The sequence below is a fragment of the Apteryx rowi genome, unplaced genomic scaffold, assembly GCF_003343035.1.
Source record: "Apteryx rowi isolate R43461 unplaced genomic scaffold, aptRow1 scaffold_52, whole genome shotgun sequence".
Classification (NCBI taxonomy): Eukaryota; Metazoa; Chordata; class Aves; order Apterygiformes; family Apterygidae; genus Apteryx; species Apteryx rowi.
Window position 1 is genome coordinate 1,095,886 of NW_020450783.1, and position 121,986 is coordinate 1,217,871.

The following is a 121,986-nucleotide window of genomic DNA, read 5'->3' on the forward strand; positions in this document are numbered from 1 at the left end:
TCTATTTTAAGAGCCCTTGTAAACAGCAGAAGAGCTCATCCTCTCAGATGAGGTGGACCTTTGAGCAGAAGAGTATTCAAACCCAGAATAGGCTTATGAAGAACCCACTGTGATAAGAGGAATGGTTTTGTGAGGATGTGAGGAGCACCGTCTTCTTCATTCACAAACTCGGTGTTGTGGCACTGCTAGAACCACACAGATTTTATACAGGAAATTGTTCTCTTAAAGTGTGCGAAGCATATTTTGTTCCTTCGCTGCAGAACATGGTTTTCTTTTGAGGGTATTGGAAAAATGTTACCAATAGGTCCCTCTGTTCTAGCTTTACCTCTGCTTTTGTCCTGAAGAAGCACTGGACTTTAACGTGTCCTTCCTTCCTTCCTTGAAGTATTTGTTCTGTCGTCAGGAGAGATGGATCGCAGATCCCAACAGGCTTAACCACTTTTAACCAAATTAATTCTGTATTAAAAATCCAAATATGAGTTTTAAATCTTCACGAGGCCTCTGTTTGTGCTAAACCTTAGAATATCCAGTCAGTCAATATGTACAAGGAATGATATTTGCTGTGGTTAATTTAGGCATCTAATTCACATTCCTGAAGACATCTGGCATCTCTCTCTCAATTGAATAGGAATGTTAGATTTCTAACTTTGACCTAGCAAGTTGCCTCTAAATTAGTTGCTTAAGTTGGGTAAAGTAGATATTGTGAATCCCTTTTTATTGTTACTAAAGAGAACAATTTAAAGTTAGAAAAATTCGCACTCGTTCTGTAAACATTGTGCCTATCTATAGCTCAAATAACTGGTTTTTGGCTGCATTTGACAGTGTTTGGAAAATACTTGTTTTTTCATTAGCTAGTAGAATGAATGTATCTTACAAACATTAGGGATTAGGAAAAATTTTTATTTTATTTTATTTCTTTTTCAGTAATAAGCTTTAAGTTCTAAAGTTGGTTGATTCCACACAGATGAGTATGATTTGGAGGCCACTGTCTTGGTTTCTGTTAACTCGTAACTGCTTTCTTTTAACTGCTTGTTTACGGTTATTGTGAAATGCCCAGCTCTCTGGTTTAATACACTGAATTGGATCTTTCCTGAACAAGTCAATTCCTGTAAACAATTCGGTGATCTACTGAAAATCAGCTCTTTACAGTAAGAAGTGAACAAAGCACGTTCCTTTACTCTCACCAATGAATAATAACCTTCTTAAGATTCCTGGGCAGTTAAGTGTGTAGGAAGTTCAATGTCTAGAAAGCATAAAACCAGTCACCTTTAAGAAAAGATCAACTTATTTGCCAACTCACATTTACCCAATTTTCAGCTGGGCACTTCCAAGACTATCAACCTGGTACAGAGCACAGGCGTTCTTATGTGGTGGAGGCTTTACGCATACAGCTTTTAACAGTGGTCTCTTGCAGCTCTCCTAAGCGTGCCTTTCTTCACAGAGCTCTCTTTAAGAGCTAGGTATTATTATTTTGCTTCTCTTGCAGCCTGAACAATGTAAATGCAAGAAGTATTGGCAGGGGACATAGTGGAAAACTTCCATCTTCCTTTTGTTTCTGTTGTCTCCCAGGACTGAGGAATACCAGAGCCCCACGCTTCTGTAGCGGGGCCACTCCCTGCCGTGAACTTCAGTCTCGGCACAGCAGCAAAAACACAAAGTGGTGGCATGAAATGAACGCTTAGTTTTTATTTTTTTTTCCTGATAACTGCTTTAGAGTATTGAACATTAAACTTTTGCTTTAATTCTCTAATATTTCCTGCAAACAAGCTACTTTGTGAAATACCATTAGTATTTACCTATTTTGACTTAAAAACTGAAGATGTAAAAATTTGTTCTTAATACGGCAGAACTTAAAATAGAATCGTATAAACCCTTGAGGCATTAGTCAGCTGAGAAAATAATATTTGTAGCATGATTGTTTATGCTACAAATTATTTTATATGACATCATGACTACCTCATTCTATTATTAAACATCTCATAAACCTATTTTGATGTTTCTTGCTTGTTGTGGTGTAAGGAAAGCGTCTGATGTCCATGTTGTCATATATATTTTGACTGACTGTATTGTAAATATTCCAAATAACTTTGAAAGAGGATGCTACAAAAGGTAACACTTGGTGGAGGCCGAGGAGGAGGCCAAAACGAGCTAATTCACTCCTGTGTTATCATTGCATATGAACATCAAGAGCCTGTGCAGCTCATTTAAGTTCTTTAAGGTTTATTGTCTTGAGCGTATATATCTGGAGACTGATAAGTAAACTCAAGAGGTTTGCGGTCTTCCCAGGGAAGTGTGGAACAGTATGCCAGGAAAATAAATGTTCAGCCACATAAACAGGATCTACACAGTAATGAAAAGCTACTGCTGATTGATAGGCACATACCACCTTTTTCTCTCTCTCACATTGTCTGTTATTTGGACTGCAAAGACAAAAGCCTGTAAAAATAAGCACATAAGTATGTTTCATTCTGTTTACTGTCTGCTTTTTCTGTGATTCAGTGTTGGTGAATGGCATTACATTGCCATTTCTGGCAGTCTTGGTTCTACAGGCAGCTAGAATATGAGTTTGGTTTGCTTCCCATTTGAGTTCTGGCCCTCTGTGAAGAATGTGGATCCTGAGGATGGCATAACAGATGCCAGCTATCGTGGGATTTCTGCTGGTCTTTAAAGAATTTTGTCATGATGTTACACCAAAAGTAGCTTTTGTTAACGCTGGTAGGCTCCTGAGGTCTCCTCCAAACCAATTCCCCTCCCCCCCCCCCCCGCCAATAAAAGGCAGCAATAAAAGGCACAGGTTGTAAGTCAGAAGAGTGAGTCATCTGTGAAATTCCTTGAGGACTAGATGACCTCCAGAAGTCACTTCCAACCTAAATTATTCTATGATTCTATGAAATACAGATTTTTTTTGTTTGTTTTGCTGGCTGCAGATACCCTCAAAGCAATTGTTCCACTACCTTGGAGACTCTTGTTTTGGACATGTATTTTTGTGCATTTCTCTGTTGTATAGAGAAGTGTATCCAAGGTGGTTCAAATGACTCTTCAAGTAATGCTTAACAGTATAAAATACTTGAAACAGGCTAGTAAGGCTGTAGTGTCATGGTTTGTGCTTCTGTCACTAAACATTATCAGTCACACATTTTCTTAATTAATATTTGTACAGCTCAGTTGTGGCTTATGGATCTATCTGTTGAAAATCTACCCACTCAGCTGCTCTTTTTTGGACATAGTGTTGCTTTTCTGCTCTGCCTTTTTTTGACCAAGGTTTGCCGGTGCTACCTTTCTCCTTTCTGTTCCCCCCCCCACTCTGCCTGCCCAAGCAGGTAAAAAAAAGTGCTAGATTGTCTTCCAAGAAAGTAGTAATATAATAATCTTATCAAATTAGTAATACCATCAGCAATGGCAATGCTTCTTATCCACAATACCAATAGGCAGTTCAAATCCTAGCTTAAACACCCTTCTTCCCTCCATTTTTGAGTTTTTTTCTGCTTTGCCATCAGATCATAGCTTTTTAACATCTTTTTGTAGGGAATGAATGGTGTGTTAGTACTTTTTAAATATGCATTTTGGATGAAGACCAAAAAAGGTTCCTAAAGAGAAACTCTGAAAGCTATGTTCTGTGCGGGAGATGTTTTCTGAGTTTGACTGACGTGAACTGAAGTACATTAAGCCTCGTTGGAATGGAAGCACGTTCTGTTAGATTATTTTTTCCTACAGTTTTTTTCCTACAGAGGAAGCTAGCCAGGGAATCATGTACACAGAAAACTTTAGGGAAAACTGTACCACAGGACTTCTTGCCTGACAAGATGAAGAATATTACACCTGGTATACAAATTCCATGCTGCAGTCAGTGCATAAGCAAGACAAAAATAGATTCTGCTCAGGCTGGGGTTAAATAGCAGCTAGTAGTGCTGAGTGTGGCTTGTCCTTATCTTACGAAAGTCCAGTGTGGTGGATGCCCCAGCTTATCTGCGGTGAATCCGCACAGTACACTGTGAGGTGATACGTTCGGTTGTGCCGATTTCGTAATCGGCGACCAGTGTCAGGGCAGGTTCTGCTTTCTGTACAGAGGAGCTCTGTAATTTGTAGCTTTAGGCAGCCTTCAGTGCTAGATCCTGGTAATTAACCTGGAATAAGAGTAAAGGCCAGGGTTTTAATTTTACTCAGTGCTCTGTGGAATAATTAAACAAATGATTTTGAATAAATATTGGTCATTATCTTTTCATCCTTTTTGCCCTCAGATTATTGGAACTTGGCATTTCTGGAGACTAAACACTGAAAAGCAGCCATTAAATAAATTTCAAGAATTGACATGAATGTACTTGCTGAGCTTATTTCTAATGGCACCTTGAAACAGAAGTTTTCTGGTGGCCTTACAATTTTATTCTTTACTTCTGCCACCATTATATAATTTGTATTTTTGGTATAAATACATTCAACTGCAGTCCTTTTCTGCTGTGCCTTACAGGATCTTATTTTCAAGATTCCTGTTGAAAGTACATTACAGATTTCATCTCTTCTAAACAAACCTCCTACCTTTGCAAAACAAGCAGGAAAGCGCTCAAGTGCCTTAGGGGTTTCATCGTGCAGCATGAAGTCAGACAGTGATGTCCGCTGTGGTAGTAAAACCTCAGATGTTTATTTAGAGTTTTAAGGTGTACCTCAAGGGTTAACACTGAGAAAGGGGAGAGAAGCTTGAGCATGTTTTCTGTAGTTTTTTTCAAGGCACTCCCTCTTTCTGCCTTTTTTTTTCCCTCTTAGGCATTGCTACTTTAATGGCTGAGCAAACAAAGACCTTGCTGTTTGTGTATCCTCCCACACCCAGTGTTTGTGTAACAGGGTGGACTTCTGAATCCTATTTCCCCTAGCCTGCTTCATCACTTTATCGTCAGCAGGCGACTGTCACTCATCACTCACAGTTTTAGTAAGATGTCATGGATGGCAGAGGAAGAAAAGTCGGGCAGGTGGGTACAGAAGGTGGAATGGAGACAAGGTTGTGGGAATGGTTGGGAAAGTTAACTTAGAGGTAAGTGTTTGGTAAGGTAGGGAAATGGCCTACAGAGACTTGCTGAAGTACAGAAAAGGTGGTGATCACAGGTTTTTGAAGGTGAGAAATTCGTGTTTTTGTGGATCTAGTTTCCTTGGAGTCAAACTGATGTGGGAAAAATTCCACTTGAAAACACTTGGATAACTATAGTATTCAAAAGAAGAGAGTAGAACATTTCTACGTATAGTAATTTTTTTTTTTTTCCAAATTGAGGGATAATGGCTAACTTCATTAGCAATCTCAGTTTTAATTGCTAAAGGTTCCTTTAATTTCTTTGTAATCAGAAATGAGTGTTCCACATGGGATTAAAAGCAAACAAACAAACCCCCTAAGAAAAAGCTCCCATCCCACTCTTCCCTGCTCTCCCCCCTCCCCCCCAAATATCCCAAACTTGTTCGCCTTAATTTTTAAATGATTCAGGTGAAAGCTTGAATAGGAGGACATGTTGGTAATAAATGCATGTAATCTAGTTTTGGCTTATTGAAAAAGCATCTTGTCATTTTTCAGAGTGTCCTGTTCATTGTTATGTTTACACATGAAGTAAAAAAAAAAAAAAAAATCATTCTGATGCTGTAATAATTGGACTATCAGAAATGTACACTTTGGGACTAATTTAAGCAGGAGCATTATGCATGCTAGGAATCTGACTGAATCATGTTTTTATTTGTTTGGTTTTGACTGTCTGAGTAATAATTGTTCTTTTTTTAACTTTGCCAGAAGTACCACGACTGTGTTTACACTCTAAATTTTTTTTCACATTATATATGCAAGGGTTATGTCACTTTGTAAGTAGCAAAACTGCATGGTACTAGATGGTAAAAGTAGATAGCTTTTGCTAAAGAAGACGTCAAAGTATCAGAACCAGAATCTGTTGTGTTTTCTCCTGTTCACGTATTTCAAAAGATAACAGTAGCCAGAGAAATTTTCTTATGGTTATCTGTCTGGTTCGCCTCACTTTCAGGAGTGAAGTGCTGGGAGAAGAAGACAACAGAGTATCTGAGTCTGTTAAAGCCCTGGAATATGTCAGGCTTTATTATGCAAAGCAAGTTAATATGCAGCGAGGATCTAAACCGCCCCGCTGTTTTCTCTTCCTTTCTGGATTTGTAGGTGGCCTCTTGCCCCTTCCATGTACTCGTAGCTGCATCGTACTCTTAAGCAGACCTTGCTGTGGTGGCTTTAGCAGTGGCAGGCGGGCGTTCTCTGCGTGTGCCAGCCGGCGGGAAGGGGCTGGGCAGGCTGTGGTCAGTGCCCCCCCATTTGTTGCCCCTTCCCGGAGGGGCGGTGCGGGGCTGCCTGTGCCAGCTGGCTGATCCGATCCTCCAGCCGGGCAGCAGGCTGGGGCCTGGCACAATCCCTGCCGCAGTCGGGCATGCCCGGGATCGGCCCTTAGGAGCATGCAGAATTGCCAAGGGGAGAGAAAGACGCTCTCTGCGCTTTGTCCAGTACAGGAGGAGAACATGGGTTTTGCCTTCAGCTTTAATCAGAAATGTTAAATAACATTTTGCTTCTAGGCCTCATGAGTTGGGGTCTTAACAGTTCATATATGAATATATATGTGTGTGCTTGTGTGTAACATATATCAGTAACAACTGGCATTGCCTTCAGCAATTATTATTGCCTTGGGATAAGAATATTTTGCAAGTGGTATTTGGATGAGTTATATGGCCTGAATTTGAGTCTACCTTATTAAAGTGTTCAGCTTTGTCATGTTCTGTAAAGTTGCTGTGAAATGCAGTGGCTTTTCAAAGATCTCTAGGCTGGAACATTGCCTCTTTAGAGCATTGAAAAAGATCTCAGGTAGCTGCTACCATATCTTTGTGCACTTTATGTTTGTATTTTGCATCAGTGAATATTTACAAATGAAATCCATTATTTTGCTGAACAGAAAGGATGTGGATTTTTTTTCCCAAGATTTAGCTTCTAGCATTACAAATGGACATAAGTAAGAACCAAATCTTAACATAGGATGTGCATCAGGCACTCCCAGAAAAATCAGTTGCGCCTGCCTGATGACGTCTCTGTGTAGGGTTTGAGCTCCCTTGTGTGCGTTGCACAATAATTACGTCTTGTATTGCAGACCTAATGCTGTAGGTTTTGTGCACTAAAATGAAATAGAGTTTAGACACTTAGAGAAGGGCTTATATAACCAAAGCTTCTTGGCCTAATAAAGGGTACTACTTTTCACAATAAACTCTTCGCTCTTTTAAGTAGAAGAGTGGTTCTTTTACAGATAGTGCTATTGTTTTGAATTTTTAAGAGTCCACTCTAGAACCTGCTTAAACATTGCAAAAAGGATAATTACAGTAACATTGGCACAAAAGTGATAATTCTCTTTTGCTTTCTGTACTGAGGTATTATTTCATATTGTTAGGAATGCTTTGACATCTGTATTTTTTTTTCCTTAGGATATATTAGCCATTCAGGAGTATTATTAAGGGAAACAAAGCAAACTGTTTTTTGGTTTGGGGTGGGGGGGATTGAGTTTTTTAAGGTCTGCTATAAGGTGGAAAACAGTAGAAAATTTGGAAAAAAAATGCTTTCTCTGTGTCCTTTGCTATTAAATATATTACATTGTTGTGTCATTTCTTAATCAAAATTTAGATTAGGTGGGATTTTATACTGGATAAAGGGCAGGAAACTTGACAACTTTGACTCATGAAGTTTCCCTCAAATCCTGCCAGCTGGTCAGAACTAGATTTGTTCTCGGTGTGGGATTTGAATTTAAATCTTGTGTAATTTCCATGTTGCATTCGGTGGATGAGGACCATGTGTGTTGTTTTCCCCTGTCCCTTTCATCTCTTGCTATGTCCTACCAGGGATTGGGACAGAGCTGTGTGCTTTGAAGGCCATTACTGGTGTCCTGAAGGTAATGACAGTGTTTGGTCTTCCTTGGTTCAGATTTCTGCCAGCTGCATTTACCTTTCTCTGCAGCTGTGGTCAGGTGTTCGGTAGCAGTAGACATACCAGCAAATGTGATGGCTACCCTGCAAAAGTAACCCATAGCTGACTTACAAAGGATGTTTAACTTCTACTGTCAAAACATTAGTTACTACTAGACCCTGGACTGGACTCAGACCAGTGACTCGGCAGGGAAAAATCTCATTCTCCTAAATCTGTAGTGGATGAGTGCTCTTAAGTTTGTGCTATTTGTCCCGTGGAGCCTGATGGTAGAATTATGTGCATATCTGCAAATTCTTTAAATTCCACAATGTAAAGCCCTTATTTTTCCTTGCCAGATCCAAACACCTGTGAAGTGATCTGTGTTGTTTTGTTTCAAGCCTTGCAAGAGTGGCAGAAGGGAAGGGAGCTTGCCTGCACTGCGGTGGCTGCCTCCTGCAGGCCGGGCTAGGGCTCTGTAGCTGAGTAGCAACTAGTGTGGTGCCTCAGCCTTATGAGTGTTATCACACTTAGAGCCAGGTTTTATGTGCGCATGTTGACACAACTGTTCCCTAACCTATAAGCCCTTGCAAGTAGAGAAAGAATGCAGAGAAAACTGTTATGAAATGAGTAAGGATGTAATATGATGTTTTGCAGCAGCTTACAAACATGGCAGTGATCAGTTTAAAATTAATTTGGTGTGATTGATTTCCATATATTGATTTTCATGTTTCTGTTGTAATAAAAAAACTTATACAAAGTAGAAATAACGCTTAGCCACAAAATTCAGATCTTGTTCAGTTTTATTTTGCAAGGTTGACTTGGTGGTAGGATCTAATGTTTCCACAGGGGTACTGTCAAGGTCAGTGTGAGATGCAGAATTTTAGAGATGGCAGTTCTTATTATTTATCTGGCCTGTGACTAGTTCAAGGAGTTATTAAAATAGCCTAGGGATAATTTGGTGTCTTTAGGATGTCTACAAGATTAATCTTGTTAATGTAGGTAGGTCTTAACATGGCCCTGTAAGAACATCATTTGCTCTGTGTGTTGGTGGTAAAATAAATCCCAGCAACAGCTTTGATATTTAAATTGTTCCAGGACACCTAGGTAGCACTACAGTAAAAGATCTCATTGGAAACCAAGGCTGAAGAGAATGAGCAAAATGTTTACCATTTTATGTAGAATACTCTATGAGTATCTGATACAATATAAAGAATTTTCTGTGAGCCTTTTTGCTTTAGATATCCAGTTATGAACAGTGTAATGTTGGCTAACCTATACAGGAGTCTGTTCTCTCAATTAGATATGAGGAGCTAGGCTATGACATTTGTGGATGGCTTTGACTTTCCTGGAGCTTTTTTGAGGTTTAAATGTGGCTGTTTGTGATTGACAGTTCATGGATTTAAAGCCTGATTCTACAAAAATGTCGGCAAGTTCCCTAGCCTTGCATCCTGCTTGGTCTGCTCTTGGGAGCCTGGTGAACTGTTAACCAACCACACCCATCGAACGAAGGGAAGCGCTAGAGCCCACTGGAGGTGGGGTAATGGTTGCCCCCCTGGTGATCCCCACCCCGCGCTTCTGGTTGTATGGGAGATGGAGGCTTGGGAAATGGCATGCATGAAAGGACAGTACTTAAGTTTGCATGTGTAAAAATCATTTTTTAGTCCATTAAAGAGTTCCCTTCTAGATTCATGGTAAAGAAGTTTTTTCCTAGTGCTGAGAAGTGTGTGCACATATTTAGCAAGATGTTTTTCCACTGGAGTAGAGGTAAAACATGGTTATAACTTTTACTCTCTGTTCATTTGTCACTTCTCTTAGTTCACTTCTTTTTTTTTAATGGGTTGAGTATTTCATAATCATATTTTCCTTTTTTAAAAAATGTTTTCCCATTCCACTGTTATGCAAAAGAGCCTTGCGAGCCAGAAAAGGAAGTTAAAATGATTATACAAAAACAGCCAACCCCTCCCCCAAACACACTAAATTCCAAAACACAGCAAAATAAGCCACATGCAAAAGGCAGTGAATACCCTGAGAAACAAAGCAATACCTTTGCAGTTAGTTTGTTGAGAGGCTTCTTGCTTCTCGATAGTGGAAGGAAGTAGAATTCAAAAGCAAAAGGTTTTGGTTTTGGGGTATTTTTCCTTGCAGTTAGTGATGGTTTAAGGGAGGCAGATGAAGATGGGAGTGTGGGCAGCTGTTGGAATTAAATTAAGGTACATAGTTTGGAGTATAGATCACTGTGAATGTAACTTGTAACCAAGTATCTAAAGTGGTTTTCTGTTTCTTACTCCCAATAAAGCTTTGCTGAGTCTCTCAACTTTCCTAATAGATGACAGTGTAAGCAGCTGTGGTGAGAGACAAACCATCTCCCAGTTAGTGGTCTGAGTGGTCCAACGCATTCAGTGCTTCAGGGGACAGAAGAGAAAAGGATACTGTTTGCACAGTAGTGTTAAAAATAGACTGGGGGTTGTCACTAAAAATAACCTTGAAAAAGTTGAAGTAAAGATTCATTGGATGCTTTCGTAATTTGGAACAAGCTCCTTGGGTTACTTTCACCATTCTTTCTGATATTTATTCTGTTTAAAATAAACCTTTCTGCAGTCTGGAAGATCATTTTAGAATGGTATATAGCTGTCCTTCCCATTTGACACTCCACTCTTATTTTGACAAACAAATGACTCTGCACTTCCGTGCTGACAGATGCACTATCAACTTTGAGAGATCCAATTTGTTCTAGTGCTCTTACCTTTCTGTAGACCCTTTGCATTTTATAGCAGTGCTGTAAGCATAAAATATATCCTTTCAGCTTCTTGGTCTGACCTTGCAGTTGTGCAGACATTTGCATTTAAATGCCATCTAGCACTTCTCATAAAATTACTCATTTGAAGACATGGCTTGTTTTTCAGCTAACTTTCTGCTCTTGATTAATAAGACTGGCTGTTCTGTATAGGTTGCAAACTGGTTAATACCTTACTAGAGCAATAAAGCATGTTCAAGTGATGCATCCTTAACAATGTGATAGACAAAGTGATTGGTAACTAGTAACCGAAATGAATAAGAAAGGGATAGTCTGATGAATCACTCTACAGCTATTTAGATAATTTGGGCATGTTTATCGATCCAGCAAAAGGAAATGGGAAGAGGTTTCCAGGGAAAAGCCTCCACCACTCGCACAGTTTATGTTGGGCAGAGATGTCTAAAGTTTGCTGACAGGCTACTGCAAAAATATTCCCTGTTAATTTTATATGATACAGTTAGTGAAGCATTACAGAAAATAATTGTATCACACGTCTTTTTCAGATCTTTGCAATGAGTTACCCTGGTTATCCTCCAGCGGGTGGATATCCGCCACCAGCCCCAGGTAAGCTGTTTGGATGAAGTAAATGTTAAATTACAGTGGTGTTTTTTGGGGAATGGAAAGGTGGAATGAATGTAAGAACAGGACTCTGGAGGGTTTTCTTGACTCATTGAAACTTTCTGTACTCTCTTTTAAGTCCCATTTTATCTTGGCCAGGGATTCTTGGTAGCCTTATTTATGTAAGATGGGTGCTCCACCCTGTGTCCGTGTAAGGTCCATCCATCTCAAGTTAAGCACTTAAAACTGGGAGATGGTCATCATTTTGGCCAAGATCAATAAATGTCAAGGAAGTGTCCTGTCAGTAGTGCTGAGTCATGAAAGCAGCTGGTGAGGAAGATGAGTATATTGAAGGGGAGAAATCAGTCGCACAATTTAAGACCTATATCCCACAAAAAATCAGGGCTTTTATTTATGACATTATCCCTAATTCACTGTTCTTAAGCAGACAGCTGTATATGGAAAGGACATGGCTGTTAAAGAGGATGTTGGTTATGATAATATAACATTAGTGAAATATGTAACTACCGTTTGGTATATGAGTGAACTTTTTAGTTGTTGATAATGAAAGCACAGAACGAAAGGACTGGAGTTGCATGTATTTGGCAAAGTGTGGAGTTACGGAAGCTAACTCAGAAATGGGAACAATGTAGCCAGAGCAGCCTGGGATAATAAATCCTATTTCTCAGCAGGGTATTCTAGCTCAAGTAGACTGCTATGCTGACAAGGCTGTACAGCTGTGCCCAGCCAAGTTATTTTGTTACTTGGGCATGTGTAAGTGTACTGTGTTGTGCTCTGTACTAAACTACCAGCCTGAAACGAGCTAATAGTATCCTTTCTGTTGGAACACTCAGATAATTTTATGTGGTTTAAGACAAACTTTTCTCTAAACAAAATATGGTGTTTACAGTATTAACTTGTGAGTGTGAATTTCCTTCAAATATGTTTAGTTATTTAAAAAAAAAAAAAAATTTTTAGATTCCATGATCGCTACCATGATTAGGAATATCCAATGAGGCCTCTCTTTATATCACAATTGGACTGCAGCTATGCACCTCTTTAATTTTTCTCCTTCCAAACTGCCAATGTTTAACAGACTTTGCATTATAAATGTAAGTAGTAAGAAATAGATTTAAAAATATGTAATTTCTTGTTTCAGTACAACTGTTTTTGATTTCAGGTAGCAATCCTTGGGGTGGTGCTGCTTATCCACCTTCAAATCCACCTCCGATTGGTCTAGAAAATGTGGCTGGCTATGCTAATCAATTCAATCCAAGCTACATGGCCGGGATGGTGAGTCAATTTCATTTAATATATTTTACTCTGACTCAACTGCAAGGATGTGTTTCTGTCACTGCAATATAGTAGTTTATTACAGATGTAGTTTGTATTCTGCATAGGAACGTGCAGACTTGAAAAAAAGAAATGACTGTATAAAGCCAGGCCCTTATGTCCAGTGCTGAGAATTCAATGTCATCTATTGAAGGAAATAGGTACCACAGCTATTCCTTATTTTAGGAAAGCAAACCACTAGTTAAATGTTGATTTGATTTTTTTTTTTTTTTTTTTTTTTTTTTTTTTTAAGAGCTTAGCTTCAAAAGCCATGGATATAAAAGTAACATAACTTTGTTTTTGCTGTGCAGAGGAATAGGGGAATGAACCACTAACACTGAGTATCCATTGTTAAAATATTCACGTTAGCAAACGTAGTCCAGGTTTTGCTTCTTACCTGGCTTTTGGTCAGTCTGAATAAGGAACCAGGCTGTTGAGGTCGATGTAACAGTGACTCATACCTAGAAAGAATACAGGACTAGGCTGTCCTTTATAACCACTAATGTTTAGCAGATGGAGGTTAAAACCTTTTATGCTGATTGAAGACATTGCCAGTGTGATTTTGTTTGATTGTTTGGCTTTTTTTTTTTTTTTTTTTTTTTTTTTTTTTTTTTTTTTTTTTTTTTTTTTTTGCTTGGAGTAGAAGCGAGTGACATTTCTAACAATTCAGTCTTTAAAAATCTATTATATTATATAAGGAATATACAGTCTATAAAAAGACACTTGCATCACAGATGCCTTTCTGAGGATTTATTAAGTGCAGTGATTTGGCAGCCAGCAACTGAAATGAGCAATGAATTACCTAGGGTGCACATAAAAATATCCACAGCAATTATTTTGTGAGAATACTGCAGTCATCAAGTGTTGATTCTTCTGGATCTTCTGTAGAAAAGGGTCAGAGTGTAAAAATGTGGGAAGATGATATTGCGTGTGGAATGGAATATCTGCTTTGCGGTTTCTGCAGATGCCTTTCCAAATATACTCCAAGGGGTCCTGCTGTTTGTAAACCATTAATGCATGCATCTCCCATATAAAACAGCCAGGAGTTGCTCAGAATAAATCCCTGTACTCGAATGATGCTCTGATTAGCATAAGGCAGCCATGGACAGAGAAGGAACAAGCATAGTTTTGTGTTGCTAGGATTAATTGATGTGATCTTTTTTAGAACAAGAGGTGTGTGGCTATTGGTGGTTTTCTGGGTGAGTGGAATGTAGTGCTGGATGCAGTGGCTATGTATGCGACTGTGGATTCTGCTTCTTGATGTATGACAGCCTATGATTACAGTAAAGCAAGAGTCAACTGAATATAGTCTTCTTGATCTTTCTTGCTGGTAAAATCTCTTTATTGCAAAGTGATTTTGCAGATGCAGAGCAACCTATCTGTGGTGCGTGTGGTGAGGTTTTTTTTATGTGTGCGCTGTGTTAAGCATGTTATTGAAACTCAACCCTTTTTATGCCTTGCTGTCTCTTGCTTTATTGCCTGTCATTGCAGGCTTCCAATATGGCCGGGACCTTTGGAGGGACAAACGTACCACAAGGCGTATATCCTTCAACACCTGGGGGTTATCCCCCAATCCCTCCAGGTGGCTTTGGGCAACCTCCATCAGGACAGCAGCCCTCTTATGGAGTGTACCCTCCACCTGGAGGAAATCCACCGTCAGGAATGCCGGCTTACCCAGGATACCCGGCTGGTCCTGTGCCAGGCCAGCCCATGCCCCCTCCGGGTCAGCAGCCTGTGAGCTATCCAGGGCAACTGCCAGCGACTTACCCAGGGCAGCAGCCCATGCCATCGCCTGGACAGCAGCCAATGCCAAGTTATCCAGCAGGCCCAGCCGTGAATCCATCTGTTCCCTCTTACTCAGGCTCTGCAGTACCTACAGTCACTCCTGGAGCGGTAAGAGCATTCAGTGTTTTTAAAATGTGACTGTGTGTGTTTTTGTACATTGTCTTTGTGTGTATAAGAGTAACCCAAGCCTGAAATTGAAAACACGGGCATGAGAAGAAGTTTGACTGGAGAGAGATGGATCTTTTCCAGCAATATAGGCTCACATGGATTAAAATAAATGCTGTTTTGCTGCATTAACCCAAGAAGAAGATTTTGAAGTGAATTTGAATTTCATTTGCCTTCCCTAAAATTAAGTATTTCCATTTGTACATACAGTTTCATTAGACCTTAAATAATAAGACAGCAGACTTAATATCAGTGAAGTTGTTTGACTTTGTACTTTCTCATAATTTGAGTATAGAAATGAACAAACTCTTAAAGTTCTGTTGAGTTTTCTTTGTTACCTCTCTAACAAAAAAGAAAATTGGTAATAGTGGTTATCTTTCCTAAGTAGTAAAATACAATCTTTTTCTGGTTAATATTAATATGCTACTCTACTTTGTATGCTTTAGTATGGAAACCGAGGCACAATCACTGATGCTCTGGGATTTGACCCTCTGAAGGATGCGGAAGTCTTGAGGAAGGCAATGAAGGGGTTTGGTGAGCAGTCTGTGGATTTACATTTCAAGTTAAAAGTAGAATTGCAACTTGAATTCAGCACTGTTTTTCTTCATTGTTACGTATGTACTGGAATAGTTCACTCGTGGTTATCCAAAGAATTATTGGAATTGAATTTAGGCATAAACAGCATTATAAGTTTGATATGTTTTTGTTTCTATTCTCATTGTGTTTGTGGTTGAGAGTAGATCTGCAGTTCTGTGGTCATACACAAGAAGGAGATGCAGTAGGTGCATTAAAGGCACACGTTTGCTTCAGCTGGGTTTAGCAGAGGTAGGATCAAATTGTAATAGAAAGCTGAGTCGTCACGTGACATGCACATGCTCATTCTGTGACTGTGTATCTATACAGGAACTGATGAGCAGGCGATTATAGATTGTCTTGGAAGTCGTTCAAACAAACAACGACAGAAGATCATCTTGTCCTTCAAAACAGCTTATGGAAAGGTAAGCGTATTACAAGCACAGAGGGAAGAAGAAATAGGGCCTACACTCCTTTAAGAGAAGTTGGAAGAGTTGGTGTCTGATTTAAAAAAAAAAAAAAAAAAAAAAAAAAAAAAAGTTACCTGCGGGGAAGTTGGTTCACAAGTTATAGCCTGTTTAGGGTTATGATTTTACCTACTCTTGACATCCATGCAGTTTTTCAGATGAAATATATAAAGCTGTTTCTCTGCTAAAGTTGCTTTGACCCTTTGGTCTGTGCAATCTATTTAATTCAAACTTAATTATCTAAATATGTTTGGTAATTTTTGCTCCTTTTACTGTCACGCTATGAAGGTTTGATAGTAACAACTGAGACAGTAACGTAATAAAAAATATGTTTATTTCCTCACGCAAGCTCTCAGATTAGTAACACCCATTAAAATAATGCGATTACTAATTTAGAAAGGATAACCCAAAACTGTTGGCTACTGCGCTGTTAATTGGAAACACTGCTTATCCTGACTTGAAAGCTAGCTTGTTCACTCTCTTAGTGAGAGGACTCTCAACCTCGAGGAGTTACCTTAACCCAGCATCCCAGGAAAAGGCAGGGGGGGGGAATACTCATGGTCCAGCTGGAGAGGATGGTCAGGTCATGTTCCGTCCCCTGCTCAAACTGTCTTAGCTTCCAAGTTTCTTTTTATACAGCTGGGGCTCGGGGCAAACGCTGCTTTTGCTGACCTCTGTGAGTCGCACAATCATGGGACTGTTTCTTCTTTTTCTGCTTGAAAAGTCTGTGCTAGCGAGGCAAGACTGCAATACCTTCGTATCGCTTCCTCCCTCCCTGAAGTCCATGCAGTTTCTATCCCACGGCCTTGCACGTTGTATCAGTTGGCAAATTTCTTCAGTCCTGTTAACTCTTTACTTGCTCGTCATTTGGCATCGTTAAATGAAATAGCTTTACTTTGTGGAAGTATTATTGATGCTTACACATAAAGACTTCTACTTAAACTCCACAGTTTTGGTCATCATATTTGTCAATTGTAGTCTTTATGCACTTTTTTTTTTCCCCTTGTTTTTACTTCTCATTAGGATTTGATCAAGGATCTCAAGTCTGAGCTATCAGGTAACTTTGAGAGGACAATCTTAGCAATGATGAAGACACCTGTCATGTTTGATGCTTATGAAATCAAGGAAGCTATAAAGGTTCGTGTATGAGACTTAAATTTATAAGATGGTGGCAATATTTGAAACAATTTTTGGTAGTCATGTAGAATTTTGAACTTAAATTCCCTCCACTCCTTGCAGATGTTCAACCCACTATATGACTGATCTGTACCCCATTTCTTGGAGATATATAATAGTAAAACTGAGAAATATTATTCTGATAGGTTATTTATCTAAAGGTAAGGACTAGTTTATGGTTTGTGTTGTAACAAAAATATATTTATAAATACAAAAAAACAGTCAGAATCTAAGTTCTAACACAGTCTGTGCAATTCATTCATTGCATAGTCTTGAGCAAGCCACTGAGGCAGCTCTCTTCCAAGCTGGATAGTCTGTGGGCACCTTCGTTTCTGGGTTTTTGCTTTGAGCTGTGATGGCTCTGATTATCAAAGAGCTCCACTTAGTTTCCAGTGCCTTTGCACTCCCTGCTCAAAAGTACCTCTGAAAACTAGGTTCATAAATACTTTGGGTGGGATGTACCTTCTTTCTCAGTTTTCCTGGCCTGTAAAGTGTATTTTCTTGCTGAGCATTTTCTAAGGTATTGTGGAAGTATTGGGTACTGTTCCTCTTTACAGCAATAAGATGAATTTATGAAAATTTATTTTTTTCTTAATAAAAACAGATCAAACTTTTTTTTTGGAGAAGATGCTTAAATTAATCTAAACGTTTCCATTACTGAGTCACTACACATATTTAAATGTTCTTTGGCTGCTCTTTTAAAAAAGCTAGGAGGATGAAGTATTATTAGCTGCATTGTGATTGCAACTGTTGTTACTTAATAGATAGTGAAAGATGCCTATTAAAATCAAAAAATCCTTCAATAGGTAGAAACAATTGCTTCTTGTAAATCCTAAAATCTGGTATGGGGGATGACATTTTAAAATGAAATTTTATATTGATTAGAAAAAACAGTTCATTAAAATAATATCTTTAATACACATCTATGCTTGGAAGCTTCTGTTATAAGTAACATTTAAACTACTCTTTTTGACTCCTCTTACAACAAGTTGCTATTCAAATTGTGTTTGGTTCTACAGCTTTATTACATTTCTGTCATACTAGGTTGTAAAAATAAGATGAGTGTCTGAGGAGTGTATGTTTTTCCATATGCTTTGTTTTAGGGTGTTGGCACAGATGAGAATTGTCTCATTGAAATCCTAGCTTCTCGCAGTAACGAGCATATTCAGGAACTCAGCAGGGTCTATAAAGCAGGTTAGATTTGTCACTGTCCCATCAGACTTTTCTTCCTCTTTTTCTTAATCACTGACTAATGATAAGAATTTAGGAAATGAGCAGGAGAGTATGATGATTCATGATTGTGGCTCTCTTCCAGAATTTAAGAAGACTCTGGAGGAAGCAATCAAAAGTGACACATCTGGACACTTTCAGAGGCTTTTAATTTCACTTTCTCAGGTACTTGCATGCAGGGTTTTTTGAGTTTGGGTTTCTTATTTTTTTTGTTTTATGGAGTTTTTTGTTCTCGTTTTTTGTGAAGCCCACTAGCACAACCTTTGTATCTCTAAACTCTTTCAGGGAAACAGAGATGAAAGTACAACTGTTGACATGTCTCTCGTCCAAAGAGATGTGCAGGTCAGTAGGAAGTTCATCATAATTTTCAAGTATAATCAATTCAATACATTGAAATTTGAGTGTGTAATTCCTACTTAGTCTTCCTTTTGGACAGAGTGTGACTTTTCCTGGTGTAGGGCTTATATTTCAGTAGATGGAAGGGACATAAGCCCTAACAGAGCCATGCAGCTCCATCGCAGAGATGAAAATTTTGGGAATAAGTTTTTACTCTCATTCCATCAGCTCGCTTGCTTTTCCAGATTCTGTTGGGTGACTCTGTGCTACTTACTAGGGCACAACAACTAAGTCACAACTCTAAAGTGAGATTTGGATTGATGTGCGTGCGGAGGAAAACTTAATCTATTCCACACCCTTTGCCTGAAATCTAAGGAACTCTAGATTTGGGCAGCAAGTAGGGCACTTGGATCTAGTAACTTGTACATTACTTTTTCAGTGGGGTCTGATTCACTGTGCAGCAAGGAGAAAGCACTGGATCATTTCAGGACATGACTGTCATATGAATAGTAATGCAATTAGCTTTCTGCGTAGTATGCCTTAGCCCAAAGATGAGAGGAAAGATATGAGCATCTCAGAACATATATAGAAGTGTGGAAAAGAGACTAGACACAAACTCTGTTAGAAAAAATAGTTTTTGGCTTCTTAACTAAACTTTTTTCCCCCTGGAGTAGTCTGGAGCTCTTGTGTTTGGCACTTAATTGATCAATAAGCTAAGATGACTGCAAATAAGACTCCTAGTGTGTTGTATGAAGGTTAGAACTAGTTGCTACTTACTGCTTGCTTCCTGTTTTCCAGCAGTATTTAGGCCAAGTGATAAGTATAAAAGGAGGAGGGGCTGTAAGAAAATGAATCTGTAACTCAGCTTTCCAGCCTGACTGCATAAGTAACGAAGTGTGAATTCTTCTCTGTGTTTAGGAGTTATATGCAGCTGGAGAGAACCGTCTAGGGACCGATGAGTCCAAATTCAATGCCATTCTGTGTGCAAGAAGCAGGGCCCACCTCAGAGCAGGTAATGGTGTCCAGACCTCTCTGTAAACATCAGCTTTATTCAGTTGTTTGTAATGATTAAAAACGCGTAACACAGTTCTGTGCCTGAGTTCTGCCATCTGTAAAATGGGTGTAACAATACCTCAATGTAAAGCAGGGTGAACTCTGCTGATGGAAAGGGCTACACAGGAGCTGTACATTATGATCGTTTTTCTTAAAGATCAGAGCTGGTAGAGGTCATATTTGTTCAAATGTTTCTCTGATAAAAGAATTGCGAAATTAGAATTGGTGTAATTTTGCATGCTTGTATGTATACAAGCACACCTGCAATGATGCCCCACTTATCCCCTCTTTTTATTGCTAGTGATAGCATGTTACATCAGTCCATAGTGGTGGAAATGCTTTAGTAACTCCACCTCCACGACCATGTGGAGGGGAAAGGTGGAGGTAGGGGAAAATCTGAATGTTGTTATCTCAATTTTATTGACAACCAAAACTTTCCTAGGAGAATTTCACTATTTCCCTTACTGCAGTGCCTTGGACTAGCTCTTTAAAAATAAGCAAGGAACTAGACAAGGTAGAAAGAGCATGATAACATTTAAATGAAATAATGTGGTTGATACAGTAGTATTAATCTTGGAGATTTTAAAACTTGTGTGAGCATACTATGGCATCAGAGAAAGTTGAGAAGCGTGAATGAAATAAAGCATCTGGCATGCACCCGTGCCATTGCTTTTATGAGACCAACTCATGAAAACTTTTTCTTCCCTTAACAGTTTTCAGTGAATACCAGAGGATGTGTAACCGGGACATTGAGAAAAGCATATGTCGTGAAATGTCTGGGGACCTGGAAAAGGGCATGCTGGCAGTAGGTACGTGCCATCTTAGCAATTCTGTTCCTGGTGTCAGTACTAGGATTGGCTGTGATGATTGTATCCATGACACCAGCTGAGGCTGTTGTTCGTGGTGATAATTCCAGTTTTGTGCTTTTCCTGTTGAGCTTTCATGTGAACTTGCCTATGGTTAATAAAACAAAGCACTTAAATCACCTCAGAATGACAGATGAGTCTTTTGCTTCAGGCAGTGGTTGAATTTAAATTTCACATGTTCAATTTTGAATGTCAAGCCGGGGAGAGAGAATTAATAACTGTACTTGGCATTGTTTTCAAAAGTGAGAACTTGTACCGATCGCCGAGTCGATGAGGATGGGATGTATGTGACAGCTTTGGAAATCGAGCAAAATATAGGCATTAACCTCTTATTTTTAGCAGACAGAAAACTTAAATTCGGCTTCAGAGAGGCTGTTATTTTCCCTGGCTTACAGCTTTGTTAGATCTTTCTTCATAAATGCCTCCAGTAATTCTGAAGAGCAAAGACTTGCCTCAGGTCTACTGTTGTCCCTTGAAAGGTAGTCACTGGTTTCTGTGGGATTTAGACAAGGCCCTGAGTCCTTGTGCAGCAGTTTTATTTGAAATAGTTTATTATACATAAAATTGTGGATCTCTCTCTCTCTAGATCAGTTGGTCAGTCTGTCTGTATGTCTGCTTGCCTGTCTTTCTCTCTCTGGGTCTGTCTGTGACGAAGCCACGGGTTCTTTTTCATGGAAGTTTTTAGCAAAATCTTGCAAAATGGGCATCAATTTTAAAAACCTCAGTTTTCGCTCCTATCTTTTGTCTATGTAAACTGTGTAATTGTTTTTCTTACTTTTTCCTGCTTGGCCAGGCTGCCACTAAAGAGGTCTTTTAATGCTCCAAATTGGTCCAGCTCCATTGGTGTGATATATTGTCTTACCTTTTCTGGGATTCAGAATTTGTCACATCAATCAAATATAGGTGTTAGAAAACCAAAGTTGTAGAACAGAAAGTGTCCCATGTTTTTAGAAAAAGATCCCTTCAGTAAAGAAACTGTCAAGAGTCTTGAGGCTAACAGCTATCCTATGTGGCAAACCCTTTCCCCTACACGGTGGCCTTTGACTTCAGCAGAGCTTTGCAACACGTGACATTCTAAGTGGGTACAGGTGCAGAACTGGGACTGTAACATGCAAACAAAACAATAGCCCTTTTTAGGAAGAATTGGTATTAATTTTCACCAAATAACTTCTTAATTAATTTTAATTACATATATCAGTTGATGACTTCAGCATGATTTGTTCTGTGCACCTTATTTTTATGAAAAAGGTTTTTCTAATTAAAAATATTTGATTTTGCTTTCTTTAAAGCTTTCTGGACTGTACAAATGGTAATTTACAATAACATTTCCAAACATATTAAAGTGCAAGTGTGTTACTTTAAATGAATACAGTGATCAAGAAATGGGCATTTCATGTGTGTTGTTGCTTGTTTTGAATTGGTTTATACATATCATTGACAACTGTGTATGTGTTGAACTGCTATTTCCCATCTACATTTTCCTAGTGAGAAAAATACTTTTTCTATATAGAATGTGCATTGCTGTGAAATACGTATTTAGGTTTTCTCCTTTTGTTCTATCTTGATCTTATGTGATTGCTTTTCATACCTTTTTGTGCCTTAAAATATGAGACAAAAGTGTGGTTTGTTTTCTGTGTAATTTGACTTAGTTTGCATGACTGTTTACTTGTACCCAACATAGGATCAACATATAGATTTTAATTCTGATGATTAATGAAGGATTCTCTTATTATTCTGATTAATATAGCAGTAATTTTATTTAGATTTTGCTCTTCCAGATGTCTGATAAACAGTGCTAACTAAATTTAGAATTCAGTCATTAAAAATAAGCATGTCAAGAATTTTTCAGAAGTCCTGATGAACTTTGGCTAATAAAATAAAGGTGAGGTTTCTATCATAGGTAGCTGCTCTACTTGTGTTAGGACACAACTTGAATTCAAGTCATGCCTTGCAGATATGTGGCCTAGAATTGCTTAATTTAAGAAAAAGCTAGTAGTGCCTGTGTTCTCCCTCAAGCCTTCTGCCCCTCTCCCTCAATCCCTCACTCCATTTCAGAAATAATCTGATCATGAGACTTAAAAGAGTCATCATGGCTGCTTCACACTAGAGAGTTTCTGGCATTTAAAAAGTTTGCTATGAGCTACCAAGTGTGGTAGGTTCTTTAACTGTTTTACAACTACCCTTTGGATTAAAACTCATTTCAGTGGCTAATCGAAGGAGTGGAAGCTGCGTAATATCAAATGTTTGTTTATGTAAAATTAAAGCACTTGTCTATCTAGGGTAAGCTCAAAAAATGACCATGAGTTTTAATTGAGTAGGAGTGTCTAATTTCTGTAATGCTGTTTCTTTTTGCAGTTAAGTGTCTCAAGAACACACCAGCTTTTTTTGCAGAAAGATTGCAGAACGCTATGAAGGTAGGTGCTTGTGACAACATGCATTAACTTAGTGTGTTTTTTTTAATAGGCATGTACAGCTCATTGGAATGAATTGTACAGCTACCTTGGAAATAATAAAAAAAATATCATCACTAATGAGCTGAAGATATGTAAATTTTCCAGTGAGCAGAAGGCTAATAAGATGCAGTCATTATTATGACAGGCTGGAAAGATCTAGCTTATATTGAAGTGATACATACAACCATATGTTAGAAAAAGAAAGTCTTCACTTCATAAAGTGCTTAAAGTCTCATTAAAATTGGTATCTTTTAAGTAGAGGCGTCTAGCCAAAATAAGTAAATAGGCCATTAAACTCACCAGACTTTCCTTGCTCCTTGCCTGTTGTCTTACCCCTTTTTAAACTGTGTTTGTGCAGAGAAATAACTGTTAGTGTCCTGACAGTAAATATTTAATTCATTAAAGCTTGAGAGGCCGAATTCTGTTCAAGCTCATTGAATTGAATGGGGTTATGCTAGTAAAAAATTGGTCTTCTGTGGGTGTGTCTTTTCGGTGCTTTTTGCTTTTTTGGGGGGGTGGTGGGGGCATTGTTTTGGCGGGGGGAGATTGGTGTATGTTTTACAGTAGTGCTGTATCATACAGAATTTCCATGCATTATTAATGCATTATATTGTTGTATTTTGTTTGTTTCAGGGAGCAGGAACAAAAGACAGAACTCTGATTCGAATCATGGTGTCACGCAGTGAAGTTGACCTGCTGGACATACGCACAGAATACAAGCGGATGTACGGGAAATCCCTCTACGCAGATATCACTGTAAGACTTCAGAGTTCTTGTTTTCCCTCCCATCGCTTCTCTTCTGCTAGTAGAACATGGATCCTTACATTGAGTACCTATTATTGCACTCAGCGTAGCTGACTGTGTTTGGTTTGCTGCTTTGTCAGGAGAGTAGAGGTGGAAGAGCTGTGGAACAGACAGCACTGGCTTTTGTGTGGGGTTGGATGAGCTGGAGATGGGAAAGAAGCCAACAGACAGGAAGAGAACGGTAATTGGTCCAGAGAGATTTCAGAGACCTGAACTTAGTCTGGTCTCTGTCCCAGTCTCCATATATGACCTTGTAGAAATCACTTAGTCCTCCAACTCCTTAGTTCATTTTGAATAAATGGTGCTGCTCTAACTCGTGTATGTTGAAAGAGTTTAATGCTTCTTATATGCTTTTAAAAAGCTGTGTCCTCTTCCTTGGAAGGAGGAAATTTTGGAAAGAGACTAAATCTTAGATTATTTAGCATCCCCCTTCCTGTAGACAAGATGTAAAGTTGCTTCACTCTTTACAGCTATTAAGAGCTGTAGCAACAGTCAAGAGGATGCCTGACCAGCAAGGCGTTAGAGCTGGAGGAGAGTGAGTGGTGCTGTGGTGCTGCTTTCATTCACTTTGTAATGAAGGTGCCAAATCTGTCCAACCCCTACTTAATCCTTCTGCTCTTGGCACTGATCAAAGGGATGCAACTCAGTGGTGACTGGCAGAAACCCTGGAAAGATAGTGAAGGATATCCTGTGTGCCAAAAAGTCTTGATGTGGGTCTTCTACTGGTAACTACATGGTCGCTCTGCCTATGGGACACAGAGGATGTACTAGCAGAAGCTTTCTACAAGCCTGTGTCTCTGGGGTAAAGATGTGCTTCTTGCGCAGCAGTTAGGTGCCTTGTAACCACCAACGTGTAATGAAAAAGCAGAAGTGAGACATCAATGGAAAAGTTTAATGTTTGCATTTTTTTTAATTGTCATTATTAGTGATAACCAATATAAAATAATTTTACAGTTCAGAGGTAGGAACAGGTAGTTCCCATTTACTGGGCTGAAGTTATTCAAAACATGGTTTTGGTAAATGTGGAACATGCATGTGTGTGGTTATGTGCATCTAAACCCCACATCGTTCTTCCACAGAAGCAGAGCTGAAATATCCTTGGAAAGAAAGTTCTTCAATTCTTGTCTCTTTTTTTGTAAAAGTACAACAGTTCTCTCCTTTCAGGAGATGTATAAAGGGAAACATTTTATGTTTTGCAGGTTGTCTGTGCTTTACACCTAACACACAGAATTTATCCTGATCTTTGCAGCATCTCTCTGTACCTATTGTAATAATTTTGATCTGAACGAAACAGTTCTCAGTCATACCTGAAAGTGAAGGGTGGAATAAACATGCCAGTTGAAACTGTTCTGTGAAAAGGCTTGGCAAGTCTCATCAACCAAAAATAGTTATTTACCATGGAACATTCATTAGTCATAAGAGCACCAGGCAAAACTCAGCTAACAGGGCCTTTTGTGATTAGTTGCTGCTGTTCCTGAAATATTTATTTTTTTTCAATGCATGTTTGTATGTACATCCATATTGGCTTTCACTGCCCACAGCATGAAGATGTTCTGTAATTGAAGTGGGGGAGAAAGGGGAAAGAGAACTCTCGATGCCAGAGCATTCTTTTTAATCTTTGGACATAATAAAGAGTAAATTTTCTCTCTCTGCTCCTGGAAAAATATCCATGTTGAATACGAGGAGGAGAGCTTTGGGACTCTGTATTCCTGTTTCCATCACATTTCTATACCTGTTGCAGGAAGACAGCTCAGTGAGGGATTTTTATTGAACTATTCCTGGAAAAGTAGTTGAACCTGTATGCCATATTCCATTTGCTAAAGAAATATATTCTCTAAGGTATTTTCTGTTCCAGTTCTGGACTTACTGTGTATATGTATTAGGGTAATTTCTAATTAGCAGGAATTTTTAATAATGGAGGTTAATGCCTGCTCTCTTTTCCCTTAGCTTTCTGTCTTTTGGTTATTTTTAGGATGTTATTTTTCACAATGTTTAAGGTGCTTACATTTCATCTTTCTCCCTTTAATCCTTCAAGAAAATTTAAAAAGTCCTCAACTTTTTTTCTTCTGGATTTGTTTCCAGGGTGATACTTCAGGAGACTACCGGAAAATCCTACTCAAGTTGTGTGGTGGAAATGACTAAATGGAGCATTGAGGGTTTTGGGGGTTTTTTTGTTTGTTTGTTTTTAAAGCTGCTATTTTCATGTTTTTGCTTTAAAGTATCCTTTTCCCCCAAAAAAGTAAACATATAAAGAACTATTTTTCCTAAAGCTATTACACTTCTAAAGTTTGTTTTCCACATCTCTTCCCTTCCACTCAAAAATATTATGTAATAAATGCCAAAGAAAAAAAACTAAGCTTATGTACCATCTGTTCGGGGGGGGGTTAAGCACTTTCTCTAATCAATGAATGACAGGTCATTCTTTCTGCTTATGATATTGTGCTGAAATAATACATTTTCTGGAGCAAAAATCATAGTTGTATGATTTAAGGTTTTATTTTGTATAAACATTATGTGCCATTTTAATGCCAGTTATATATATATTGTACACAGTGGTGGTTTCATGGTAACCTACTCCCTGATAGGTGGAGAGAACAGCCTCAAGTTTGTTTTGGGTCTAGTTAAGACTGTTTTCAAGAAATTTTGTCAAGTTTGTCTATTTTTAAGGAAGATGTATTCTACATTTCATTCTAACTAGGGTGGCTGTCATAAGGCAGTTGTCGCTGACAATAGTAAAGATTCTCTAGTTAATGTTTTAAGGTTTTGGATTGTGCCTTAAATATATGTATCTAAAAGATTACAAAATTAAAGTTGTCTATCTTCTAACCCTTTTGCAGACTCTCCGTTTTTGTTGTTTGTGTTGGCCTACATGTGAGTGATGACTCAGTCTTCTTACTTAGTCTTATTTAGTTTTTCCATAGAAGTTCTCTGCTTGAATTCAGAGAAGTTTTCAGAAATTGAATTGTGTTGGCCAAAGTTCAGGATTTGCATGCTGTTGGTGGGCCATTTTTTGTACGCGATTTATATAATCTGTAGTTATTTCTCAGTATTTTTGATTTGTGTGTTGTAATGTCTCTTCTCTGGCTCTTGGAACTCTTAAATTTTCATTCTCTGCTAGCATGAATGACATCTGTTCAGCTTGTCATTCTCAAAGTAGAAATGTGTCCAAAAGTACAAGGAGGGAGAGACATGGAACTAGGTCAGTGAGAAGAGACTGCTTGTTAATCAAGAATGCACAAACTCCTTCCCTTATTTCATTTCTCCCCACCTACTCTCTAAAGGTCAGGCAGGTCCTTTTTCCAGAATATATTGCGTTGCTGTTTGTCATGGGAGAATTCAGACCTTCAAAATGCAAGTTTAAAACAATACATGACTAAAAGAGTTGCATTGTTTAGTGGGAAGGAGAGCTTATCTGAGATGGGCAAATAGATGGGAATGGACTTGAAACCTTTTTCTTTAAAAAGCAAATATACACTTTTTCTTTCTGAAATTTTCGAGCCCCCATACCAATATCCCCTTTTTGTATGTTCCAGTTTTTAATGAAGATTCTGCATACTTGAAGGGTAGAATATTACTTTAATTCCTCAGGGTTTGTTCTTTTTAATTTGTTTGTTTTTCCCTCTTAAAGTGGGGAAGGGATGGATGTTGGAATTAATTCTGGGTTGCATTGTCAGTTGAGGAGTGCAAAGCTATCGGAATAAGGTGATTCTGCTTCCAAACTACAAATCTTGGTCCAGATTCTGGCTAAGATGTACACATATCACTGCCATTTCAGTCAATGGCAGCAATGTGACTACATCCAAAGCCAGACCACTCCATGTTCTGTTTTTTATCAGACAATCTAAGCCTATCTGGAGAGGAAGCTACAGCTGAAAGTGCGTCTTCATTGGTTCATGCCAATAGCAAGGATTCAGTTCTTTGCCAGGGAAGGAATATCTTTTTGAAGTAAGGGATGTTTTGTTAGCTGTGCTTTAGTGCAAGACCCCATGTGATCTTGTTTTCTTGCTGAGAATACAGTACTTGAAATACAGTCTTAAGTATGGCTACTGAAAGATTTAAAATATAAAGCTCTGAAAGGGTATATAAAAGCAAATAATTTTTTATTAAAAAGCACAGGAACTCAGAAGGCAAACTACTGCTCAGGATTGTTCGTCCCAGCTCAAATTGTGGAAATACAAAGAAGCTTATTAAATGAACAAAAGTGTAACTATATATGACAACCATACTGTTTGATTCAGATCTTTTCCATCTTCCCAGTGCTCAGCTGGCATCTGTATAGAGAAGAATTGGTGCAGTTATTTTTGGTTATAAGATCAGGATCAATCTTTCTGGTAAACATATCACTTAAAACATGAAGCCTGTTACTTCAAAGTAATGGATTTTTCTCACTTTGCTGATTCATCAAATCACAGAAGAAAGATCCTTGAACTCAGCAATTCTTGACCCCTTTAACAGTTACTGCAACCTCCATCTGAGTAATATTTACTCTAGTTGTGCTGCACGTATGCAGTAGTGGTGTGCGGTTGGTTGACTTAGGATTTCCATTTTAAATTAACTGCAACACTTCACTGGGATATTTTTCCCCTTTGAAATAGTGATTATTGCAGAGGAGTACATTAACTCTTAGCCATTAACTACTTCTCACAGAAGCTTAGGCAACACAATGAATAAGAAGGTGGATGAGGACATAGATCTTGATTCCAGTTTCTGTAACGGTCATGGTGACCAGATCTGTACATTGAACTGCAAGAGGAACTATGAACCAACATAAATCCTACTGCTGCCTACTTCGAGCCCACCTTATTTCAAATTAATGCATTATAGTATGTTTATGTGTTTCTGTGTATGTACCTACACACAGATACATAAAAAAACAAAACTAACTTCATAAGCAGATGTCTGTGTGAAGTTCGTATCTTTCAACATGAGGTTTACTATCCATTGGGAACATCTCTCACCTTGCTGAATGCACTGTTGATTTGTGGTCAGAGGCTGAAGAGGACGGAATATTATAGAAACTGTGTAGAACAGGTGGTCTCACCCAAATCACTTCCCTTCTCAGGTAATATATTCCAAGAAACACTTATCTAGGAGTATGTTCTGCATGAGTGGCTTGCATGTCAAAACTGGATTTAAATTGCCAAAATTGTAATGTTTCCAGTAATTATTTTGGGGTTTTGTTACCCTTTTATTTTAAGTCACACATGAGACTAAAAAATCATGGGGATCATAAAACTGGAAGAAATCTTGAGATTGCTTAGTTCATCCATACTGCTGTTCTAAGGCATGATGAAGTATGTATCTCATCCCTCACAGATACTTGTTTAACATTTCCAGTGTTGGGGAGACTACAGTTATGTCATTCTGGAAGTTCACTGTCCTTGTAAGAAAGTTTTATGTTGTGTTTTGCTTGAATCTTCCTTGTTGCATTATTTCTTGCTTTATTCACTTTTGCAGTGGGAAAGAAAATACTGCTTTTATCTTTGCAATAGCCTTACTCGTCCTGGTGGTCTCCTTCAATATTCTCTAAACATCCCCAACTCATCAGCCTTTCTTTGTAAGTCATGTATCTAGTTCTTTGACCTTTTTTTTCCCCCTGTTTTCAGTGGTTGTTGAAATGTAATCAAAACTGGACCTAGTATTTCAGCTGAGGCCTTAGCTGCACTGAATTGAATGATTACTTCAAATCTGAGGGGTAAAAGATCGCATTTGGTAGTAACGTATGCAATACTGTTGTCAACTTTTAGTTACAGACCACTAGATACTTACCATCAAAAACATCTATAAGTGGGGTTCCTGGAGTCATGGGGATGTTCCATGCTGTCTCACCGATGATGTTGAGTAGTGACTTTACTTCTGATTCTAGATGCTCCACTGTTTTTATTACCTTCTAATGAAAACAAGAGAGACAGCTGGAGAAAGGGGTGGTAAAAGGGTCAAGTAGAAGGAATTGTACCAAATATATTAGCAGAAAGGCAAATCTAAGGGCCCATAATACTAATAGCTAATTTAATTTATACTGCTCATTGCAGAGACTTGCATATTTCTTATGTTATACTGGCATCTAGTGGCCCTGAAGAATTAAAATTTCATTTTGCCACACACAAATTATAGCACCTCTGTATAAAGAACCACCTGTAATGTTGACTTTTTAGAGGAAGCTTTGTATGGTGTGTTTTTGTTGTGTGTTTTTTTTTTTGTTTTTTTAATAATTCTCTTCTATTTCTGAGCCACCATCGCATTCAAGAGAAACAATCTACCAGAAAAGATAAGACAAACTGATTGGGGTGGGCAGGGGAGGGAATGAAGATGGTTAGGACTGAAGCAAGAGAGATAACATTAGCATTTGAGAATCAACAGAACACAGCTTGGCAGCTACCCAACTTGGAATAGTTAGCTCTGAACACAAATCTTGTGGGTGCTTAAGACTCCAGGGAAAAAATATTAAAACATTACAACTTCCCTAGAATCCCAGTCGCAGAGTGCATTTAGCTCTTGAGCGTCCCAAGGAGCGGAAACTCCTTCTTTCTTTGAGTCGCCTGCAGAATTCACATTTAACCATGAGCAGCTGTGAAAGCTTTGCACTGTATCCAGGAGTAGAACCATTCCAGTAGTAATTAAGTATCGCTGCTCCTAGGTACCCTAAGAATCTGTTATAACAGTTGAAGATATCTTATCTTTCCCTGCACTCACTCATGCGCTTCTTTCCAGCTCAGCCTAGCTGCTGGAAATGTGTAATGGGTTTGTTAGCCTTTTGGATGTGATACAATACTCGTGTCTTTTCTACTGGCCTTTTATTGAAATGCTGGAATTTTTGACGAATGTAGCAAGTCTGTGGGCTTCGTTTAACTTTACAGGTACCAGTTCTGAGGTTGTTATATTAAAGATACTGTTAGAAACACTTTAGAAAAGGCTAATAAATAATAGCTCAATGACTGGCTAAGCAATTGTTTGGAATCCATCAAGATGATACATTTTTACTAATAATGGTTTCATGGATAGTTACAAAACATTATATATGAAAAATAGCCCCTGAATTTTTTCTGATAGGATCAAAAAGGAACAGTGGCTAAAAATGTGATTCTTCTTACTTTTCTTTGGCCAAAAGGTTGGGGCAGAGTTCTAGTTTGGTCCAGGAGTTAATGCAATAGCTCTTACCTCTTCAATAATATCCAAGCGTTCGTGGATAGTATCCTGTTCATTACACCAGCCTGCTCTTTCCAAACCTTCAGGTAACACACTGACAGGGTCTGCAGCAGCTGGAAAAAGTCATCGTTAATTAACAGGAGGCTGTTTTGAAAGCAGTCCTTGCCTTTCTGAGTACGGAAGTGGTATTTGGCGTGCTAAACAACCTTGTTTACAAAACACAGATGTAGGAGTCCCAGGTAGGAATTGAACCTCTCCCAATAATTGCATTCTTACCCCACCGCTGTGACTCTCTCATTGCATTGTACACAGTGTCAAGGTTGTTTGGAACAAGCTTGCCGTTGGGTTGGGGTTTTTTGGGCTTGTTTTTTACACAGTCTGTTTTTCTCCTGGCTTGTAGGGTGAGTTTATAGATTTTAACATAACTCTGTCTCTGCCAGTGTAAAACCTAAGCATTATGAAGATGCATCAGTTTCTCTTAGACTTTCCACAGAAGTAACTGCTGTGAAGAGCAGCTAAGTTTGTCCACTTATGCCCTAAAGGGATGCAAGCTGGTGATTCTGTCATGCCAGAAACTTGTCCATAACAGTCTGTTTTTTTTCAATGGGAAGGGAAACAATAAAAGCATGTGCTGTTGATGCCATTTGCTGACCATGTCACTTGTGTATGGTGCTGTTTACAAAGTCACCCCGCTCAGTCAGTTTATCTGTGGAGACCTCTCATGGAGTACTCATGAGCTCTTGCTTTCTTTGAATGTTTGATTCTGTTGGCCATACTCCTTGAAAGGGCAGTGGATACCTGTCAGTGTCCATGCTTTAATGGAACCAGTTTCCTTTTCCTAACTTTTTTGCAGCATTTGGTAACTTTTGAATTTTAATATATTTGTATAGAACAGTAGCAGAGTATTTTAAAACCCACTGGAATGACACTATGTCTTGCTCCATGTTCATAAAGGTAGGTCTTGATCTTGATTGAGGCGTGAGGATGCTATAATGATTAGAAAGTAGCAATAACTCATTTCATTCTCATTTGATTGTAATGAAGACAAACAGAGGAAACTGCTAGCACGCTTTATAATGAACATTTAGAAGCATAAGAAGGGCAAATAGTACTGTCTTCAGTTCTGTTGTGTGCAAGCAGTGAACTGGTGCAATATATCACCGCAAGTCTGTGCCAAGATTTTTGTAGTTGTAGGTATCAGATGATGGCAAGCATAGGCCAGTAAGGCTTGTAGCCATTGCAGTTTGAATGTGTGTACTGAGAGTTAGAATGGCATCCTTGAAATTGGGAGGGATGGAGAAGGTAGGATTAAAATGTGATCTGATGTACTAGGAGTGTCATTGCTTAAAAATTGGTTTGGCAGAGTTTAAGAAGAAAGTATTTTTGGTTGTTTATTTGTAGCAGATTTTAATTTTTTTGGTGCATTTACCAGGAGGTGGTGCTATTAGGACTGAATCCCAGTGAATTAATCTCCCTGTTTAATATTTATACAAGTCTGTCAGAATGTGTACTTAAATGCTAGCTACTCTGCAGTTGCACTTGTTTTTTTTTCTTAGTTGCTGCTTTTGGTGTTCTGGGAGCGTTAATATTTTGTCCTCAGTTGCTGGTCAAGTGAACCGTGTTACTTCTTGAAAATTTTGCATGTTAAGATGTTTATTCAGTCATGGCTGGAACAATTGAAGTTTTGTGTCAGAAATGGAGGTTACAAAGCAATGGCCAGTCTTTCCCTACAAACCTTGTCTTCCTTAGTAATAGGATAATAATAAGGTGAGCTCTATTTTCCTGTCAGAGACTAATAGAATTTCCTCCTTTCCAATATTTGCAGCTCTAAGCCTGATGATCTGATTGACTAGGATGCTGAAGTGCTGCCCGTCATGTCTGGGAGAGGACCTCGGGCAAGCAGAATGCATGTTGGTGAGATCTAACTACAAATGAACTGTGAAAATGAGGCAACAGAACTCTTTAGATGAACTAAGAGCAAATGTAAGAATTTAAGAATCCCACAAGGGATTATTTTTCACTGTATTAATCCAACTGTAGGTGGCTGGATCACAAAGTTGAATGGGAAGTTTGGGTGAGGGCCAGCACAGTTATATGCATTTAGTAAAGGAGCTTTTGGCCAGCTATAAGTTACATGCCAGGCTTGTTTAGTTTTTTCTGTTCCCTAGAAATGGAAAATGCGAGCGAGTTAATGTTAGCTAGTTCAAGTTAGTGTTGGCCAGTTCTTTCTCTGATCATGCTTCATATATCATGCTGGTCCATTAAAGAAAACAGAGCTCTGTTATAAGAAAAGCAGAAGTAACTGTTTGTCCTGCCAGACTCAGACTCTGACCCAGAGATCCTCTGACCTTTCCAAACTGTCTGATGGCATAGGGTACATTCCTGCTAGCATGTCAGCACTATGTGGGGGCTGCTTTCATCTTTGTCCTGATTCACAGCCTTAAAGCCTCACCAGAGCTGCAAAATATTATGCCAAAGTGACTGTTTGAAGCAGAAATGATATAGGCCCTTACCCAAAACAACACTTTAATCATTGCTTTTGTGTGAAAGAAGATTCTATTCTGCACAACCCTCAGCATCCTGCTGAGCCTGACTGCTGCCCTAAGCAGGTGTACACAGATGGAGAGAGAGGTTAGACATCATGGATGACCCAGCGATTTGTTCAGAGCAGGGTATTCTATGATAGGTATAGAAAGACAGTGTAAGGTTGTTGCATTTCACTGTGAGGTTAGCAAAAGACTGTACAGCTTTGTGCAAATGTGCACCTCTAGAGATCTAGGTAGAAAGGTTGCTGTGAAACGCAGGCTTCAGTAACACTTGGTTCTTTGCAGGGGTTGTTCTTTCTCCTCTGACAGAGAAAGAGAGCGCTTTCTCACGTTGCTGGATTTTGAGAGCATGTTGCTGCTTTATAAGCGGTAATGGACTTACTGAAAGAGGAGGAAGTGTCTCGTGGTAGTCTGATAGGATTATAAGATCTTACCCAGATCATTAGGACCAGTGCAGTGACTACAAAATTTGACAAATGGTCCAAGCCTAAGCATCTCAGGAAACACCTGATAGCTGTTGCTTGTGAGTGATGAGAGTTAGCAGAAAGTTGATTTTGAAGTCAAAGGGAGATAGTTCCCAGACCTCAAAGTATGGCATTCTCTGAGGGCTGGCCCAGAAGAAACCTTCTCAACCGGGACTTGCATGTCTATGTCTGATTAGCAACTTGCACACTTGAGCAGAAGTGCTTTTGCCCCTTGTGATTGCCGCTTCACTCCCCCCACACACACACACCAGAACAGGATACTTCAGGGGGCTGTTGCTGCTGTTGGCTGGGCAGCCAGTACTTTGGGCAGTGTAGTTCCTACTTCTCCTCCGTTTTCTGAGCGTTGGCTTCAGGCTTTGGCTTCCTAAACCTGATTATTATTTTGGTTTCTGGCTTTAGCTGTTAATCCACAGCCTTTATCACTGGGCTGGGCTGTTCACAGGACACATCCGGTCCCTTGTAAATATGACATGTATCTAGGTCACTATGGTCAGACAATTCACTGAAGCAATAATTTCCATGTGCTTGAAGAGAATCACGTATTGCTTATGAGTGTTGCCCTTCTCTGTATTGCAATTGTTGAAAGAAAATGGCACAATTTGACTTTGCACCTGACCTTCTCCAGCAGCATCTCTGTATCACATGATAATAACAGACACTGTATAAAGGGAGCGAAGAAAGGAAGGCTGCAAGCTACATAAGCAAAATACTAGTGACCTTTCAGAATACTTCTATGTACTTGTTCTTAGTTGCTGAAGAAACATTTAATAACATATAAATTAGAATTTTCCTTGCCTCTGTATCAAAGCATCTTGATCTCCAGTGGTCCCTTCCAACCTCAACCGTTCTGTGACTCTGTGATTGTGTTGTGCATAAATGCAGCAAAATGTTGACAGTCAATTTTAAAACTAACTTTTAAAGGTGAACTGTTCTTTGTATATCATATAAGATGTGTTTAAAATTATAGTGTGTGTTTGCAACTTCAAGCAAGTGTGTATGTTTATAGAATGAATTTAGGATTTCAGGCTGTTTTCTAGGACACATACTTCAATGTCTTAAGTATCTCTTTTGAAATGTAATGGATTAGTTCAGGCATATATTGGCTGTAACGTTTCAATATGGTGGAGAAAACATTACCTTTACATCACATTCCCATTTGTAAATCCCCACCTGATACTACTTGCACATGAAAGTTAGATTCTTAAAGTCCATGCTATTTAATATATAGGTGGTTATTCTCTGTTAAGAATAAGGAAGTCATTTGTTCAAGAAGACAAAATTACCCATACATTTATAAGAGGATAAAACATTTATGTATGCTACCAATCACTCAGAAACTTAGACTTGTTCTGTGCATTATGCCTCTTTTTTTTTTCTGTGATTAAAATCCTCTAAGCTATATTGTTGGTGTCTGTAAAAGCTGAGTAGCTCTAACTGCTCTCTGCTGTGATACAGCTAGACACCAGTAGATGGAGCAGAAAAACAGAATTTCTGAGGCAGTTTCTAACAAGAATCCATTTAATAGAAGTGTATGAAAGAGGCAGTATGGTGAAGAATAAAGATCTATGTATCATGGTCAGCCTGACTGCACAAAACTTCATCTTATAATAGGGGATGGAAAGAGCAATGAATTGAGAATTAATACAACCTGAGCAAACAGGTTAAGAACAAAGACCTTAGTTTTATAACCTTAATAACCTATCTCGGCTGAGCTCCTTTCTCGTGTACATTTGGTGTATTTTTCTCACCTTCCATTTGTTGCTTCTTCATACTTTTTTAAGAAGTTCCTTTCTAGTTCCATCAAGATCCTGTCTATTCAGATGCTGTCATTTATTTATATTATAATATATAAACAAATGTATGTGTATCTATGTGTTTATGTTGGTATGTATACATTATATACAAACATATGTAAACATACACACAGAGTCCTTCAAAATCTCTGGTTGAAGTTAGTATCAAAATTCAGAGAGCTATTGCTAACTTTTACTTTGCTAATAATAAGTTGTTACATGACAGCTCTTGTGCTCCCCTCTATCCAATCCCAGGCCATTAGCGCTATGTATAAGCAACCTCATGTCAACATATCTGTGTGTCACAAAGATACCTGATGGGGTGCTGGGGGAGAGAAAAGTATAAAACGATTGAAAGCTGGAAAGGACAATTTAGACTAAGGTGCAAATTTTTAAGTTAGTCAATGGAGCAAGTTAGTAACTGATGCGGCCTCTGCATTCCTTGTCCTCTTTACAAGTGTCCTTCCTAAAGATGCGATGCAGGTCATACTGAGGTTACAGGCTTGATGCAGAAATTACTGGGTTGGGTTCTTTGGACTGTGTTATGGAGAAGGTCGAGCTAAACGATCGTAGTGTTCCCTATTGGTCTTGAAGTCTATAAAATCCGTTTTGCATCATTCCCTGACCAGTGTGGTTTTGAAAGTTAACTGAGAGTTCATGTTGCGCTCAGTAGGGAGGGAGAGGTAAAAACAAACCAGACCACAAGCCAAATGAGAGACAAGTGAGACTGAAACAGGAACCAGATGTCAAATAAAGAAATCTGAAAACGTGATAAATGAAGGGGAATAAAGAAGGACATGTATAACAGTTGAAGAAAACGTACTATGGTGTGTGTTCTTGTTCGTACTACCATAGATTTAGAAGTATCCTTCTATTCCTGTAGCATATAGCATAAGGTAGAAAGATTGCTTTTAATGAGAAAATGAAGGAGGTAGTAATGGATTTATGTTCCAATGGGAAAAAATTCATGAACTTGAGTACTTTTGAAGAATCACCTAACCGGTTTCGGAAGAAAGCAAGGGATCTTTAAAGGTGATCCTTGCTTAAATTATTCCTTAGCTAAATATAGTGCTGGACTTCACTTTAGAGCGTGTATATAACTTCAAAGTGTTAGCTCAAGAAATTACACAGTTTACAAAAGTGATTTGTGAGGTTGACTAACTTCTACCTGAGGACAGAACAGGTTCAAATGCAGATGTCTCTCAGTATTAGGGCTCTCAGACCTAGGTCCATGTTATGCTGAAACTATTAGTTGTATTTAATTTGGGGGGGCTGTGCCTAAAGGCATCAAACTTAGTTTCCAGTTATGTCAACTCTTACTTGCATTGGCATCCTTCCATATGGAAATACCGGATTGACTTTTTGTACCACTTCACAGAATCACTGAATGGTTGAGATTGGAAGGGACCTTTAGAGACCATCTAGTCCAACCCCCTTGCTCAAGCAGGGTCACCTCAGGCAGACTGCCCACTTACTGGTTTCCTTATCACCAGTGTGCCAAAATTCATTTTACATTATATATAACTTAATCTGTATTAGGTTATATATAGTTAGGATGTCAATGATAAATTGGTTTTGATGGTGCGTGTTATATTGGAAATGCTATCTAATGCACAGATTGTCTTCAAGCTCTTAAATGTTCTGGAGCAAATTTTTAACTGGATATAGAAGACTTCTGAGATTGTGATCCTTAAAATGTTACCTAATGCTTAGCTGTGATTTAGGCACCTATGAACCCCATTCTAGAATTTAAGCTAGTTGCTTAAAAGGAAAGCGAATCTTGCCTTTAGTGATTGCTAGACAATAAAGACTGCAGAAACTGTAATAAATATGTAAAAATAATTCTCTAATTTCTTACATACTGTTAAAGGTTTCTATGCTTCACACTGAATGCAACTTCAGGGATTGTTTGTTTGTAGAAATACATATGTACACACATTTATTGTGCTCCAACTTTTATGACAGGACTACAGGGCAAATATGAAATATCCAAAGTAGAAGATGGAAGGTATGTATTGCATAATGCGGAGGGAATTTACTCATTGAATGTAGAAAACTCTGCTAGAACGTTTTTTAGGAATCATTTCAACAAGGTAAATTGAAAGGTTTTAATGCCTGATTAGGGATTAAACTTTAACCTATACATTGACCATGAATTTCAGCTGCTACCTGAATGGCAACTCTTTGAAAGATTCCAAACATACGAGAATCCTTTGGATTTTCTTTTATCAGAGGTATGATTCATGAGCCTCTGATAATAATGGAAACATCCCAAAATAAGTTTCTTCCATGAAAGTAATTATCTTTAATATTGATTTTAGAAGCTGAATAACCGTATCAGAAAGTCACATTCCAAACCTGCTCTCCTGGTTTATACTCTGTTTATCGATACATAGAATATGCTACCATTTCAGATCCTAGGGCGGTTAAGACGGAACTTATTTTCATCCTTTTTCCCCTGGAAGAGGAGGACCCAAAGAGCATATCTCATGCATTATGGATGCACGATATCACAGGTAATGCTACATACCCTATACAAGGGTATTGTGGTTACAGATACTGTATTGGTGAAGATGGTCAGGGTATCAGCATATCAGTTCTCATTTTTCTTTCTAACTTGTCTGTTCCATCAACTTATTTGTGAGATGCCATGTTGTGAAGTGTTCTGGTCCTGATGTGCCTCCCTTCTGCTGGTGAAATACGCAAAATCAGAAATGGGAGTTGACAGAAATTATACCTGATTAGGAGATGGCTGTCATGTATTTCTGTATAAAACCATTTCCTTTGGATGAAGATTTTGCTATCATGATCCATGTCATTCTCATTTCATAGTGGAGCTTCAGCTCTCACGCAGCAGTGGAGACCAATACAGAGTGTACAAGGCCAGAGCTAGTTTGTGCTGCCAGTGGGCTCTTTCTTTTTTTCAGGCATAGCAAAAACAGGTGACCCTGCTGTGACTGTTTGCCCAAAGTGATATTACAACTTGAAAAACTGCTTTTTCTCTTCTGCTCCGTTATCATGTTCACGATCATAAGAAGCACTTAAATTTTGTATATTGTCATTTAAAGGAAGGAGGCTAACAAATGTTCCTGAGAGGGAGGTATTGGTTTTGAATATGTTTCTGAGATGCTGATCTTATGAACAAGCTGCCAGGGAATATCCGCTTGTGCTAGCTGCTGCAGTGAAAGATGACTGCAGGAAATCAGACTGGTAAGAGAAGTGAACTAGGTAGTTTTGTGGATAGGTTACTCCAATTCTTTCTGTAACTTGTAATAGAGATGCCCTGATGCTTTGGACTGCTTTCCTTTGTTATGTACTTATTTCCATATAAATACCTATTTGTTTTGGAAACTAAGGTAAAGTGTTAATGTGGATTATAACTAGTAGCTGTACAGGAGATACTTGAATATGGATATCATATTCAAGTGGTGTGACCGCTTCAAAAACTTGAATCCCTAATCAGGCATTAAAACCTTTCAATTGGTCACACCATTTTCAATGGGTATGACCCATTTTAGGGAGGAGAGGCATGTAGTGGTGTATGTCAAGAATGTTAAGTTACGTAGAATGAGGCTGATTTGAGAATGGAGGCGTTGAGATTACCTGAATGACTGATGTCACCATAAATGCTAAGATGGCAACTGGTATCTGGGATAAAGAGTTCTTCAATTTTATGAGGATATGTCTTTTGGCCTGTGTTTGGTGACAGGAGTGACAATCACTGTGTTTTGTTTTGTTTTTTTTCTGTGAGGTGAGTCTGTGCCTGGTTAGTCAGCTCTGTGGTCTGTGTAGTTTCTGTGTATAAGTTATGACAATAGGAAGAAATATGACAACACAATGAAAGAAGATCCTTGTAGTATTGTCCTAGTACTTAAACAATTCTAAGAACTTGCTTTAAGGTATATTTTCCTCTGACAGACGGTTCACGTGTACTGCAACTGCTCAGGAAGTAAAATAGTGATATATACTAGATCCCTGCATTCATGGCCAAGTCTCCCAACTGCTTCAACCAGAACAGATCATTTGGATTTATAAATACAGCTGGTGCAGATGAACAGCAGGAGTCTTATAATTTCTAGACCCCTGACTTTTTGAAAGTTTGATATTAACCTTTGCTTTGCATGTGGAGGTTTTAAAGTCCACAGAACTTAATAACTAAATTCCCTTTAACTAAGTATAATGGAACATGGGGTTTTGCAGATACATACAATCTGTAGAAGGGCTCACTTCTGCACAGAACCTCTCCTTAGAGGCCTCACATTCTTAAGAAACACATCTACATCAGGGTGCACTTTATTGTGACAGATTTTCAGCCTTATCGGAGATAAAAGCTCACAGATAAGTGTTTGCAAAGATCCTTGCCCCAGAGACAACAGTGCCTGTAGGCTTCCATAAGGACAGGAAATACCTATGACATAGGGTGTAGACATAGGCCACTATTGATTTATTAGGAGAGAAATATAGGTCAAAATCTGATTGAAAATTCTTCTCTCATAATTTTTACTGCAGATTTAATTCCACAGTGCAGTAGTTTAATCTCCTGGAGACAAAACACTGTCCTATGAGAATGCAAGATGCCTGCAGTCAACTTCAGGCAGAAACAGGCTGTTCTGAAGGGACTTTTTTTCTCTCCAATTTCTAGACAATCGTCTAACTCTGACGGATGACCATGTCCTTTATAAGAGCCCCTTTCACTCCAAAGCTGTACGGAGCTACCCAGCTTTGAACATTGCATGTGAATATCAGAGGATCCAGAATATTTTGAACAGGCGTAATGTGTTAGCCGGACGAAGCAAAAACATTAACTTACACTTGGTTTACTTTTCCTTATAATTGAAACCAAATGAAACTTCTGCTGTTTAAAAACAAATCACACTCTTTTAAAGGCAGTCCTGAGCAGCAAAACATCCATTTGAGCTCTGCTGTTGCTCTCTCCCCACTCAGCATTTGGTTCGCTCATCTAAGGGGAGCGTGTCGGAGGGGCCCAGACGGAGGTTGCCAGGACTCCTGCTCACACCTCCGTGCCGTGCAAAAACATGCAACGCAAACTCTGCTGTTGGGGCCAGCGCCCTTGGGACAAATTGGCCTGGAGCAGTTGGTAAGAATGGAAAGCTGTTTAAATGGGGCAGGTTTTGAATGCTCCAGTACCCCAGGCTACATTTTACGCTACATTTTACACTACATTTCACACTACATTTTTGCAGCAGCAGCGCCAAACAAACTAACCCAACAACAAGAACAAACAAGAAAAAAGTGCAGCCATTAGGCAGGAGGATGTGACTGCATCCCAAAGGGCTCCCATTCCAGCATCTCGCCCTTACTGAGCTGTCTGAAGGTTGAACTCTGTGAATATAAGATTGTTCATATTAATGGCTGACTGAAGACATAAATTCTGCTTTGGCCAACCCCAAAACATTTTTATTCAAGAGAAACTGTTGCCAAATAGAAAAACAGGAAGAGACAGTGAATGAGTCACTGAGGGAGTGGGGGTGGGAGGATCCGTAATAAAATCAAAAGTTAGATTCCCCCCCTCAAAGTAGCAAAGAGCAAGGGGGGATGCCTATGCCAACCAGCCACAATATATAGCTGGCTGAGGCAGAAGCAAGCTCAGATCCTCCCTCTGCCTGACTTAAAGAAAGGATAAGGACCATGGATTCCCACCTTCCAAGGAAATGCCCCCCTCATTGAGGCAGGGAGTGTTTGGGAGGTTGGGGCTCATTTCTTTACCTCCTTTGAATCTTCCCAACTTTTATCAAATACTCCAGTGGGACAGTGAATATGACTCTGTAACTGAGTAGCTACCACCTGGCATAATACTGGGTACTGGTCCCTACTCTAAGTTGCTATTCAAATAGTGTTTTATTTGGTTAGATTTCACCTGAATTTACTAATGCTTTCAACTTAAACAAAATCATACTTCTGGGGAATAATAACAAAAACGTTCTTCCAGCCTTTTTTGTACATCACAAAATTCACAGGCAGATAGTTTGTAGAGTGAAAACAAGTTACAGTGCTGGTGCTAGGATTGCTATTTCAGTTCATCACTGATAAGCGTTATAAAGTCAGTTGTGTGAGACAGAGATGGAGAGAGGAAGAGTGACTGGAACCTGGGAAACGGAAAGAACTAGTAGTTTTTCAGGAAATGTTTTGGTTATAATGGAAATTTGCCACTCTGCCATGAAATACAAACATTACGTGTTGTGCAGAAGTAAGAGCAGAGGGAAAATAATGCTTAGCCTCAGCTAGTAAAAAATGCATAATGAAAACAGGCTGTGAAACCAGGTTTGTGATTACACGGGGACTATAAACCCTTGAACTAGTCAAACTGAAAATAGATTTCAATCACACCATCAGCAACAATACAATCAGAGGTTAGTCTAGCACTAGATCCTTTGTTAATAGGAGTAAAATTCAGGTACCAGCTTATCAGATATTGTGTGTTTATACTGCTTGCCACCAAGGAACTGGAATAAAGAGTTATGTTCCTGAAAATCTCAGGAATAAGTAATCCAAAAGCAGAAAAGAAAAATATATAGTGCTGTTAACAGCAAATTTCAAAAGAAGGGTTTGAATATGGGAAAACCTCTCTTTATTCACCTTGAATATTGTTCTCAGTTCTGAGTGCATTAGTGTGCATCTGCCAGTAACAGTACTGTGGAAATGCAGGACACTGAATGCAGTGTATGAATGTGGTTCTAAATTTTTGCAAACACAGTGATAGTGTCTTCCATGAGTAGTGAAAAATCTCTAAGCAAGCAGTATGCCTCTGGGATGGACTTCAATAGCACAAAAAGGGAGTTTTTCCTATTAAAAAACAATATTCCCACAGAATTTCAAAGCATACCTGTGTCATCTTCAGATCAAATCTATCAAATAAGCTGTTCTTTGCCTCCCCCTCCCATCCCATGCAAAGGCTTTCACCAGAAGATCACATATGCTACGGTTTCTACTTTACAGGCTTGGAATCACTTACCTAGAAGATCTTGCTCCTGCAGGACTAAAGTAAAAGCCAGTGTCCAAATGAAAAGCATGGTTTCAAACTCTCCAAGCTCTGCCGTAGTCCTGGTGGAGAGTACTGCAGACTGCCTCCTCGGCTTTACATAGACTCTGCAGTCCAGTCGTTTGTGCTGAGGTTTAGCCAGAGAGTTAGGAGGAAATATTCCCAGGCTGAGCCAAGATTCTTAAGCTGTTCTCTTTTTCTTTCTTCCTTTTAAAAAACACCCTTCGAGCTCCACAAAAAGTCCAGTTACCCAGGCAAGCTGGCTGCAGTCCAAGCTCCCCAAAGTTTTTACCCTTGTATTTATTTATACTGAGTGCAAATGGAATGTGCTGAAGAGTTTTGAGTCCTGTGAATACAGCAAGTGGGGCAAGAAAAGGAAGCAAGAGAGGAGGAAGGGGGTGCTGGGTGTTTCTGAAATCCCTGTAGGATTTCATCTAGGGCGGGGAAAGCAAGAACACTGGAAAACACAGTAGCTTTAGGGCCGTGATCTTACAGGGGGTTTTAAATTATTTATTCACTTTTAAAACCACAGCAAATTTGCTTTTTGGCAGGTGAAAATTCTGCTGGACTAGGTGAGGCTACATTGTGGGAGGGGATAACTGTGATGCCTCGTCTTTGGAAAGTAACGTAGCGGGGCCTTCCGAGCTCTCTTCAGTTCAGAAGGTATTTGAAATAGGTTAGTTGTGGTAACTTTGTGTGCAAAAAATAGTAGCACTAATGTTATTCTGACAACGTGTTTGATTTTTAGTAAGATCTTAGTTAAATATTATATTTTTGTCTCATGGGTTCACGAGTACTGACTGGATCAGTGACAGTGTTTGACAACAGGAGTTGCGTGGAGATGGGCTCCGATCCCGAGTCTGCCACAGACTCCTTGTAATGCCATGGTCAGGTCCCTCTCAGTTTGCAGGTCTCTAGCTTCTACTTTTAAAGGAAAATTAATAATCCTTTACCTCATCTGAAAAAAAAAAGTTAATGGCTGTCTAGTGTTTTGTGGTGGTTGAGCAAAAGACATATTTCCATGCAAATTCTTATGATTTAGTAAAGGAAAATTATCACAGAGTGAGTTAGGAATAAATTTCAAAACTTATATACAACAAAGGACTCCATATACAGGAGGGAGCCTGTGGAAATCCTGCTGTCTGACTGAGCCTGAAAAATTAATATTTTTCTTGGATGTCTATGGATGACTTCTAGGGATCTTTGACCTTAGCAGAAATGTTCCGAAAGATCTATTGGATTCCTAATGCTGCCTTTGAAATATGTAGGAACATGACATCTAGTACCAGGCACTGTCTGATTAATCCAGGCTCCTTCCAGGCAAAATTGCGTGATGCCATATCTAGACTTGCCTGTTGTTACAACGTGCTGGAGTTTCTCTGATCTCCTTTGGTTATGCACTCCCCGGGCAGGGAATGTACAGGTTTTTCTGAACTTTGTTCACTGTCTTATAGATGCAAAGACTTGAGCAGACTCAGAATATGTGTTATTCGGGGTTGATTAAAAACATTAGGGGGATGAAATTCAACAGAAGGGATTTTTTTTTTTTTTTTTTATGGCAAAAATGCTTAGCTGGTGTAACAAAGACACTCCAGGAATGCTTCAGTTTGAAATGTTAATGGGAAGCAGGGAAGTCTTGCTTCCTGGCAGCTTCTTCAGCAGCTAGCTAGCTGGTCCGATAGTGGTGGGGTCTGTCACAAAATTGGGCTATAGCTAATAGTAGAAGATGATACATAATCCTAGGAAATGTACTCTCAAACTTTGTGTATTTCTCTATGCATTTACACTGGGTTACTCCCTGTACAGATTATGAAGTGAAAACCCAGAGAAAACCAGATAGTAGTGGTAAGGTGGCATCAAAAGGAGTGCTCAGAGTCTCAGAGGAAATAGTGGCATAGCTGGTAAAGCATCAAATACCTTGTACTTGCTCCCATTCAAGTCTGAATGGTCCAATTCTAAGGTTAAACTTTGAATTAAAGGAAAATATTAACTTTGTATATGTGGGTGGTGATCCTGACTTGGAGGAGTTTCCCAGAAAGTGCCAGCAAGAACTGACAGCATCCAAAGAAACACAGGCCTCACAGGGGGTGATCAGTTGGTGTCAAGTCTACCTCTGGGCTTTAGAAGAAAGGTAGGCAGGTATTTCCTTCCACAGAGTTCAAAATGTAGTCATCCCCAGTGACTTCCAATTCTGACTTGCTAAATTACAATGCAAAATATCAGTAATAAAGATTCTGTGATTGAACTTTAGCTGATAACTTCTTTGAGGCATTGGGCAAAACAGTGCCTAGAACAGCCTATTTGTGTATTTTCACCTCAGGTTTGGTGCTAGTAAGCTAGCATTTTTATGAATAAAATAAAATTGACTCGATGACAATTAGAGCTGTAATGTATTTCTGGGTGTTTTGCCTTAAATCATCAGGTAGGACTATTGCAATTTTTACAAATTTTGTTTTGAGAGTCAATCTAATCATTGCTGCTGAAAAATTACATTAGTTTTAATTTTCTTATGAATTGGTCTTTAGAGAGGAACTGGAATAAATAACAGAGAATCCAATCTCTGTTTTGCTTCGTGTTTGAATATGAGTCACTTCTGTGGTAGACTGAGATTTTTCGAAATCAGAGATGATCTGTACATGGTCTGTGACAGTGTTTGTTCCAAGGCTACCAGAGGAATAAAAGTAAAGCAAACAGAAGGGACACAAATGCTATACTGGTGATTTCTTTACATTTGGGATGTTTACCTGCTGGACCAAGAGTCCTGTACCACTTTGCAGACAGGAGACTCAGGGACAGGAGGAGACTCTTTGTGAATACTTGGTTGCTGTTTTCTGAATGTGTTTGTCCTTTAACTTTGTCCTTGCAATAAGTACCTTTCTTAAACGGAATCCCATGTTGCCTTCTCTGTATTGCAAATGGAGCCTCTTCAGAGTTCCTGGATGCTTTTCTATATACTTTCTGCCATACTCTACACCATACTATTAAAAAGTAATGAACGTTCATTGACTCAGTTTTCCCCTCAACATGCTATAAAAATAGTGATATTACTGTTCCAGACCACCTCTGTTGAGGTCCCTCACCCCTTTTACAGTGCCCTTTCTTGAGGTTCCTCCTGAATTGTTCTCAGGCTCCTGGGACAGTTCAGTTCTTCCAAGGCAATTGCTTCTTATTTTTACAAAGAACTCTTTGTTTGACCATAGTAAGGTGCTGGTCTGACAGGCATGGAGAAGTAAACAAGTCAAAGGAATGAGGTTTCTCTAGTATCATACTCGAGGGGTTGTTCCTGTAGTGAGAGAGTTCTTTCTCTTGCAGGGAAACGCAGCCAGAAATAATACTTGTGCCAAGTAAGATTGTGGTTTTCAGTGGGACTACCTGTCCAAAGGACTTTTGTCAGCCTTGGGTGACTGCCTAAGATGACTTTCATTATTCATAAACACTCAGAATGAAGCTGCAGTCAAAGAGCTCTTAACTGGCAACATGAAATATGAAAAATACAGTATATGTGACAAAAATCATTAAACTGCAAAGTAGATTTTTCAGTGCATGCCAGAAGGTTTGGGAGCAGCAGAAAGAGAATGACACATACAAACTTATTTGTCATCTTCTGGAAAATTTAGTCAGTAACTGATTGCCATCAGAGAAAGCATTCTTCAGCACATTCATCTTGGAAATGACTATGTATGAGAACATAATGAGATCATATGAATATAGGTTTGCACAAAATCCAGCTGTTGAGATGTTCCCAAGACACCAGCAGCCAAAGAAAGCATACCAGTGAACAGGGACGTGAATTTTTGCCAGCAGGCAGTCTGGTGAAAGGGAGAGCAAACACAAGGATTAAGTCTATTTTGGGAGTGGGTTTTTGTACAGTCTTTTTGTGTCTCTTTCTTGGACTAGTCAAATGCTTGGCAAAAGCAGTAAATAAGTGCACAGTGATAGTGTTGAGTTTGTAGGGAGGAGGAACAAAATAAAGGGCATGTGTCGGCAGAGGACATTTGTGCCATGGGAAGGAAGATCATCTTATTCCTGGGTCTGAACTCCTGCAGCATGAGTGGACAGAGGATATAGCTGAGCATATACTTGGCAAGGACTGGAGAACATTGCACTGTAGTCCCTCAGGACTTTCAGTGAGACAGAGAAAATTAAAGGGAGATTATTTCTGGAAACAGAAATATGGTAGAAAACCCATCCTTGCAGGGGAAGGAAAGCACCTTACACTGAAGAGAAGAAAATGAAAGAGAATGAGCTTTATCCTGAATTTGACACTGGGGGGGTGATGAGATCAGTGCGAGGTCTGCATTCTGCCAGTCTGCCCAAGAGGAGCTTTGTGTCCATTAGGGACTGCAGAGGTTCTTCAGGCTCTGGTCACAAGCCTGGTAAATGCCTATGACCAGAAGTTCTCACTAGCTGGAGACTGTTGAATTGCTTACCTAAAATGAGGCTTCATTTGTGATCCATTCAGGAGAGGTGATTAACTTCTTAACTTACTTGGTTTCTGGCAGCTGGGTTGAGGCAGTAATTGAATAGCTGCGGAAGCAGAATAATTTGTTGCCTAGAGAGGCCGGTATCCAAAAAGCAGGGATGAAACTTGTGCCCTGCTTTTAAGGGGAATGAAAGCTTGCTTTGCAACCACTGCATCTGTTTGGTGAATAAGCGAAATGTCGCCTGTGGTGGTGACTTCACCAGAGTGAAGCAGACATTGTCATTTAAAGCATTCTGTAGTTGTGACTCTTGGCACCACATCCCCTGCAGTCTCCACTGCATCTCCTCATCTCCCTGTGTGCATGGGGCAGCCTTGGTCAGTGTTGCAGGTTTTGTGGGCTATAGCCTTCAATGTGTGGATATCTTCCGGTTCTCCTCCAGTCCCTCTCTAATCTGTGGTATATCAACTTGAACTAGCAGTTATTATTTTGATCTGCAAGTGACATCAAAAAGTGTGAAGTTCTCCTGTCATTGTCATAAGGACACAATCTTCGATACTGCTAGTAAAAATCACATGGTTGATGGTATGAGGTGTTGTCAAGATCAACTTCATCTCTAAGTGTGCCCTCCCAGGAGGTTTGACAAACGTGTCATGAAGCAGGCAATTCTGATCCAGCCTTCTTCAAAACAATAAATTTTGTACTATGCCTAAAGCCAACGGTGAGTCAGCTATTGGAATTGATTGTGTTGTGTCATCTCGGTGCCAACACACTAAGCTGGATTCTGTTCACCAGTATTAGGTAAACATCTGATGGCTTCAGGCTGCTGTGCAGTAATTGCTTCAGTTTCCTGAGTGATCATCTGCAAAGAAACTGAATCAGAAAACTGAAGGAAAAGGTGGGTCACATGAAAGATTAGTGAGTAATATGTTGCTAATTGTTTTGTATTTTTAACCAGTTATTAAATCTTTCATTTGACAGAATTCATACATTTAGGAAGTCTGGCTATAGCTCAGAAACCCCTGTGAAATAACATATACAGTGTGTGTGCCCATTTCCGAGAAAGGAAAACTTTGTCTAAAGGAAACTGGTTTAAGTAAATTTCCAGCTGAATTAGTGAATCAGGAATAGACTCCCGACTCGCAATCTTGCATTGCATGTGTGGTGCTCTGGTAATACATTCTGTATTTCCTGCTACGGAAGGCTGCATCCCTTTGCTGTTGCAACTTTACATCCACCCATTTGACTCACGTAACAAACGTGAAATAGCTCTGTGGGCCCAGGGCAGCTAATACCCTTGAAAATAATACTTATGGGGGGAAGATTTGATTATTCTACAGCTAGAATTAAACAGCTAATGTCTTTAGTGGGTCAGTATTGCAAACCACACCAATTAAAGGAGATGATGATCCAAAACTGGACCAACGTTTTCATTGTGGGAAGGAGTAACCAACTAATATCTGAGGAGTTACTTGTCTGTTGAACAGCACCTTGCTGAACACAAGTTGTGACATATAACAGTAAAGCTAAAGCAGTAAAGTCTGTGCTACTTCTGTGTACCTTCTCCGTTAAGCAGTTCATCAGCTGTGGATATGAAGTCTTTGAGTATAGGTAATATTTACAATGTGAGGGACTTGTGAGGTAGAGATGTTTAGTGAAATAGAGACAGCTGGGAATAAATCCTATTTTGGATTAATAGTTAGCCTATTCTCCCTTTCCCTTAATTCCAGAAGGTCAGGGACAGATGCAAAAGAAGGAAGGACTTGCCAAAGATAGAAGCCAAACTAATCACTTCACTGCTGTCCTTCTGAAAATGTACAGGACACATATTATTTTGCAGCCAATGTAGTAAAAATCCTATGTTAAGAATCCTTTTAAAATAAGTGTGTTGGAGGAAATACAATAATGTAGCAGGATGTTAATAGTACTTTATGTTACTATATATCCCTTACACCTTTAGCTGCAAATTTTCTTCACACTTCTGACACATGCTTCTAGGCAGAAATTGAATAAGGAGGTGTATGAATTTTTTTATCCTGCTGTCTGCATAGTCAGTTATATGGAGGATCCAGTCCAACAAGATTTCCAAACAGGACAGCAAGCTATTACTGTATGGTACTGGTCTCTCACCTCTTTAGTCAAGTTTTGCTGCTGGAATTAAAAGGGAGCTTAAATAGTTTCGTAATGCTACTATTTAATAGGAGAATTTGTGGTAGTTGCCACAGGGATATTGTGTAATCATGAATAGGAAGAGAAATTCCCCTTAAATAATTTCTATTAAAAGCTGGTCTAAGACATGCAAAAACTGTGTGAGACTATGAACAAATTAATAGATGAACAGGGTTAGCATGCACCACAAGCTCTAGAGTCAGGGCCTCAGCTTGGATTGCTAGAAACCAGATGTAGAATCTGGATTCTTGTCCTCCACCCCTTATTTTGAATTTTTTTATAATGAGATCCTTTAAGTGTGATTCGTTCCATATGTTTCTGGGGGATGCTGATAGTGGTTACGCTTGTTATTAGTTTGCTGCATCCATATGGATCTTTCACTTAGTGCTGAAGATGCAACAAGTAAGAACACAAATTATAATCTGAAACAAAGTCCTTGTTGGAAATCAGGATAGTGCTGATAATGTTGGTAATGCCAGATTTTAGGATGTCCTATATTGGTTTAAGAGATCAATTGGCTGTGAGTACAGTTAAAATATTTGCGACAATACTCTGTCAAGATGTAGTAAAATGTGTCCTTTTGCCTTAAATGATCTGTCCCAGTTAAATCACCTGTTCTTCAAATCAGACCCACTACTGGAACTCACTGTAAAAGAAGTAGAAATACTATTTTTAGTTCAGATATTCATCTATGTCAGTTTGTATTTTTATTTCTGTAAGTGCTTTTTGTTACTGCTTATTGGATACTACTTTTCACCATCTGCGCAATAACCAAAGGATAATTTTCTGTTTGGCAGCAGTGACCATCTAAGGTCTCTTCTAATTAACACTGAGAAAACAAGAAATAGAAGATTACAGGATAAAACACATGGAAGAGGAACAGAGGGCTAATTGCATGTGTTCAAAGAATAAGAAGCATCAGAAGTGAGGATAGAGAAGTCACATGAATCGCCAGGAAGCTATAAATAATTCCAAGGTAATGTCCTCTTCGTTAAACTGTGTCATTAGCAAAGTGAACTATGGAAGCTGATAGGTTGAGAACCTGTGCTTTGAATTTAGTAGAAGAAATTACAGTAGTCTAGGGTGCAGAGAGTGTTCTCCCTATGTGGTAACAGGGTATTACAGTAAAACCAGAAAATAACCTTTGGGAGGGACTCGACTGTGCAGCCTTCATGGAGAAAGACGGCGTGGCCAGGTAAAGGCATAGGAGATGCCGTCAGGAGCAGCCCGCCAGGAGGGCAGGAGCGCGGAGGGCGACCGCCTAACGCAGCTGAACGTTACCCGGCCCTCAGGGGGCTGGTGAGGCTGGGAGTCCTGCTGTAGCACGAGCGCTGCTCACCCCTGCTGCCGGCCGGGCGGCGGGCAGGTTATCTAGGCACAGCTGTATAGCCGCCAGGTTGCCCGAGGCACGGGGCTGTGGGAAGGCAGCAGTTCTGCCCAACTCCATCTCTCCTTGCCCGCCTGCAGCGCAGGCGCCGCGTTCGGGCCGGGCTTCCTGCAGCGGCGCTACACAAACCTGAGACGTTGGGCTGGGTACAGGCCAGGTGAGCTGGTCTCCAGCACAGCGCGAACTGCAAACTGAAGTGTGGTGGTTTAATTGGACACAGCGGGAGGGCAGGGAAGGATTTAGATCAATGAGAGTCGAGGCCAAAGCACCAGACTTTGAACTGTTAGGTACTGAGCCTTGACATGCTGACTTGGAAGCAAAGGAGTTTATTCCACCTCAAATTCAGCACTCATGTAGCATATGATACTCAGCTAAAACGTTTATTTACTTTCAGCAGAAACAAACGTGTTCTTCACTGTTGTTAGATATGTAAGCTGTGGCATGTCAAAAATCACTGAAGGCTTTTTGATCCTTTGACAGCACAGTATAGTAATTATCTACAGACTGTGAAATTAGAATCTTTTGAGTAATTCTGTAAAAGTCTATCTGTGTTTCAGCTTTTATTCACAATTGCTCTGCTGTGCTCAGACAAACTCATGTATCTTTTCATGGTTTCACTGTATGGGCTTTCAACCAGTACAGTTTTCCTCTGATGTGGCCTTTTTTATTTGTCTGCTTCTAACTGACAGCTTTTTATTTTCCAGCCTGCAAGAACACTTAGCTCTTTCTCTGCTTCCTTCTTTTTTATTTCTAAAACAACCCATCCTCTAAGAGAGAAGAGCGACAGATATTTACAGACACAGGGCTGTTTTCAGGTCTGAAGGCTGCATTTCCAGACAAGCCTGTCAAAGAGTATCAACTTCCCCATTCCCTTCAAGGGCACTTGTCACACACATAAGGCATTTCTAGGATGTTGGAGGCTGGAGACAGGGTTTACTTGTGGTTCTAGCTGGGGGATGACACTATTGACAATAGAAAAGGGTTTTTATTTCAGCATTCATATCACCTAGCTTCTTTTCTCAAAGCTGATTGCCCTGCTTTCCTTGAAATAGGGTCTCAGCTCTCTGTGTTTGAATGGATGCTTGTCTGTATTTGTTCAGTGCATCCTTAAGTTTATTCTTCAGCTGAGAGGGTTCACGTCTGAATTACAGAGGCCATAGCTAAGAGTAAACAAATAAATTGTGGAGAACTTCTCTTGTTAAAGCAGACAGATTTCTCAGGCTTGCTTTACACAGTGACCTATGTAACCCACCCATCTCACAGTTGTTATGTGTGATCAGTCTTTTTCTTAGGAGGAAATCATTATACAACGGGAAAATGATAACTTTCAGGGTTCAGCTAAGCTTTGATGATGTGATTTAGGTATTATACCACTGGGCATGGCATTACACAGTGCTTTTCAAAAGCAATGCACATGTTCCCATCTTATAGCGGAGGAAACTGAGGCACAGAACTGAGGCTGCCTGCCCAGGGTGAGCAGGACGCTACTGCAGAGAGGAGAACTCTGTTCTAGTTCCTAATTCCTAGTCAAGTCCTACTTCCATGTCCTAGGCTTTCTCCTCAAACAAATCAAATCTGAGGACTTTCTCACCTGGTTTGGAAGCATAGGGCTGTTTTTGAAGATAGCAATGCTGCTGGAGGACAGCAGCACTTAAAACATGTTGAAGATGGAAACACACACTTCCCCAGATGTGCACTGTGAATCGTTTCCTAAGAGAAGATGGACATACTTTTAAATGTTTCCAAATATTTTTAATCTTAACAGATTTGCTGAAGTTTTGAAATTAAATAGGTGGCCCTTATTCATTGCTTTCTACAAAGAAATCCTTGTTTATCTTCCTTACAAAAGGGAAAAAAAAAAGAACCTTCAGTGCTTGGATGGACCCTATAGCATTGTTTCTTACATAAACGGGTTTTCCTTTTGCTCTTAATTTTGAATCATTGTATGTCTTATTTGAAGCACAAGAGATCAACAGTGATGCTTTGGGGAGTAGGAATATGTGCTGTGCCTTTGAGCAGTGCGGGAGCCTCCCTGCTGTTCTCCGTTTCTGGGGCCGTAGAAGCCCTGTCGGAGCAGCGGCGTAACGTGGACCCAGGCCCTGTAGCCTCTGCGCCTAACAACCTCCGCTGCGCCCCTCTGGTGCTTGCATTGCACTAGTGTGCGAAGGATATACAGCACCCCCTTTCTCTTTCTGAATGGTGGTATGTGCTGGCGCTCCTGGTTTTGGCTCAGCCTTTGTAATGCGTCCGTTCAGCATCTTGTAATTAGACCACTTACGTTATAAATAGGATTTTTGCGGGGGGGGGGGGGGTGGTGGTGGTGGTAATTTTTGTACCTCTGGTTTAAAGTTTTGCTTTTGTCTTGAGAAAGATCTCACTCTTTCTTCAAAGCATTTACTTGATAAGCAGATGCAGACTGTCCCCATAGTAATTTTAGACAAAGCTGGCCCAAACTGCATTCTAGACTCCTATGCCAGCAAATATTTTCTTTGAATGGATGCCTGTCCTTTCTCTCAGGCACTATAAAATATAGCTAGAGGAAGCTGGACCCATTTCCATTGATTCAGTCTACCCTATCAGTCTTTCCTCAGTTAGTTCTCTAAGGATAAAAACATGAAATTTCTTTAAGGATAAAAACATGAAATTTCCCTATCACAGATTGATTGCTATCTGGCAAATATAAACGCTGTGGGGTGAAGCTCTAGTCTGACTTATGAATATTGATTTATGCAGATACCAAGATGGAATTGAAATTAGTGTGTTAAATTAGGAAGAAAATTTGAGGCTGTTTGGTGTTTGTTCCTTCTTTTTTTTTAATTGGCTGTTCTTTTTGAATTGTCTATATTTATTTATCCACTTTGCTTTTTATAGTGGTTTACCATTACATTCCTATTGCATCAATGCCTTGCATAATCCTAAATTAGCATTTCGGTTTTCTGTGTTGCTACTCTGTACAACTTTTATAGTTTTTTGGCTTAACTGTAGACTGTCTCCACCCTCTTCTCCTTCTGTAACTGATCAAATGCTGTAAAGAATTCTCTCCTTGGGATAGACTATCTTTTCCTGCCCATGCTGTTTCTCACTGAGGTTGGAAATGTTATTAATTTTATTTAGCATGTGGGAAAAACTTGGCTAACCCTTCAAAACCATCTTTCAAGTCCTGTAATTCAATAAAGTCTTTATTTTTAATGATAATAGCTCTTTCTTCTTGTGCTCTCCAAACTGAGCGCTCTCTGGTTTCAGGAGAATGAAACACTATTTTCCATTTTCAAAGCAAAATGTTCCTATTATATTTTTCAGTTTGGGTAAAAAACACCATAACCTTGTTTAGAAAGTTTTCTAGGGAAAGAAGTAAACTTATTTTTCCATATTATGCAATCTTATAGTGGCTTTTGTGACAGAGAGTGAGGGAGGAAGGCAGGCAGTCATATACATCTTGCTGAGTTTAAAATTTTTATGCTGAGGTTTTGATTTTCCACCTCCTTTGAGTCCTGGTGAGTGCTCATGTGCTAGTGTGGGAGATCAAGGAATTTCGGTTCTTCTACTCCTGGATTAAAGCATTTTTTCTTTGAACTCAAAATTAGCTCACTACCAGACAATTGTATCACATGATGATGTGGATAAAACAATTGGCAAGAACTACATTTTTGATTTTATAAAATGCCTCTGGTAGAGACTGGTTTTACTAACTCAGATGTGCTTAAAGCCACACAGGTGCGAATGATGATTTCCTTGCACAAATGGAAGAGTGAGCCGGCAGGGTATGGAACGATACTTGGATGTGAATGAGACCTTGGGAACGCTACAGGCCACCAGGGCGACGGCTTCCTTCCCTTTAGGTCCCCACCAAGTAGTGGCTGGGTGGAATTAAGGAACAGTTGATTTGTGAAGAGATGTGATCTGGGGAAGACCTATAACTTAACCTTGGACCTTGACAGCTTTATGGTAATTGTGTTGTTTCATTTGACCATATCAGCAATGTAATTACCTCTTATCTATCTACCTTCTCTCAAAAAAAAAAAAAAAAATCAAACTTGAAAGGAAAGACAGAAGGTTTTTCTATTTGGCAGTGGTTGCTATGTGTTCTTAACCATTTTGATCAGGTCTGGTAGTGACTGTATTAAATGGTTCCAGGTCATGATTTAAGATCCCACAAGAGAAATTAGATTCTTCAGTTATGATTGGGCATCAAAGGTCATGAGCCCCATAGGAGGAAAATGATACAGAACAATCAGTGTCTGCTGAGGTGAAATCCTGGTGATGTAGCCCTATTCAAATTGTTATAGTTTAATATTGTTGCTATGTCCCCTCAATTGCAATACTTCTTGCATTCTTAGATAATGAATTCCATAAAAACAATTGCAATATTTGAGGCTGAAAATTAAAGCAAAGCTGAAAAATTCTGTGAGATTAGCAAAATATTATATTCGTAAATAACAAAACATACAGATAGATGTATATACATAATAGAAAGGTTTCTGAGAAAAACTTCCCAGGAGAAGACTGACCATTAAAGTTCATATTATTTCTTTGGTTTGTCTTTGATCATCCTGTTCTTAAAGGAACTTCAGTAAAGATTGCAAGAGCTTTTCAAGTTATTTGAAGAATTTGGTTAGAATCTGTACTGTGCCAAAATCTCTGTGCCAAACTTATTTGGAGGTTAGATTACTGATCTCCAAATACTCTACAGTTCAGATCTTCTATTGTCAGTACAAGAGGCAGAGAAAAGTCAAAGCCAATCTATCCTAAGACAGCTACTTTGTAGTTCACATGTTAATTCTTGGTTATTCTTATGGTCCATACTTTTAAATCTTTAAGCAACTAATGGGCGTTGGACCCCAAATCTTTAGGTAACTTGTTAATTTTCCATCTGTTTCAGTCTATTGTCAGTGATTAGTTTGATGTTGTATTTTTAAGAATGTACTCCTTTTCTGATCCCTGAGCATATTCAAGATGAGCATGTATATTGCAAATAATATATTTCACACTATTCTAAAGTACTTAGCTAAGAGGCATTTGGCTTCTCATATCTAAGAGTCAGAAGTGAGATTACATGTAAAAGGTTGCCAGGATTAGATCAGAAAAGGTGATATACTATAGAGGATTTTTGCCAGTTAGCTGCAGGACCAGATAGAGACAAGGGCGCCCTGGGAATTACAAACGCAGCAGACAACAAACCCTTGCGGGCAATTGATTTAGAGGCAGTCAGGTTGAAAAAGGAATTGGCAGAAGACTGGATCAGAGAGATCACTAATGGGATGTAATGCTTTTCTAGCTAAACAGTTCAAATCCGTAACTGATCTACCATGACCAATGTGCTTTTTGATGTAGATGAAGTAATTGGCACTGTAGGTAACGGGTTGGATTCCCTCACCACACCTGACTCTAGATGCTCTTGGTGGCAGTGGGAAGGAGGTTGTGCGAGACCCTACCACCGTGACCTTTACTGTTTGCATCCAGCTTACCAGCTGTAAAGCTCCTCTAACAATTACAGCACTCTGCTTGGAAAAAAAGTGGCTGACAAGGCAATTAAATCAGGAAGGAGCTGTGAACTCCATCATCACATTGTTGTAATAGTTGCTAAACTATGGATTAATCCAGTTCAAGTATATTAAGCCTTGAATCAATAAGCATTGAATGCATGCTTAAGTTCCTCCCTTGCTAAACATGCCCTTAAAGTTAATCACATCCTTACAAGCTTTGAAGAAACATTGCTGTTCCATAGATATTTGAAGTAGTGTTGGTACAGGAGCATGAAGTTATTTAGTGTTGCTAAAGGAGCATGAAATTATTTAACTCTCCATGCCCTTTTCTCTTCTGCTCTTCCCATCAGATTAGACACAGATTTCATGCTCTCCATTAAGGAAATAAAAACTAAAAATGAAAACCAGGTACCTCGATCTGTTTATGTAGAAGGCTAACTTTGAACCCTCCAGCTTGTGGAGACTTACTAGTTAGAATCTTTAAAATTCAGAAGAAATGACACTCAAGATTTACTTATTTCTGTCAGAATAAAATGTTAATAGCTGAGGTTTGCCTTTTGCTCATTTTCTGTTTGTAATCCTTTAATTAGTATTTGGCTCCCATTTGCTGGTGTTTTAAGAGTTAATAAGATAAAATCCTGTAAAAAAAAGACCTGAAAAGTAGTAAGAGGTAGAAACATGGATGCTTTTCCCTGTGAAAAGCTTCGTGAGGAAAAAAGTTCCTACAGGAAATTTTGAAAAATTAAGAAAATGCTTCACTTTTGTATTGTGTAGTGTTAGTGATACACTGAAAAGTAACAATGTTGCATGCTTTGGTACTATTACTCTCACCCACAAAGTAGTACTTTCACAATTCACAGTAATTCCCACTTAGGGGGATCCAGTATTGGAATCATTTAAGAAAGTATAAGAAAGTATAATAAAACCTGTCAAAAAGCTTCAGACTTTTTTTTTTTTTTCCTTTGGAAAGCTTAGGGCCTGCCATGACAAAGAGAAGTATAATTTAAAAAATAACAAGAATGAACTTTGCTGTAGAAATGAGTGAAATAGTTCATTTTTATGTAACTTTAGTTTCTTTTAAGTAAGAAGAAAAATTGGCAGGTTTAAATAGTAAATCTAATTTTGGAAGTAACAGTAGTTTTTGATGATGTTTAGTGTCAATTCAAAGGCACATTGAGCCAGCATAAATATTTTGATGTGAGACTCTGTCCCTAATAATGTCATTTACAGGGTTTAGTGCCTTCTGGAGAGTTCTGGTTCTTGGACAGCAGCATATATGCCAACTCCTGCTAATAATTGCATTAGTAAAAACAAAGGAAATAGAATTTCCTGGAGAAGGGTTTTAGGAAGAAGGAGATCAGATTAGCTTCCTAGATGAAGGCTGCTGAGTTACTGGAAGGATTTAAATAACAACAAAGAGAGATGTCATAGCCAGAGAAACTGCCTAGATCTTCCAAAAATGGTGCCTGCGAAAGGTGATAAAATCCATTTGGTCTGGAAAGAGAAAGCAAAACTGGTGTGTATGGCCATTACCTGCGTGTGTAAAGATAGTTAAGGTAGATATGTAAAGTGGCAGACAAAGGAAAGAGCATAAGAAGCTTGTGAGGACAATGAAGTTTGAGAGGCAAGAATGAAGGGAAGACATATCTAATAATAGTGTGTGTTTAACTGTTTATCTCTCATTAAGGAAATAAGCAGCTCAGAAAATAGTCGTAGTTAACTTACAGCAATTGCGGTGATGCTGTACCTTCTGAGACATTGCACAGTCAGCGTTTCTGGCACACACTTAGTTATGGGTTTTGAATGGATGTTTGACATGGGCTTAAATCTACAGCAGAAGTATCCTTCTTCCCTACGGAGCTGGTTGTTTGGGAGTATTTTAGAAGGATAGTTGTTCAGTTCTTCATGTACTTCTGTCCTGCAATAGCTTGGTGAATTTGTTTTGAATCCTTCTAACATTATTTGAACTACAAGTGCCAATCATGGATCAGGGCTGAATTCATGTAAAGACTTGAGCATTAATTAGTGTAACAGATTTGTTTTTTATTTCTGTCCCTGACTCTGTAAATGTGGTAAGTTGATCTTTCTGCCTCAATTCCCCCAACTATTAAAAAGTGTAAAATAAGTTTCCATGAAGGTTGCATGATAGGTTTGGTGCTTATATATCTTGCATTAATCAGTCTTCAGAAAAAAAATGTGTACAGTGCTTGGAACAGCAGCTAGCCCCTACATTTTCCATTCCTGGGAGATCTCTGACCACCAACTACAAAGCTGTGTTTATCCTCCTTTCGCTTTCCTGTGCAAGGAGTTTTGTGTTCCTTTCTGTGCAAAGGCCTGAGTTCATCTGAGCAAAAGGAGGAGGGGAAGTATTCCCCATTCCATAATGGTCTATAGCTTGTGTTTAGGGTACATAGCTGGGGAATGGGAGGTGTCAGTATGGACTTACCCTAAGGAGAAGATAAAGAAGGTAGTAGGTACCTAGCTTCAAGGGTCTTCCTGGGAATGAAGGAAAAGGACAGAAGAAAGGGTAATGTCTCCCTGCAGCCATAAATGCTAGGGAGGAGCATGCTGTGCAGCTCCCAGCGGTTAATGTTTCTATGTTGGATGCATGCAGGTTGTTAGATGGTTCCCTGCTCAGCCGCCTCAAAGTTTGTGTTTCCTCTGCATTTTTTGCTGCAAAGAGAGCTAAAGGACCCACCGTGTAGGTCTAGATTCCCAGACACCTAGAAGCTAGGCATTGCAATTTTCACTCTTTTATGTTCCCTTTAGGATCTAGTCCCAAATGAGTTGATAGAGTAACAAGTGTCCCAATCCTGTCCACCATCGCACTTCAGATGTGTTATGAGCAAAGTAATAACTCTACCTGCTTTCTCTTTGCTTCAAGGCGCTAGTGAAGTTGGCCTGAGCTTTGCTCTTACGTAGAGCTGCAAGTGCTGGCAGCAGCCGACTGCCATTGCGACTGTGCACCTCTGGCAGTGGTGCGCTGCTGAGCTGTGCCTCTGTAAAGCATGTGCTGCCTCCACAGCCTGAACATCCACTGGCAGGGAGTCTGGAAAGGGCAGATGAAAGGATTTTGGGTAAGAGATACAGGAAAAACTGTTAAGCCCAGATGTTCATCTGTACTGAAGTCTGGAGAGTAGGGACCCATCTGCCATGGCATTGTAGGGCAGGCTCCAGTAACACTGTTCAGAGTTTCCTAGAGTTCCCGGAAGACTATTTGCTCATTTATTCTGACTTTACCATGTATTTACCATGCAGCTTATTACATTTCTCACAGTATGCCATGGAGATGGTTAGGTCAAAGTTTGGGTTAGCTTACAGTGTGTCTGTTCTCTGTCTTGGAGGTTAAACCTTTGTACACTATCAGCAGAAAGCAGGGGGTACAGAAGGACCACTGAAATCTGAAACAAGACACCTGACCAGTTCCCAGGCTGACTGAAACTTAGACTCTGTCAGTACTGTATTATGTAGGAAAGGACTATTATGTAGGAAGGGAACCAAAGGAGGACCTCTACTTCCATCCCCCATGTACAACCATCATGTATCTGGAAATCCTTCACTGCCTTTGGTAACACTTCCCTATGGCACTGAAGAATGGTTTTAGACATTTTTTCTGCCCACTGCTGCAGTCTTTTCCCTATACCTTAGATAATCTTTTCTTTCTATCTATCTGGATGTTTTGCATAGTGTCTCTTCTGCTACAAGTATTTGTGCCAAGAGAAGACCTGAATGAAGTAATTGGTCTGCTTTGTGCCTGAGCCACGCAGGCCTGCATCCCTTCGTGCTGCCTTGAAGGACCCCTGCACGTGACTGAAACGCCAGAAAAAGGGCAGCCATTCCTTGCTACTTCTGTCTGCCCAAGTGCGTCCTGTTAAATAGCAGGCCTTGCAGCAAGCCTGGGTCGTGCTCTGCAGCTAAGCAGTAAGTAACTAAAGCTCCAAGTGTCCTGCTAACGGAGCGTCACCGAGCGTAATCCAGGACCTGACTCAAATCGACAAGGACAGGTTGGCCTCTGAAATAATCTCTTTAAATAGCAGCAGCCATCTCTCAAAGTCATTTCCCCTCCCCCAGCCAGAGTTGGAGAGCTGCTGACAGCAAGTCGCCCACTGCTTCGCATCCCGGGCTGGCACTTCTCAGGCAAGTGTGCCCATTGCCTGCAGTCACCCCGCTTTGCTTTGCCCCCAGAATTACAATGAATTTTGCAGCACAGTTTCTCTACTCCAGGGTGTTAAAGAACGTAATGCCCAGGGTCTGCTCCAGGGAAGATGAAGACTACGATCCTTTCTGGCAAAGGTTGGAGAATATTGCTGTCTGACGTAGAACTAGAGTGCTCCTTTCTCCCCTGTAGGAGTCATGGTCAATCCCCAGGGTCCACCCAGGGCCAGACCTACGGACATCACTTCCCCTGGACCCCTCCTGCCTCGTTATGGTGCCGTAGTTGGAGCTTTGCTTCACCTCGTTGTTTATGTTGTCGCTGTGCTGTATAGGTAATGCTTTCTTTTTCCTTTCCTTACTTTCTGAAAAAGGAAATTGTTTATAATTTTCCAATATTTCCCAAGGTTCTGTGGCTATTCCTGGAGTCATCCACTGGCAGCAGTGGAGCTGTGAATACTCTAAGCCTGTGGAATTCAGCTTTTTACTTCGTCATGAGTACTGCATTTGAAATAAGCCTGGACTGGCCAATGGACTGCTGAAAGTTTATCTTCATGTTGTCTTGAGACAGTTTATGCCTATATCAGATTTTGTTGTTCACAGGTGTTCTACAGTTATGTTTGTTCTAGTTTTTATGGTCACCTTGAGTTACTGTGTTCAGGCATAGATGGTGCAGAGGGAAATCAGGAGCCTTCTTGTGCCCCTGCAAAGCCCCAGCTGGGGCTGTGCACTCGTGTGACAGCTGTGTTTGCGCAACCTCTCTCTTCACCTTTTCCAGAGTTGTTTTCTCCCTGTGTTTTATTATCTGGACGCTGCTGGCAAGATCGGAAGCTAGAGTTGCCACATGCCGTATAAACAAGGGGTCATTATCATTTGCTGCTTGCTGCAAATAGTTGCATATGTTTGTAATATTTAAGAACATAAATTGTTTCAATGGGCTCAGTGCTGTTAATGAACACTCGTAAAACAGGCAGCTTGAGTGAAAAGATACCAGAAAGGAAGAAAAGATCCCGGTCATGCAGAAAAACTGGCCTGCCCAAGGTCGCTCACAATGTCTGTGGCGAACCTAGAAACCTAAACCAGTCTTTTAATCACAGGACCATTCCCATCTCTGGTTTAGGTTATGTATTTTTTCTTTTATTACAGATGAATAATGGAAATGTGTTAATTGCAAGAGAACTTCTAAATTCACCATAGATTTAATTTAAAGACGAAGAAGGGTTAATTTTTGAAGAGTTTAACTGACAAACTGCATGAAGTGTTTTATGCTGATCATTTGACATTCAGAGATGTGCAAATTCTGTAAGAAGAGGTTAGAGGGATCTGTCTGTTCAAGGGACGCTTGGGAGGTGTTGCAGCAGAGATAACCAGGAGAGGTGACCTTTTGAGTTCATCTTGCTTTCAGATTATTTTTTTCCACATTATGTATTTATCATCTGACACCTAGTTGTCATTGCCAGCAGTAAGCAGTAACATTTTAATACTGTGTATGGAAGACTGGCAATACATTGTGACCACAGATGCACGCAGGTACAGTGCTAGACTCAGTCTGTGGTAAATCTGAGTTACTGAAACTAATGAGATATTGTGTTGGAAGCAATAATGCATCTTGGTTGTCCCCTGCCCGAGCCTGAGCTGTCTTTGCACTCCTTGCTGGTATAGGACCACACAGTCTTGTTGGGCCACGCTGTACACAGTGAATAGAGGTGCAAGTGCCTGCTGTGGACTCAAACTCAAGGCTTGATTATTTTGTATGTATCTACGCTGTATGGTCACAGTGGATGCATCCCCTAACGTTTGTGTCATAAAGGCTAGTAACTAAGCTTTTGTCTTATCTGTCTTTAAGATACTCTAATAAATAACACTTGGGCTCAATTCCCAGCTCTGCTATGAACTTCCAGTGAGATTTTTAGGCGAGTCGTTTTAATATGTCTGTGCCCCAGTTCCTTATCAGTGAAGGTGAGCTAATATTTACTGACTTTGTCTTTTTATTTAGAGGAAGATATTGGTGGTTCCTATGTGATTTAGGAACAATCACTTTACATAGGATTTGGGTATCTAAATGTCAGAGATGCATTTTAAATTCCCATCCTTTGACTGCCAGTGCTTGGGGTGATACTGTCTCAGATGGGTGTTTCTAAGTACTACGGTTATACAAAATAGTTATTTGAGAAACTAATGTTCATATATAGTTTTATCTTTGATCTGTTTTAACCACGTTGTCAAAGGGAGAATTTTGCTTGTCGTCTTGTAGTCATGTAGGGGAGGCTCAGATGCCGCACAGTGTGGTGCCTTAGAATTGATAGCAGTGCTGATGACATTTCTTCTGATGCTTCTTGACATTTCTATCTCAACAAGCATTAATTTTTCCATCATTCCTCTTTCATAAGGACCAGCGTGCACAAGCTGCTGAGACACTTGTAACAATTGCTGCTATTGCAGCATTTGGGTGTGCTTGGGGCAGAAAAATTAGAAGATGACTGGGAGAGGTCAGTGGGGATTTTGCCAAAGTAGAAGAGCTCACAGGGATTTACACTGATAAAAGCATTTGAGATAGGACCAGTGGGGTTAGGAGTTTTGGTGGGAGAAAGGACTGCGATAAATCAGTATGGTATCAGAGGGGTGCAAGAGGCACAGGCATCTAGAAGGGTCAGAGGAGAAGGGGTTAGGGACATGGAACAAGAAGGATTAACGGAGCCAGGGAGGTTCTGGGTAAAAGAGGGATGGGGATGAGGGAATGGGCCTTCTCTGTCCTCTGCTGGGATGACCTCTTCCTCCCTCACTCCTTTGAGAGAGGAGATCCCAGCCCTATTCGTATCTCCTCCGTCATAGGCCAAGCAGGAAGCCTGCTGCCAGCAGCAGACTGCTTCCTCCCTTGTCCATGACCCATCTCTGCTCAACACCTTGAGCAATGAAGCAGCAGTGATTTTAAAGGGGGTCACTTTTTGCTATAGTAAGTATTTCCAAGTTGCGGGAATAAGATCTGAGCCCACTTATCCAGAAAGCAGATAACAAGCAGGTCTAAAACCTTATGTTACCAATGTCTGTTGCACAGTGAAAGGTGTTCAGAGAGCCTGAAGATGATGGCAGCATAAAGACATCAACATAAAACCCCCCAACTCCCAAAACATTTAAAAAGTATGGAAAAATCCAGATATAGAGTACATGTGCACATGTGTGTGTGGCAATGTATTTAATTACAGGCTAATCCCAAATCATTGGGATGTTTTGAAGTGGTACTCAAGCTTAATGCTAGCCAGTTTGCACTCTGCCACTGCTCAGTCCAAGCTGTGTATTGGAGTATGAAATACTTGTCTTGGCTTAGACCTTTGAGGATGCTAAAAAGCAATACAGAACTTACCCGGCTGGCAACCCCTCTGAATGGCGTGTATGTATGATGGTGAACGCAGATGATAAAAAGTGCTGTGGAAATTACAAAGAAATGCTGAGTTTTCAGTGAGAATGTTTTTGTACTAAAATTTATTTATTCTCTCTTTTGGCTCTTGAACTTCTCTTATCTCCTTCTGTGAAGGAGCACAATAGCATTGGAACAAATGTCTATAATTCCAACATCATTTCTGCCTCAAAATGCATTGTCTTGACTCATTTTGCGAGAGAAGCTGCCTAATAAGCCAGATGCTGGCTTTGGGTATGTCTGCAAATCAAAATGCCGTAATGGCAACACTGGGTCAGACCAAAGGACCATCTATTTCTGTATACTCTTTGTAGTGGTGGCCAGTAATGGGAGCTTGGAGCAAAATGTAGCATTAAGACACGTAAGAAAGATGTTCGCTCTGATATACTCTTGTGGAATCTGGCAAGCAAGGGCTGAAGGGCTTCCTGAATCACAGACTGCTTCTGGAACAGTGAATTTAATGCACCTTCATATATTTGCATAATCTTTTTGGGAACCCATTTATACTTCTGGCCTTCACAGCATCCTGTGGCAGAGTTTTTCAAGCTAATTTTCTGTGGATGAGAGAACTTCCTTTGTTTTAAAATTCAATCTGGTAATTTCATATGAGGTCCCCCTAGCACTCATACTGGGGGAAAGAGTGACTAGTCCTTGCCTATTCACCATTTCCTAGACAGCTGTGGTTTTGTAGATTTTTACTCCTTCAGTTTTAGAAGCTGAAGAGATCCTGTATATCTGTTTAGTCTTTTTCCATATGGAAACTGAGGAAGCCAATCTGTGTACGCTTCATCTGACTGGGACATGCAATGCCCCGTTATTGCAGGAGAAATTCATAGACCTTTCTTTTTCCTTGTAACAAAGACAACAATTCTGTGGTTTAAATACAGTATGGACAGCTACCAAACTTTATCTTCCCAAATTTATTTTTCTTATTGTTTCATTAATTCATTGTTTGATTAATATTTTTATTTTATGAAACTTATTTTCCTCAATGCTATATGACTTAATGTAAAATATCACTATATTCAAGAAAGCAAATTAGAAACAGAAAAATTACTTGTTCCAAGTTCTTGCTTTTTATTGTTGTCAGAGTACATTTCACCACAATGTCTTTGCATTGGCATTGAGATTTTAAACTATATAAAGCTATCTGTTTAAATAAATTGTATTTTTTCTAGTTCCTTAATTATCCATGGTATGTCTCCATATGGATCTTCTCTTTTATTTTTTGCAGTTATGCTGAGCAGCTGTTCTTGAAAAAGTAGGTTTATAAACTATATTTTCATGTTTGCTTTTACTAATCACTTTAAAGGTAAAATGGCTTGATGTATGACCATGTAACAAAACTTGCCAGCTGGATATTTGTTTATAGCTGGAAATAAACACACTTTTTCATGAAAACTTTCCTAAGACAAACTCCTAAAAAAGACAAGCAATTCATTTGAAAGGAGCCATGTTTTATAATGCGGGGGTTTATATTTGTGTTGGCTCTGCATTTTCATCCGTTGGGCATGATCAGAGAAGTCACGTGTCCTTTTTTTGTTGCACCAGCCATTAGCATCTGCATGTTTTGATGCCTGCGTTGACTGTTTCTGTAAAAGAAATTCATGCTGAGGTGATTGCTGCAGAGTATATGAACTGTGTTAACAGAGAAGTGCATCTAGGTTATTATTTGCCTGTTTATGATGAACTAACAAGCCTAAAACCACTGTTTAGCTTGGGAGCATGAGAGCTCTCAGTGGGTCCATGGTGCACCCAGATGGGTTCAGTGGTGAAAAATGTTGTTTACTAACGTAACTGAAAAATATATCCTTAGAAGGAGAGTAAAAATACATCTGAAATAAATAGAACATGCAATAACATGATGATATTCCTTTGGGAATGAGGCTACAGATCTTTCCAAAGCCTATATATCATATTTTCCATATTAAATGCTGAGATGTTAATGTTTCAGATGTGCTTCAAGTCTGTCTCAAGCTTGAAAGTACTATGCATTTTTACATCTGTTTGACATTTTGTTGTTATTTTTAATGACTGTAAGGTGGTGACTCCACTAGGGACCTTAGCAGATATTCCCTGTTCATGGCAGCAAGAATGAGAGCAACACTGCAGATCAGGAGCCAATTTTTTTTACTGGAATTTTGATAGTAGAAAATTTGGCCCAAGATTTCTATAACTATCAAAAACTTATGGACCAGAAAAAGACTAAGAATCTGATTTACTTCCCTACTTTCTTAAGCCAAAACAAGGAAATCCAAGAATAGGGCCAAAAATCAGTATCCCATTTTGTTTTTTATATTTGCTGATACAAAAATATTTGACAGCACTAGTGCAATACATTTTTACCCTGCAGCTTGTACTTTCTAGCAGCATCCTGGTTCATCAATGGACTTTTTGTGGTTGTTTTTGGCTGTGGCTTTTATTGGCTTTTTGTAGCTGTTTGCAAAAGAAACAGGGAAAAAGTGGGAGTTTATCTCATATCTCAAACACCATTTAGTAAAAAATTTTTGACCTAAAAAAAATCACAAGTTTTTGATCTACGTATCTATCCTTTTAACCCATTTCCAACGTAAGAAATGTCATGCATTGCTAATGCTTGCCACACAAGTTAGATATATGTTTAGAGATAAGATGTATGCATCCTTCTCTTTTTGGAGTAGTTATGGGCTACTGTGATATAGGAAATGTTTTGTTTTTCCAATACATGAGTACCTGAGAGAGAACGCTCTTAGGTCATGATAGCTGTCATTTATGCAATAATCCTATTTAGTTCTTGAAACCATGGGCTGTGCTGTAACAAGCTCACTGGGAGCCAGTCTGAACTGATTCTCATTTGTTGCATTAAGCTAACTCGTATGCATGAGAATTAACATTGTAAGTTTAAAATCCTTATGAAATGCTCCAGTTCCCATCAACCCTCTAGCCTCAAAGGAGCAGAAAAGCAGAAAACTGTGGAATAGGGCTACTTGATAAAGCATTTAGTTTGAAGACACAGTCTCTGCTCTTTTAGTATAGCAGCTTTAAGACGTGCTCCTGGCAAGATATTTTAATTCACAAGTGTCAACACAAACAAGTTACAAATGAGTAAATACTCCATATTTTTTTTAGAAGAGAAATGTTATTTCAGGAATTTTGGAGAGATAAGACCTTGCTACAAAAGCTTTCTTTTCTGTCTCTTGTAAAATAGACTTTTAAGGATATACCTAATAACCAATGCTACTAGTATCGTACTTGATTCAAATAATAAAACCTTTTATGATGCTCATATTATTATGTGAAGTCCTTGGTGGAACAATTGAAGTGTAATAGGAAGCAGAGCTGCTGGCATAGCTTACGAGACCACAGAGAAAATGGATGCCACTGTCAAAAAGGGGACAACTGCTCAAAAAGCAGCTGTTTCTAAACATTTTTAAATTTCTTGTGGAAATGAACATAATGTACATTACAGTGGTGATTGCTACTGTAAAACTAGGGCAACAGTTCTTTCATGAGCATAGCTAATGAATAACTGCATAGCTTAAATCCAGATTATTTTGTGAAAATGGTAAATGACAAGAGAGCCTAAGTTTTTGTTGGTAATGATGTTGAAATCTCTGACATAATTTAATGTGTATATTTTTTTAGAAAACAGTTTATTCCAAGTAGAGTAACACTGAGCCCTTTGTGCAGAGAGGCTTATAACATCTGTGTAGCCACAGCTGCAGACGTGGGGTGGTTTCAGCTCTTTCTCAGATCACTGATCTTCTGCTTAATGCTTCTTTCCCTCTGCAAGTCACTCTCTGAATTCCAAGAATTCCTAGTTTTGCTTTATTTGTTAGTAGGGCTGCAAAAACCTACACTATAGCATCTTATCCCATGTGAATTCCTGAAGCATATCTTATTTGTTTCACTGTGAACCACAGAGTAGGACAGTCTGAAGTAACTATGAAGCAATTGTATTATTTTCAGCAAAGTATTTATAGCATGAGTTTTTTCTAAATACGTCCTCAGAAAACTGGTAGGAATACTGGCAAATGTTTGTAGCAAAGTAGTGTCTCTTCAAAGTTCCTTGGGGAAGGAGGATTGTGTGGCATCACAGTCTCATATTATCTACAAGTATGAAATGTTAAATCACGGATTAGGAGCCCTAGTTCTTTAGCTTCATAGCAGGATATAATTATTACTCTGTATCATGGTCATTTTCTTCCTGTCACAAGGCAGCGGATGGCTGCCAAGAGTATGCTTTTTAAGTATGTAAGAGTGGAAAAGCAGACGTCTTGTATACAGTGTAATCACACTTGTTACTGCTATGAATAGCATTAGGGAATGGTCTTTAGCAGCTATTTGCCTTTTTTGAAAAACATAGAATTGCATAAAGCAAACACAGTACCAGATATTTCAAATTTTCTGCAGCACCCACTGAGAACTGGGACAGTCACTGACTGAGGTTGACACTTCGGAAGGTCTAGCTGCACAAACAGCTGTGCCGCTTTCTTATTTGCTTGGTTATGACAGTTTTTCAGTTTGTCCACATGCCAGGTTTTCTGCTGCTTTTCTAACAGCTGGCTGGTTACAGTAGCTTTCAAACCACCTGCAAGATAGGTAATATGACATTAATAATTTAGTCTGCATAACTGAGGCTTGCAAAAGAGCAGCTGAGCTGGGCATCCTTCCTGAATGCTAAATGTTAAGCCTTTAATCATCCAGGCATTCCTAATGAAATTTTTCTATTTGTTTTTAGGGATGACAGTAAAATAAAGAAACAAGATGCCCCAACCCCTTGTGCTCTTCACTGTGGTAAGGATGGGCCAATAAGAAATGGCCATATTGGGCAGCGGCCACCCTCTATCAACCCTGAGAGACTAAAAGATTTTGGTGAGGAGGACTACCTGAACGGGGATGTGAAGACCTGGGAAATGAAGATAGTGAGCCATAACGAGGAGTTGCTTGGGGATGCCCTTTCCCGAATCCCTCAGTCAAGCAGTAGGACCAGCCCGTTGAGCTATAACAAGCTGATTCGATTTGAAGACATTAGTGCGGCAGCTTTCAAAATCCAGTGTGGTGTTCAGAAGACACCCTGCACGGTAGGGAGTTTTTATAGATTGGCATTCTCTAAATCTTTCCTTTTTTTTTGTGAAAGTTAATCAGAAATGACCAAGGAGCATGTGTTAGTTGGAGCAGATACGTCTGTATAAGATGACTGACGTTCATATTAGTTGTCGTCATCTGTCAAAAATAATTTTCTTCTTATCTATTCACACTAACATAAATCCTCAAATATTGCAGTGACCTGTAAACAAAGGATAAATGACATTAGGCATAGACTTAATGCACTGTGATATTATGTACCCAGTGAAAAACACTTGCTACAAGGTATCTGTGTTGAAGACCACAAACCATCAGTGTTGGGGTAAGCAGTCTTGTGGGAGGATCTCATTTGGAAACCAGTCCGCATATTCTGAGAGTGTGAACGTAACAGACTTTCTTTCCTAGCTGGCAAAGCTGGCAAGGTGGGATACATTCTGCAACTGAGTGGTTCTGCCAAGTGTCTTTTTGAGAAAACAAGGACATCAAAGTATATACACATGCACCTATCAAACAGTCTAGGTGTGAAAATGACTGAGACACCCCCACTGTAAATGTACAAGTATTTGATAAAGTGTAAGGGAAGTACAGTGTCTTAAGCTATTTAATTCATAGTGTATTTCTACTGTTGGGAGCTCTTCTTGAAGCCTATTGTGGGCACTCTGTGGATAATCTCCTCTTTTCCCTGGAGAGGGTGAAGGGAGTCTTTGCCAGAGGGCGATTCAGATGGCAGCCTGAGAAGCACTCTCTCAAGGGGCCCATCTCTGTCACTCACCATAGAGGGTCCCGCTACCCTCCCTGACTACAGTTTTTCTTTCTGGCCTGCACAGGGAGAGGAATATGGTGTCTGGGCCACTTGGTGAAGTTGCCTTGTGTCCATGCTATTTGGGGCTAACCCCTGCTGGAGCAGATTGGTTGGGTCTGCAATACACAGCCACTGCCCTGGTTCCCAGATGGTGTCCACTGGCCTGGAGACACCATGGTTTGTATTCAGTTCAGAGTTCCCAAAATAAGGTTAACTGTGGGTTTTTTTTAGTATAATAGTGAAGATGTGTGTGTTATGACACAGGGCATGGTATGAGCATGTCTGGGCCTGTAAGGTGGCACAGAAAGCTTGCAGGATAGTGTTGGCTGGAGAGTAGGCACTCAAATTCGATGCCTTATGCATTCGTAGTATTTGTTCGGAGTGGCTCAGAGTAAACGATCCTGCCAGCTGTACCTGGCTTTCCTTTCAGAGCGATAAAGTTGGCTTGCTCAGGAAGGCAGCGTGGGAGTGCACAAACATATGCGCAGCATGGGTGGTGAGGGGCCTAGGGCCTTGGAGGAAAGAGGGAGCATACCCAACTGGCCTCGTCATCACGCTTTGCATCTTTTGTCACCAAAGTCCACAGACGGTGTTATGCCTGAGAGCACACACAGTGCCCTAGACAGAAGCGTTCATGCTTTGTTTGTGTGGAGAGACTATCCCAGGAAGAGAAGATGTGCGTTTATATTGCAGCTAGCGAGCTGGGAATTGCGAGCACTGCACTTTTCCGGCAATTGACAACTCTGGTCATACTTGTTAGCTGGGTTTAATACTGCTTTATAGAGGTAGGTCAGTGGGCAGGGAGAGTGGCCTGGCTTGATTTGCAAAGCAGACCTAGCTAGCTTTGTGCCCTCTGATAGCCTGGATCAGCCCTTCCCTGCAGCTCACAGCCACGTGCATGTCTGCCAAGGACCTGTAGGATACTGCCTCTGTGAATCGGACAGTGCGAAACTGTGGGTGCCTTGGCCAGGTGGGTCATTGCAGGACCTCTCTCACAACCTCTGCTCAGATGGATCAGGCCAACAACTCAAAACTAGCAGCATCTGTATCTCAGACCAGTCACACAAGCCATCTGCTTGCTCACAAAGTATTGCTGCTGCTCTAAAAATGAACCAGCCAACACATCCTAATGTGGGAAAAGGTGAGACTGCATCTTGGACTCCATCTTCTGCTCCGGCAGGTATCCACATAATGTGAAATTTTTCATAAACTGGCTATGCTGCTGCTTACAAATAGTTAAATTCTCTTTGGACAATTCATACCATTTATTCTTAGGCAGCATTGCCCCTTAACTTAAATAACTCATTTCTCCTGGGTGTCCCTGACAGATTAATGCTGCACAGTTATATCCCCTTTCTGCTTTCACTGTGCCAAGCTAAACAGGCTAACTTTCTTTAGCCTCCTTTTATGAAATACCCTCTTAGGATGATCATGCTAGTGGAAAACCTATCTCCCCATTTGTTTTAGTGTGAAAATAGCCTGTGACTGTTGCTATTCAAAGTAATAGTCATGCAGAAGTCATTAGCATATGTTTCATGCATTGATTCTAAAGGAAATTATTTAAAGCACAATGTGGTGTCCAAGAAAGCATAGATAACTTTTATTTTATCTCCTCATCAGTGAGAAATAAGACCCTCTTTCAGATATGTTTGTTTGGATAAAAAAGCAAGCATGGCTTGCAGTTTGCAATTTGATTCCTAGTCTTCAAGTAAGACCATGAGTGAAGCGCCCTGCTGGATCCTTGTGCAGGAGCGTGCCTGAAGCTGAGACATGGCACGATGAATGATAGTAACAGACCTGGTAGAGGTTGTGGCTATAGGAAAACAAGGATTTTAGCATTAAATCAGACACTTGCTTTGGCTGCCAATGTAGGGGCTTTGAATGTTGTGTTGTGTTAGCTTTATGGATGCCACGTGGAGGCTGCACTGTGCTGTGTTGTATGTTAGACACAGTATCTCTAGTTCCTAGATAGGATCAGGGTGACAAAAGGGGAAAGTTACAAGGAGGTTCACTGAGTCTTACAGGGTCACACATCAGGTCAGTATAGCTGAAGATAGCACTGACATCACCTCTCCTCCTACTGGTAGAAGTAATTGCTATATTTAGGCCAGATGAAAAAGCCTCAGTTAAAGGAATGATTTGAAGCAGAAAAGGATAACCTAGAGTTAAATTATTGAGTATCAAAATTTAAAAAAGAAATATCTGAAGTACATCATTTCTGTGGTAAAGAGTGACTTAATGAGGCATATTTTTAAATGTAGGAGCCTTAGCAACTTTACAAAGTCACAGGATTAGTCTCCTTAAAGCAATTTTGTCATTGTTCATTACAGAATCCAAGATGCTCTGCAAAAGCAAATATGATAAAACTAATGTGAAGAACCAATAAAGTAGTATTTCTTTTCCAGTGGTCTTGTCCTGTTTTGCTTAGGCATTCTTCACAGTTTAGGCTGTTTAGGATAGAAACTGTTTTCCTACTAGTTTACTAAGAACTTTCCACTCTTTCAGTTCTGCAGCCAGATTTTCACAGTAAGTGAAAATCTTTGCTCCTATGTTTGCAGGATTTTCAGAAACAACATAGAGAATGCAGCCCCACCTATGGGTGAGGAAGTTAACAAATGTTTGTAAATCCACTAAAAAGCCTGGAAACATTCATTTGAAATATTTAGTTTAATTGCATATTTGTATTTTACAAATATTTATATGTTTAGTTTAATTGAAGCAAGTACCTGTTTCAGGTATGTTTAGTTTGCAGAAATACTTAACACTCTGAAAGTCCCGCAGTCTGACAAACATGTTGTAAAACTATTCAGGTATCATAATTACCATATATGACACTTGCATACTTTTTGAGAGAAATATTTAAAACATCTTGCCATGCTGTCTTTTAATCTATCTCTTTTTGTGACTTGCCATAAACAAGGGCTTGATTCCCTAAATCCACAGGTCTTCACTCCCATTTGCAGCCAATGGAAATTGGGTTCCAATTCCACAGGGTTGCTGTGTCTCTAGTTCATAAGAGATTTTGTTTAAAACTCATGTTTCAGATAATATGGTAATAGGAAATGAATATTACAATGCTTGTGGTGACTATTGTAAGGTAAGAAATGATAAAGGTTTGTTGTGGGCAGAAAATTCATGCATTTGGATGCTGTATTGCATGTACTCTGCTTGCTAATCCTCTCAGCTCAGGGATCCTTTCTGTTCTAAACACTGAACATTTTCAAACAGCTGCTGCTTACATTTGAAATCCTGGGAAATGCTTCTTGTTATTTCCATCAATCTTCAAATGAGAAATGTCTTTGCTAATGTTATACCATCTTTAAGGTGCAAAATGGACAGTAGTCAGTGGTGAATTGGCAGCTGAAACATAAGCAGAGTCATATAACAAAGTGGGATTAAAAGAAGGAATTTTTAACTGCTTTTGTATCTATTGGGAGATAGCCTTATTTCTGGCAAGTGCTAAGATATTAGACCACAGGGTGGTTTCTGAAATAATTCAAAATGCTTATTTTTATATCTAAATTTGGTTGGTAAGATCAAAACCAGAGTTATTTTCAGAATGCATAATGACATGGGGCACACATTTCACTACTGCAAGTTTGAAAATGACTTCCATAAATCACAAGAATCTGGAAGGTCACAGCACGCTGTCACGTATTTCCAAAGATATGGATTATACAATTTACTCTGTGGAGCTCACACATAGCAGTCACATACCTGCCTAACCAATGAACTGATGGGGTGTGCAAGAATGTTTTTCCATTTTAAATACATCACTGTAATAATATTTCTATACTCCAGTATTCTAGGCTGTCAAAGCAGTACGGACTGGACATTTACCTGAAGAAAGAGTTTCTCCAGTACACAGGATCTGTGAAGGAACGAGGTGTACTCTCTCTTCTGACATCATTGCCTCAGGTATGACAAAATGTCCATGTACAAAAAGAAATAGATCACTTCTGCTTCACAAAAGTTGAGCAGAAATAAAGCTAATCTTACCTGTAATGTTCGTAGACTTCCTGTGTTTCTTCACTTTTGAACCACTGTGCTGACTAAGCACATAGATAAGTCTGCAAATACCTGAATATAAAATATTTTACTTCTTTATTTACGCTTGACAAATCTGCTGGATTTTTTGATGACATGCTTAAAAATATTTGAAAGAAGAGTTTGCAAAATGTAAACTTCAGCATTTTTCTGTGACATTTGGATGAACATGTTTTTATATGTATTATGGTTCTGACGTGTTGAAGTGATGACGAAATCAAGTCACAATAATGATGAGATGAATCTAGATCACTGATGGATTTTTGTAATGAATTTCAATATCATTATATTACTATCTTCTTTATCATTTGTTGTAGGAGGTTATTGAGTCTCTGCAATAATAATAAAAGCTATAATTGGCATGATATGGCAGTTCAGAAACATTGGTTATTCCTGCACTTTTGCAATATGAATAATGAATAATAATTCCTTCTATTACAAAGAAACCTGAAATTAAATTATTTCCTATAGGCAGGGAAGAAGGACCAGATATTGCTTCTTTTGGAATTAGCTGGAGTTTTGCAACTAATTCCAGCAGAACAAGAATTGAACTTAGAGAAGTAAAGGAACAGAAATTGAACTTATACTGTCTTAGCTCTGTGTGTAGGTCCTAAGATCACCTAGACATGCATATACTATATCATAATATCACAATATGATCAGGTAGTACAGGAAAAGAAGGCTAAAAGTCTAGTAGGAGGAAGTCAGAACACTAGAATGATCCAAGATGATATGGGACCAGTTTGTGACACTACATAATGTGCAATAAACCTGTTTTGTAGGATCAGCAAAGAAAGGGGGTGATTGTGGCTTCGGACAGCAACTTTTCCATGGCTGTTGCTTATCATGCCTCAGAGCTCCATATTCCAGTGTTTGTCATCATGTCAACCAGCACTTCCCCTGCCAGAGTGAAAACGTGCCGTGAGTACGGTGCCATGGTTATCTCCTATGGCACCACAGCCAAGGATTCCCAGACACATGCAAGAAGGCTGGCACAGGAGAACAGCTATCTCTACCTTGAAGAGTAAGTGGGAAGTTAGATTGATTAGAAAGATTAGATTAGATAACTGCATAGCTCTGCAGAAACAGTTACTTCCCTGAGTTGTCATGAACTTAAGATTTGATCCAAGGTCATCAAAAGGTTTCTCCTACCTGGAGTTTGGGCAGTTATATATTTTCAGGTACAAATCATGAACCTCTCTGTAACAGTTTGAGATGGAAACTAAAATGAAACACCCTCCCCTCCCCCAAATTAGACAAATGTCCTGACTGGGAGTGATATGGGCTGGTATGATACTGCATACCATGTTAATTCTTTATGATACCCTGTCAGTATGCATTGAGACTAGCATTCATTTTTGGTCTCTCTGTTTGGAGCAGGGTCCTTAACCTTTAATGCAAACGGTTCAGTGACATCGTGTAAGGCAAGGAATGATTAATGCTGTAAAGATTTTTGCATATCTGGTATGACTGACAAGACTGGGATTCTGGCTTGAAAGAAGGTGATTAAGAGGTGACTTCACTCATGTGTTTAGAGTAGCTAAGGATGATTATAAATTTAAGTTTGTGAACTACCTGAGATCATTGAATAAGCCAGATCTGATAGAAAGAACAGGAAAAGACAGGCAAAAATTTTTAGAATTGTGCTGCTTTCCTCCTTTCCCTTTTTTTCTACAGTCTCTTATGCCTTTTCCCTCCCTTTTCTGTTTTTCTTACCCTTTTCCAAGTAAAACCACCAAAAGGGTGGAAGGGGTGAATCATTAGCATGACATAACCGGCAGTCGCTCTGGTGCACTGGTTGGACTGTTAAACTCCTTCCCCATCACCTCCTCTGAGCAGGGCTGATCGGCCGCTTCCCACTTGTACGGCACCTTCTGCAGTGAGTCCCCATTCTTGTTTGGCTCTTGGGCACTACTACAATAAACATAATAATACTAATGTTTAAGGTAATATTCCTTAGAAAGAGCATCATAGAATGAGTAGAATGGAGAAAGTCCTTAGTTCTTTCCCAGTTGGTTTATCCATATCCAGTTTGTGTGGGAAAAGCAGTACTAAAAACTCTACATTTCAATGACAGTGTCAGCTCTGTCAACAGCTAGTGATGGACTGGGCTATTTGACATACCTTGTCTGTCACCAAGGGCAGAATCTTGTCTCACACCGAGACTTTCAAAGAAATCCGAGGGAATTAAGTGCCCTAGATCCCACTGAATTTTAAACACATTTAGACTCTTAGACAGCTTTCCATAACCTTGTGATTTCAAAATTGCTGTCAGCCATTTTTCAATAGGTGTGTTAACTGCCAGCTGTGTTTCATCACATATCACATTTATGCACTAGAACTAAATTACCTTACTGTAATTCCATGGTTAATCTTCCCCTCTTCCCCAAATAGTTCTTTATTTTACAGAAGGCAGATTCTCTAGGTTCATAAAATTCCAGGGGCAATGCATGTGAAGGACTAGCACTGAAGAATTCTAAAAGTACATGTTACAGTTAATAACATCTAAGCTTTCTGATTTACTATATTCCAAGTTACAAAAAACAGAGATGTTCAGTCTATTGCTATGTTTAATTAAAACCTAAGTCTTCAGACACAATTTTTTGCATTCAAGACAGGGGAGACCAATATTACATTTGTGAATCTTTTCATAACAGGATACCTGAAACATGATTTCTCAAGTATAGCTTGGGAGAGCTTTCTCAGAGAGAGATGTGTGTATGTGTATAGCCAGTCTTCTTGCATGTGTGTGTGCACCACACTTTGATCTGATTTGACCAGCTGATCTCCTGTGCTTTAGAATGGAACTTCTGAAATGAAATTCTATTTTATTCTATTTTGTTCTATTCTATTTTATTTTATTTGGAATCATGTCCTGTCCTGTTTCTAGCTTACCTAAAATCTTCAGTGATTTGTTCCTTAGCAGGTGGAAAAATCACAGTAATGCTTTTCCAAATATCAAAGGCATTCCCAGGCAATAAATCTGCACTGTTATGGGGTTGTTCTTGTATTAATTACTCACTGGATAGAAGAAAAAAAAAAGCAAGAAGTGAATGGTCAAAACAATTGGAAAGATCCAAACCCCTGTCCTGTTGCAAGCTAGTACAGAAGAAATCCCAGAGCTGAAGCTTATCTATTAATCACGCTGGTGACAATGTTGCTCAGAGAGAGAAAGGTGGCTTCATGGGATCTCTGGATTTCCTTAACCAACAATTTATTCTTTCTTTTCTGAAGTAGACACTACATGACTGACTTCTATTTTACCTGTAGCGTGTCATGTCCTGTAGTTGGGTGTGTCAGTCTCAGTTCTCCATATTTCTTGAGTGCAATTAAATACTGAGTTAGGAAAGCCAGCATGCAAGCGTTCAGTTACCGGAGGGAAACTTTTTATTCAGTTGCAACTGGAACTGGAAGTTCCGGGAAGGAAATGCGATTTTTCAAGTTGGAATTCAATCATGACGTCTACATAATTGCTGGTCAGGTAGCATGGATTCAGGACTTCATTATATATTTAATCTGAAGATAGGCCCATAAAGTGACACAGTACCTCTGGGAGAATGTGAGAGAATGACTGGTTTGTGAATCAGAGAGTGAAGAGTGCTACAGATTGAATTGCACACCTTCCTTGAGTATCCTGTTTTTTCCTGTGTAACTCCATATCCAAATACTGATCAGACCTGTCCCTTATTCATTTGTGATCTCATTAGTCTGTTGCTCTAGGAAGCCCAGCTGGTACCCTAAATTAGGAGAACAGAACCTAAAAAGCTATGTCACGTCAAACTTTGACTCGGAGACTGAGGCCTCAAGACCCATCTTGGATTGCTGATTGATTGCTGATTTAGAAGGCAAATGGCGAGATTTCTAGCTCTGACTCAAAAATGCTAATTTAAAAATACAGACTTTATTCCTCCTTCTTCCTGCTTTCTTCTTCGTTTGTTCCTTACATTGTCTTTCATGGCATATGATAGTGAAAGAGATATGTTTGCTTTTACCAAGCAAAAGTAATCAGTCACAGTGCAAATAAAATAACTCATTTTATTATAAAAGGCTGAAGGCTAATCAGTGAACTGATGTTCTAACTAAATGTTAGCAGGGAAAATGTGATTGTCTAAAACAATTATTCAAATTGTTAATAAATTGCCATGCCCAAAACAGTCTCCTTTGGACAGAATTTTCAATTGTTAGAGCAGTTTTATTTGTAAATTGAATGTCCCAGGTCCTCATTCCTGCAAGTCCCTGTGGTTTCCCATGTTACTATTGCAGCGCTAACTCTACAAATTAAGTTCTGAATCTTATTTGTGAAAAAGGCTCCAAAAGAATTGTTCAGGAGACCAGTGATATATCTTGTCACGTATGAAAAGGAGAAGAAAGCTCCCTCGGTATCTTCATAAAGACACTGAATTCAAGGGTTCAGTTACCCATTCCACTGTGATTTCTTGCCTTAGTCTTTGCTTCTGTTAAGGGGTGGAACTTCATTCCCCTCATCCTTTCTTGTGTGGTCACATTGGCTTTTGCCCTGAGGCATTTGCTGTGTTTTGCTGTGTATTTGAAGTAATTTCTCGAGGGGCTTAGTCTCCACCTTGAAGGCAATCTGGGCCCCTGTGCTGAGCCTCTCTATGCAGGTCTAACAGGATTAAAGGAGCACAGCTTCTTAGTACCTGAATGCACTCGGTGAAGTAAAATAAGTGAAATCACTGGATCTGTAATTCTGTTTGGTTATCCATCTGCCAGAAAAAGCAGAATGTACAGGCACCCAGAGGTCTCATATTTTTCATTCATATATCATTCTACATTTACACCTTTGCTAACTTTTAAATAAAATCCAAAACAGCTTTTAGAAATAGATATGTCAATCGTGTGACTGACTATACAGTGGACTCTTCTCCAATCTTTTTTTACTCTGTTTGTCCCTATTCTGCTTATTAAATTGCCTGTGCCTTAAAGTGTTTTACCAGTAAGTATTTTGGCAGACTAAATGCTTCTGTTATCCTTCCGTGAGGTCTTCCAAAGTAATGTGAAGGTATCAGATATTGGCCCTGGACTGTGGAAAGACTTAACTCTGTACTAGTCTGTTTGGTATCTATGAAAATTCCTTTTTATCAGGAACACTAAATTACACTTGTAAATAAAGATAGAAGATCTTTCCTGTCTTTGCTTTTGGTTTTGACTACAACATTTAAAATTCATGGAGCTTAAGGAAGTAATGGCAAGACAAGAAGGACTTTTGTCCTTTTCAGATCTGTAAATACCTGATAGGAGTATTTAGATAGGGGATTACGTGCTCTTCAGCCTGCTGGCTGTTTGGCAGGCCTGATCCAGGCCAGATCGGATTGTGAATTCTTGTTGATTGCTGATTACTGCTTTAATCCCAGCGTTCCCTCCCGCACGAAAACTTGCTGTCCTGTCAAGCCCAGATGACTGCTGATTCCGGTATCTTGAAATGGTTGCTGACTTGATTGTAACTGAAGGATTTGTGCCTCTGTTTTTCATATGATTTTTGCTCTGGCATCAATTCATTTTTGCAATTTGGTTCTGCACTACTTTGGAAAGAATCAAAATCAAAGCCTGTGATGGTCTGCTTGATGGCAGTGACCTGTTGTATTGCCTCTTGGCCTAATGGTGCTGGTGACGTACTCTCACGTGTAGCTTTTCTGTGAATCATATCTTTAAAGAAGTAGACCGAACTATTATTGCGTTGACAAATGTGAACTCTGTGAACTGTGTCTCTCCTTGCCGCAGGGAAGACAGTGCTGTCTACCTGTCCGGGCTGGGAACTGTGGGACTGGAGATTTATGAGCAGGTGCCAAAGCTGGATGCAGTGATCTTCCCCGCAGGAGGGCATTGCGGCTTGCTGGCAGGGTCGGCTGCTGCACTCAAACATCTCGACCCACATATTTCTGTGATTGTAAGTTTCCCTTCACCTTTGAACTGTCCTATTTTGACAGCTTTCGCCTCCTGCCACTGAGATTTCCAAAAGGCACTGGTCGCTGGTGATACACAGGCAGAGTCTGCGCGTGCTATGGACAGGGGCCCTCTGTGTCCATGGTCTTTGCCCAGGAGAAGTGTATCTGAGCGCTTGGGAAGCCTGCTGTCTCTTGGCTGGTTGGCTGGATTTAAAAAAAAAGTATGGGAACGCTCTTCCAAAACAGATCAAATCCAGTTCTGCATTTCAGATGAATTTCTTATTGGAAAATTTTGACCCCAAAGAAGTCACAAGATAAGTTTAGTGACAGCATAATTATTTTGGAAAAAATCTCTTTAAAATTTTTGATTACTGTTTTGTATTGTTGCCATGGCTGGGTGACTTTCAACTTTAGTGCAAGTGCTATTTTTTCCATTTTGTTTTGAACACTTCAGGAAAGGTAGTGTTACTTGTGATCTAAGCTAGCTGACTTCAGCATGCTCAAGAGGGATGTAAAGGCCCATAACACAGTACTGCTGTCTTTATATACAAAAGCACTGTTGACTTACAGTTGGGGACTTTCCTGCTGTAATTTATAGAAGAATTTAATATTGTTGGTAAAAAGGAATCTTCTTCTTTCTGGAAGGTGATAGTAATTAAGTTAAACACCAGATTTCCAACATAATTCTCCCACTTCAAAAGTGATAAGGAATGAGCCAGAAAGGAAGAGGTGGGAGAAAAAACTTTGGGAACTTTATACTAATCATGGAATGGATAATTTCACAACCATGAAATAGTAAAGGGATGCTTGGTCAAGGTTTATTTTTCAATCAAACTTTTCTGTAAGAGATTTTTTAAAATACTATTTTCATTTTTTTCCCTCCCATTTACTCCTAGCTATCATCTGGTATTTGGCAGCTAGATTACATTCCTCAGTATCATCTTCCATTTCTTTTGTACTATTGAACAATGAAATGCTTACACGGATGAAATTCTTTTTGCATTTTGTACTCATTTTTAATTTACTCTGAAATTTCTATTGAAATTTATTAAGAAAAAAGTTCCTCATCCTTTTTAAAGCTGAAGCTATATGGTGTGTACATTTCGAACATTAGTGAGTTTCAAATTGACTTAGTGTTAATTCTAACAGGAAACTTTGTGCAGCTTTTTTGCTATCCACTCTGGTGGTGACTTCTGCTATAACTTGACCAATAAAAAACTGACATCACCTCCCTTCCTCAGGGGGTTGAATCTGAAAGCTTTCCCGTGTTACAACAATCGTTAAAGGCTGGCCACCCAACTGAAGAACAGGCCTGCAGCAGTCATCACTTTTATGGAGGTAATAGAATGGATTATTCTTTTGGAGGTAAAATAAAAATTGTAATTGATTTCTCCAACCTGATCATAGTCTTTTTGAGTTAATTCAGTTCAAACATATTTGAATGAAATCTAATGTTGAAGAATCAGAATTTAACTCATGCTGTAAGAGCAACTTCTGACCTGTTCCCCCTTCCCTCAACACTATTTCCCCCAATACTATTTCCAGTGCACATGAAATGTTCAGGCCAATACTTAGAAATAAGAGAGTATTTATTTGACCGCTGTGCTCACAAGTAGTATCTTAACAACTGTGAAACACTAATTTCTGCAAAGGCAGAAAAATCTGGTGCTTAAATATTTAGTCTTAGAAAACTGTTTTTAGAACAACAGCATTTATAAACATGGTTCAGTTGGTTTTGTATCATTTGTTCAGAAAAACTTTGCTATTAAGCAAATTAAGAATATCCTGTTTACCTGATGTTCAAATCTCTTGAAGTTTTGGATTAAATGGAAGTTTTATAGACAAACAACTTCTTGACTCTCTCAGTAATTCCTGCCTATCTCTACTCCCTTTTGCTGACTGTCCTGCTGCAGCTTACAGACCCTGTAACTTTTAGTTCTTATTCTCTAATTCAGGCCTCATTGTACATCATGTGTACGGTTCCTCGCTCAGTAAGACTGTGCGGGTAGAGAATCAGAATTTTCCTAATGGAGCCTAAAACGGCAAATTCCTTCTGGGAGATCTTTGGTCTTTTGTTACCAAACTTATTTTTGTCACACAAAAATCAAATAACTTAAGATCATATAATAGCAGTATGCTGCACTCACTTTATTTTATTCTATTAAGGGCACAAAATAATGTCAGAACTCTTAAAAGGAAAATGCTGAACATGTCTAGAGCAGCCAGCTTCTTACTTTTGTGTTTTGAAATCTGCAGATGTGAGTGGACCTTGCTTTGGCAGCAATTCTTTGCAGCTGACTGGGAAACTTGTAGATAAAGTTGTTGCTGTGAGGTAGGTGAAGAAAAACAGTGCAATGAATAATATTGTGTGAACATTGTTGTGTATGAAAAATGGGCTGTAGCAGGGTATGGTCTTCCTCTTCCTCTACAGTGAGAAGCAGCTGGGCAGAAGTTGCCATGGTGCACACTCTGAGGGCCCGGGTGGGCAGTGTGCCCTTCATTCCAGGAAGGGGCCCTGCAGGCAATGAGCCCGGTCCCACATATCTCACTCTTTGGCTGGAAGAAGTATATGGGTGAACATTTCACCTACTGCTCGTATTCCCTCATCCCTCATTCCTCATTCACCTGCTGCTAATATGTTAATGGTCCTGTTGCATTCTACAGCACTTGATGGCAGCCTTTGGAAAAACTCTTCTAAATCTTCACTGAAAGGCCCAGTTGGCAGAATACCCCCTAGAATTTAACTGGAAAAATGGTTCTAGTAAAAAATGCTGTCCTGTCTTTCAGTTAAGAGCATGCCTGAGATGCACATTCATCTCCAGCAGCACAGCTTTGTATAATGTAGCAATGGGGTCATTACCTAACTGGGAGGATAGAAGGAATCCCTTAATACATGAATGTATTGTTTTTGGCTTTTGGTAGCTGTTTTGTTTTGTTTTATTTTGTTTCGACCTAATTCTTCTGCCTTTAGAGAGGAAGACATCCTCATTTCGATGCTGAGATTGCTGGAGTATGAGCGAGCCACAGTTGATGCAGAAGGGGCAATTGGGCTTGCAGCTTTAATTGCTGGGAAGCTGCCAGAGTTGAAGGGTAAAAGGTAAGGCAGCTATTGCAAACACAGAGCTTAGCAGGGAGCTGGGCAAAATCATGGGCATGAGTGCGTTTTTCCTTGGAAACGGAGCTGAGGGAGAGTGCTCGTTTTAGAGTGACAAGGCAGTTCTTGCCCCTGAACTGGCGATGGGCTCATCAGTGACACTTACTTCAGGCTGAAGAGACCACACACAGCTCCAAACATCGGATAGATCAAGACAAATGTCAGCCTAGAGACCAGGCAAATATGATCCTTTTCCTGTATTCTCAAATGACTAGGGGAAAACCCATTGCACGCAGATGCCCAAGGCCTGGTCACACCTGCCAGGGCAGTCACCAAGGAGGGCATGCTGCTGTTGTCAGTCTGTTGCTTCCTCTCATTCCACATGTGGAAATCATCCTTGTTGTCAACGGGACCTTGCCTCCTGTCTAAGGAAACAAGTTGTGAGAGCAAGCAAAGAAGCCAGGCTTTCACCTGCAGTCCCTCAGTGACACCTGCCTCTCAGCCCTGAGAACTCTTGCCCAGATAATCAATGGGATTACCCTTGGGCTTAAAGTTAAACGTGTGGGTAAGCGCCTTCTTGCATCTGGGCTTGAGTATTAGTGCTTAAGCGGATTGAGCCTTGGCTCAGGGCATAGCCCAGAATGTATTTAAACATGCATAGACTCGAAACAAAAAAAAATTTTCCATTGCACAGCATCACACACTAAAATACTACTGAGTGAAGCAGTTTTTCAGACTAGTACAGCCAAGGCAGCAACAAACTTCAATTCAGTACAGCTAAAATAAATGGGAAAATGTACAGGATTGGGTTCAAAGAGGTCAGGTTTGATTCTGTAGAGAAAGATATCATGGACTAACCATATGACTTTTCATTTGCTCTTCAAACATTTCTGTATTCACTTTCCAATGTGGAGATGGATTTAATTAGTGGTTATAGGAAGTCTTGAACATATATGTTATCTAACTGTTAAGAAGCTGAAACTCAGAATTTCCTTTCCAGAGAAAAATGCGGTCACATTTTTAAAATCTGAAACAGACTAGAATGTTTAAAAACGCCACCCAATGTACAGTGAGGAAAAAAAAAACTTTCAGACAATCTAACGCATCCAGCTTCCAGGGTCCCACTTTGCTCCTTCAATGGATACTGAGAGCCAGGAGCCACTCTGAAATGTAATATACGTTTACCAAAGGGCAATCCTAGCAGCTGTTAAGCTGATACTGAATACAGTATCTGTGATTGATGATTCCTTTGCACAAATCTCTACTAATCAAAAATCCTATTTTCTCTCTCCTTTCAGAGTGGCAATTGCTATATGCAGTGGAAACTTGGAATTACATTTGCTGCAACAGTGCATAGCTCGTGCCCTGACCCTTGACAACAGAGTGTGCAGGTTTTCCCTTGTGCTTTCTGACTGCCCAGGAGACATTGCAAAGTTACTGGAGATTCTGGCTCGGGAGGAAGCAAGGTAAGTCAGACTTGTAATAAGGATAGATAGTCACAGAGTAGCACAAAGATTATTAAAGATTTGGATGGGTTTCTAAATGTCATCTGAAGGAAAGTCTCTAAGTAACTAAATTAGTCCATATTTTTTTTTCTTGCATTATTGTAATTCATATTTCAGAAAACCTTTTTTCCCCTTCCTTTTTATTTCAATGCGCAACATCTTTGCATCTTTGAGGAAGTATCTAATACAGAAAACAGCAGAAGTAGTTACTGTCCAAACACTGAAATTATTTTGCAGTGACAAAGCTAGTTGTGATCTCTGATTTTCCTTTATTTCATCTAGAGTATTGGATATCAAACAAGAACACTTGTTTGTGACATCTGAGCTCTTCACTGTTGAGGTAAGGTAAAATGCAGTTTCAGTTCCTCTAGCAGTACTGATCTCCCTGAGTTTCTTCTGTTTTCCTGTATCTCTGTGTGGAATTTTGATGGAGGTCAACAGTGAATACAGTTCACAATGTGCACAGTGATTTTGAGAGCAGTGTGACAGATAATCAGCAATCTCTTCTGGGTCGCACATCATCTTGCCTCACCAAACACTTAACAGGCATATAAATAATACAGGACCTGTTTTACCTGCTATTGCAACAATCAGTGAAATACTCCAGCTGTTAACATCGCAAATTATCAAGTGAATAATTTTGTGCGGGAAGTGATGAGCAAGCTACAGCACCCATTCAGAACTGGAAGAGCTAGCTGTGTAGGCTGGCTGTAATTATCCAAGATCAAATTGCTTTAAATCGATGTGGATGATACCCTTACTCTTAAGGTATCCTCATTTTTAACTAGGGCCTCAGTCTTGTACCTTGTCTGTAAACAGCACAGAGCAAGGTCGTTATTCCAACGATGAGTATTTGATACAATAACAGTGAGGAAGTGTTACCAGCTAATGTCATCTCTTAAAGGATCATTTGTTTCACAGCATATCTCTTGTTTCAACTGGTTTTGCAAAGGTGTGGTTCCACTGATTTCATGCTACTGTTGTCCAAGCCTAATCTGACTGAGTTTGTGAAATCACAGGTGGCAGTGTTATAAAAGGGTCAAACTTGGGATCTTTGGTAAACTGACTCACAGCTGGAGTTCTTACAATAAGACTAATGAATAAGCAAGTTGTTCCATGTTGGTATTTAAATATGAAGTAAATTCACTAAACTCCACAACTGCAGGAGTTCCATATTGATTCCTGTATTGGGTATGAATTCACCTGGATGCAAGGACCTGCTCAGCATTTTCATTTGCAGAAATAAAGAATACATTAAAGATTACTGTAGCAAAGGACTGCAATGCTGTTCATGAACATCCTTCCAAGCATGCTGTTAAGAGTCCTCTGAAGTGTCGAGGACTAAATCTACATCATTCTACTACTCCAGTGTGCCATGAAGATAGGCCAGCATGCTCATTTAGTTGCTTGTGGGTAACATGACACTGAAATCGGTAGACAAATCTTTCAGATTCATAAATAACTAATTTAACTCTGATAAACCTTTTTTGACTGAAAGCTGGGTTCTACAAACCCTGTAACTCTTCTAAAGAGTTTTCAATGTAATTTTTATGAAATAAGGCTTGTGATTTTTATTCATGCTACTAAGTAAATTAAACTAAATCTACTCTCTTAGTCTTTTGATTGACAATGTTAGAAAAATTTTCCGTTGCTATTGCAACCTTTGCCATTAGACAATTTTATCAAAATCTGTAGCAAATACAGTCTCTGAATTTAAAAAGTGTCATGTACTACTATCTACATTTTAAACACAGTCTATTTTCACTGACTATCCACTTCAAGAGTCTGACACCGAGTTGTGCTACAAGAGGGTTGAAGGGAGGAATTTGTGTCCCTGAATAATTTAATTGGATGTTGGACTAGCGTGATGGCTTTTAACTGGTCTGTAAGAGGCTATTGGATAATTAGATGTGAGCTACAAAGTAGTGATCCAGATTTATAGACCTCAGTGACTTTGCAGGTGGTTGTATCTGGTAGTGAATCATGAAGCTTTTGCTTGAAAACTAGAACAAGAGTAGTCAAAAAAGATAGCATATCAAATTTGTCTTTAAGCATTGAAATGAATTTGCTCAAAATCAAGATATAAAAACATGCATATTTTCATAGTAAATTTAATTCATATGGGGGGGTTGCTTGATTTTTTTGTTGTTGTTTGTAAGAACCACAGCCTTGTGTCAGCAAAGCATTTTAAGCATATACTATTAAAGCAGACCTGCAAAGAACTTTAAATCATTTTGCTCAGTGTAAATCACAGCACGTTAAGTTAAGCATGCATATAAATCTGGATCAAGAACCAGAATTATTGTGTGTACAATATACCTGTGTTGAACTAGTGGTAACCATAAGAAAGACATTATAGCTGTACCCACTCCACTCTAATACACACTTTTGACTGTGGATATAGATTAAACATTAGACAGAACAGTGCAGTAAGTGTAGTGGCTTATTTCAAATATTAAATCAGTCCTGTCAAGATTGTCATCTCAGTATTTAATCATCCTTATGGATTTATCCTTTCATTTCCAAGGAAGAGAAATGTGGCTTCTATTCACTGCTTGTCAGGGAAATGAAGGATTTTTTTCCCCTCTGGTGAAACGCCTTGATAGATTAGTGTTTGTTCATCTGGTGTATGCTTGGAATGCTCTATGGGAAGATCTTTGCTGATAGCCCGATTTCATGAAGTAGTAATGACTTTCTAAAAGGATGCTTTGTGTTCAAATTACTCTTTTGAAAAAAATCACTTTTGGAATATTTCACTAGTGAAAACAATTTTTAAAAAGGGAGGGGAAACAAATCTTTTTTCCTTGAATGGTTTATGACTACATTAGATTCAGCAGCTGCTTAATGAAGTGGCTTGTGCAGTGGGACAAGCCCAATGGCTGGTCCCATTTTTTGGAAATACATGAGAGTTTCTTTCGGATACTTCCTGTTCATATCTCTAGATTCTCTTTCCTTGTGGCTCATACTGGGCTTCTGTCCTGCAGAGGACTGCAACTTAATGCACTCTGGAAGCAGCAAAAGCTTTACCAGGAGCACATCTATCTCACTTTTACATGAGCAGTTAGGAAATGGCTTCCAAAGTCCTAATATTGAAATAGATGGATAATTTTCTCAGCAGATCACCCTTTAGAATAGCACGTCTAGTAGGCCCTTCACAGTTTACAGCTCTTGAAGCAGTTTGGATGGCCAAGCATATCTAGACAAAAATAAAGGTCAGAGAAAAGGGACAAATCAGCCAGCATCATCATCCAACTGGAGACAGAGACCTTAAGGATTACCCAAATTGTGGGATGAAGCTACAGTTTGCCTCTGTGATCCTTCCCTATCCTTTATCAGCGATGTCCCTCAGATCCAAAATGGGAAAATTTCTTGCTTAAATTGCTTCTATCTCCAGACCTCTTCACAGCTATTTACATCTCCTTCATTTCGTACTACTATTGACTCAGAAGAAAAGTCAGTGAACAAAATCTATAAATGACTTAATAATGAAATGAAAACCAGTCTGTGTTATGAAGCAGTGCAAGGCTATGCGATAGGTTAACAGCTTGCCTGCTGAAGGGTGGTCCAATATTTGGGCCTCAAGCAACTCAGATGAAAGAGAGTGTCTTGGAGCTCATCAAGTTTCTAGAAAAGACTTCTTACCACCAAAACCGCCATGTACATGGCCTGGTGGGGAGAGGAGAGCTCCTGGGGCAGCGCAGTGAGGGCCACCAGGGGCTGCGCCTGGCAGACCCCTCCATCCCACCCTGCCGAAAGTCCCCAGCTGTCCGAGGGCCTCCTGGGACTCTGCTCAGCCCGGGCTTGGAGCTCCTCAGAAGGGACTGATGGTCAAAACAGCCTCCATCACATTGCTTCTCCCTCCGACTGTGCAACCAAATATTAATTCATAAGCCAAATGTGGCTTCCTCTTTGTGATAACATCACGCCGTGTCCCAGCGCTGCGGCGTTCCCTGGCTCACCTCGTGCAGTGTAATACCTGCTTTTACGTAAGGTTTACTCACCTTAGGCCAGGAGTCATTAAATTGTTCTGGTGTGTTCTGATCAACCTCAGTAAATCCCTTTGGGCCAACATGCATTTTGTAAAAGACCAGAGGAGAATATTGAGGACTAGAGTCCCCAGGTGCCAACATGTTCCATATTACTGGCCTGTTAAGAGCAGCACGGGAATGGGCAGCTGTCCAGCTACACGAGGGTTGCTACCGTTCCTAAAGCATTTCCCGCACAACCTTGGGCAAGCCGCTGTTTCCCTGCTTCGGTTCCCCATCTGCAAAATGGAGACATTTGGAGTGCAAAGTCAGATGATACATTTTTTTCTGAGAAAGAATTCAGTAATTTTCTGTAATGGCATCCCACCTATATAGAATATTATACCCCAATTTCAGAAATAAGAAACAGAGTCTGGGGAGGCTGTGAGTGGGCCTGTTTGATTTTTATCTAAATTATGTAATGCTGTGATAACCTGTTTGTGCTAGGGCTCACCAACGTGAATACAAGAGTTTGGAAAAAGATACGGGCTCAAGTTGCACAATTAAGTAACACATGTGGCAGCTGTTAGCTCTTTCTCAAGCATTGCATTGCTCCGACTGTGTGGGCTATCTGGCAGCTGATCCCTGCACCAGAACTTCACATGCTGCTGTCAAATAATCTATAATGTGCTGTAACCTACACTGAGTGTTTACTAAGTAATTTAGAAAATTCCCCAGTTCTTTTTAATAGAAAGCCTTGCTTTGTTTATAGAACTGAAACTAATGTATAAATAAAAATATGGACTCAAATATAAATATATAATATAGTAAATATAAATAAAAAATTAAAGTTGTCTTTTCTAACTCCAGTGATTTGTCTGCAAACAAACCTATATTTCTGTATCACAAATATTCAGGTTTTTTAATCCCCAGAGATCAACAGCTTAGAAGAAGAGTGTGAATATGGTATCTAGGATTAAAGAACTGGAATACAAAGGTTCAATGAATTAGACAGGAATAAATGGGACATAAGGAATAGTGCTAGCTGGTTAGTACCTGTCTTTACACTGAGCCTGGAAAAGCACAAAAAAATGTAAATATTTTGAATGAACAATGCTACTCTCACTTTCTCTGTTCTCTAGCATTGACTTTTCAGGTCCACCTGATGTCTTTATCTGCACAGACAGCCTACAACAAGGGAGTAGGCAACAGGGAGCTGAGAGGCACACAAACTTGATTTTGACTATCCAGAAAAATATGATAAAAGGCAAAGTGCCCAAATGTGAGACTTCCAGATAAAGGGGAGCTGGGATGTCCGTTCTGTGGCCTGAATCACGCAGCACAGAACTTATTAAATCTCCTCCATTTGTGAAGATACAAACTTTCCTCTCTTTGAAATGGAGCTAATTAATTCCCATGAATAATTTAATTTAGACATATCCAGATTATGTTGGTGTTGCACAGAGTAATAACTTTTGTTTGATCTTTTCCATAATCTTTTTTTAGCCTTTGTCCCTCTCCTTCAACTATTTCTAGTTATCTTTTCTAGTTATTAAATAAAACCCATGAGACACAAATATTCAGCAGAGACTCTTCTGTCTTTCATTATTTATAGGCCTGCTATAAGAAACAGGCTAGCTAAACCCCAAGGCTAGAATCAATCTTTGGATTACTTGCCACAGAGAGTCAAACTCCAAAGCAGTAAAAGATCCATCTGGCTGATTATTTTAACAATGCTACAGAAACATATCTTTTTTTTTTTTTTTTTTTTTAATTCAGCAAGGATAAGACCTAGAAGCAAACAAGTGCATAAAAATGTACTGGTTTTTTGATACACGGGAAAGAAAGATCTGTGGTACAAGCATGGTCCTGAAGTCAGTGAGAGCTCTGCTGGATCAGAAAGCCTATGTCTAGTGTTAGTATTGAGGGCTTATGATTTTGAACTATATCTAAAGCTGTAGTTGCCCACTCATATTCTCTCTAGGTGTCATGGGTTATCATGTTCTCAGTTTAAGAAACATTAGGCAGTAAGTTTTGTCATTGCTTCTTAAATAAGACCAACTTGGAGCATTTACCAGCATTTAGCTGGTCAGTGGGTATGTAACCTCTTGTAGAGGGCATCTAGGTGAGTACCTATCACCTGCTTGGGAATATGAGGATTCTCCTGTTGGACACCCATGTAAATCACATTCCCTGGGTGAAGTGAAGAAGAGCGAGGGGGTCTACAAAGAGATATAAAACTGCAGTGGAAATTGTCTTAATCTGAGCAAGAAAGCAAATTCCCACACTTTACTTTCTTGCCTTCCTTGACTTTTGGATCTGTAGCTGTTACAAAATGTAGACTGGTTATCTGTTTGCTCCTCTTGTGAGTAAATGTCCTCTCTTACTTTATTAGGCAAGTGTAAAAGATCAGGTGAATTTCAAGAGTTGTTTGCTGTTGTTGCTGTCATTTCATTTATACTACACTATAACATAGTCATGGCAGTATCGCATTTGTGTTAGACACTGTGCATGCACGGAACAAAAAGACAGTATTAGTCCAAAATGCTTACAAGCTCTCTGGCTTCAATTTGTCCCGGTCTATCTGGCTTCAATCACCAGCAGAAAGAAAAGGGCAGAGAGGAGGATAGCTAGCTCTGTAAATCCAAATTCTTTCCCATGCTTGCTCCCAGGGCAGAGCAACTGCTTGCTGCCAAATATTCAAAGCTGAACCTAGCAAGTTCAGACTAGTTCCAAGTGCAACGATTGATTTGCTCAGGACAAAACAGATGCAATTGCTGTGGAGGAAAAAAAGGGGTTGTTTTTTTGGTTTTTTTTTTTTAGTTACAAACTCTGTGAGAGATGAATATGTACTCTTGAAAATATGACTGCAAAGCTTTGAGGATTTTATGCTAACCATAGAACGGAAAATGGGTGCTTTGGTGCCTTTAGATACCTTTCCTAATCATTGTGTTCTCTCCTCTTCGCTCATTATTAAGTAAGTCTTTCTTCTGTGACTGTCTTTTTCTTGTGACAAAATCCAGCTTTTTCAGAGGAGCAAGAAATTGGCATCTAATCTGTGTTCCAAAGATTTTAGAAAAATTAGAACTGTGTTCAGAATAAGCCACAGACTTACAAAAACATATCAGAAATATGGCTTATTTCATGATGAATATTTAAGAAGTTTTAGTTAATTAGAATGAACTCATAGTTTTTTAGAATAATTTGGAGTTAATTTTATATCCTCTCATTCAGTAGTTCGGTTAAAGGTTTGTTGTCATTTTAAGCTCATTCCAGGAAATATGAATTCACAAAGTTCTGATTTAGAAATGGCCTCATAAACATATCTGAGTTAAGACTAAAAGATTTTTTTTGCCTTGTTTTCTTTAAAGGACACAGTTCTGATAGGAGCATTATACATGGCATCTGCCTCTACTAATCCACCCTAAAGTTATCATGACTCGTTTTTCTTCTCTGTTCTCTGTAGATATGCCTGTTGCAATAAATTCCCTGCTGCTGCACCCTGACTCATCTTGGATCCTTTCCTCACTAGATTTCCATGTTTTTGTGAGGCTTTTTTTCCACGTGGCACTTTCAACATCAGTGATAGTTCCAGCAGGAGCAGAGAGGACTGAAGTTAGTGGTCTAAATTTTTGAACTATAATTTCCAGTATGCACCATCACATCGGTGCCTCACCTTTAGCAGACCTTGGTATATTTATCTCACATCAAAGGGGAGCCCAGATTTTAGAATGGTGCAGTAGAGATGTGAGTATGTAGAAAAGATGTATCAAAGAGGAATTGAAAAAATGGCATTGAAGTTACTGTCTCGCATGGCTAGCATGACAATAGGGTTGTCAATAATACTCACAGGGAAAAGTAAAGACTAAAAGGAAAACTATCAAGTTCAGGTTTGCCTGGGTTTAGTTTGATTTAGCAACAACTATAATAGAAAACTAGAAGTGATGCAACGAGCAAAGAACACAATCAGAAAAAAAACGGGTGAAAGTTGTGTAAGTGATTGAAACCAGCCAGAATATTACAGGGACAAAACAGCAGTGGGGGATAGGTCCATGAGAGAAGGGGGGGAGAAATTAAAAAGAAGGACTGAAGGATGGAGATGCTGGAACACAGACTGCCCAGAAATGCAGAAATCTGCTGCGGCAAGAGTCAAACATGGGTGAGACAGCAGCAGCAAAGGGTGTATTCCCCTGGGAACAGAAAAGAAAAGCTGCTAATGGATGATTTCAGAGAGGCCTGTTAGGGACAGCAGAAAACTATTTGCCAGGAGCCAGGAGAGGATCAGCTTATCTCCTTCAAACTTTGAAGGCACTGGAGTGGGGCTGTTAGAAGGTCTGCAGATCACCCTGAAGGACTGGAAGAGCTCCAGAATTTCTGTCATAGCAGTTTTCTTACCTGCGTAGATAGGGAATGCAAGGTCCAGAGTTTTTATGTTGGCTGATCATTTTGCTTTTAAGAATGTATTTTAGGATTTAGTTGGAAATACCTTTGTCTGAGAATGCTGCCATGTCTTTAAGAATGTTCCTAATTCTTTTCCCAGGTCACCTGCATTGTAGAGACTAGAGACAAAATCCACACAGCTCAGCTGAGAAATGCTCTCCTGGAACGCTACCCAGCAGTGAAGTGGACTGAACGGTGATGAGCAAAGCACTAGGGAAAGTGCTGAGGCTCTTTGACAGATATTTCACAGAGCACTAACCTTGAGGCATTCAGAACAAACATTATCTTTCAAAACTGAAAAGTTAGCAAATAGTTTCAGGATATTTATTTCCTGTTCAAAATGTAGTGAGTGTCCTTGGGAGTAAAGTTAAACTCAAAACTTTAGCTTAGCAAAGGGAAATTTTATAGTCTCTACTGGTGTTGGAATTCGATAATGCATTATCAGCTGGCTATTTGGATTTTGACTAGTATGTAGAATGTAATGGCATTCAATAAATAAACAGGGAGAAGGTATTTTTCTTTTCTCTATCTGAATATAGACCTCTCAAAGGTCTTTTGATTTTCATGCCCTGAGTTAAAGTAAGTAATGTAGCTTCTTCTGCCAGAATTTGCCATATTACTAGTTATAGTCATTTTAAATTCTCAAGCCAGAAGCAGCTCTTCATTTGCTGAATCTGCTTCAGGAGGGGTGTGTGTGTGTGTGTGCGCACATTTCTGTTTGCATAATATCTTTTCTACCATGAGGAAAAATATCAACAAAATGCAATTTAAAAAAAACCTTTGAAAATAAAAGCCAATACTTCATTGTTTTTTCAAGGGAAAATGAGCCTATTTATAAAGTAATGTTCCAAAAGATGTTGCAGCTATAAAAAGCATATTCTGAATATAATTAGATCTCATATGCAGAATACAAATGCAATTCTTCCCCCTGCTTTTTGACACTCAGTGTAACAAGCAGCATGTAAAATGGCTGTTTTCCTTTATAAAAAAGGACGTGAGTTTTGTGGCTAGCATTCCACTGGTCATCTTCATCTGCCTAAAACAGATTCTGTCCATCTCACCTGACAGATTAAGTGCAATGTTAAGAGTGAAATATATTTAAAGACCACATATTAATAAGCAAAGACAGCTCCAGGAGAAGAGGAAGCCTGAGTCTTAGGCAAGTGGCTAATGCAATTAAGAAAGAACACTTTGACCTGAATACCATTTTCATCACTAGAGACAGAGACCTGCTAATAAGGTAGTATAGTGGGATGGCAAGAGATATCAGAGAAACTCAGTCCCACTTCTAAGTGTACATAGCTCAGATGCCTTTCCACTTGGGCAAAATTCAATTTACAGTCAGCTGCAAGAGAGCCAATATAAACCATTGCACTTGTTAAATTTAAGCAGGATTGCCCCAAATTTTGGTTGTAGGTATTTTAATGAGAGGTCCTAATCCTGTCTCTAGAATATCAGGTTGATAATTAAATGCATAAAATAGATATGTATTTAACAGTGCCCTAACAAAGCCCAGTTCAAAATCCAGTAAAAAGTCAGAGGGAGCGTTTCCACAGGCTACGTGAGATCAAATCATTTGAGGTCCACATGCAGAGCTGGGCGAGCTATTGTTAAATGTCCGTGAAACTGAACTTTTATTATAGCTTTTGGTGAGAAAGGTGCTGCAAGCCCATAACAACTCTCTATTGCTTCCATATTAAGATTTATGAATGGAGCTGCCATTTTTGGTCCCCCTCAGTAGTTAGGAATGTCCTTGCTAGTTTGTTTGCTTTTGTGGTTTTACAGTGCAAGATTTCTGTCTCTAGAGCACAACCCCAAAATCACAGGTGGAAGAGTGGAGGCTCTCATGGTGGGGGTGGGGTATAGCTTTCTCTGCCCCCTTGTGATTTTAGTCCAATTGTAGGCTAGAAAGAGCATCATATAAAGCATTTCAACAACCTAATCAGAGGATCCTTATGGACTACAAAGAACGAGCTGCACATCTTATCTTATGTATATCTTAACTATATGCTATTTGCTATATAGAGAGATATAGACATGTAGATATATAAAAACAGGCTCTTTGTTCCCTCTTAGTGTGGCTCATGAAGGAGCTGGAGTGGAGAAGAGGCTCTCACAAATGGTGGGTAAATAACAGAAGTTCACTGGTTTGCTATATTTTTGAAAGGACCGTGTTAGTTTGCACATGAAACTAAAAATTGTTGATGCCCCAATGGTTAGCTTCCTTCCTTTCTTGCTGGCCAGAATGATCAACAGGGCTTGGGCATCAAAATATCTCCTATAAATCACATCCTGTCAGACACAACTCCTTTTTTCATGGTCAGAAGAGTTAAAAAAAATTATATAGAAATATATGATAACAGAATGCATGATGTGTACCTGTTACTTCCATTGAAGCAGGTGACCAACCCTATCATCAAAGAGCAGAATTTGGGATGTAAATACACAAATAAGAGCCTAATTATCATCTCTGTTGCCAAAACTCTCAGGGAATTCTGAGGATGTCTCAGGTATCCAGGTGAGAAGAAAATTAGGCTTTATAGCCAAAGCAGTAGTTCTCAGCAGCGACCAACGGCTTCTCCTGTCTGAATTCTTGGTTTTCCATCCTGCATTATTCTGGACTTTATTCTTTCAGATGCTCATGGCATTAACAACTTAATTTCTAATCAGTGGGAACTGCGTTTAGCCACTCTTCATAAAATCAGGGCAAAAGGGGCAGCAGATTAAACAATCAAAAATAAAGGCACTCAAATCACTGTCTGATTTTGAAAATTTGTTTTGAAGTAAAATGGAAAGAAATATCTAGACATTACTTAATGTGTCACACATGACATGCAGTTTGATTTTATCTTATTGTGTTAGATATAAGCATAAATTGTAGAACATTCTTCAGTGGTAAGCTCCTTGCATATTAATATAATGATACCAGAGTTAATTTCCATTCTATGTTGCTTTTACATAAGTCCATTGGCTTCTAAAGCTAAGATGGAAAAACTTCCAAGGGAAAAAGGATTCTGAACATTTAAATGAATGTATGCAATTAGAAAGAATATAGAAATATCTGTACTACCAACCTCTTTGCATCATGAAAGGTGACAGAACTATGGTATTTCAAAGGCTGAGTTATGTATTGTAAAATGTCTCATTTAAAGAAGCATTTTTATATAGAGCGTTCTTATGTACCCTGAAAAATGTAACTAATAATTTTATAAAACAAACCCACAAATTGTGAAATCAGCAAAATTTAAATCTAAGAGTTGTATTTACTTTATAAGTAATAAGTAAAATAACACTATGGCACCTCAGCAGTGAAAGATTTGTCATCCTCTCCTATGGTACTGGTGGCAGCCTTGCATTAAAATTCAAAGTTTGTTTTTTTCCTTTCTTTGTCACTGATGTTGACACGGAGGCCACTTCACTGGTGCAAGCCCAGCTGCGGGTCACCGGGGAGGCGAGCCGGGCCGACGCGCGGGTGGGCAGCACGGGAGCCTGCCCCACTGCTTGCCAGCGTGCCTGGCTGGAAACCTCCGCCTGTGCCCCGGGGAGAGGCTCTGCACCAGGTACTCGTGCTGCCGGGCTTGTTCCTGGCTATATCCAGGTACAGGAGAGTCGGGATGCAGAGACATCCTGGGCTGGGCTAGTAGGGGTGAATTTAGCCCATGATATGTTGTTTCTTAGGTGAACCAGGTCTTAGGGATGCTCATTGTGGATATTGTGAACTCTGGCAAACCAATCCTTTAATTTCAGGATGGAGTAGACTCCACCGGTTAAAATGCATTTTCTCGTCTCCTGTGCAAGAGGATGCTTCGTCTCAGTTAATTCTGCTAGAGCTAAACTGCTAGCCTTGGGAGCAGTCCCATGAGTACCAGATTTGTCAGGGCCCCAGCACAACTTCTTCCAAGGGCTGATGCAAACAAGGCATATCTTGAAATGAAACAGGAATTCTTGTCACAGAGATTCCTAATTTCTTCAGCCAGGGCCTGATAGCTCTAAGGATTAACATCTAAAACTCTGCCAGTAAGGGTTTACCTAACATCAGGAAAAGTTCGTCTCCCTGTGCAGGTGGCATGTGTCCTCAGCGTAGGGACCTCACCATCTAGCCTACTTCTTCTGGAAGATTTAGAAATGTGTGCTCTCCTTCCCCCTCTGAAACGCAGTAAGTACGTTTGCCATGCTATAGCAACCGTTTGCTAAATCTAGAGCTAGGCAGGTGGTTCAGTGACTGGGAAAAGAGACTATAAGACTCCTGGGTTGGGCTTCGGTTCCTGCCAGTCATTTATTTGATGTCCTTGGATTCTTCTGTCACCTTTTTTGCCTTTTATCTAACTCTAAGCACTCTGCCACGTATAGGATGTTGAGGTTTACAGAGTTTGTTTCTGTTACAACCCTTTGCTTTTATATGCTCCCAACTTTGCACCACATCCCACTGGAACAGGAATTTTGCTGAATTTCGTGCCCTCCTGGAATAAGGAATTTCCCATTGTTCAAAGGCACAATATATTTTTATTTTGTAAATAAAGCTGCAGCAAAAATTAGTGTCTGCGCTTAGAGAATTTTCTAATAAAATATGAATGTCTTAAAGTAATTCAATATTGAGTTTACATAACAGGATCCCTGAACCCCTGTGGCCTAGCTCTTTAGAGAAAGGAAGAGCGGGGGAAGTCCTTTAGAAGCAGAGTCAGATCAGCTACACCTGAGTGCATTGGCAGACAGGATATGAGGGGCCGGGGGGGGGGGGTTGGGGGGGGGGGGGGGGGGGGGGGGGGGGGGGGGAAGGGTGTGCAGGTGAGGGGTCTCAGGTGGGCCTGCAGCTGGTGGTGTCTGAAAGCTCTTCTAAATACAGGTACTCTTGTTTGCTTTCCCCCCCCTGCCCCCCCAAGTGTGAATTTTAAAAGTTTAAAGTTTCTGAAATTTGTTTGCTTTTGCAATAAGCTCTATGGGTTTCTTTAGAAACACATTTTAGCTTGCCTGGTTTTGAAACCAGGTAAACAGGTCCATGCCTTCAAGAGACACCTATAGTTTTTCTTAGAGAGAAGAGCATGGAAGAAGTACTGTGATAAATGTCAGGACTGTGTTCCTTCTACCTCCCTTTTCGCCTTTTCCCATCCCATTTTCAGCAGCGCATGTGCTGTAATTGTGCTTGGAGTTGTGGGGGCTCTGCAGGGGCTGTGTGATCTAGTGCAGCGTGCAGCTTGTGCCCTATCACCACCTCTGCTCTGAAGAGCACTAGCGAAGGAAACTCCGGGCTTCTGTTTCTCTTGCTTCGACAAACCACGCCAATGCCTTGAGCTGTTCATGCAGCGTTGCGCACAGGCCCCTGTCTGAATAAATGCTTTACTGACAAGATAAACTGAATGCATAGGCTGTTGGCCATAAGCCAAAGGTTCTTGTTAAGCTCTCAAATGAGTGAAATCATGAAAACTTGCAGAAAGTCTCTTTATTTTATATGTGGAGATCATGTGCTAGGAGGTGGGGGGGATAAAAATGTACAGGCTTGCATTTCACAAGCAAAAAAAGTGAAGTTTTTCCTTTTTTTAACTACAAAAACTTGTATATAGTTAAATGAGATTGCCCTCATTAGTGAGTGCTAGTGTACAACAGTACTGTAACAAAAAAAAAAAAAAGAACTGATGTTCTCTTATCCTTATTCAAGCATGAGGTTATAAATATAGAAGGAACATATAAAATTTAAATTTTCTGGTTCATGGAAACATTGCCATGTTAGTTGCCTTGTTGTTATTTTTTGTTATTTGCCTGGAAGCCCTAAAATCAGTGAGCCAATAGTTGCTCTCCAGAGCCACGTTCCTCTAAAGTCTCCTGTATTTCTACAAAGGGTCTGCACTTTCTGCCTCTCCTACAAACACTTGGGTATTTCCAAAGGCTAATGTAGCTGACTCCTGCTGTGTGTAGAAAAGTCTAGGTCACAACTGAAGACTTGCAAACTGAGACAACGTATCATGATGCTGAGAGTTTATTCATTATTCTCTTGCAAAAATGAGCTACAGCCCTTAAGGCTCCAGACTAGCTCTTGGAAACGGATTGGAGACATCTCATGGCATCTGTTCAGGCATAACAAGGCTTCTGAGCTGGCTTCCCATCCCATGTCCCTGCTGTGTTTCCTACCCTGACTTCTCAACAGCGGAGTTCAATTTGACCAGTGATTTTTCACCAAGCACACTGATACGGAGTTGATTCACGTATCTGAGGATGTGCATTGCCCTCGCTTCCATGCACTCCTATGTATTATGATTTGATGGTGAAAATGATTCTTTGGATCTGGGGGTAGTTTCTTTCTCTCTCTTTTTTTTTCTTGAACTAAGTTACTAAATAAGAGCAGCATAAAAATATTGTTGTATGTGATGTGGTTATTTGCAACTTGTATAAAATGGTTTCTTTTGATTGCCAATGCAGGCTAAATAATAATTAATACCTTATTTTGGTATATGTCCAAAATATATTTGGTGTATGTCACTATTGTTTTATATTTTTTTGGCATCTACTTCATAATATTAGCATAAAGCATATCCAATTTTACACATAGGCTTTCATAGCAGGTGCTTTTCTTACATTTTCCATGTGAAATGGATTGTTAAACAGCATTTATTTTGCTTCAGTACTGTCCACAGCAAGCCTTTACACACACACACACACACACACACGTTTGCTTTCTTCGGGATGGCCCAGTGCCTTGGGTGTTGATGTGGGGGATGGTTCCGCTCCCAGTTCAGCTTCTGAGCTGCTGTGAGACCACAGGGAAACACTGTTGTTGTTGGTTTTTTTTTTTCTTTTTTTTTTTTCTGTAGAGATGGTATTTGGCTGCAGTTCAAAGAATTGCTCTACATGATTAAGTGTAATACTTTATTGTTGCTATTAGGATAGCCCAGAGAACTGCTTCCCCCAGTGTAATTAGTACTGTTTCCAAAGAGCCTTTTACTAGCCATGATAGAGTGAGTTTGACTTGGATTCTTGCTTCTGTGGCTTGCTGCTTGTTGTGTGTTTGTTTATTTATTAATTCTGGTATGCTTATCTTGTTCTTATGTTAAGGACACTACAAACAAAGATTCAAAAATGGTATCTCACTACTATTGATCTGCAAACGACTTTGAATCTCGTCATTGTGTGTTTTTTTCCTCCCCCACCCTCCAAGGCTATTTTGCATTTTAAAAACTAGTTAGCATTGCTTATCCCCTGCTTCTGGGATTTTGAGTCAGGGTTCTCTTGAGTTTCATAAATACCAAAAGGCAGGCATCACTTCTCCTTACAGCTCCGGGACAGAGGCTGGGATTAAATACTTGCAAAACATAGTTAACAGCTGGAAAAACTGAATGGCTGCCAAGCAAGAGTAGGAAGGGGTAAATGCTTGAAGACAGATGAATGCAAGGTAGCTGTACTTCTTAAAAAGTTTGATAAGCAAGGCTGAACAACCTCCATGCATGCAAGACAGAGGACAGAGCAGCTGAGCTCTATTAAGCCAAGAAAATAATGGAGAGGCTTCAAAAAAACTTGCTGATGCCACTGTCCTGCTAAAACTTGTTTTTAGCTTGGAAGTATTTTTTTGTCTAAGGTGGTTATCAACTGACTTTTTTCCTTCCTCCAGCCTCACTGTGCTGTGTTAAGGAAGCTTGTAYCTTTGCTTCTCTAAAATGAAGCACTCCTAATTATGCTGAGTCTAACAGCAAGCTGTTAACTTCTCAAAGCTGTGCTTTAGCTACAGCCACTGCAGGACCCTGGTGGAAGGATGTGAAAGCTGGATGGCCAAGGGCCCAAGGGCTTGGACACAGTCAGCTCTGCAGACTGGTGGTTGGAGAGGTTCTAGCTTGGAAATTCTGGTCTTATTTCCAGTTTCATTGATGGAAAGTGCACACTGGAACCCAGATAAGAGCAGGCAAAATGGCACACAATTAAGACAAAAGTCTTTTACCATAATTCCTTGTGAACTTAACTGGTCTTATTATTATTACACCTCTTCCTCTGTACACAAATGCATCATGAAAGTATTGAGGCAAAGCTATTCCTTTTAACCCTTCATACTCCACAATTTAATGCTGATTAAATTCAAACAGAACTCATCTTAAAATGCATTATATTATGCCTACACATCTTTTTAGAGCAGTGGAAAGTTTTGAGGGTTTTCTTGTTTGTTTTGTAGTGGAACAGTGAGGTGTTGATGTAGCTACTGTCCAGAAATACCAGGCTTCTGTGGGACTTGTTTTGGATACTCATCATCTTTACATACCACTATGAGTAATCAGGTAAAATATTTTGTACAGACATTTATCTCCAGGATAAATAAAGGAAAAGACTTCACTTTTTTTTTTTAATCTTTATTCTTGAAGAATCACAGGATAAAGTTACACAGTAAAACACAGCCCAGGCCCTTGACACAGCTGTGGATTTCTAGCCACTAAACCTGGCTTTCCAGTTCTCTAGATGATGCTAATCTTATCAGGTGACCATTTTTAAAAAAACACCACTTCAACCCCTTCAGCTCTCCATGCTTTTAATACCGACTGAAAAACAAAAAAATGAATGTATCTGTACTCAAATGAGACTTCTCTATCAGTAGTGTTAGAGTCTGTAGGTACTGCACAAGGCATAAATTTACTTGTTACTGCCTCACTGGGGTTTTTCATTAGGGGAAGAACAACCTTTCCCTGGCCTCTCTTCCAGAACAGTAGCACCACAGGCAGTGAGGTAAAACTCCCCACAGCATAATATTTTAAATAATTATTACTCTGTAGAAGTGCTAAAACAAGACAGGCTAATTATTTTTCAAATACTTAAAATAAAACACAACATAAAAGACTCACTACACATACAGAAAATATTAAGGGAGGCTAAAGATAGTCTCTGCAAAGATTTCAGTACATCAGCATCTGGCTACCAGTGGTGTACATTTATGGATGAAAAGTAGACATACTGAGTAAATGTTCACCTATGTTCTGGAATGTTAACTGTTTTGTTTTTTTCCTCCTTCTCCCTTGGCTAATAAGTTTTTTCATAAAAGCTGCCCTCAAAGCTACAGGATAACTATTTTAGGCTATACTAAATCAAAGATTAAGACCTTCATTGAAAAAAGAGGTCATGCTGCATGAAACTTAAGGCACGTGTAGTAAACCAAGTTAAAGTGCTTTATATATCCTGACTCATCACTGCATCTCAACCTGAACTGAGACTTGGTCTTTTTTAATGTGCCTGCAGCAATAAAGTGGCCTGTCCTTTGTGGAAGAAACTAGGTTAACAAACCAAAAGACAAAGACCAAGCTCTAACCAAAAAGCATATGATGCTATTAAAAGGTCTGGTAGAGAAAATGTAGGAAAACTAAATCCTATCACAAAACAGTTTTGTGGCTGTAAATAACTGCCCCTGTTAGGAAAGAAAATTCCTCCACATGAAAGAATAATTTAGTAACCACTATTGCCAGCTATCGTGGATTTTTCTTCTCCAGTAAATATCTGAGAAGACAAGCTATGTCACACACTGTAAATGAACAACTTTTGGGTTCTTGCATAATATGGGATTAAACTTTGGCAGCCCCAGATTGAAGGGCTGAATTTCTACTGAACTATCTGCAGGGCCCAGTCAATTATAGCTGTTAAGTGTCTTATTTAGTAAGAAGAGAGTTGCTTTGGTGAGAGGGCATTGCATCATGTAGCAGGAATGTAATTTAGTTAATTACAGCACCTAGACATGTAAGTGAGGTTATTCTCTGAAAAATGAGTGTGAAGAATGTAAAAGACTTCTTTCAGTCTTCTAGTAGTACTTCTTGGCTGGAGGTTTGTAAGACACCAGAAGACCAAAGGAAGCATACCCAAATAAAAGCGTCTGAATGAACCAATGGAACTGAACTGCGGGGTCAGTGATGCCTTTAGACCTGTAACATTAAGAAAAGTATGACATGTATCAAAATTTAGTCTTGTAGATTATACTGTGATATTTGCAAAGTAAGGTTAAATGTCTCTACCCATCCTTGTAACTGTGCTCTAACTTATTAATTTACAACGGAGCTCCCTCTACTGATCTTTGCTAAAACAGTTCAGCTCTTCATTGTTAAGCATCATTTATACATGCAAAATGAACATCTAGCAAATGTTGATTAACACAGGTTCTTAAATTTCATTTTTTGCCAGCTGTGAAAGACTATCTTTTTATAATCAGAGCTGCAGTGTTTCCAACTGAGTGCAGAAATTGGAAAAACTAGGATTTCAGATTTTAATCTGCTTACATAAAATGAGGACAATGAACAGACTATATACACAAATATAGACAAACCAGCCAAAAGTAATGCTATTAATTAACAAATCTATAATATCTACTTCCTCTCTAGTTGTTTTTCATGCCTCCTTAGTGATGTTCACAAGCAGACATTAGCCTATCTTTTACATCAGTAAAGAGTATATGGTGTTTAGTGCTAATAGTAAAACATAGCTATTGATTAAACTACAGAAATATGCCTGAAAAAGATGCTGGGCAAACAAACAACACTAATTCATTTTTACAGTCTTAATCATTACTCCATAGGACTTCATTAAGTAACTTGATTACAATGTACCCATCTGGTATGTTCACTGGTAATGAAGTTCCCTCACACTTAAAAATCACCTTAAGCCCATATACCTATAATCTATCTGCAGAATCAGAGGAGTTTAACTTTAAAGCTATAACTATAACTGGAGCTTTGTAAATACAATTTCTTACTAATTTCCATTCTGGAGGCAGAAAATACTCATCCATATTCTATTATCTTGAGAACAAGATTAAATAGCTTTCAGTGGAACAAAGTCTTCTCAGGTAACACCTCTTGAAGCCAAGAGACTTGTGACACACAGAGCCTGAATGAAGTTAGGGTGAAAAACATCTAGCTTTGAAAACAGCAAATAGACTTGCTATCTACTTTGTACAGGTCACAAGAATTAAAAAAAAAAAAAAAACATGAAAAGTCATATCTGTATTCTTCTGAAACATTCTAAGCAAAATCCAAATGAATACAAGAATGACGTGTTTGGACAGCATACCTTTTTGAATAATCTGTTGTCCTAATGCAAGACTTGTTGGCCTTACATTTACAGTCAAATTAGTCTAAGAGTTTTATCCCACAAATCCCCAGAGGTACAACTAGATCTTAATTAGCCCTGAACAGAAGCATCCTGTTGTATTTTCACAGTATGGATGCAGTCTGTTTAAGAGGGTAACTAGCAGTCTTAAAATTCAGGTGTTTGTTTCTCATCAAAAGTTATCAGATTATTTCTACACTACAGATTGTCTCCACTGCTTCCTAAAGTACTATGAACACAGTATCTGAGCTAATAATGAAGAATAAAAAGATATTCTGTCCTGTTATCTAAAGAACAAATCTCAAAAGCTATTAGCTAAAGAACAGTGAGTTCAAAGGCATGGACACACACCCTCTGGCAGACTTTGCTGCCACAAATTCTGTGAGTTACCATCTCCCACCTTTGACACCTTGTACAACAGTACAGAAGAGAGCACGTGTCTGTAGCTGAGTGAGAAATCTGCTGGCAATGAAGATGGGCTTAAGCTATAGTGCCAGATATAGGACAGTTGAGTATAGGTGTACAACTCAATTGTGGGGACAGTAACCTCTTGTGGAGGCTAGCAAGTTATCACTGCAGTAAGAACTTAAGAATTTTATCAGTGTCCTCAGAACTAATACTGCAACTGACAGTTGCCAAAATCAGTTTGTAGCTCAGGTGACATGCATCTGAAATCCCTTCCAGAGAATCTAAGGGGGGGTAGTGGTGATGACAACTTACTGGCATAACTTAACACCGTAGAAGGCTTCTACTATGTGAATCAACCAGGATACCCAGAACCTAATAAAAAGAAAGCATGTTTTGTTGAAAGTAACAAGGAGACCATTGCATCCAAAGTCCATTTTGCAGAGAATGTAAAACTGGAAGTGATAGTGCACTTTAAGCTAGAAAATGAGGTATGTTTCTTATCTTAGAAGCAAGTTAGGGGAAAAAAAAAAGTATAGTCTTAAAAGAAACTAAAGTCCCTAGAGAAAATGACAGAGCAACTGAAACTCATACAATACACCTAGACCTGCCACTTCAAGGATCCACTGAATATTTTTAAAATTTTCAGCACTTAAATTAAGACAAATGCTTACTGCAGGCAACACAAGTTGATCTTAGTTAAGCATGCAAAACCTATCCTTCTACCCACCAAAGTATTTAGTAGTCCTAATGAGTTACTGAATATTTTCATGCTTTTAGCTCTATGAAAACAATTGTGATTAGATTCAGAATATATCATGTGACTATTAGCCAAACTTGGTCTACAGATCTTCATATGAAAGCTTTATATATATTTAAAAAAACAACTACACAGGGTATTCAGTTAGGTTTAGTCAATGCCTTACTAAAGCAAAGGATGTTTTGAGCAAGCACTAAGAACGCTTAGGTTTGTCTGGAGATGTATGGCTGCAACAGACTTATCTTCTACGTGATGCATAATAAGGAACAAGTTAAAACAGTCTGAGATCCCATTTACAGAGAGTCAGAGACCTGGTTACAGGGAAGTGTTCTCCAACTCTTATTTGTAAGCTGAAATAACAGAAAAATTGTTCATAACTCAGCAAAACTTAGTGCAATGCACAGCTTCTTCAGTAGACTAGTTTTAATGCAGACAGGATCAAGGTAAGTTATTAGTAGTATATGAAGTGTTCTTTATTCGAAGCTGGAAAAAGTGGAACATTAGAAGACTCCTAAAGAGAGAATCAGAACTACCAGAGTAACAAACTGACAAAAGATGGGATACTACAGAAGGAAGTTTAAATATGGACTAGTAATTGTCTCCAGAAGTAGCATCTTAATTTTTTCCTTTCTCATTGTAATAAGACGGATGCCAAATTCTCAGTTGAGTTTTTAGCTTTCATACTGGCCTTGGCCCATCTGTTCTCCAATCTACTTATTGCCTCACCCCTTTAGTTGTACAGGGCTTGAAAAAGGAGCTCTTTAAATGTAATTAACAACTGGGTTACAGGAAAGCTTGTTAACACAGACTAACCAGAGAAGTCAGAGAGAGAAACAGCAAGAGAGATAGCAAAGAAAGTAAACAGCTAAATGACTTACCCATAGCATACCCATTTGTGGTAGTTCTTCACTAAATAATTAAGAAAGCTACCAAATATTCCCAAATAACTATAAGGTATAGTTGAAGGTGAGAGTGTCACCCACTAAAAAACAAAAACAACAAAAAACAAGATTAAAGTTAGCATACTTCAAGGCAGAATTATTAACAACTTAATCTTTAGCTTTCTCATTGTCATCCCCCCCCCAATGTTTGTTTAACATGGTTTAGGGCTCACCTATTTATGGTATTGCAATTTGTTCATTTCTTTAACCTTGTCCAAGACCCACACTCTTTCTTAACAGCAAGATTACTAGTCTTTTAAAGCACGCTTGCTACGAGGATTCAAACCTATGACATTTCTTTTGCTTGACATACCACGTGCCAAGCTGATGAGTTTAAGGTTGCTATCTGTGTACCAAGTGTGCATCAGCACATTAAGTGGCATTTAATTTGTAAGCCTGTTACCTATTACATACAATAGCAGACAAAAAAAAAGTACTGTCCTGAAGAGTTCAAACAATAACTAGACTGGGAATGAGGAATAACAGGATTTTTTAAAGTACTTAAAACTACGGGATCAGTTGTTTCTTCTTCTTTTCCTCAAAAAAAGACTCACATTTAGGTATATTTTAGAGAACAGGGCACAGAGGATAATCCAGCATGAAACTCAAGACCAGAGATGTAATGCAGTGTTTAGGTATCTTTCTTATCACCAAGTTGTCTCTGCAGCACTGACAAGCACAGTGCTTACCACTTTATTTTTATTTTAATAAGCTATGAAGGCATAGTCAGTGAGTTGTGCACTTTAAAGTCCATTGGGAATGTAAGGTTCACACTATGCTAGGCCAAAGTTGGCTTGTCTTCCCTTTCGTACCAACGCTGCAGTTTCTAACTATACTATAATTTAACTTGGGTTATGTAGTGCCAGGATGATGCATCTAAACACAGAACTTGCTTGAAGCTCATTCAATTTCTTGAAACAGTCCAAAAGTTGTTTTGTGAGCTGCTTGGCCAGCATCGATAACCATTTTTCAGTGGTGGCTCTTGTATGTAGAGGTCCACAAAAACAGAAGGAAAACTACAAGTGAAAGTCAATGGAAGACTTTCATAAACTTTTGTCAGACATATTAAAAACTGACATTAATCTTCACCCTACAGTAATCTGACCTGTCTTAACTGAAGCCCATTTTAGGACTTAAGACACCAAGACTGCACAGTGACTGAGCTAGTCTACCGTCTTCCACCAACAGCCGTAATGTCTATAACTAAAGCCATTGCTTGTTATTGTGCCTTATTTTTAAAGCAATTGGCAGCTCTCACAGGTGAGTTTTTATTGACAAAATGTCATTTCAACTTTATGCTTTTAAGATGTTTTCTCAGGCTGCCTGCAACACAAACTCACAAGAGTCACAGCACTTGTGCTGCTCTAATCATAGGTCAAGATGCTGCCTGTCTTTAATACCACATCCTTGGTTCACTCTGGAACCCAATCGAAGCCTTTCTATGGGCTTTCTTTGTAGATTTGTTCAGTTACCTCCCCAGCTGACCAGGCCAGAGCACCATTTTTAGTTTCCTTTTTCTCCCAGAAGTGTATTTCACAGAGTAACTCCTCAGTGAGTACCGAGACCACTAAGCAGCAAACCTGTTCCACAAGCCCCGCGGCTGCTCGGCTATCTGCGAGCCCCGCTGAGGGCCACCGCGGCGGCGACAGCCCCGCCAGAGCCCCGCGGCCTTCGCGGCCCCGGCGCCGGGGAGCTGCAGCGCGGCCCCCGCGGCGGGGAGCGGCCGGTGCCGTCGCTGCTGCCGGCTGGCGGGCACCAGGCCCCCGCGGGTGGCCGTTGGCCGGGCCGTCTCTGCCGAGCGCGGCGGCCCTGGCCAGGGAGGGGGGAAAGGGGGAGGGGACCCGCCGCCGCTCCTTACGCCGAGGAAGATCATGCCGAGGGTGATGCCGATCATCCAGAGCACTCTGGAGCGCTGGAAGTAGCAGGTGCCGTCGCGGGCCCGCTCCGCCGCCATCGTCGCCGTCATCCCTGCTGTCACCCCTTGCCGCTGTGCGCGCCGCGCCCCGCCGCTGCCGCCGCTAAGATGGCCGCGCGGGGGGCGGGGCCGCGGCCGTTGGGGCGGGGCGGGAGGCGACGCGCGGCCGTTGGGGCGACGCGCGGCCGTTGGGGCGGGGCGGGAGGCGGCGCGCGGCCGTCGGGGTGTCGCTCTCTAGCGCCAGCCCCCCGGATGGCCGCAGCGCCGTGCGGGCGGTGGCTCAACCGCCCCGGGAGGTGCCCGGGAGAGCGGGAGCTGCGGCGGGCGGACCCCGGGCCCGTGATCAGAGCGTCCCGCCATTTCATGCGGGACAAGAAGGGTTGGGGTTGGTGTTGGGGTGGGAGGATTTCCTTCTGACCCGAAGCCACATAAGCTGCTTGTAGAGTCAGTAGCTTAGTTTTGCTTGAAGTAAACTTCAGCGGTTGATGCTCTTGCTAGAAATAAGTTATTAATGTGGGCCACGGTCTGGCTCCTGCGTGACAAGTGCCCCCTGTGCCGGTGGCTGTGCTGCGTGACCCATGCGTCAGCAATGCGGGAGTGGGAGCTGTTGGCTACACCAAGCCTTAGGTGCCCCAGGAGGGACCAAACCGGCAGGGCCTGCTGCAGGCAGTGGCACTGTCACAGGTCACCCTGTGACTCTGATGCGTACCCAGCCTCATGCCGTAATGGAAGGATGCCACCGGAGACTGCTGCCATTAACAGGCAGAGCAAGGCCAAGTCACTTCCCTCCTGTGGGCTACTCCCAGGGACTGCTCTCCCCTCTGTGGTATGCAGTTGTGTCTTGGGGCTGGTGGTTATCTGAAGATACTGTTGTGCTAGTCTTACGGTCACAAAGTTGGCCATTCCTGAGCGACTGGGTCTACCCCTAAAAGAGCAGATTAAGAACTGGAACTGATAACGATTATGAAACTTGGGGTGGACACAAAACTTGGAGTGAATTTTTTCAGCTCACCTCTTCATAAATAAACCACCCCAGTCTGTTTTAGGGATAGAGAAAACCTGAAAATTACCACGAATCTAGTTTGAAATGCCCTGCGTGCTCCAGCGTGCCTGCCTCTTTCAGGCAGTCCTCTTTCCTCAGCCATTTACATTCACCTTAATTACATAGGTCATTTTTAGACCATTGCTAGTCTGATACATTCACCTCAACTTTGAGGTGACCAATACTGTAGTTAAACAACTAGTGCTCTCTTGTGGCAGAAGTGATAAACTGACAAATTAGAGAAGGTGGGTGAAGGTGAAAGGCAGGCCCAAGGGGAGCACAAGTGCCACGGGGCCCTAGGAAAATGTGGACGAATGCCTCTGGCACCAATGTGCACTATATCGTTTACACAGCCCACCTCGTCTGTGCTCAAAGAGACAGTTTTTAGAGGATTTCAGGTAGTAAATTGATTGGGAGGGGAGGGCAGGGGAAGTGAATGTTTTCCCCATCAACCTGGCCCCTTCCTCTGCAATAGATGTTGGCAAAAAAACGACTGGAATCCCCATGCTGTGATATCAGGTAGAAACCTGTCTTGTGCTGGGCTATAAGAATTGAAATGGGGAGTGAAGCAGGCTGGAGACAAGCAGGCTGCAACTGCAGCCAAAGTACAGACAGCATGGACTTTCACTGCAGCAGTGATAACAGAACAGTTTTTCATAGGAGCTCTTAGGACAGGGCCCCAGAGGATGTTTGGGAATGTGACATGAAAGACAGGAGTGTCTTAAATGTTTTAAATTGGGTACAGCTACATAAGTCAGTTTGGTATAAGAAACAATACCCTTAAAGAAAAAAAAAAGTGTACAAGAAAAGTGAAATCAGTGGCTTACAGCAGTAAACTTACCCCACTAAATAAGTGTGTGAACTAAATACATGGATAAGCTATAAAGATTTGATATAGTTCTTGTTACCAGGCTAAAATAAATGAGTAACGATAATTCTATCTAAATCAATTTGTAGTGTATTTATGAGGTTTAACTGGTTACAATGCATATTGAGATCTATGCTTCATACTAAATAAATTATTTGAACTACTTCTGGTTTAGAAAAAAAGGAAAAACACACACTCCTGTAACAACACTCCTATTTCTATTATTTAGAATTCTGCACAAACCTTCATCTTTATACCTTCCTTTGTGAAAACTGCCAATTTGAAGTGTGTATTAAATGCAGCATCTTTCACTGTTTGTCCTGCTGGGACTTTGGCCTCGGTGGTGAGATTGCCCAAGTCTCTAGGCTCCTGGGAAAGTTGTCCACGGACAGAAATGTTTGGGGGTGTCTTACACTTTCCTTAGGACTCTGCTACCTCTTTGACAGTGACTTTGACAGGGTAATAGCTGTTCATGCAGGATAAATAGAGTGAGAAATGTTGACTATGTTGTTCTGTGTGACTCCTGAAAATGGAGTACAGCTGCTCTTGTCATTATGTGTTAATGATGCGTCTGCGAAGCTGTTTTCTGCAACAACCAATTCGGCAAGTCCTGAGATATTCCCAGCATGAGCAGTGTGCTGCATGAAGGGTGCACACTACAGAGGGAATTGTTTTTTTGCATGTGTGTGTTAGTTTTGTTTTGTTCTGAGACCGTTCTCTTTTCCTTGTCTCTGTATTTCATTCCCAGCTATTCCTGCCTAAAGCACTAGGCCTTTCATTGTCGTGTCCTGTGGAGACTACAGGAGAGATTGATAGGGAAATCCTACAGAAGTAAAACTGTTGTTGAGAGAAGGTGTATCTCAAGCCATCTATAAAAAAAGAGAGATTCACAACAGGGAATACAATCTTCATAATACAGCTGCCTCAGTTGATTTGCTAATGCAGGGAAAAAATACTGTTCAGAAGATTTTGTATTTGATTTTAGGCTCTGGTCCCTGGATGTTTTGTTTTGTGCCTAGCTGCAGATAATTTACACTACTTCTGCCCCCAAAATGTAGAATGAGCTGCCCAAGGGACCACTCACGTTAAAACTGTGAACACTGTTGATGGTTGCTCACATCTGACTATAAGGCCCTGTTAGCCACTAGTGCCGAATAGCAGGATCGTGGAGATGACAGCTATTTGGAATGCAATCCAAAAAAAGGTCATTAAACTCTTCTTTGTTCTTGTTATTTTCTGAAACAGGAGAATTTGGCTGACTTTCAAATATAGTATAGTTTGACAAATGCGTCCTTCCATGTTACTTCATCTTGCAGCCTTTGCCTAATTTCATTTATTGGAGACAGGAGCTACAATAATTGGGCCCAGGTAACACAAAGATGTCACAGCTGCAAAGCCATCTTCTCTCTTAGATAAAAGACCTGAATTTTGTGTCAGGTCATGTGTATTTAGTTCACGATGACGTTTTAACCTTTGTGCCACCTTGGACAAGTTACTCAATCCTCTGAGATTCCTTCCTTCCTTCCAGTTCCTCCTTTGAAGGAGTTTTATGATACACGCAGTCGCTGCCCTCTCTACGGGGACTGTGTGTCCTTCAGAGGTAGGGATGCGCTCACTGCATTTGTGATCGCTGGAAATAGCATTCTGTTAGACCATGTACTTACCTTACAGTCATATTCGATCATGTCACAGCACTGCAGATGGGGAAATTTTAGTTGGTGAGAGCCAGACCCTTCGGATTTTCAATGAGCTATATGACAATTTGCTCTCTTTTGTCCTCTTTTAAGTTTTCATGACTCTGCATAGTAGGTCTTGATATCAGGCAGTATTTGCTAAAATTCAACTTATTTTTCGTAGCCCATTATTTAATTTCTTGCTCTTAAGAAAGCTCTATGCAAATTATTTCTGCCTGCCTGCAAACCCAGGCTCAAGGGTTGCGATGGGATCCTGAGATGCCCAGAGCTTTGCGGTAGGTGCGGCTGGGACATCCCCTGACAGGGAGCTCTACCGGCAGACCAAAGAGAACTTCTGAATGCCCCCAAAGCCAGGCTTATTAGAATGAAAACAAAGCAACTAATTGGGTAGGAGGATGGATGCGCTCGCAGGGGTTTGAGAGAATCCGAGTTCTCTACAGAGCCATGTCTTGGTTTGATTTCTGCTCGTGCCTGGCCGGGAGCCCCGGTGCGTGTTACACTAGGTGCTATTGCACTGAATTGACTGGGGAGGGCAGTGCGGAAAGAAACTGGGTATGGAAGACAGGGCGCTGGTGTGGCAGGAAGGTGTTTGGAAGAGGAAGGTGGCGCGGAGCTGCCGGTGGGGCGCGGGGCCGGCAGCTGGGCCCGGCAGCTGGGCCCGGGAGGCGCCGCTGCCGCCGCTGCCGCCGCTGCCCACTGCCCGCTGCCCGCGGCGCGGAGCGGAGCGGGACGTGCCGGTGCCGCCCGCAGCCCGCTGCGGCCTGAGCGCCTGCAAGCACCCGCATCATCTAGCCTGGCCATCACAGGCCATTATATCTTACCTGCTGTCTCTGAACTGAACTCAGTAACTTGCACTTACTTAAAGCATACTTTTCAGGGGGGCATTTGAACTTATTTTGAAGATCTCAAAAGACAAGAGAATCCACTGCTTTCAGTGATTAGTTCTACTCTTTCTTCCATCATATTTTGCAAAATATTTGAATGTCTACCTTCATGTCTTGGATCAGGTTAAGTGCTTCTGTGACTTCAACACGGGAAGTATTTTTTTGTTACTGAATTGCATTTGTTGGCAAGTATAATATGAATTAGAAATTGCAAATCCCAAACCCAGTTTTATGTGGAGTACTGAAAAATGCAGAACCAATTTACTTCGCCAAGTTTACAGGAAATATACTATTTTTGCATGCCTTGCTTCACCAACCTTAACTATGGAGTTTTCTGCTTTTTCCTTTCCTGTTCTCTTAATCAGAGTCACAAAGTGACTGAATTAAGATCTGGCATGCTGTTATGAGTTGGCAGCTCTCAACAGCAGGCCACGTACCAAAATATCACCAGGGCTTAGTGCAGACATACGGCTCAGTCAGCTCTGACCATGCTTATTAGAGGTCAAATTTTGATTTATAGATTGGAACATGTATCTTTGTGTGACAGAATTAGAACAACTTTATGTTCTTCCTAAGGCCTTTCCTATGCTAGAGTACATGCAGATATTGGTAGCTAACAATCAGCATAGCTGCCATGATGATGATAGAGCTGTGTATGCATTTGAAGAAGATGAGCTAATCTAGCTTTACTCCTGCTTCAGGCTACAGTGATTGCTGAGTCTATTTTATAGTAGTAAGGGCTGTAGGAAATTGAGGGAAAGCATAATCTTAAAAAAAAAAAAAAAGAAAAAGTGAGGAAGAAAAAATGTGCACCCCCTCATAGTCGCACACAAAAATTTATCTTTCACTTGCATCATTTGGTTTAGATTTCAAATTTAGATTGGTAATTAAAGCCATGAGTATTCTTTAATAATCTAAGTCTGAAATAGATATTATAAAGAGATCAATAGGTAAAGTTAGTACTAATCATATAGTTACATGAAAATGAGGGGTGCACGATCTCCTTCAAGATTTCGAAGATGAATACACCAGTTAAAAAAATCACTGAAGTTGTGTCTTTAGAATCCCGAGGTTTCCATAATGAGTAGGTATGTAAACTGAGGTGGGTTAGTTCTGCTGAAAACAAGAAACTGGACCCATGCCTTCTTTCTGTCTAATCCCTGAGACATATGTGGCTCATTTCAGACATTGTTTTTAGAAGTATGTCACTCTTTTCGTTCTTCAAATACTGAAGTTGTCTGTTGTAGTTACTGGCATAGAAAACTCGTTCCCCCTCCAGTTTAGAAATGTTTGCTATCTCTAACTTAGAGATATTGACTATCTCACTTTCATCTGGAAGTACAAAGGGTATTTGCCAGGTAGTCTGCCTCTTTTGTTTTGTGTTCTTGGTAGATGCCAGAGACTAGATAGAGACATGTTAGCTCTTCTGTGTCTTTTAAAATTCTTAAAAAAAAAAAAAAAAAAAAAGCGGCTTAGTCTAATCCAGACCAAGCCTTCACTGCATGAGTCATCTTAGTGGAGTCAGTGATGTGACTTGTGTAAACAGCAACTTTCTGTATAAATAAGGATAAAGGATTGGGCTCCTTTTAGGAAATTACTTGGAAATGAACTGCAGCCAACTTTAAACTGGATTTGAAGCTGGTATAAAAAAGATGAGATGTACTCAGTGAAAGTTACCTAAGGAGATGGAATTATCAATAAAATACTTTTTCTCAGAGTTAAATGACACAGTGCTGCAGTGAAACTTCTGCAAACAATGCCTGATTCCTAATTTAACTTGAAATTGAATTAACAAACAATTTAGTTCCTTTTACATTTTTAAATTTTTTTAATGGGGAGTTAGAAATTATTTCTGTTTGAATTCTAATGAAACAAAAGTATGGTCTTATAAAGTGTTTTATGTTACAGATCCACAAACATTACAGTATTAAAGTTAATGGTCAAGATTTTCATCACTAGAATGCCAAATTCACATGCCTGCAAAGTAAATCATTTTTAAAGAGCAATGAGAACCGCATAGGAAGAAACAAAGGAGCATATTAATTCTGCTTGTTGTTGTAATGGATGTCCTTTGTGACTTGGAAGTGACTAAACCTTCTCTCATACCTCTGATATATCCTTCTCATAGGTGAATGGATTCCATGAGTGTTTGATAAAGCTAGTTCTTTACTGTCACATTTTGAATAATTCAAGCCTCAGAAATTGTTAGCTATAAAGGCCTCAAACTAATTTTTGTAGTCTTTACAAAGATTAAGAACTAAGTAATGCCTATAAGCTGTAAAGGTGTGTATCTCTCATTGATTTTACTACAAATTCAGTCTGCTCCCTGTAGAGATGAATTTATGTCAGAGTTCCATATGCTTATCTTAAAACTATCGCTATGGTTTTCTATTATTAAAAAGCAAAAGAAAGATGAAACAAACTTTTAAGTCATGATGCGCTTCAACCAACATTGCATTAATAAGCCCTTGTAATTAGACAGTACAAAAGCTCACTGGTTGGAAGCCCAGGTTGCAAAAGAGCTTCAATTTTGATCACAGTTGTGCTTTTTACAGTTCTATAGTTGGCTTTACTGATGTCTGTTGGAAGTCAATAACTTTAGCCCTACTAAAAATATTCTGTGAACATCTCTGATGGCTTTCTTTTAATGTATGAGATGGTTTAAAAAAAGTGAAACAATTAACATTCATTTGAAATCTCAGTGTATAAAGGTTGGATTTATGCTACAAGTATTTGACTAAATTTTTTTAAAGGTGTATGGGCAAAAGAATATATTATGTCTTTTGGGGAAGCTATTTAATAATGCTAGCCAACAAACCTACCTTGTCATGATAAATTACATCTGACCAGGTAGCCTTGTTGATATTGGTTATGCTGGAAAGCTCCGAGTAGTTTAGACTATTCAGAAACTCTATTAAATATGGATTGCGGGCCCATGACTGCATACCAGTATCCTACAGCATTATACATTAAGTGGTTAAAATGGGCCAAAGGAGTAAGTCTCTGATAAACCATCAGCATTTTGATGCCTTGTTACCTACTTTAACCACTTGATGACAGTGCTTGTGTACTTAAATACATAACCTTCTGGTATCACTTCTTGATTTTCTCCAAAGGAATTCCTAACTTTTTCTTTCTGCTTCCTATTTTGAAAGACACTGCCTTAGATTGCCAAGTTCCTACATGCAGGGTAATAAACATGGGAGAGGATAGTGTTGGGAAAGAGGAAAGATTTCCAATTTACTGCACTATTCCTGAGGGTCGCTTGGGAACAGCTAATGCATTTTTAACATGATTCTCGGTTAAGGAAAAAGTCATGTCAATTGACACAATTTTCTAGCTCTATTTTTTTTTTTCCTCCTATGGGCCTGGAATAGGAATCTTATGAGGGGAAAACTGGCTGCAGTACAAAAAGCCAGCACAGATCCAGTAAAAAGTGGGGTCACTAGCAAATGGGTGAGATGGGTGGGAAGCACTTCCAGTACAACCACATGGGTGGGGATGTTGTTTGGGAGGCGGGAAGGAATAGGACTGACAAGAGAGGTTAGAGCGATAGTTCTGTGAACAGGGAGGAGAAGACTCCAGACAACTTGTCTCCAGTCCCAGCAGAATAGCCTTAAGGCCAAATTCACTCGTCTTTAGGTGACTGGTTATCGTAATCAAGTTTGGCAGACTATGATGTTGTGATTTGTATTATTTCTGTAGTATCATATGGGTGTGTTTGTATTCTGGCAACACAAAAAAGGTATAGTCCTTGTCCTAAAATATCTGCAGTTCAGAAGTCTGATCGTCTAAGGTGCTAAGAGTCCCAGCTGTTTCTGGAGCTGATCAGTCATTGGGCATTTGCCAGTTACACAAACAGCACGGATGGATGACAGAGATTCTGTTACAAAGGAAAAAGGGATACCGGAAAGGCGATGGTGGGGAGGACAAGGGAAAGGACTACAGTAAAGTGATGCAGACTATGAACCTGACCATACTGGGGCTTAAAATACTGCTGCAACCAAATGAAACAGTACTGTTTTCGGTGGTGCCAGCGCAAGTGAGGGCCTGCCAGATGGAACTGCATCCAGTAATGCTTTGGAGGCCCAGCCTAGATTTGGGGAGGACGTTCTATACAAAAGTATTTGATGTTTCTTGAGGTAAGATTTTAGTGAAGAGAGAATGTTTGCTATTGCACAGGTTACTGCACAGATTTTCTACTTACAGTTCAGAGGGGTACATGAATTTTGGTAATTTACACAATAGGCATAGTGGGGATCCTTCTCCAGCCCATCCTGTACTGGTGAGGACTCTGCAGATCTGTCCTTCTCTGTGGCAATCCTAACTCTTTGCAGGCTGAGGCTGAGCCTGTCCAAGCTCTAGGTCACTGTTTTGCAAGGTGTATCTGTCCCACAGAAGAGACTTATCTCCACTAACTCAAGAGACACTGTATTGCGTACCAGCAGGAGCACTAATTACTGCCTTCCCAGCAAGCCTGTAGCTTTCCTCCCTCTATACCCCAAGATTTTTTTTTCCCATAGCTCATCAGAGAAATGAATGGTTTGGGGCTGGGCTGGGCTACCTTTTAATATAAGACAAAAACTTTGCAAACATTTTGGCTTCAATTTTACCCCCCGTCAAATTTTCTTTGAAAATTGAGGCAGTCTTCTCTTTGAAATGGATGCAAATTTCAAGATTGCCACACAATCCGAAAGTTCAACAGTAGGCAGCATGATGAAGGAACAAGTAGTGAACCATTTTCAGGTACAGACAACACTGTTAGGTGACCATTGTGACTCAGGAATGAGACCTTGGAGTTTGATAAATAGTTCTATGAAAATGCCAGCTCAGTGATGGTCAAAAAAGTGAAACAAAGGTTAGGAGTTATTAGGAAAGCAATGGAGAACAGAACAGTTAACATCGTAACACTACTCAAAACACCATGGTTCATTTACATCTTAGAAACTAAGAGTTATTCTGACCTTTCTTTCTCAGGAAGGATACAGCAGAACTGGAAAAAGTTCTGAAAAGAGCAATGTGAATGAAGAAATGCACAGAACAAGTACCATAGCGTGAGTAACTGTGGATCAGCTACCCTGAGTAAATTAGGAGTTTTCAGTCAGGAAAAGAGGTAGCTGAGGGGAGAAACTGTTGGAGATGGGTGGAATAATGAACAGCTTGGAGACTCCAGGACCGGGGTAGGTTGTTTCCAAGTTCTTATGTTGGAGGCAGCAAGCACCAAATATGTCTAGGTGACAATATGATAAGAACAAATGAAAATGAGTGTTTTTCTTCATATAACACACAGTTAAGCTGTGGAAGTCCTAGTCAGAGGACGCTTTGGAAGCTAAAATTTTACATTGATTCAAAAAGAAGCTGGATAAGCTCACAAAATAGAAGCCTATTGTGTTTTCTATATATACAGAAAATCTCACCCACCTTAGGAACTCTCTGAGCTGAAAATGACAGCGAGAGTACTAGGTGAAAAGTAACATTATATGACTGACTGAGCTGTTTACATACACATATCTTCCCTGGACAGGTATCCATTTTTGGTCACTGCTGGAGAGTGAAATATTGAGCTAGACAGACATTTTGGTCTTAGTGAGTATGGCCATTTTTATGTGGTTAACCTCATTTCAATTATTGACAAGACCCAAATTTCAGATATTTAAATTCAGTGCTATGAATTATTCTATATTATTAAATATAAGAAAAACTTAAATGTGAGGTTTTTCAAAAGTTACGTGAAATTGGCTTAATGCCTTTCTCCTTGATTTTAATGAGAACCAAGTTAGAGCAACACTGGTATTTTTTGACTGTTAATGCCAATGGTTTTGGTTCTGGTTTAGACTTAATAAAATGTATGACAGCATTGTTGTTTCTTCCCACTGTTCACCCTGAATAAAGGTATAACAATGCTCTGCCATAATAAAGGTTTTTACTGCAAGGAAAAGCTCAGTGGTGCAGGTGACACAGCTCTCTTGAGCTGGTTTTGGACTGGGGAGTGAATGCTCTTGGAAAGGAAGGATTATCATAAGTTTCGCCCCTTTTTGCTCCAGCTGCAAAATGTGTCTCCGTCCAGCTTGTACAGACACATCATGGAAGTGTGCATATGTAGTGACTGAACTCCTTTCAAAACAAGGCACACCACTGTAAATGCTCCCTCCTCTGAAGAGCAGGTGAGGGCACAAACATCTCCTGGCTCCTCATGTTCTTTAGTGCACTCCTAGGGGGCATTTGCCTGTGACAGGATTGTGCATGGGCAGGAATCTTTTTAGAAGAGAAGCTATGTTGTTCTGCTGAATTCTACAGCCTCACACTCGAACATGAAATTTCTTAGCAAGTCTCTGGAGTTGTTTTGTAGCGTTTTTATTTCAGTGATGTAAGGGCTGTTTTTTACTGCCAAGCCCCTAATTAAAGCAGTGTTGACTGGTAAGTAATGGGCTGCAAAAGGTGTACCAAAAGATAATTAAAGATGCGCTCTAGATAAGCAGGGCAAGAGCATCCTTTTTATGAGGTGTAAATGTCTGAAGACCAACTAGTGAAATTGATCTGCCCTCCGCCAGGATGAAAGTTTGCTTAAACATCAATAGCACTATTCTGCCCTAGAAAATGTTTGATGTGGGGATGTCTGGAGGGCCACACTTCTCCTAAGAATCCCCAGGCAGGCGCCAGGGGACAGGGCCCAGGCGGCACTGGGGATTCCTCATGCCCTTCCTGCAAGCGTCTTTCTGGCGCCTCCCTTGCTTCCCCTAATGCTAAGGCTGCTCGGGAGGGAGGGAGAGGAGCTCCTGCTGCCCTGATCTGGACCAAGATCGATATAAACCTTTTCCACAGCCATTCTAAAGAGCACTATAGCTAGTCCTTCTCTAGCAACTTTGGTGCCTCTCCTAAATGTCCTTTGCATACATGGCCTTCATTTTTGCTCTGTTTTCAGCATTTCCCCTGTGTGATTTGGATTCCTCTGTAGATGCCCTTATACCCTGACTCTGGCATAAAGGGGCATTGGCAGAAGACCAAGCAGGTTCCACATTATGACTCTATTGAAATCCAGGGCAAAAATGCCATAGATTTCAATGGGAGCCTGAGGAGGATCTATGGATCAAAGAAATGTTTTTATTATGCATACCACTTTCAGGGGTATTCCTGCTTCTTTCATGACACTTGTCCTATTCCCCCCTTTCAATTCTGTTGACATCTGGTTTTAGAGTGTGTTGTGAAATGAATCAAAAATACGGCAAAAAAAGACTATTACTCCTGATTCAGTTTAGAGGAGAGATGGGGAGGCTCACAAACAGTTCTTTTCATTATGACCAGCATGCAATAGCAAAAGATACCAAAGGATTATATGGGCAGCAAGGGCTGGTCAGTGGTGTTGCCTGTATCAGGGTATGGTCAAAGTGCAGCTGTAGCAGAAATTATCTCTTGCGTTAGGCCAAGTCCATATGTCTCGGCAGAAGGGGGGAGGAGGGGAAACAGAGATTGCCATCGTGCTTCCTGGAATCTCACTTAAAAACAAAACTCACAATCTAAGTCTCTATCAATTAGCATTGCAAAGAAAATCTCTGAAAATGAAGGGTGTAAAGAGGCTGCCTGGCAGAGTGCCTGAAACAATAACTCTGGGAAGTGTGAACTGCTCTCTCCATCATCAGGGGATGTTAACAAAAGCCTCGTCTGTTTGACCTAGCAGTAGTGATGGACCAAGTAGTGGCAAGTCGGTGCAAGCCCGAAAGGTTATCCTCTGCTGACTCCTCCCTCTCTTCTGCACTGGCTATAGGGTGTATATGTGTGTGTTGGGGGACGGGGGGTTGCTCTCCTTTTGAGATCAATATTGCAGGCCGTCTGCAGGGTCAGCTTTGTGTTGTAGCCATTCCTATGGGATCATGGTTTCAGACTTTCTTTTCTGCCATGAAAATTGGAAATCCAGAAAGAAAAATAACAGTATTTGTTGCAGCCTTTCCATATGGCTGTGGTTCCTTGTAACACTTTCCCTGTGGCCAAACTGAGGAGTTCTCCTTGTACCCTGCAAACGGGGGTTATCCTTGTCCCAGTTCACTATGCACCCCATGCACAGCCATCCTGGAACTGGAAGGAGGTGGGAAGCTCAGGTTACAATTCCAAACTTTCTTGGGCCAGTTTAAATCAGGGATGCCCATGTCCCTTTTCCTTCTGCCTCGGTGCATTCCAACCCCATGCTGGTGCTTGAACTAAGCTGCTCCAAAATTAACCTGCACCCCCCCCCCAAAAAAAAAAAGTGATCAGGTTTTGGAAGGAGTAGCTTAATTAACTGGCTCCTTTTTCTAGTCAAGCGTGCCCTGGAGATGGCACGTGGGAGGGCGCAGGACCATGTGTGAAGGCATATGGGGGTTTAAGACTTGTGGCATTGCACCCCAAGTGCTTTGAATTCCATAGAAGGAGTAGCTGAAGTTGGACGCGCTATAGAGATCATCCATAAAATTTGCCACCAAGCTTTATGCATTTGCTTATTGTGTCTGACCCTTAATCCACCCCTGCCTATATATGTAGCTGAACATTAAGGGCGAACCGAAGCTCAAGGCGTAGCAGCACACACTCACTATATTTAGCATCTCTTGCCACCTGGCTGCTTTTCCCCCCTTCTTCTCCCACACCCAAATTCTTGGCTATATACAAATTTTATTGTTTACATGGAAAGGAAAATCTCTGAACCATCCTGGAATTCTGAGGATGAAGAGGAATCTCATGGGGTGCATCTGTGCTGTGGCAGTCCTGGCTTAGGGGGACGGTAAGGTCGAAGAATGGGGAGGAGTAGTAAGAAATTGTTTAAAGCTGTTGTTTCCAGATGTTTTGGACTACACACTGCTGTCATCGCTCAGAGCTTCTCACTGCCAACATATACACGTATTTAGGTAAAGTGGTTTCTGAGGGCATTCAGCTAGCCTCACAGACAGAAGTTGAGTTAGGAGCTACAAAACAAATCTCATCTGGACTACTAGACTCACGGGGGATGACTGTCACCTCTGGGATGGCATTCATTTTTGTTGTGAAGTACTATGGTGTTGTGTGTAATGTTAAAACTCTTGCCCAGTTGAACCCAAAAGTAGTTGCATGGGTCATGGATCATGCAACAATCCCTGCAGAATGTAAATATTATGCAGTAGCTCTTAGACTTCATCCCTGTGCCCTTTAACTTCAGCGCAAGCTGGAGCAGGTCCCAAGGCTGACAAATGTTTGGGGACATGTTGAGACAAAAGACACATGAAGTAATGATGCCGTTATTCTTGAACACTTCCAGTGATAGCCTTTAATGACCTCATTTGACAAATTATTACATTAGCTAATTGATTTGCTGCTGTTCTGATCCTTTTCTAATATCTAATCCTTTTAGGCATTACAACTCTTGCTCCCTGTAAGTCCTTATGTCACTCTTGGCTCTCTAAATAATACTTCTGGCCTCTTTTGGATTAATACTTTGGTCATGATCTTACCTTGGGCTGAAAGCAGGAGGCTTGCTTGCTCTGTACATGTCTTGGATGTGCAGAACTGTCTGCATTAAAAGAAAGAAAAGTGTGAGGAAAGGTTGTGCGGAGCTCTTCAGCACACACTCCAGAGGGAAACTTCTCCTCCAAGTTGCCATGGAGTGCACTGGAGTGCGGCCTTGGCCTTTAGCATGAGCAGAGCTTTTTGATGCAATCTCTAGTAAAGCTGCTTTATTAATAACAGGATTCCCACTCCCCTCCACTAAGGGAGTGAGTGGAGCTGCCTGGTTAAATAGGAAGGGCAAGGAATTGTTTTCTGGGTGCGGTAAGAGCCGGGATGGTTTCCCTTCGAGAGAAGAGGCGAGCTGAGGAGCCCCACAGCCCTTTCTAGTGAGGGATCTCCACGCACTCAAGGGAGCCTGGGCTTTTCAGAGCAACCCTGTGGGGGGCCCGGGTTGCCTTCACTGTTGCAAAGCACGGGGAGCCCTTTCTGAAGGCCGAGCTGAAGCGGAGCGACAACTCCACCGAGTTATCGACTCCGGATGGGAATGAAAGGGCCTCCCGATGGGCGCGCGGCGGCGCTGGGGGAAAGGGGGCCGCAGGCGCTGGGCGACGCGGCGGCTCCGCGGCGGGGCGCGACCGC

General features: G+C 40.1%; 4 protein-coding genes across 5 annotated transcripts in view; 2 read left to right on the plus strand and 2 right to left on the minus strand.

Moving 5' to 3' along the window:
* Positions 1 to 26,342, plus strand: part of ANXA11 (annexin A11) — a 29,445-nt gene extending 3,103 nt beyond the window's left edge. Inside the window, exons 2-15 of the mRNA XM_026080413.1 lie at positions 11,222 to 11,282; positions 12,457 to 12,569; positions 14,100 to 14,501; positions 15,005 to 15,092; positions 15,462 to 15,556; positions 16,622 to 16,735; positions 17,878 to 17,968; positions 18,090 to 18,169; positions 18,290 to 18,346; positions 19,259 to 19,352; positions 20,107 to 20,202; positions 22,615 to 22,673; positions 23,346 to 23,468; positions 25,599 to 26,342. Coding sequence (XP_025936198.1) covers positions 11,231 to 11,282; positions 12,457 to 12,569; positions 14,100 to 14,501; positions 15,005 to 15,092; positions 15,462 to 15,556; positions 16,622 to 16,735; positions 17,878 to 17,968; positions 18,090 to 18,169; positions 18,290 to 18,346; positions 19,259 to 19,352; positions 20,107 to 20,202; positions 22,615 to 22,673; positions 23,346 to 23,468; positions 25,599 to 25,658 — 1,524 coding nt within the window. The 5' untranslated portion in view covers positions 11,222 to 11,230 and the 3' untranslated portion in view covers positions 25,659 to 26,342. The remainder of the gene's footprint in view (positions 1 to 11,221; positions 11,283 to 12,456; positions 12,570 to 14,099; positions 14,502 to 15,004; positions 15,093 to 15,461; positions 15,557 to 16,621; positions 16,736 to 17,877; positions 17,969 to 18,089; positions 18,170 to 18,289; positions 18,347 to 19,258; positions 19,353 to 20,106; positions 20,203 to 22,614; positions 22,674 to 23,345; positions 23,469 to 25,598) is intronic.
* A 2,851-nt stretch (positions 26,343 to 29,193) lies between these two features.
* On the minus strand, positions 29,194 to 30,782 carry PLAC9 (placenta specific 9; the record flags this gene model as incomplete). The annotated part of the gene is made up of 3 exons (XM_026080435.1): positions 29,194 to 29,204; positions 29,286 to 29,406; positions 30,675 to 30,782. Coding segments are annotated over 3 exons (240 nt in total), but the record flags the coding sequence as incomplete, so codon positions are not given.
* A 29,517-nt stretch (positions 30,783 to 60,299) lies between these two features.
* On the plus strand, positions 60,300 to 92,535 carry LOC112973052 (L-threonine dehydratase catabolic TdcB-like). The gene is made up of 12 exons (XM_026080423.1): positions 60,300 to 60,433; positions 64,748 to 64,774; positions 68,234 to 68,576; positions 73,184 to 73,300; positions 74,212 to 74,453; positions 79,169 to 79,334; positions 80,574 to 80,670; positions 81,589 to 81,664; positions 82,304 to 82,429; positions 83,725 to 83,892; positions 84,214 to 84,271; positions 92,437 to 92,535. The coding sequence occupies exons 1-12, from the start codon at positions 60,300 to 60,302 to the stop codon at positions 92,533 to 92,535; spliced, it is 1,653 nt and encodes a 550-aa protein (XP_025936208.1).
* Positions 92,536 to 100,632: 8,097 nt separating this feature from the next.
* TMEM254 (transmembrane protein 254) lies at positions 100,633 to 107,530 on the minus strand. 2 transcript variants are annotated; one of them, XM_026080418.1, is made up of 4 exons: positions 107,356 to 107,528; positions 105,435 to 105,538; positions 104,112 to 104,171; positions 100,633 to 102,211 (listed from the first exon to the last, which is right to left on the minus strand). In XM_026080418.1, exons 1-4 carry the CDS (start codon positions 107,461 to 107,463, stop codon positions 102,091 to 102,093), a joined length of 393 nt encoding a protein of 130 aa, XP_025936203.1. In that variant the 5' UTR covers positions 107,464 to 107,528; the 3' UTR covers positions 100,633 to 102,090. The 2 variants fall into 2 exon arrangements, with proteins under 2 accessions (XP_025936203.1, XP_025936204.1); XM_026080419.1 differs by lacking the exon at positions 104,112 to 104,171 and having other exon boundaries at positions 107,356 to 107,530.
* Between the last annotated feature and the right edge of the window lie 14,456 nt (positions 107,531 to 121,986).

What these genes read in the sequence shown, in the direction of transcription:
- TMEM254 (XM_026080418.1), bottom strand. Translation starts at nt 107,463, where the DNA reads ATGACGGCGACGATGGCGGCGGAGCGGGCCCGCGACGGCACCTGCTAC. An exon ending in TCGGCATGATCTTCCTCGGC is followed by an intron (nt 105,539 to 107,355) that starts GTAAGGAGCGGC and finishes TTTGTTTTTTAG; the next exon opens with TGGGTGACACTCTCACCTTC. An exon ending in CACAAATGGGTATGCTATGG is followed by an intron (nt 104,172 to 105,434) that starts GTAAGTCATTTA and finishes TCTTTTTATTAG; the next exon opens with GTTCTGGGTATCCTGGTTGA.
- LOC112973052 (XM_026080423.1), top strand. Translation starts at nt 60,300, where the DNA reads ATGGTCAATCCCCAGGGTCCACCCAGGGCCAGACCTACGGACATCACT. An exon ending in ACCCACATATTTCTGTGATT is followed by an intron (nt 79,335 to 80,573) that starts GTAAGTTTCCCT and finishes TCCCTTCCTCAG; the next exon opens with GGGGTTGAATCTGAAAGCTT. An exon ending in GATAAAGTTGTTGCTGTGAG is followed by an intron (nt 81,665 to 82,303) that starts GTAGGTGAAGAA and finishes TTCTGCCTTTAG; the next exon opens with AGAGGAAGACATCCTCATTT.